Source organism: Epinephelus fuscoguttatus, linkage group LG12, assembly GCF_011397635.1.
Source record: "Epinephelus fuscoguttatus linkage group LG12, E.fuscoguttatus.final_Chr_v1".
Classification (NCBI taxonomy): domain Eukaryota; kingdom Metazoa; phylum Chordata; class Actinopteri; order Perciformes; family Serranidae; genus Epinephelus; species Epinephelus fuscoguttatus.
The window spans coordinates 21,403,881-21,548,059 of NC_064763.1; the positions used below are offsets into that span (position 1 = coordinate 21,403,881).

At 40.6% G+C, this 144,179-nt stretch overlaps 6 protein-coding genes and 1 long non-coding RNA gene across 9 annotated transcripts; 1 reads left to right on the forward strand and 6 right to left on the reverse strand.

The window, feature by feature from the left end:
- The first annotated feature begins 14,072 nt into the window (after nt 1-14,072).
- cnih2 (cornichon family AMPA receptor auxiliary protein 2) lies at nt 14,073-41,478 on the forward strand. Of its 2 annotated transcripts, XM_049592582.1 has the most exons (7): nt 14,073-14,559; nt 15,436-15,667; nt 21,972-22,040; nt 30,106-30,153; nt 33,270-33,382; nt 33,462-33,605; nt 36,396-41,478. In XM_049592582.1, exons 2-7 carry the CDS (start codon nt 15,587-15,589, stop codon nt 36,421-36,423), a joined length of 483 nt encoding a protein of 160 aa, XP_049448539.1. In that variant the 5' UTR covers nt 14,073-14,559; nt 15,436-15,586; the 3' UTR covers nt 36,424-41,478. The 2 variants fall into 2 exon arrangements, with proteins under 2 accessions (XP_049448539.1, XP_049448538.1); XM_049592581.1 differs by having other exon boundaries at nt 14,073-15,667.
- Nucleotides 41,479-51,128: 9,650 nt separating this feature from the next.
- tm7sf2 (transmembrane 7 superfamily member 2) lies at nt 51,129-69,193 on the reverse strand. The gene is made up of 11 exons (XM_049592830.1): nt 69,086-69,193; nt 66,158-66,240; nt 64,555-64,751; nt 63,371-63,425; nt 62,671-62,865; nt 60,921-61,024; nt 58,620-58,739; nt 58,298-58,466; nt 58,124-58,204; nt 57,824-57,946; nt 51,129-51,899 (listed from the first exon to the last, which is right to left on the reverse strand). The coding sequence occupies exons 2-11, from the start codon at nt 66,228-66,230 to the stop codon at nt 51,739-51,741; spliced, it is 1,278 nt and encodes a 425-aa protein (XP_049448787.1). The 5' UTR covers nt 66,231-66,240; nt 69,086-69,193; the 3' UTR covers nt 51,129-51,738.
- Nucleotides 69,194-71,201: 2,008 nt separating this feature from the next.
- On the reverse strand, nt 71,202-80,405 carry vps51 (VPS51 subunit of GARP complex). Of its 2 annotated transcripts, XM_049592410.1 has the most exons (12): nt 80,338-80,405; nt 79,910-80,120; nt 77,776-77,905; nt 77,525-77,671; nt 77,203-77,422; nt 75,662-76,577; nt 75,335-75,550; nt 75,020-75,103; nt 74,788-74,922; nt 74,556-74,677; nt 73,063-73,150; nt 71,202-72,149 (listed from the first exon to the last, which is right to left on the reverse strand). In XM_049592410.1, exons 2-12 carry the CDS (start codon nt 80,099-80,101, stop codon nt 71,889-71,891), a joined length of 2,511 nt encoding a protein of 836 aa, XP_049448367.1. In that variant the 5' UTR covers nt 80,102-80,120; nt 80,338-80,405; the 3' UTR covers nt 71,202-71,888. The 2 variants fall into 2 exon arrangements, with proteins under 2 accessions (XP_049448367.1, XP_049448366.1); XM_049592409.1 differs by having other exon boundaries at nt 79,910-80,376.
- Nucleotides 80,406-82,373: 1,968 nt separating this feature from the next.
- frmd8 (FERM domain containing 8) lies at nt 82,374-99,057 on the reverse strand. Its single transcript, XM_049592245.1, has 11 exons — nt 98,766-99,057; nt 97,450-97,555; nt 96,781-96,948; nt 96,277-96,378; nt 91,971-92,029; nt 91,548-91,714; nt 88,958-89,173; nt 88,736-88,859; nt 88,163-88,312; nt 85,907-86,135; nt 82,374-85,809 (listed from the first exon to the last, which is right to left on the reverse strand). The coding sequence occupies exons 2-11, from the start codon at nt 97,538-97,540 to the stop codon at nt 85,697-85,699; spliced, it is 1,419 nt and encodes a 472-aa protein (XP_049448202.1). The 5' UTR covers nt 97,541-97,555; nt 98,766-99,057; the 3' UTR covers nt 82,374-85,696.
- A 3,217-nt stretch (nt 99,058-102,274) lies between these two features.
- On the reverse strand, nt 102,275-109,048 carry rom1a (retinal outer segment membrane protein 1a). Its single transcript, XM_049592074.1, has 5 exons — nt 108,944-109,048; nt 108,461-108,698; nt 105,338-105,768; nt 104,995-105,241; nt 102,275-104,591 (listed from the first exon to the last, which is right to left on the reverse strand). The coding sequence occupies exons 2-5, from the start codon at nt 108,608-108,610 to the stop codon at nt 104,376-104,378; spliced, it is 1,044 nt and encodes a 347-aa protein (XP_049448031.1). The 5' UTR covers nt 108,611-108,698; nt 108,944-109,048; the 3' UTR covers nt 102,275-104,375.
- Nucleotides 109,049-117,587: 8,539 nt separating this feature from the next.
- On the reverse strand, nt 117,588-118,333 carry LOC125898450 (uncharacterized). The gene is made up of 3 exons (XR_007450629.1): nt 118,303-118,333; nt 117,925-117,953; nt 117,588-117,677 (listed from the first exon to the last, which is right to left on the reverse strand). It is a non-coding gene; the product is annotated as an uncharacterized LOC125898450 (long non-coding RNA).
- Nucleotides 118,334-130,700: 12,367 nt separating this feature from the next.
- Nucleotides 130,701-138,926, reverse strand: zfpl1 (zinc finger protein-like 1). The gene is made up of 8 exons (XM_049592494.1): nt 138,765-138,926; nt 134,241-134,348; nt 134,037-134,148; nt 133,713-133,906; nt 132,332-132,410; nt 132,013-132,204; nt 131,732-131,855; nt 130,701-131,621 (listed from the first exon to the last, which is right to left on the reverse strand). Exons 2-8 carry the CDS (start codon nt 134,340-134,342, stop codon nt 131,435-131,437), a joined length of 990 nt encoding a protein of 329 aa, XP_049448451.1. The 5' UTR covers nt 134,343-134,348; nt 138,765-138,926; the 3' UTR covers nt 130,701-131,434.
- Between the last annotated feature and the right edge of the window lie 5,253 nt (nt 138,927-144,179).

Here is a 144,179-nt window from a genome sequence, read left to right on the forward strand (position 1 = left end):
AGACAGCAAACTAGCTCGACGACATGGCCAAATGAAAGTATAACACTGAATTTTTTTAAACTGTGTGGACCTTGAGCTAATGAGTGAGGACAAATCTGGATCCCGTGGCTGGACCAGTTGGGAACCACGGCCCTAAAGGATGCCTGGACTCCTAACCAATTAAAAAATAGTGCCTTGGAATGTCTCCCAATTTGATAATGTATACCTTTGTTACACATCCCTTTTTCACAATGTAAAATAGTCAAACAAAACTTTATAAGTACACACTGTTGAAAAAAAGGATATTGAGGAAATAAGGTCTGACGTCTGAAGGTAGGATCTGTTCGTTTCCTTCATGGTTGTTGATGGGAAACTTGTCATTGTAACACTGCACTGCAATTACATTTTGCTTCAGTCAGGACATGCATGAAAAGGTAATGATCACATCAATGCATACAGTAATGCTGAGCTGGAACTGTAATTGACCTATGGCTAAGTCCCACCCTCAAACGCGATGAGCCAATCACAGTGCGTATAGCCATTCCCATACACTCAGACATTCTCTGCCGGTTTTATGAGCTTTTTCGGAGATTTGAAGTGTAAAGATGGTCAAACAGAGTGCATGGGGTACATGCAACTCCGACACAAGGTATCCTAAGAGGCTGGGCGACGGGGTGTATTTTTTATCCTTTCCTAAACCACATCTAGTGGTGTCTCCTTTGGATAAAGTTGTGTGATAAGATTAGACCACAACATCAACTCAACGTGAATAAGATTAACAATGATGTCTACATCTGTTCTAAGACAACATATGTTTGAGGCAATATATTGTCATTTTGCTGGAAAGAAATATAAAGTTATCTTTAACATCTCTAGCTAACGTTAGCTAAAGCTAAATGTTAGCCCCTAGCTGCGTTGTTCATCATGTCACCTAGTTTGCTGGGAGTTCATTAGCCTATTTGTTCTAGTTTTGTACTTTGGTGATCGTACATAATTATTAGCTGTTGTCCAAAGGGCTCTAGTTAAGCTAACGTTAACTTCTGTAGCTTAGCTTCATTAACTTATAATCACAGAGATAACAAAGGTTGGCAAACATTATGCTGAATGATTCAGTGTAAATACTGTAGCACCAAACTAACGGAGAGACACTCTTGGTAAAGATGGTAAAAAGGCCGTTATCCTTTTCTCATATTCTGAGCCAAAAACCTTAACTTCAGTGGCACTTTAACTTGTTGTCTTTGATGGCGACGGCAATGAGATGCGGTTCACAAGCGTACACCTGTACATTTTGGCTTGTAATTTGAGCTTTTCATCGACCTTCTCAACAATAAAATGATTAATATATCCCTCCTATGTGTAGTTTAGGCTCTTTTGGTTACTTCTCAATGACATCTGATCGTTATGTCTCCAAAAATCATCAATTGCCTCCTGTGAAATGCCGTGTACTGTGACACCTGCCATAGCGCCGGTCACTGAATGTTGATAGTTTGTCCGAGTGAGTGGAGGGGGGCGTGGCTTAGCCATAGGTCAATTATGCAACCAAATAACGTTTTGCTGAAAAAAGGAATTCAGTAATTGCTAGCCTGGTAAGACCATCGTTATGACGTGAGCTATTCTGTTTCGCTCTCCAGTCTGGACTCGTTGCCGCCTCAAACATTTTCTAGAACTTAAAATCCAATCAGGGACTGCGTTAAGTTTGATGACGTAGGCTAAAATGCAGGCTGCAGCTTGCAGAACAGTAATGGCTGCTTCGAAGCAACAAGCACTGACTCTGATGTTAGTCGAGTGTTACGTGCCTGTGTGTTTTGGGCCCACCCTTTGTTTTGTGTTTTCCCCTTTCTCTTCTTTTCATTGTGCAACCCTTCATTCCTCATCAGCGAGGGTATAAATGGATGAAGGAGTAGTTTCAGTGCCAGTGGGCCAGAAGGCTGTGACAGTTGAGTATCTCTAAGACGTGGGTAATAAGTACAGGCAACGCAGTTCCCTTTTCAAGCTTGATTTCCGTTGATGGTCCTTTTTCCCGTTTTCGTTTGGAGTAAACTTCCTTTAAACTGGCAATTTGTTTTGCTTGTCTTTTTCTCTATCCATACCACGGTGATACTCCCTCCTTCCCCTAGATCTCTGGCGGTGACATAACATCGAGTAAACGGCAATAAGTGAAGTTATTGAAGAAATAGAGTCAATAAGAACAATTAAACAAGAACAAGAGTATGCACTTGTGGAGTTTCTCGGGGGAAAAGACATCTTTGCTGTTCTTCCACATGGGTTTGGCAAAATCAATTATTGCTAATGCTAGCTGTTGTAGCTAAGTTACCTGTGGTTAAATAGCCACACGTTCAACCAGCAATTAACAATGACAAACAGATGTATTTAACTTACGTTAATGTCTTTATGATGTGATATTTGACCTGAAGTCTGAGTAAAGTGTCAGTCATTTGTATTGCACTGCATGTAATTCATGTAGACTGCAGTAGCTTTCATTTGTTGCATATTTTTATGGTATACTGTATAGCTGTACTTGCTTATTATAAATAATATAACAGAAAATGAGTTTTCAAATTGAGGGGACCTCAGACCCTTGCAGATTAGGGTCCTCCTCCCAATATTAACTCGATGGCCACAGCCTTAATGCAGTCTCATACAGCACCATCATGACCTCAGTGCTAAAGTATTTTTACACACTATGAGAGTGTCAACAAAAACTGAACATGTGTCTGTTTCTGTGACTGAAATAAAACACTGGACATCACTGATGCTAAGCACAGGCCTCTATAACAACTGTGACTTGATAGGAGATTATGCAACAACAACATTAACACAACAACACACATGCGCACAACTCGAGGTCCCCTTCCCTTATTCTGAGCCTTCAGCTGCATCTCACAGCACATGGAACAAGCTTAGGTGTCATCAGGGGACCAATTATCTTGTCGCCTATAATTATCTCCCGTGCAGTTATTAGAGAGAACAAGGTTTCTTGTCTTATGGGAGATTTTCATGATTTGGGTATGAGCTTCCAATAACTGTTGAAATATGTGAACCCCAGGTTTTCTGATGTAACATAAGAGAAATTCATGTTGCCTTTTGTGAGTTATGTATTGTGAGGCAGCTACTTGGCCTTCTGTGATTTCCACTCCATCTGTGCCCTCTGGCCACGCACTCCAGCACTTTGATGCATTTTGTCGGGTTGCTCATTGCATCAAAATATACAAAATGATACTGTAAAAAAGGTTTGCTGTCTCTCACTGAAACATACAGTTTGGACTCTGCAAAATGTTGATTGTGTGATAAACATGACAACATTTCCTACCACCATTCCTGACAGTATTTGCTATTTCTCCTGGTCGTGGAGAGGATTACAGATTGAAACCAGCTAAAACTCCTCCTGTGTGCCAAGCGTGAATTTCTCAGGGTTCATTGTTCAAGAGTTTTTACCAGAAGCCAAATTATCCACAGAGGTCTCTTCCTCTTCAAAACAAATGGACCATGTGATTAAAACTGGTATAAACACTAATGAAGCAGTTTAATGTTGCAAATCAGTGTTTATCCGACTTTCTTCGGTTCATCGCAGAGGGGCTACTAACACGAAAACGCGAAGATCTTTCTGGCTATCAAGAACCAGTAGCCCCTTTTAGATTACCAGATTTTCCACGAATGTTGGGCAGTTTTGCCGGCAAGCTGCAAGCATTTAGACACACAGAGCCGGATTAGCGAGTTGATCCGAGGTGCCCAATTTTCCGCCTCATAGGGTAGTCATATTGGCGGAACCTTTTTGGTTAAAAAAGAACAAGGCGCACTTCTGCCAGGGGAGGCAGAGGGCTGTTGATGACTTGTGGGAGGAGCTGTTGATGATGCCGCACGTGCGACCCACTGGCGGCGGACTAACAGAAAACAGCTGATAGCAGGAATGAGCAGCTAACGAAGAGGCCATTAACCGTCAAGTGATGGGGACGGTGAAGGACGGGCCAACTTATGAGTCACCGAAGGACTGACCAGCCGCAGCTTCCTTCGGAGTACGTCACTGTTTACGTCACAGTGTTGCTGTCAGAAGCTCAGCTGGTGTTTTTCCAACACATTGACACTCCGACCTTGTCACATATAGACGTTTCATCACAGACTTTCCACATCCAGATACAATGTGCAAGGTACCCTGGGTGCGTTGGTTGTTGATGTTTTGGGACACTGTGTCAAGTTCTGCCTGTTACATGTATTCTCTTCTTTCAAAATACACTTTAGTTTTCACAGGAAATGTACCGTTTACATATAGTTTCTATCAAAATAAATACACTACATCAGTACAACAACGCAAATTGATGTTTGTTTTCCCCGAACAACTAACGCACGCGGTTGGGTTTAGGAAAAAAGAACAAGGTTTGGCTTTGAAATCTCACGGGACACAAACACCACTCTCCTGGGTGAAAGTTGGTGGTTGTTGGACCCATCCACCACCACTCCCACCCGGCCTACTTGGATTTTTGCTGCCTTTTCCCACCGCTTTTCCCCCTGACGCCGCCGGGCACTGTTATGCTATAACGGCAACTGGCCGTGTATCATGACAACCTTAAAGGACGGCATTTTTCGTCAGTGTCTGATGCCGCAAATCAGTGCCCAAGTGACAGATTACGACAAGTTCAGAGTGAGACCAATTTGGTTTTTTGGACCTTGACTTTTGACATTTGTGAAAGTTGGCAATGAAATGAGGATTTCTGAGAAGTCAAAGCATAAATTGCAGAATCTCACAGAATGGCAACAGGTGTCTTCACCACAGCATGGCCCCTTGTTTTATTTTTATTTTCTTACATTTCTGTTGAACTGAAGTGTATCCGTATTGGTCCTAGCAAGCCAAGAAAATCTTTGAATTCCTCAGATAACTTTGAAAATACGATTAGATCTGAAACTGTTCCAGCCTTATAATAATGTAGCGTCCCATCCTCGTGGTGGGATGCTACATTATCTAAAATGAAGTTGTGCTTTGAGCTTCACTGTGGTTTAGAGAGGGACAAGTAGTACCAGAATATGTTTAGTAAAACACACACACTCCTGTCATACACTTGGTATCTGAATTCCTGCAGTCTCAGTAGAGTTTCATGCCTTGTTATCAGTTTTTGTTCCAGCCGAATTATTACACTGTCACTAATGTTAAATTCTGCCGGGGAGAAGTTACAGCACCAGCAACACCAGCTGACCTCTATGAAAGCATGGAGATGCCCTCCAGTGTTATTTAAACAGGATCTAAAGGGCACAAAACATTTGATTTGTGGTTAAACGCTGAAACCTTGCTGGATTTGTTTTTGTTGCTATGGTAACTGTTCTGCTACTGTGCATCCATGGATGATGGTGAAATGATATTTTACGGTTGCGGTCCTGCTGAGCTTTTTCTTCTTTCTTTTTTTTTGGCAGACACTTGTATATTTATTTTTAGCTTGGAATAAATCCATTAAAATGGGAAAATGTTCAGTGAACCACTTGTTGTATTGTTGCTTTACATCCTTCTGTGTGCAGCCTCTGTTGTCTTCCAGAATTGAGGTCAACGAAAACGTCGGCTGTCTCTTTGTTGCCTCGAGGTCATGATAAACACACCATTAACACACTCATGCTTGTTTGTCTCTTTATTTGTTCCATGCAAACCGTGCACAATTAACCCAGCATCCAACAGCTTCCTCCACCACAAGCTGTCTGACACTGTTAATGTGGCAATGAAGTGCTGTAGGATGAAATGTATGCATTGGGTTTTAATATGTCTATGCCAAACTGTGCGCCCTTTGGCCGCCCTGTTAGTCTACTTTGATGTTTTTCTCATTGTTAATGTGATCAATAATGCTGTTAGAAAAAACAAACATTTAATTTAGGCCCAAGGGGCAGCAGGTCAGGAGACATTAAATTGATCCCATCTTGTTTCTTAGTGTACTGATGGCATAGCTGATGAGTGCAACACCCTGTGGACCCCTGGGACGGCCCAGCGAGTGCTGCAATATCCCACTAAACAGTGCCGTCAGCTGTTCAGTGCACTGATTCAGCTGTGACCAGACTGTGCCTTAATCCTCACTGTGGTACTGTAACCAATGATACAAGAAATACTCATATCTTTTACTTCAGTAGCAAATAAACAAAATAATCATACAGTAGTAGACAGACATAAAAAAAACTGAAAACAACATATAAGAATTTGCTTTACATATCCATAAAGGAGTAGGAGAAAGTACAAACTTGTTTATTTCCACCCCTTCTCCATAAGTTAATAATAGTCAATGATGTAGCTCCCCATCAGTATAAGCTTTATATTCTGAACCACTGACGACATACAATTTAAAATGTTCACGAAAAGATCAATATAACAAGGCTATGACATGACAGTGATGACTCTTCCTTTCTTGATTAGGAGCACAGAACAGCAGAGTGTCTGTAGTAAACATTACCAAAATTTTTTTTTTTTTACATCAAACAATTTTCTTTTTGTGGTGGAGCACATGTTCAAAAGCCTCTGAGATTGTCACACATTCTTGTACAAGTATGTAACCACAGAGAATAAAACAAGTGACACGAAGTGACACCATTTTGAGTAGGAGGAGACATGACTGTGGGGGCACTGCAGCACTGCGTCCGTCAACTCGCTGTTAGAGAGAACAGACCACAAACTAGTATCAAAGGTCTCGATATTGAGGAAAATTACTATTATACCATTTTAAATATTCAGAATGGATGTGTCTCGATAAATCAAAGTTTTGACAACACTGGTACGAACTATCTTCTTTCCACCGAAGTACACCCACCAACTGTATCACCATGCAGAAGGAGGTGTGCATCTACGAATGGACAAGAGGCTCTTGCACATGACAGCACAAGATGTAAACATCAGTGTCATCTTTCTCGGCTGAGCTGTAACGTTAGCTAGCTTATCGGTGCTAGCTGAGCTAGTACTAGATGCACGCTTCCTTCTGTACAGTGGTACAGTTAGCTTGTGTAGTTAGGTAGAAAGAAAATAGTTCCTACATGAAACTGCTCACAACAAGGTCTGTGGATTGTCTTGAGTAACCGGGTCATGATTTCTGTAAGAGACATTGCTGTGATTTTTTTTAAATGCAATTTTTTGGCTTTTTGAGCACCACAAGCCAGTGCCATCTAGTTCCATTATACTTAAGAGAAGACAGACATCTCTATGGCCGATATCTCCAACACTTGGCAACTCATACCAAAACAATTTAGATCAATAAATAGCACTTCAGGTGACAGAGAAAATATGTATTTTTGATTTTGGGGTGAACTGTCCCTTTAATGTGCAAGCAATGAATGAATGAATATTGCAGCCGGTAAAGTTTACTGAATTTTGTCTTTTTTATATGAACTTGCATTATATAGTGGGTATTTCTTGTCTTTTTATAAAAAAAAAAAATATTTATTTATTCTATTTGATTTTCTGTTTTTTTATGTGGTAGCCTACACTATGAACCTTTCTCTGTGTCCTTAATAAAGTCATTATTATCATTATTATTACTTAGATAAATGTACTTAGTGACATCCCACCACTAACTCTAGCTGAGGTTAATGTGTTATTAACCTTGCAGTAATAATCCATCGGCACATTTTTTATTCATAACAGCAGTTTTCTTGCAGCTCTTTATCTGAATTACCAACACAGACTCTCTCTCTATCCATCATATGAGTTAATATGGACACCTTAAATCCTTCATGTGCAGCGAATCAAACCATCGGAGGAGTTTAGAATTCTGCTCGGAGAGTGAGTCATTTACAAATCAATACTGTTGTTAAAACACCTAATGTGACCATCTGTTGCTGCCTCTGCTGCTCGTATGTTGCCATCTTGTGGACAATTTAAAATCTGTCAGTCTTCATTTGCACTAATAAGGCAATTAAAAGGTTCTTGGAATCTCACATACAGATCTGAACCAGACGAGTTCATTCCAGCGTCTTCATCGCTGTTAAAGCTGTGAACAGTCAACACAACTCACATGGCAAAAGTCCAACTGATTTAAGAAATAAGAATAATATTATTCTAATGGGTTTTATATTAAATCAGCAGTGAATGGACTAATGTGAGCTTAGTAATAATTTGAATAATCTCACTTTGCCATGATCATTATGGTGATTTTTTTTTATTTCTGCATAATTCTCTGTGACGACTGACAGTCTTTACATTTATGTTATCATAAAGGGGACAGTAATGATTTATTCAGTAATTTAACTCACATATTTCAAAACATTTTCATTCCTCTTCATGTAATGGTCTCACGCATGTACCAGCTGCTTTGAATAAAATAAAAGAGCAATAGATTTATAGAAATAGTAGCATTCAAAAGAATATTCCCTGTCACTAACATGAAAAAACAAATCCCTTTTTCCTGCACAAAACTCTGTTCAGCCCTTAATTTCTAAAACAGATATATTACACATTTTTTCCTATTGTAATTTGATTTGTGCTTTTATGTTTTATTTTCTTTTATTATTATGCACCAAACAAGGCAAATTTCTTGTATGTCAAAACCTACTTGGCAATAAACACCATTAACAATGTGTACATCTGCTTTAAAATTTCTGTGTAAACAAGAAATAAACAAGTTAAAGAAATATGGACATCAGCCAAAATTGCAACATGATTGTTTTGTAATTTTTCCTGGCAACTAACTGAAGTATTTTGAGGTTTCATGTCATGAAGTTGCAGTGTGACAGACAGGACTATGGAAGCACATCAGGAGCTGCAGTAACGTCTTATCACCACTAGTGGGCAGACCAAAGCCAGCAATGACACAACAGCAAGCCTACAAACCGACCTGCCTGGTTCCAGCAGGAGGTTTGATAAATTTTCTTTTTTTAAATAACATGTGCAGCATTTACTGCATGTTGTAAATGATGCACTGCCACATCCACATAATCAAATCAAGAGTCTGAGGTTGTTTCCCCTGTCCTTATACATCAATCAGTCATGTGATGAACAGTTTGCCATATATATTAGGTTTACAAAACATCACCATAATCTTCTTTAAGATTATTAAAGACTTATTACAAATTACAATTTTCATCCCCAGTGGAAACAGAAAGATGTAAGAGAAATATATACTGCCATTAACATAAAATACACAATAAAACTTAACATTCAATTGAGTGTTTCATCTTAACCCATCAATGGGTAAAACAGGTTTGTTTTGTTTTAATTTTAAAAAAATATAATAATAATAATAATAATAATAATAATAATAATAATAACAACAATAATAATAATATCAGTAATAATATTAGTAATGCTATCAGTCATAATCTTCTTTAACTTTTTGTAGTGTGCATTTTGTCTCTTTTTTGGCAAATAAATTGCACTTAAAATACAAGTGTAGAAAGATGGAGAAACCATAACCATTGTACAAAAAGTGATAGTTAAAAGGCAACCAGATGGCATTGGTGGAGGGAGACAAAGTGACAAAAGAAATTAAAATTATTTTAGAGGCGCTAGAGTATTTACACAGTATTGTCCTATGTGTGTTACTAACGTGATATCAGTATTTCGTTTTTAAAGCAGCAGTGTGTAGGATTTAGTGGCATCTAGTGGTGGAGGATTGTAACCTGCAACCAGCTGAAAGTTCTCCTGTGTGCCAAGCGTGAACTCACAGTTAGGATTGCGTCAGTATTCATTGTTCAGGAGGTTTTTAGAAGAGTCAAATTATCCTCAGAGGTCTTTCTCTTTCCAAAATACAAACAGAGTAGGTGAATAAAACCAGTAAAAACACTGACTAAAGTAGCTTCAGGTTACAAAATCAGTGTTTCTCTCAGACATTTTGGCTCAATGCAGACAGGCCTCTCGCCCAGCTCCTGCTAATGTGTGCTCGTCTCCTTTCTCTGATAACTTGAGTTAAGATTTCCTTTAAATCCGAGTTAAGATTTCCTTAAGTAAAATCGGTTGCACAAAACATTCTCAAGTCCTCTCCTTAAGGTTTCCTTAAGGTTTCTCCTTATCTTGGTCTTACACTTCAGGAATTGCTTAAAGTTGGTGAAACTATTGCACAGAGGACCTTAGCAACCACGTAAGGTACCTCTGATCGCATTTTGAGTGCAACATGGCTGAGTTTATGGTGATAAATGAGGAAAAAGAAGGCATCCCAAGAAGAGTGTTCCACGAACCCGGTGCACACCCTTTATGATGAGCAATTACTGTGCACTATAAATTTGACTGGAGGTCCATTTATGGTTTGTGTCAACACCTGTAACAGGATCACTCACTCATATGCTACCACAATTACTGTCTTTATTACTCTTATATTATTACTAAAATGAATGTTATTGTAGCTGTTGTCATAACTGTCTGCCCTGCATCACTGTAAATATATTATGTTGATCTGTTCTGTATGACATCTATTGCACGTCTGTCCGTCCTGGAAGAGGGATCCCTCCTCAGTTGCTCTTCTTGAGGTTTCTACCATTTTTTTCCCTGTTAAAGGGATTTTTTGAGGAGTTTTTCCGTATCCGCTGCGAGGGTCCTAAGTACAGAGGGATGTCCTATGCTGTAAAGCCCTCTGAGGCAAATTGTGATTTGTGATATTGGGCTTTATAAATAAAATTGAATTGAAATTGAAAACTGAAAATAAGTGGCTCATTCTAATGTAACAAAAACACAGTTATTTTTAGGTGATGTACCTAAAGTAAACATAGTTATGAATATTACATGTCATTGCCCTAAATCCTACACACTGGACCTTTAAATATCCCGGTTATCATCAATACCGTTGAATCTCATTTTTTTAAACACAAACCAACAAATTCTCATTTATCGAAATCATTGAGAAAATCATTTCTCAAATTTCTTTCGTCTCTAATATTTATGGATAACAACCAGTTTTAGGATCTATCTGTGTTTGATTTAACACATTCATCCTTTAGTCCTTTAAATTTGCAACAGTAAAACATAACAAAGTCCAAGTGGAGCAGTGCTAATAGAGTGGAAATGGCCCATCTGTAAACACACCAGAGCATATTTCATTGTGACAGCAGCAGCTATTAGACAAGTAGTTGTGGTTGGTTCTTTGGTCTCCCTCTAACAGGTGGCTCAGGCAAATTCATGTCAAAAGCCAGAGTTGAAATTTGACAATAACTCGCCAATGAAAGCAGCAAATACCTGCAGAATGCATTTAAGGTGCTTTACTGTACTTAATAATATTACGTGGCTGAACATCAAGTTAGGTAGGTTTAATGAGAGCAAACTCAGGAGTTCAAGTGTTCGCTGTGAGGGCCAGAGGACTAACATTCTTGGACTTCCTCTGTTGCTTTTGGCCCAGACACACTCATGTGGTGCTTATGATTTCTGAACTACTGGCTGCAGATGGAGCCAAACGCTCTCAGCCCAGGGCTGTCTGGCAGCCTTCAGCACCCGTGGCATCTAACTGCAGTTCATATAACTAATGACTAAACTAAGAAACTGATAAACATGCTGCGTTAGGTTTCTCACTGTGACACAGAGAGGAAAGTAGAGGCTGAAGTTGGATAACACCAGCCAAACTGTGTTTCTCATTAACTCGTATTTTATGGCTTTGCCAGTTTAACAACCTAAATGGCTTCAGGAATGAAACAAGTGAGAAAGTAATTAACCTCCAAAATAACATCTCGACACAGTTTGACCAGACTGCAGGGAATCCCCGACCACTGACAACACAGTAAACCAAAATAGACCAGTAACCTCTGCTTAACCACTGGATATATAACACACTAACCCAGATTGCTGAATGCCACCCGTTCACTGCTGTGTGCTGTAACCCAGATTGCATTCTCACATCATATTTTCATTACAAGAAATCTGCCATATGGACTGTAGCCTGATAATCTGCCAGGTCTGTTCACTTTAAGATGTAGGCGGTGAGGCGGTCAGAGGTATGGAACCGCACAGGCACCATACAGTCACGTGACTGTATAGATCAGCAATGTATCCACAAGGTCACATGCAGCATAACATTCTTTCCTTTATTCATTTCAGTCAGTTTTCAGAGATTTTGTTTAATAATTCTGAATGTAACACTAGTTTATACAGTGTAATGTAGCACACTGCACATATTAGTATATTTTTCCACACCTACAGACTCAGCACAGTGAAGATATATAGTGTATTCTTACTATCTTAAGTACTGGTGTTAATCTTGTAGCATAATGCATATTTTTATCTCTATTTTATTGAATTTTATTATGTTATATTTACATACTTCTATTTCATACTGTTAATTTTACTTCTTGTAATGCTCTATTCTTTACATCGAACCAACTGTAAAGAATCACAACTTCCCCCTGGGATCATTTCAGTATTTCTGATCTGATTCAGTCCAAATATAATAGCAGATAATTCATGTACACAAATAAAGTGTTGCTGTTATACGAGATATCTAAGAAGTTTACATGGCACACTAGATACAGCAGATTCCTAACCATTTAAAATTGACAAGAGTATTAGGGAGTTGGTATCATTCATTTCTGTGTTCTTAGGCAAAGGGCAACCCAATCAACATAATAAAAGTTGGAATTGTATATATCTGCAAACTAAGAGATATGTTACTTTTGTACACCTTATATGTGACAGGTACTGTATGTTGAAACTTTTCTTTACATTTTAATTTTCAGTGTATGATATGACAAAGCTGTGGTTAACATGTGGTCAGGTTTAGGCAAACGGACAAGAACAACACCTGGTTACTGTTTGGAAAAGATCCTGTTTTGGCTTACAAGACCTGGTTTGGTCGCTACAAACATGGCTGGAAATGTGATGTTAGAAACCAGCTTTTGTTGCAACAAATACAGCTGGGAATGTCTTAACAAGTCATTAAAAATATTTGGTTTTGTCGCAACAAACACAGCTACAAATGGACAGACGTCTCCTTCAGTTAGTCTTAACAAACACAGCTAGATATGGACTGTTCAGCTCAATATGGACTGGTTCAAAAATACCCAGTTTTATGGCAACAGACCCACTTTTATTGAAACAAACACACTGGAAATGCTTCACTGTCAATCCTCCTGACAGTGAAGCATTTAGCAGCTTAAGAGCCATAAAATTTTCTCGGGAGATGGTGGCGAGGAAAACAGAGCAAAAAGCAGAGAGAATATTGGACTTACATTCATCAGGTTGACAGAAAAACAACTCCGAATGAATGATGTTGCTCTGTGTCTGTTTGAACCTTTTTTCTCTAAATGATAAAGAAACAAAATTAAATATATTAAAAAAAATAAATAGTTAGTTAAAAGTTAATTATGATCAGTTGAAAAATCCTGCTTCTACCACTCCATGTGGTAGTAGCAAAAATGCAAGCTTGACCAAACTTTGATTTAAAAAAGTAACAATATCCACTTTTATATAATTAAAAGTGTTAAATAACCATCTTATAATCCATTCATATGAACATATTTGGAGCACAGTGGGGGGGTGTTGATGAAGGGGTATTTGATCTCATCTGATGAGGCTGTGGGTGTGTCAGATAAAAAAGGTTGTGAACCACTGCATTACATCATCACATCGCCCCTGTCCTGACAGTTTAACAGCAGAGGACGATGACTATGATGAGACAGTGGTGAAATACTTTCACTATGTGAGTGTGTTTTTGTGATGCAGGTGATTCTCACAGACTTTGGAATTCGTCAAAGAAAGGATGTACAGAATCAGTGATGATGATTATGTTTGATTATAACAAAAAGATGTGACAGCAGTGCACGTTAGATGGCACCAGTGGTTTCTAAAAATCTGTTCAATAATAAGCTGAGGTTGGAGAAAAAAGAAAGGAGAATGGATAAAAAGTGAAATTGAGAAATTTTGGGTGAAAAGCTAATAGAGCGAGGAAATGAAAGAAATGACAGGTGATTGAGAGCAACACCTTCCGAGAAACAGATTTAGATTTCACGGAATGATGGATGACTGAAGGCTCTGGTGAAAAGGGAATGACAGAGGCAGGGGTAGAAATGGAAAGAGAAAAGCAGACAAAAGAAAAAAAAAACATTTGCAGCCTGCCCTGCCCCCTCATCGATCCCTGGGGAGAAAGGGATTATGGAAATGTATAAATGCAAGAGAGAGAGGGAGACTGACAGACAGCGAGGAGGAAGAGGAGGAGGAGAGAGGGAGAGCAAATAAGAGAGGGAGGGAGACAGCGCGATGCTATTGGTTGACCGTTAGAACATCAAGCGTGATAGAAATATTTCTCTCGCAGTCCAAGAAACAGAGGAAGGCAGAGACAGTAGACTCAGGAAACACAATCAGGTCTGTTTTCAAAACCTCTGGAAGAGATAAAAAAGACTTTAGAAAGAAGGAAGGGCAAATAGGGAGGGGGTAGACAACAGAAAGGTGGACTAATTAACTTATGACTTCTTGGAGATCTCTAAATCAGAATAAATGCGGCTCAACATGTAGATGTTCTGCACGTCTCCCCCCTTTTTTTCCTCTTTCATAATTAACCCTGCAGAGACAAATCTCAGTGTTTTTGGAGAAATCTGGGGGATGCGTTTGAGAGAAAGATGCAGAGCAGGGAATTGTGACATGGTGCCGACCCAAATTGACAGAGACGAGGACAGAGTGGACTGTTCAGTGGCAGACACATCTCCAACCAGACACAGGTACTCTCTACTTGATATTAAGCTCGGGCGAGATGTCGATCCATGCTAACTCAAACTGTCATCAGTGTTTTGCTCTGATCTTGTATTTGTAAGTCCTCGTGGATGTGTGGTGTTGGTGTTGTGATGCTAAACAGTTGTTTCATTTGAAACCTGCCTAACTGATTTATACTTATCATTTTATACTTTAATTAGCATTTGCTTTGACAGAAATTAACTAACGTGCAAAGCAATACGTCGTATCAGAACAATGTGATGATTTCTCTAAAATAATTCAGTAATAAAGTAAGTAACATACCAAGACACTGTCTGTAAATTATGACTCACAGATAATCTGCAAACTGGCTGTTTACAAATGTGTTAAATGTGGTTTTAAATATGCGTCACTAATGGTGTTTTTGATTTAGAGCAACAGATGAGCTGAAAGCCATAAGACAAACTACTGAACTATCACAAGCCATAACCATCTTAGATGATAATCCTCCTCGCTGTCGTTTAAACGCCGTGCTGTGCTCAGTATCGACAAGAATCCTGTGCTTCTGTTGTCGGCGTGTCACTCAGACACTTTGTGGCTTACTGTGAGGAAGAAAGAGAGAGAGAGAGAGAGAGAGAGAGAGAGAGAGAGGAAAAAAATGTGTAGGCTTTGTCTAAAGAGAAACTACATGGAGGAGGAGGAGGAGGAGACAGACATCTTGCCTGTCAGAGACTGAGCATCAGGCCAACGACACAACTGTGGCTGTGAACAGACATTTAAGTGCTTCCTCAATCAAAGCGAGACAGGTCCTGCTGTCAGGTATTCAAAAAGAGACAAAAGAGACAGCAGTGAAGCCATGCTGATTATTGATTGTTACTAAAACTGAGTGCTCTACCTTCCTGGAGAACGCCCGCCTCAGAGGGGAGGGGGGGGACAGACAATAACCTCCACTAAAAGAAGGAGGGAGAGCAATAGCCAGAGAGAGGCAGAGAGCAAAGGGAGAACTTCCCTTTCTCTGTGTCGACCCATCTCGTCGTCAGGCTGGCTGGCTCAGCCATGGCGTTCACCTTTGCGGCCTTCTGCTACATGCTCACCCTGGTGCTGTGCGCCGCTCTCATCTTCTTTGTCATATGGCAGGTGAGTGGCAACCGTGCACACTGGAGCCACAGCACACACACAAACTCCAAATAGGGCACATGAACGTCCACGGCCCACGCAGGCAGACAAACGCAGCCCGCCTACACACAACACCGACAGGAACACAGCATACACACACCTCGCTCAGGTACTCCAGAGGTAATGACATGCATAAAAATGTGTCGGCTGAATATCAATGTAATTGTACCTATATGTGACTGACATTTTCAATTGCCTCTTAAAAGCCACCAAATGGCACATTGTTCCCACACAGTGAGCTGCAAAGACATAATTAGTTGAAACAGACCACAGAGTTACAAAAGACTGAAAAACAAAAGATGCTAAAGGGACTATTCATCCCAAAATCAAAAATACATATTTATCCTCTTACCTGTAGTGCTATTTATCAATTTAGATTGTTTTGTGTGAGTTCCTGAGTGTTTGAGATATCCACCTTCTCTCCAATATAATGGAACTAATGTCACTCGGCTTGTGGTGCTCAAAGCCCCAAAAAAGTACATTGGAAAAACTCAACACCAACATCTCTTTCCAACACATTCTCACTCCCAACTTGTCAAATATCGACACTTGGTCAGAAAAACAACTGACTTTTGGTGTCACATGGGACACAAACAGCAGACTCACTGGAGTAAGTCTAAAATTTGTCTTATTCATTTCCCCTCTTGCCCGCCTAATGTGGACTTTCTTGCCCGGAGTGTCAACAAATGGCACCGCCCGGGTCGTTTCATACTGCTGCTAAAGGTTGCCTCGGTGTGTCAGTGTCTGACACCAACGGGCCACTGACCAAGCTTCATTGTTTGACGAGTCAGGAGTGAGACCCAGCTCCTTTTTCCAGAAATCATGACCTCAAGGTAATCCACAGACCTTGTTGTGAGCAGTTTCATGTAGGAACTATTTTCTTTCTCCCGAACTACACCCACAAACCTTATCACCGCTCAGAAGGAAGCGTGCATGGAACATGTACGAGAGGCTTGTGCTCGTGACAGCATGAGTGTAACCATTAATGGCGTCATACTCGGCTAGCTCAGTGGTGCTAGGTGAGCTAGCAGTAGATGCCAGGCTTTTCTCCTACAAATTATGTTTGCATGTTTCTGAATTACGTGACCTAATCCCTGCCTGGATTATGTTCATAGACAACGTTTCCTTTGGGTAATGAAACACTACATTCATGTACCATGTAGGTTTCATGAGGAGGATGTTGGGAAGGATGGTAAGCATACAAAGTGCAGGAACTTGACACCAGAACCCTGGGTTTGTGTGCAGACTCTTGTCTTAGGTTTAGGCAACAAAAGCACTTTTGCTGGGTCTCAAATTGCATACTTCTGTACTTACACTTCATATTTTGAGTGCATGAGTGCGTTCACACTGAGAAGTATGGAAAAATGCAGTGTACTATGAGTACCGGGATGGTGCACTCAAAACGGTCAAGAAGTTGAGTGTGGAACTACGGACACTTCTCGCCCTCAATGGTCGCCATCTTGGCTACGTAGCGGAAAGCGAGGGACCACTTTTCAAACTGGAAATGGCGGCCAAGGACTGCGCGACTGTGAACGTCGCTGCATTGTACAAATGTAAGTTATACGTGTTTTTTGCACTAAGCACCACTATACTTGATGTAATGGTTTGGTACCACGAACGATAACGCAAATGCTAAAGCTAGTTTGCTAACTAGCTAATTTGCAGTCGTCATTTCCGATAAGTGCACAACGTGTTTGGTTTGAGAGAACACTACCCTGTCAAAATTCACGCTCTATGCCAATAAGTACATTGTGCACATAGTATACTACATGGAAGTGCACTAACAGAAGTATGTGATTTGAGACACAGCATTTGTCTGGGGTTGGTGATCAGACTTATATGATGTTAACAAGGGGCTTTTTGGAGTACTGGTCTCCCCATCTTTAAATTACTTATTTTGTGCTAGAGATTGTCTACCTGTTATTGCTGTCTTGTTGTATGTTCGTAGTCTGCACAATTGTTTTGTTGCAGAGTAAATAAATCTGGAAAGATTGTGATTTCAGTTTAATATAAATAATAAAGGTTATAAAAAAATAATGCTGGCATCACTACAAGTGGATCGTAAATTGCAAGATAGAATATTTGGTTGGAAAACAACTGAAATAGGTTGGAAGTGAACATTTTGCTGATTCTTTTAGCTTGCCAGGCACATTATTTAGCGACATTTCTTCATTATGTTAATACAAATGTAAAGCACTCTGCATTGCATTTCCCTCAAAATGTATTTGCTGTTCCTCACTAGTTATATATAAATGTACTTTGTAGGAGGCAGGGCTGTGGATGCAAGCTTCCCCCTGATATGGCTGATGGGTGTAGCTCAGACAGAAAATAGTTCCCACATGAAACCGCTCAGAGCAAAGTCTGTGGATTATCTTTATTAACTGGGTCATGATTTCTGGAAAGAGACATTGCTGTTGAGTTTTTTTTTCTTTACACTTTGAGCACCAAAAGCTGAGTGCCATCTAGTTCCATTATATTAGAGAGAAGGCAGACATCTCTACAGCCGATATCTCCAACACTCGGCAACTCACACCAGAACGATCTAGATTAATTAATAGCGCTACAGGTGAGAGGGAAAATAGGTATTTTTGATTTTGGGGGTGAACTGTCCCTTTAAGTCTTAATTTATTTGTGCATATTTCATCTGTTTCCACAGACTGACCTGCTTACATGCCAGGATATCACTAGTGTAATTAACTGGAGCCCGTCTGACCCTGACACATTAAACAACAAGAGCGGCTCCATCTCCGGCTCACAGTAAAACAACCTATGATCCCAGAGACAATAAACAGTTCCTCAAACAAGGCACTCAGGCTTCAGCAAACTGCACAAAACAAGTACAGAGACACAGCAAAATACACTGATCATAAATTTCACCACCAGACTGTTGTGAATGTGTCTGCCTGCAGCGTTTGGAGAGGACACCGGCACACTCAGATCACTGGTTACACAAGAGCAGACTCAACAAACACTGAGGCTTTGATCTCTCACCTTTAACATTCGATCCATGGAGGCAGGAATTATATGAAATACATAACACATCATTACGAACATAAGACTTGAAATGACTAACGTACCAATTGACTAAGTGGGTGAGACTACATATGAGTCAGTCAGTGTGTCTGTGTGTGAAAGAGACGGGGGGGAAGCGTGTGTCTGGCTCACCATTCAGCCATGTGACTGAAACGCTTATCAAACTATGATTAGGTTCACCCCTTCCCCCAGTCTGCCTCTACCCACGGGTACGGCACCCCAATTCTACGTGGCTCTCAACCAATCAGAGCGTTTGTTCGATGCTATAGTAACCATGGAGCCTGCTGAGGGGCTCACCATGTCGCCATGGAAACTGCATCTGTTTACAACGGAGCTAAGTGTGAAGGAAGATGAGGGAGAGCTGTATAGACTCGTATGGGGGTAATAACCACCAGCACTGTTTCTATTCTGAACAGATAGTGTTTTCATGTAATCAGTCATTGTTGACGCAAATCAGATGCTCACTTATCTGCAAATAATGTCTGTGTTTTATTGCTTTTCAATGAGCCATCAACGATAAGCTGAGCTGCTTAAAAGCTGAACTGATGATAAGCATAGCGGGTGGCCTTTACACGGAGAGTTATTAGTATTTTTATAGAGCTATTAATCAGGGACCTGGTGAGAAAAAAATATCACTCATACTCATACTGCTTCTCACAGGGAGCAGATAGAGAGCTATTAGGGAATCCGAACAATGACAGAAAACACAATTTCATATTCTGATGTCTTACTCATGGGTGTAGATTTCAGGGGGTGTTTGTCCCCGCCAGTAAAAACATGAAAGCAGGAGAGGACTTTTTCTTTGACAAATTAAAAACATTTACACCATAAATTGATGCACAAATCAGTGCATAAAAAAATCACCAGAACAGAGAAAATTAAGTGTTTAAGCTCACAATTTTCTGGCGGAGGACCCTCAAACTGCACAATATTGAAAAAAACAACAACTATGACCTTGGTTTTACTGAAAAGGACAAGAAAACAAAATCGTGCAAGATCTTCTGCAAACCTCCAGCAGACCATAATTCTCAAACTCAACAAAGCTTTAAGTCTTGCATTTGAAATATGACAAACTTTTGCCAAGCATAATTTTGAATGTTAAGTAATCCTGCCAGATTATAAATAAATAAATAAATGCCTAATTTTGCCATTAGAAATTAGTTTCTTTGATGTCTCAGAGGGTATTCTCTAAGTTCTAATGTGAACTTTATTATCAGGTTGAATTAAAATAGACTGGTATAATATTTTAGAGGAGATTGGGGGAAAAAACAATAGAAACAAGGGTAAAATTCAAACCAACACTGTGTGACAAACAGGGCTGGAACAATATCTGATTATTACAAGGCAAGGCAAGGAAGCTTTATTTGTAAAGCACATTTCATACACCAGGGCAAGTCAAAGTGCTTTACAGAGCAACAAAATATACAACATAATAAGTAATACAGATTTACAATAAAAGCGTAAAGAGAAAAAAAAAAGTAAAAGTAATTACTAAATTATTTACAATTTTAAAAAATTACAATAAAATAGCAACAGTGCAGACAAAAGGTGAAAAGATAAAAAAGATTATTTAAAATGTAATTGATTTAAAGTCGAGTTTAGAAATAAGTTTGCAGTCATTACAGGGTGGAGTAGGCAGTGTAAAAAATCAATGTTTTTGGCTTTGACTTAAAAGATGTCAGAGTCGGGGCTTGGGACATTATTCTAGGTTTGTGCTGCATGATAACAACTACTACATGATTAACACACCCAAAAGAGTTCATGCTAATGATATTATCGCAATATCTACAGAAAATATGAAAATAAATAAAAACATAATTCTATCAGTCAAATTCATTCTTACTGTTTTTTATTTTGTCTCCTATTTGACAAATGAATTAAACTCAAAATACAAGTATAGGGAGGTGGAAAGAGAGTCTGTAACCATAACTGTACACAATAATACAAAGCAATTACACTTATTAGATAGTGAAAAAGCAACCAGATGGCATCGGATAAAGGAGATAAGGTGAAAACTGAAAGACACTGAAATAATTTAAAGGTCCAGTGTGTAGGATTTATGGGGATGTATGGGCTGAAATGGATTATTATATAATAAATACATTTTCTTTTGTGTATAATTACCTGAAAATAAGAATCATTGTGTTTTTGTTACCTTGGAATAAACAATATATATGTCTATGCCATGTTTCTACAGTGGCCCAGAACGGACAAACCAAACCCTGGTTGTAGAGAGTGTCCCATTTGTGTTTTTGCATTTTCATTAGCAGCCCCTCCAAGACAAGACTGTGGAAATTGAAACTGCTCCATTGATTGATTCTACTGGTTTAAATCACCGGGTGCATTTATTTGGGAGAGGAAGAGACCTCTGTGGATAATTTGGCTCCTGGTAAAAACCTCCTGAATGACTGGATCTGAAGTTATCACAGAAAATAGCACGTAATAGCAGGTTGTGGGCTAGCAGGGTGTCTCTGATGTGCCAAACAGCTTTGGAGAAACACTGATTTGTAATGTGAAAATGCTTTATTCAGTGGTTTTACCAGTTTAAATTACCTGGTCTGTTTGTTTTGGAGAGGAGGAGACCTCTGTGAATAATTCAGCTCCCGCTAAAAACCTCCTGAACAATAAACACTGAAGGAAATCTAACCAGGGGAAGTTCAGCTGGTTGCAATCTGCAGCCTCACCACTATATGCCACTAAATCCCCCTAAATCTTACACAATGTTCCTTTAAGAGGCACTAGATTATTTACAGGATATTATCCTAAATGTATTGTTGACATGATATCAATATGTCATAGTTATTGTTGATACCAATACTGCACAACACCACTAGTAGCAATACAGGGAGAATTTAAATCAGAATTTTATCTCCTTCAATAGTAAGAAACTACACAGTGACGCATGTAGGAGCTCATACACAGCGTAAAGGGAATGAGCAAGGCTCCAAGTAATTATACATACACACATTCACCATTTAATCACCATGTGTGCTCGAGCAAAGGGAACGATGTGGCTGCAGCTGTACAAGATGTAGTGGGTGTGCAGCACAGCAGACTGTTCTAGGAGAGTTACAACAGCATTGTACGACAGGCTGAGACAAGACCATTTTTTGTGTAGTGTGTAGTGTTAAAGAGATACCAACTATGTCTTTATCTGATATATTACAGTACAGTCATTAGTGCTGTAAAGGTAACTAATTGGAAGCAAACTCACGTGTCTGTTATTTTTCAGATCATTGCGTTTGATGAGCTTCGCACAGACTTCAAAAACCCCATTGATCAGAGCAATCCCACCAGAGCGGTAAGAACCCTGCTGTTTCACTTCTTTCAAGGATGATCAAACCCTTGTGTGCACGCAGAAATCCCTTCTGTACAGTTCCAAGAGGAACCTTCAATGCGCTGCACATAGATACTGAGAACAAATTGAGGGTTTCACTTCAAAAATGTTGTATATGACCTTGAATGTATCAGTCAATATTACAGTTTTCCAAAACAGTGTTTAAAGAACGATTTTCCAGGAGAAACCTTGCAGAAGATTGTCATTTGCCTGTAATCATAGTGGAAAAACCCAATCCTCAACACATTCTCACTCCGTCCTCATCACATATTGACGTTTGGTCATGTACTTTCCACCTCACATATGACGTGAAAGGTACCCTGGGTGCGTTGGTTGTTGACGTTCTTGACACTGTGTCAAGTTCTGCCTGTTACATGCATTGTCTTTCAAAATACACTTCCATTTTCACAGGAATTTTAACATTTACATACAGTCTCTTTCAAAATCAACGCACTACGTCGGTGCAACACTGCAAATTGACATTTTTTTTCCCTTCAACAACAAAAGCACGTAGTTAGGTTTAGGAAAAAAGAATAAGGTTTGGCTTGATGATCTTACGGGACACAAACACCGCTCTCTTGGGTGAAAGTCAGTGTTTGTTGGACACAACCACCACTCCTCCTCCCAGTCAGGCTTTTGCCACGTATCATGTCAACGTTAAAGGAGTGCTTTTTTCATTGGTTTCTGACACTGCAAGTGCAAGTCCGCCCAAGCGCCAGATCTTGACGACTTCGGAGCGAGACCGGGCTCATCAACCCTGCAGTGCATTGTCATTCATGTCCGTAATCATGCTGGAAAAACTCAATCCTCAGAAAAACGTGTTGGCATTGTGCATTTCTGCATACCACGAATAAATGACATTTGCATGTTATGAAGTAACCAACACATTTAAACATCACGTTTCAAAAATGCTGTGGTTAACATGTGTTTTATGCAGAAAAAACACTTGGTTATTGTTAGAAACAGATCATGTTTTGGATAAAAGTAGCTGGGTTTAGGGGCACAACCCCTGCTGGAAAAGCAGCAGCGTGTTGGTGAAAAACAACCCGCAGGAAATACAGCTGCAGGTCCCTAAAAAAACACCCACGTTTGGGGGCTGAAAAGTCACTGGAAACTCACTAAAAACAGCCAATTGTGTTGTTTGTTGATGTCAAACAGTGATTTGAAGCTTGGCAGGCGTCTTGCCTCACGACCCACCATCCACCTTCCCATGACAAAGTCAGCTCATATATTACATCATTTTAGAAACGTTGATATGATACATAAACGCACAAATGTAACGTATCCATGGTTTGCAGAAACCTCTGAGGCCAACATTTCCTTTTGTCAGCTGGGCTGGGAAAAGCAACCCTAATTATATGTAAATGAAAGTTCTGTGATTTTGGAACAAAATCCTTCAAATGTTTTATTCAGCTGCATTTAGTCAACATCAAATATTTGTACTTCTTTGAAAACACTTCCTACTAATCCAGGCCTCCAGGTGATTGCAGCAGCAGCACCCAGGCAGCGTTTGCCTTGAAAGCTCATTTGTATGCAGATTGAAGCAATCAACCTTCTGCAAAGACAGCGGCTCGTTGGCCTAATCAATTAAAGAGATGGATGCAAATGAAGCCGCTGCTTGTACAATGAGATACTGTGCTGTCGCCACAATAAAAGCCCAGATACAAGATTTCACCTCACTGTAAAAAACAAACAACTCATTCACTTAAGTCACATCTGAAAATCTGTCTTGCTCTTTTGCAGAAACATAAAATAACATAATTAAAAACGACTGCCGTTATTCATTTGGCGAGTTAATAGCAGCTGTGAATTTCTTTTTTCACAAGTTAGCAAATGTTCTAGCAATCATGTGAACCTGCATCTGAACTGCAAAGTGAGAGTGATGAGGAGTGGGAGAGGAAGCTGTGAAACCAGACTGTGGGAGTGTGGAGGCACGCCAGCTACAGCGGGGTGGACACAATAACTGCAACACCTGTAAAATATAATGCAACCGAAAACAATAGCTCCAAACAAAACATAAAAAATAACCTGATGTGAATAATTAGTTCAAAGTGGATGTTATTTTTTACCCTGCAGACAAAAATGGAGAGCTGCTTTCTCAGACAAGGTATCAACAAATATTGAATATTACAAGCCTCCTGGCTGCAGCATTTGTATCAAGTCTGCTGTATTAAATTGTATTACACCTGTCCAATGTAATACAATTTAATACAGCATTTGTATCAAGTCTGCTGTATTAAATTGTATTACATTGGACAGGTGTTTCTTTCCAACCTGTAACTGACAACTTAAACATGTCAACGTGTCAGATGTGTTCAGAAAGGACAAGATCTGCCAGGATGTGTTGCTGCCAGTCTTTCGCAAAATCAATAAACTGCACAAACAGAAAAAGACACACTGTACGAGGCAACGGCCTTGGAAAATAAACAGCAATTATTTCTGATGTTAGCAGAGAGCAATGCAGGTTCGCTCAGCTGCAGTTGTCTGCAAAGCCACAAAGGCGGTCAATATTTGACGGTGAAAGAGTAATTACTAAAGAACATAAAGGAAGAGACTAAAACATTTTTCCACATCAGGTGCAGGTGACACATCACCACAGTGGGAAACACTGTGACAAAAAGAGCAGTACTGTGTCAAATGGCCGCAGTATTATGCCTCTCTCTATGTAATAGCAAATTATAAAAGTTGATGTCTTGACATTTCCTTCATTTCAAGCCGTCTCTTACAGGGTTGGGACAAAATATTAATACGGGAATATCTTGTATTACTTCCCCTTGCAATATGTTACTGATACATTAGTGCCAAATATCATTTTTATTAAAACATGCAGGCGCTCTAAACGGATTCCCCTGCCAGTTGGGCTTACCAGAGTCACACCTCCATGACTTCACATGGTAGCGCTTATCAAATCGAGTGCTCCTTCAGTGAAGTTTCTCTGTAGGCCAACACAGACGTTAGCATCGCCCTGGGTCCCTTGTCAGAAAGCCTGTGGGATTTTTCAATTGGATTTTTGGATTACTGCAATAATAATCTCTGTGGTAAATAAAGGTTTATGATACTTACAGCAAGATACAACAAGACTTGTTAAGTCACAAATGAAGACACCTTCATGATTATTGAAGCCTAACTAACGCTAGGCTATCAACAAACTACACCGTGGTTGCATGACTTAACGACGCCCCCACAACGAGGCTGTAAGGCTGATTTCGGCATACACTGCTGCATTATCCATCCACAAAACAAAATGTTAATGTTAAGCCTACACAAATGCCCCACACTGTCAAAACAACATAAAAACTTTATGTTCACTTGACACAAAAACTCCTCCCTTGTGAGTTTGACATAAATTTTTACGTTAAAGGGATAGTGCACCCAAAAATGAAAATTCAGCCATTATCTCACTCACCCATATGCCGAGGGAGGCTCAGGTGAAGTTTTAGAGTCCTCACATCCCTTGCGGAGATCCAAGGGGAGAGTGGGTAGCAGCACAACTCCACCTAATGGAGGCGTACGGTGCCCCAGATTCAAAAATCCAAAAACACATAATTAAAACCACAAAATATCTCCATATGGGCACAAGTGCACACACGTGAGCGTGGTGCACAAAGAGGCAGTTAGAGCTACAGGCTACAATGAGGCTAAAAACAGAGTTCAAATGACATTTTTCCAAACAACTTTTTATGTCGGGGCTTCAGGACACTTGGATCACTACGGACGAGCAGTATGGAGATATTTTGTGGTTTCAATTATGTGTGTTTGGACTTTTGAATCAGGGGCACCGTAAGCCTCCATTAGGTGGATCTGTGTTGCTACCCCCTCTCCCCTTGGATGTGAGGACTCTAAAACTTCACCTGAGCCTCCATTGGCATATGGGTGAGTAGATAATGGCTGAATTTTCATTTTTGGGTGCACTATCCCTTTAAGTCATGACAATTTTTGATTTTTGACTTAATTTGACAACAATTTATAAAGTCGATTTCGCTTTAGGCTAATAAACAACACTATCACATTGTGGCATGTTGGAGCTAAATAGGTGGAGTTTCCCAGCATGCCATGAGACGATGTGCTTAAGGTCATTAGCCAAAGAAAACTGTGTTTAAATGTGTTCTAAATGACTCACGTTATCCATTACACACTGATTTATGTCTAAGTATTTCACAATGACTCTAATGGGTTACAGTTAATGTTGTGGTAAAAGCTATTTTGCACCATGAGTTAAGTCATATACACAGTTAGTAACCTCCTGCTTGGGCAGATATTGGTGTCTAACACAAAGCTCTGTTGTGGTGACCTAAAGAGCACTTCTTGTTTTTGAATCTGTCTCTTTGCTGTATCACTGCAATTAAGAAATGTAAACTTGCCACAATATGTTCGGAAGTTATGTTAAACTGACATAAAATTCCTGTCAGACGAGTGTCATGTGACATTTATTTTGTGTCTGGTGGTCTCAAAACCTTTATGTCACTGTACTAAACTAAAGTTTTGAGTACAAGCTGTTTCCAAAAACAATTTTAAGTTGAGTGAGCAAATTGGGTTACATTTAGCAAGTTGTTAGCAACCACCTTTTTCAAGATGCATTAAAGCTTCAAATTCAAAGTGGGGTATTTACAGATGTATTTTGTGTCGTGGAACAAAACATGAAAGTCTCTTGAGCTTGTGTTTACCACAGACTTCATCTCAGGCATCTACCTAAAAAAAAAACATCGAAAAACCCCTTCGATTTCAAGACAAGGGAACCAGCAGTGGTGAAATGCTAACTCATTTCCAGGTTTTAGGGCTCAATCCTTGGGCACTCTATGAGTCAAGGTAAAGTGAAAATGGCGGACAGGGCAGAGTCGGACAGCAGAGGAAACAAATCAGAAAGGCACCTTCATCTTTCAAGTCAAAAGATGAATAAACAAAATCAGTAATCAGACTATGGGATTTGCAAGACAGAGATACATTTTTTTATCCTCCTGCATTTCCTGCGTTTTGCATTGCTTTCATTTTGTCTTGTCTTATAAATGCAGTGCACTGCTGTACTGTACAGCTGTGCGTTCAGTGTCGCCAATTTTCTCGCTGTTTAGCAACTTTTCAGACCCACTTGTGACTTTATTGTAAAAATAATGATGGCATCACCCAAATTTCAGTAAATGCATGATGTTTTTAAAGACGTGAGTAATCATTTTAAATAATCGTGATCTCAAAATTGACCAAAACAATCATCTCAACTGACAAATATGTGAACGTGACACCACGCTGCAGTGAATATATACTGTACATACTTCCTGATTTCACGCTTTTTTTCTTCTTCTTCATTTACACACACATTGTGATGTATCATAGATAACTATTTTCCAATGTATCACTTATTGTGGAATCACTGTATTGTGATACAATCGTTATCGTGGGCAACATATCGAGATAGAATTGTATCGTGATTCCCGCTCCAATTCTTTAATGAAAGGGGCTGTAGAAAATATTACAAGGTTGCTTGTTAGTGAAATCAATATTTTACTCTTATTTGCTACTTGATGAGATTATTAATCACACTACACACTCGACAACACTCTTTGCCTTGCATTTCTTTTATTGGTTCTGTGCGTTCTGAAATGTCCCTGCTGCCTTTGATGAACGTCTTCAGTTGTGTTTCCCTTGTTGGAACAATTAAAAATTCATAGTGAAGTGGATGACCTGACACTAATTAGGGCATCTCAGGGAGGCTCCAGGCTGTAAAATCAGCAGAGCACAGTTACTGCAGGACAACAATTTATGAGTGCAATTACAATCCATAAAACGTGCAGCAGCTTAGCTGGCAGGTCCGGCAGTGTCCTCTTTACATTTTAAAGCTCAGCATCACAGAAGGATGTGGTGCACAAAGCAAGCAAAAAGAACCAAAAAATCAACAACTGTAAATAGACAGAGAGGGTGGGGAGCCAGTGGCTGGCTTGGAGGCTGGATGTTGTAGATTCAGGGCAAAATCCAGTTTCAGGTCATCGGGGGAGTTTGCAGTTATGTCCACAGATTCATAAAAATGTGGAGGCTGTGCTTCTGGCTAAAGGGAATCACAGGAGCATCAATACTGGAAGCCATCTTCCTGTAACTAAGACAGATGCTTCAATATGTCATAAAATAAGCCTGCGAGTCTTTCCAGCTGAGGCTTCGTTAAATACAAAGGAAACAAACAGTGGTATGGTTTGCACGTGCTGCTTATCTACTTGATGTATTTTTGTTCCAAAAAATAAATGAAGCAAAACAAATGAACAATTGGTCTCTTAATTACCTGACTATTAGTACGTTTGTGCACCTGCTCTCCTAGCCTGCTGGTGTTAATCTGCGTGGATGAATAAAAACAAAACATCTCATTTATGGTGAAAAACAAAACATCTCATTTACGGTGCTAGCTAATCAATGGACACCCAAAAAAAACATCACCATTAGAGGCCAGTAGCTGCTGGCGACCAGAAGATGGATGGCTTTCATTTGTAAAACTGATCAGTGAACCCTCTCTCATGGCTCACTGGAGACTCATAACGGTTAGCTTTGGTGCAAAATGTCAGCACCAAACATCACTGTCCTTATTGCTTCAAATGTGGCTGTCATTACTGATGAACAGTTTCCATCAGTTCGGTTTTCTCAGCTAATCATTATTTGTTTTTCATGCTCGGTTGCATTTAAATCTTTATTTTTAAAATATAATGGAAATCAAGTTAAAGGTTTGAAACAGAAAACAAAATTGGTTATTCAGTCAAATATTATTCACTTATTCATATTTGTTAAGTTTTTTTCTTTTTTAATGGGTTGTAGGCTACAGATGCATCTTTTAACCTATCATATAAATTTAAGCATGAATCTCTACGTGTTTGAAAGCACTCAGCAGGTCTAGAGTTGTTATTTTATTGATGTTTCACCCACAGACTTTATAAAATAACAGACGTAGCCTCCATGAGGTTACCCATTTGTTTTAGGATAGCATTTTCACTGTAGCTATCTGGGTTTGTTGAAGCAAGAAGCAACCCGACGGAAAGCCGCTCAGCCTTGCAGCCAGTTTCTCCCAGTAGAAAAAATACAAAAAACATTGGCCTAACTGTAAACAAGGTCAATTATCACTCTTTCTGTTATGAATTTTTCATCCACAGAAATTTTATATTTGTAAAACTTTCCTGGAGCCATGAAAAGCGATTTAAAAGCACATTACGTAAGTCTATGATGCAAAGTCTATGAGCCGAGCCAGAACTGGCAGGTGGGGCCAGCAGGAGAGACTTTGCTGCCCATATTCAGTGGGCCGTGTACCACAGAAGTAAACCTGGAAGCTATAAAGTTTTTTGGCATATGCGCTAGGCAAGCAGCTTCATTGGAATGAATAGGCGCCATCTTGGTGAGGTGACTCCGTGGATGAGCGAGGGTTGGATCTGACTCAGAAACCAAGGACACTATGCACATCCACCTATACCTGCAACCTAATGCTAGCACTAGCTTGCTAGCTTAGTTGTTAGCAAAATGCTACTTTCATGAACTGAAAATGCAACGTGAAGGGTCCAAATTCTAAGATAAAAACATGGAGAACACCCAAAAACAAGTTCACAGCTATTTAAAATGTACACAGTGCCACGGATACGCACTGCTATGCCTCTATCCTGATTTACAGGCTGCCGTGGTAGCAACTTGCCAATCATAAGTACCTATGAGCTAAAACATACTCTGCTTTATGTTCTATTTTACTTTAAATGGGACCATGATTTACAAAATGAACATCATGCTGTGCCAAAAGAAGACTTAAAACTAACAATTGACACCATGAACTCATTCGGAGAATGTTTACTGGGGTAAAAATTCAAGTGAGGAATATTTATTGTCTTCCATACAATCTGACTTATTCCACAATGGCTATGTCCACTTCCTTTATACAGTCTATGGTGTCACCAAAATGTCTAAAAGTTTGTCAGCTGAAACAGAATTCTCTGAAACCTGTATCATCCTTTAGATTTATTTTCATGGACAGGATGAATAAATATTCAGACTGTTAATCAGACTTTTTTTATATCCACAGAGAGAGAGGATCCTCAACATTGAAAGAATCTGCAACCTGCTCCGCAGAGTGAGTAATAGTTGTTTCTACCTGCTGATGGTGGATGACTAAAACAGAAGGGCTTCAGACAAGCATGACCATTTGTCTCTCTACCCATTGTGAGGACCATGACGCACACTGATTCATTTCACATGTAGCCCATCCTCACAACCCACCACCCACCACCACCGCTCCGCAGTGCAGACACACAGAGATGGAGGACAGCTATACAGTCAGAGAGAGTGCTCAGTGTCCCTGAAATTAAATGTGACATGCTGTGGAGGCCATTTTGAACATGTTAAACAGTATCAGGTACGACAGAGACTTCAAGTACGCTCAAGTTATTACATCACTAAACATGATACCACAGGGGCCATAAATTATCAGCATGCTACTGTACTACTGGGGCCCATATATTTATGCAGAGTAGTAATACCTTTCAAGGTTAGCTCGGGATCACTATTTGAACCGTAATGTATTTTATATCTGTAAAAAGATGAATGTTTTTATGACTGAATGAACAGTTAGTCTGTTAAAATGGCTCTCATGGGAACACAGTCTGTTAGGTTCAAAAGGAGGAAAATGGTTATTGGAGGTGAATGTGCATTTAGCTCCTGGTTCACAGATATTTGCTATTGACTTATATATTGATTTTATTGATTCATTATTTCACACAGTGGCGCACTGCAAGGACCTAAAGTGCCACTAACACATAACCACTCCACCACTATGTAATTGGAGAAGAATTTAGCTGACACATTTGTTTGATATTTTGCTGCGGTACAAATATAATTTCAATGACCTTTGACTGTTGCAGAGGGAGACAACATGCAGGGAGGTACAAATTTCCTCTTCAGAACAGACTTATGTAGCTAAAACCAACGTGGAGTAGCAACAAAGGCTCTGTCAACATTACATCAAATACAAGATGAGAAGATTCTGAACATATCAGTATATTTTCCTTTGATGTCCTGATCTAAAACCCTAGTTCAGGGGTCAGCAACCTTTACTATTAAAAGAGCAATTACTGGCCAGAATAAGTAAACAAAATCTGTCTGGAGCCACAAAACATTTGAATCAAGGTAACAGCCCATTAAGTCTAAATTAGCCCATCAACATTACGAATAGGTCTAAATGAGCATCCATTAATAGGATTTACTTCAAGGTGGCTACTCTGCAGTGGGATGTTGATAATTATTTAGTACTCTAACTTTGCAGCATTGGTGGTGAAAGCAAATTAATCTGTCCACACATTATTTAAATCCTCTATTTTCCTCAAAGACTTTTCCTTTTTGGATTCAGAATCCATAGCTGGCCTTGCTAGAGCGACTCCGGGCCACTGCTACTGAAGTTCAGCAAAATCTAGAGGAAAAGGCACCAGGTCATAGGCGTAGGACACACATTTTAGTTGATGAAACGTTAACACATTTTTTTAGTCCAATGTATAGGCTGCACTTTTTTACAGTTGTAAGAAGCAATAACCACTTTAGGCCTACAACAATGAAAAATGAAAATCCGAATGTTGAGGAGGGTCTAAAGAGCCGTATGCAGCCCCGGAGCCACAGGTTGCCTACCCCTGCCCTAGTCTCTTGTGGACTTTGAACTAGCACAGCAGATGTCTCCGTTCGTAAAGTAGATATCAGACAAAGCAGCATGGACAAAAAGTCAACAAACTGATAGTCGGCCATTGCTGCTGTTTCTGGTGCATGCTCATTACACAAAGTAACAATGGGCATGTGCAAATCGTGGGGATGCAACCCAGTCGCCAAAGATAAATTATAGCAAGGTATGTTTTGGCAATCCATGGATATGTTACTTTTTTACATTATCATGTAGTGGATATGTTGAATGTTAAGTCCCAACAACACTGCGGTTGACATGTGGTCAGGTTGAGGCACAAAAACCACTTATGGTTGGGAAAGGGTAATATTTTGGCTTAAAAATCCCAGTTTTGGGGACACTACCACACCAGGAAATATGGTTTCTCGTCACACTGTCTTGGCAGAAAATGCAGTTATCCCCTATGGAAAAACACCCACATTTGTTGCTTAAAGAGCCGCTGGAAAAAGAGTCACAGATCACTAAAAACCTTCCATGTTCAGTGCCTAAAAAGCTGCTTGTGAAACAGCGAAGGTTTGCTACAAAACACCCGAATTTTGTGTCCAAAAGTCATCTGATAAAAAAGCGACGGGTCCTTTACATACAATCGGTTTTGTTGTCTGTTAGGCTGCAACAGTAGTCTGCAGCTCGGCAGGTGTCTTGCCATGGTGACACACCATCCACCATGACAAAGTCAGCTCATTTACTATGAACGATTATAAGATACATAGGTAATGTGCAACTGTAACACGTTTTGCAGAAACATACAACACCAACATTTTCTTCTGGTGACTAGGCCGGGAGATTGTTTCCCAAACGCTCTGTTTTACATGTCCACATGGATAGAAAGTGGCCACAGTTTTGAAAAATCAGCACCTTAGGAGGCGTTTTCAAAACTCCATTTGCGTGTGGACCAGAGACCAAAACGTAGAGGGAAATATCCATTTTCAAAAATATCTGTATACAGAGCCTAAAGCAGCTGTAATCAACATTTTTATGTGTTTTGGCACCAAACAGCAGACAGACAAAGCTAGTTTATGAACATATGGATCATTTAGCCAGATAAACAGCTGGCGACCAAAACCAGAGCTAAAAGAAGAATGAATATCGGACTTACATTTATCAGGTGGTCAGATGGCTGACTTCAAATGAATGCTAATGTTGCTCCATACCAGTTCACTAACAATTTTGCTACATCCACTTAAAAAGTGATGATACCTGTCACCATGGAGTTCACAGCTTGTTGATTCAGATGTCTGGAAGCATGTTAGTTATCTGAGCGACCTGAACCATCTGCATCAATTCCTACTAACATCATCTCGCTACATGTGTATGAAGCTATATTTGCACTCGTAACAGCAGCGAGCCATGAGTAACATTAACACCTTCTGTGTGAAAGTGTTTGGTGTGATTTTGGTTTTGTAGATTGTAGTTATAACACAACATGCAACCCATTAGTCTTTCAGTGTTTGTCCAGCAGTTACTTGAGTGTGATTACTGTGATTATATGCAGGCCTGTAACATAACCTCCTGTCTGCTCTGGTTAGTTGGTGGTACCAGAGTACTCCATCCACGGGCTCTTCTGTCTGATGTTCATGTGTGCTGGAGAGTGGGTCACACTTGGCCTAAATATCCCGCTGCTCTTCTACCATCTGTGGAGGTACGGTCCCATAACAGATGTCCGACAAGCTTCTGTTGATCTGGTGCGAGCATGAGCCAAACTTCTCTACTTTTTTCAGGTTTTTTCATCGGCCAGCTGATGGGTCAGAGGTCATGTATGATCCTGTCAGCGTGATGAACGCTGACATTCTTAATTACTGCCAGAAGGAGTCCTGGTGTAAGCTGGGTTTTTATCTGCTCTCTTTCTTCTATTATCTCTACAGGTCAGTACGAACTCACAATCTTTTAAGTATGATCTTGCTTGAGGAGGTTTCAGTGACTACGTTTACATGCAAACTAATATCCCACTATTATTACAAATATGACAGTATTGTGAGTTTAATGCAAGTCATGTTAACAGCATAAATTAGACCATTTTCTGATTAAGACGTGAAATATGCCAGTATTATTCTGGTTTTAAGAGTATTATTAACAAGTCTGCCACTGGTGGAAAACTGTGAAAAAAATCCTATTTTGAGGCAAAGAAGCAAAACAGTACAAGCAGCTGCAGCCGTTCCCACTTTTTCACATTTGACCTGTTAGGGCATGTTAATTGGAGTGTGCAGGGTTGCATGTAATTGAGAATATTAGTAGAATATTCATTTTCATTAGCCATTTAAACAGCTTAGTAGGAATAAAATTGACAGGCGTGTGCGCCCGCTATTTGTAATCAACATACTGCCACGCCCCCATTTCTCTACATAAGGAAACAGGTTTGCCTCCAGGTGGATGATGGAAAAAGCAGTAAATTGTTGTCTCTACACACATATTAAGGTCCTAACACACCAGTGTCTGGCCATCAGTGAGCGTCTGTGAATGTCTTGGCAGTCTGAAACAGCCGTTCATCACTTTCTTCAAACATGTTATATCAGTCGCGGAGAAGCGTTCTGTCCTGAAGGCACAGACTGCAATATCTTCTAACAAGGTTACATGTGTCATCTCTGCTCAGAGGTAGATCATAATCTTTTATATAACTGGATGACTCATCATCATCATCATCATCATAATAATAATAATAATATTTATGATAATAATAATTTCATGGCACTAAGTATGTACAGTATGGACATTCCCATACACTGTACTGTAAGCTAGGACTGGGACACTCAGTTTTTAGATTTTAATTACAAGTATTACAACTACAGCTATTACAACTTGTCATTGCACAGAAGTGTTTGAATATTTTCTACATGAAACTGTGCATCTTTTATGTTTTTTATTGTGTGGTTGTTTGGCTTGTAAAAGAGATTATTGATCACAGCGGGACCTACCTGGTAAAATATGGGTGAATATAAAAAAATATATATATTAAAAAATGATTATGAAGATAATTGATGGGGATGAAAAGGCATCAAACAAGTGTATGCATAACTAAATTAACAGTTTTTAAATATTGTTGTTTATTAAAGCCTTTGTTAACGAATGCAGTTTTAACGGGCTATACATTTAGTGTAATCATCATCATTTGTGCATGCTAGTGATACGTGGGTCAGGGTTTGTGAGAGTCAATCCACCCCATCGTAACCGGATGTTATATATATATATATATACAGAATAGAAAGAACTTTTTCATCCCCAAAGGGAAATTCAACTGTCCAGCAGCTCATAAAAACAACAACCACACTTCCCCTCATCAACAACAATGACAAAAAATAAAGTAATTAAAAATCAAATTAAAATCAAATTAAAATTGCCCACTCCACAGTCCAGTCCAGTTGTGGCTTATGCGATGTGTATGTGACTGATTCAGGAGGTGTTAAACAGTCTTATTGCCGTACATACATACACCGATCAGCCAAAACATTAAAACCACTGACAGGTGAAGTGAATAACATTGATCATCTTGTGCATTGTTCTGCTGGGAGACCTTGGATCCTGGTATTCATTTGCATGCTACTTGACGTGCTCCACCCCCCCCCCAGCAGGATAATGCACCATGCCACACCACAAAAACTGCTAAGAAATGACCCCAGGAATGGGACAAAGAGCTCAAAGCTTTAACTTGGCCTTCAAACACCCCAGATCCCAATCTGATTGAATATCTGAGGGACGTGCTGGTACCCCAGAGGTACCCCCAAGCCATGGTGGGTCCTCCTTGGACCAGACTTGGCTCTGACCTGTCATGGCATGAAGGCTCTTTATCTTGTTCATCAGACCATTCCTAAGCCATTTTTGTGGTGTTGCATGGTGTATTGTACTGCTGGGGGGCCACTGTTAGTGAGGAGTGCTGTTGCCATGGGGGGGGTGCTTGGTCTGCACCGGTGTTTAGGTGGCTGGAGTGTCACAGGTGGCAACCACATGAATGTCAGAGCCCAAGGTTTCCCAACAGAACATTGCATTGTAACAACATAACTAAGAGCGCTGCTTTGTCCCTTAATGATCCGCCTGCCCAAAACCCGCAATATTTTCTAACAAACTTGCCCAAATCACCTGACCCGCGACTGGCGGACTCACAAGATCTGTTTGTGCTGCTCAACCCATTAAATTTATCAACACTTCTTCAGCAAAGTGTAGATTTACTGTAGCAACTCCACCTCGTCGTCCGTCCAGACAAATACTCGTGTGGTTGCCATTTTGTTTGTTTATACATCACCGCTCTGTAGAAGGAAGCGCATGTGCACAGGCATGTGTTGTTTCATTACAAAGTCACACCGCCAACTACTGGCCTGGTGTGTATACTACAGCGTTTTTGGATCCGTGTGCACAGCGACTGTCATCAAATTATTGTTGTCTGAATGCAGAACTTTTTTCAAAAACGAAAATGAGAAACGATTCCATTTTTGTGTAAACATGGCCTAAGTTGGCAACACTGATCCCAGATTTTCGCCTATATAGACTATTTGTGAATGAGGCCCATTATCTTTTTCGGAAAAGGGCAAAACCCAGAATATTTTGTGTATGTAAACGTAGCCACTGATGCCTTTCAACTTTGTTGTGATGTTGCTAAAGAGCAGCACAATCATTGATTTTTCCCTACTTTTTTGTGTGTTGCCTTTGCCTATTTCCCATTGCAGTATGGTCTACGCCTTGGTGAGCTTCTAACAGACAGGACAAACCTGGAGAAATAAAGGGAAGTATCTGTAAGAAAGACACAGAGGAACATACAGAGACATCGACTCTTCCGCTCCCCATGTACCCTTCACATCACTGGCTTGGATATTCAACAGTCTAACCTTGGACAAAACAAGAAGACCAATCTGAGTGATAATGTGAATGTAAAGGCCTCCACTCGATTTTATCGCTTTCTGCTGTCAGACGACTGGACAAGGTTTTGACATGAAACACAAAGAAGACGCAGCAGGTGTGTTGCCTTTGACCCATTATACGAATTAACAATATATTTCTGAAGGGCTGGAGTTTTCCCGTGCTGCTCTTACTGATCCAGTCGCTCAACTCACTGTGAATCTCCAAACACTTATGGGCTGGAAAACAAAATAACATGTCTGTATTCTCTGACTTTGAAAATATACTAGAAGCAGGATTGTTTTGGTATCTTTCCATGTATTTAAGATAATAGACACCTCTAATATGAAACCAGTGCTTTGATTGTTTTACAGGTACAGTAACTGTAGGAAGCAAGTTAATCTGTACAGGTTAAGACAGGCAGAGACAGCCTGTCAGGGAAATAACAAATTGGTATGTGCATTTTTAACCAGGATGGAGATAAAAGCATAGACCAATACAACAACTGTTTGACGCCAGCCTCTGCCAAACGCCAGAATTCAAAAAACAAGGAATTAATCATAAGTTTGACTGCTTTGAATGCTTGTAATGTGCATTCAGAATAAGTATGTCCATAGCTGTAAGGACGTATTTTATGCTACATGCTAGGTTCATGCTTTCCAAAGAGCTTCATGCTCAGACATTTAATGCCAAAAGTTAATATCTGAAAAACCATTGTGCCAAAAAAATCAATTAAAGGTTTGGTGTGTAGGATTTAGGGGGACATATTCGCAGAAATGTAATATAATATTAGTTTTCTTTGGTGTATATTCAGCTGAAAATAAGAATCAAATTTTTTTTGTTACCTGGCCGCGTAGCGTGCCAACGTTAAAGGACAGCTTTATTCGTCAGTGTCTGATACTGCAAGTCACTGCCAAATGCCAGATTTTGACAACTTTGGAGTAAGATAGGGTCGGAATTTCAAGCCAAACCATGCTGTTTTTTTTTTTTTTTTTTTACTAAACCTAACCATGTGCTTTTGTTGCCTAAACTGAAGGAATCAACCTTAAAATTAAGTCCTCTACCAACGCTGTGAGTTTATTCTGAAAAAGACTTTTTTGCAGTTAATGAGTGAAAACTGTTTTTTGAAAAGACAACATACATGTAACAGCCATAAATTGACACGCCATCCATGAACATCCAAAACAGACACAGGAGAGTACCTAGTGTGTCATACTTTAGCGTGTATGTCCATTTACAAAGTGGCAGTATTTGATGAGTTAGGATGAGAACATGTTGGTTTCTACAGTAGCCCAGAATGGACAAACCGAACACTGGCTCTAGATAGGGCTATTTGGTTTTTGTTTTGGCCACCGTAGTTAGTTAGCACCCCCTCCACCATGAGTCCTAAAAACACTGATTTGTCACTGGAAACTATTTTATTCAGTTTTTATTGGTTTTAATCACCAGGTCCAATTGTTTTGGAGAGGAAGAGACCTCTGCGGATAATTTGGCTCCTGGTAAAAACCTCTTAAACACTTGGATCTTAAGTTATTACGGAAGAAAGGTGAGCACACATTTGCAGGTGGTGGGCTAGCGGCCCTTCTGCGACAAGCCAAACAGCGTTGGAGAGACACTTGAATTTTTTTTTATGTGAAACTGTTTTATTCAGTGTTTTTACCGGTTTAAATCATCAGGTCAATTTATTTTGAGATAACGAGACCTCTGTGGATAATTTGCCTCCCGGTGAAAACCTCCTGAACAATGAACACTGAAGGAATCCTCACTGGGAGTTCATGCGTGACACACGGGAGTTTAACCTGCTTGCAATCTGCAGTCATCACTGCTAGATGCAACTAAATCCTACACACTGCTCCTTTAAGACAAGTGAAAACAAAAATGACAAAGCTGTATCTTAATCTACGTGCCGAGGCACTGCCAGGCCTCGTCTTTGTTTTCACTCTCTGTAACACACATTTTGGCACAGTGTTTTTTTTGCCCTTAAAAAATAGACAAAAAAAAACTTAGTTCTGTTGTATTTTTTAGTGTGCAATGAGCGCCTTATTCCTATTATCAGTTTACTCATCTGCATCTATACTATGGTCATTTTAGCACAGCAACTGTTCTCTGATCCGAGGTAGAATATAGAAATCTCATGTACAAAAAGCAATTTTAAAAACAGCAAACTAGCAATGTAATATGATTCATGAGACATATCGATGCAGTGTTATTCAGTGTATGTAATAACAGTGAGTGCGACACAAGTGGCAGATGACACAACAGTGACTCTCTGACAATGTTTCAGTTATTTCAGAAGTGTAAAGGCAGTGGAGTCATCTCAACACGTCTACAATCATACAGTTTCAGGAGGGACAGGAGTTCATGTTGCCGATGACATGTAAACAGAGAAGCCTTTTTTCCTCAGCTGGTGCTGCCTTCGCTATCATGTGTTCATTAGTTTGATCTGTTAGTAGATAAGTGATGGTTCAAATGTGTGATTTTAACATCAGTAGAAAAACTGAAAGTCCGGGGCCTGAGAACAAACCGTGATGTTTGTCATGCACCGGCTCCCCGTGTAATAAATGGTGGTGATGACACATTTGGTACATGAACTGTGGGACTCATTTGGAAAAGTTTTTAATTATGGAAAGATTACAACTAAAATCACACCTTAACATGAGCTTACATGGAGGTTCAACAGCGGTTGCCTGTCACTAATATTCAGGATTTATTTATTTTGTCATTCATAATCAGGCAAAGAAATTGTCTGGAAACTTAATTACAGAACAGATTAGTAAATACTATTGTATGACTACACAAATAATTGTGTGTATGGTAGCAATATATATTAAAGGTTTAACTACATTTAAATTGGAAGCATAAAACTTAGAACACTAGTATTAATACAATAGGATATGGCTGGCATAGTTCTGTATTTTAAGTATTGTCAGGTGTGTAGCACCAAATTCTGGGCCCCATGCATAAATTTTGGGCCCCCCATCCTTCCCTTCTTGATCCATGTCTCTCTCACGCACCTTTTGATTTTCTTTAATACAAAGTCAGTTTGCTCTCTTTCCCTTCCTCTTCTCATTTGGAGCCCTGATGTCCCATTGTTGAGGAAAGACATGACAGTCTGGTGCTCCAGCAGCATCAGCAGTCCCTCACTTGGCTCAAGCAAGATTTCTGAAGCGTTCAGAAATACTCACTCCATGTGCCAGAGCGTACTCTGGCATCAAATGGGCCTTTCGTAAATTCTGAGCACTGCTGGACTTTACCATTTGGATATTCAGAACCCCACACTCTCTGAGTAGCAGAGCGTGCTCTGGGCACTCTGTGTGTGGAGACGGAGCAGCAGAGTGGCACACGAAGTGAATGTGTGATTAATTCAATTCATGCAGAAATAGAAGGCTCTGTTACTTCAAACAACAGCACCTTCATTTTACTGTAGTGTGTCAGGTTGGATTTACGATTGCACCCATGAAGATGGATCATATTGCAGGTGCAGACTAAACCATTTTGCAGCTTTAAGTGGTGAGAGGGGCCTCAGAGAGCTTCCACTATTTTCTTTAAATGTAGTTCAGCCTTTTAACCGATTTATTCAGCCAGTTTTATGGTAGTTACACCACTAATTAGTGAGAAATTTTAAAAATTGCTTTTTCAGGGCCCCCCTCTCACTGGGGCCTGGGTAATTAGTCCCACTCCCCTCCCCCCACTACGACGCCCCTGGTTATTGTCACGAATCCCATGAAAAGATTGAAACCAACAGTGTGCAAGTGCATCTGTCAATACATTCGACTTCCCTGTCCTGTCTGTGGCTCTCAACCCCAAGCTCATTCATTTAATGTTATATTATTATAAATACCCATTTACCGCAGTAGTAGTACGAATATTTACAGCAGCAGGCATTGTTGGTTTTGATCTTTTCACAGGATTTCTTGACAGTAAGAAAAATACAGAATATCACCAGCCTTATCCTTAAAATAAGAGTTTCATTCCCAATTTAAAAAGAAGAAAGGTTTTAAAAAAGTGATAAGTACAACGTTGTCAAATTTCATCTGTAGTGACTGATTCAGACATATGCGTTCCCTTTCAGGAAGCTTCTGTCCTCCTTTTGATTTAAAATCTTACATAATAGCTTCTCAAGTTATATTTTGTCCTCCACAGTGCTACAGCGGTTATTATAATAATTATGATAATAATATCAGTGGTCATTAGTCAGAAGATTTGATTGGTCGCTTAGTCACAGGACAAACAAAAACAAAAAACAAACGTGAAACGCTATTAGGAGCTGTGCCTTGTCAAAATAAATCAAAACATATATGACTGGACCATGTGTGAATTTAATTTGAAAGGACAGACACAGGAAGTGGCCACGCTCAGCAGTCAGACAGGAGTCAGGTTAATTTCCAGGGCTGGTACCTGCAGTTATTCCACAGGCTAGTTAATAACATGTCGGGCAGGAAATCCAAAGTGTGGGATCATTTTGAGAAGGTGAAGGACGAACCCAAGGTGATATGTAAACTCATCTTCATTGGTCGACTACAAACATGACGTATCATCTGAAACATGGAAGTAGCTACATGCCCATTAGCCCACAGCGTCATTAACAGGCGGCTCGCTGAGTGTGTGACGTGCACTTGTAGATAAAATATAGGCCTATATTAATGAAGGTTCATTAGTACGGTTTTGTATTTCTCTGTAATGTAGCACAGTGTTAACAATGTTACTGATACTATTCTTTCTCACACCTTCAACTCAAACCATTGTGTTGCCCCGCCTAAAGTCTATATTTTAATAATAAAATTAATATCACAAACATGCAGGTGACTAGTCGACTAATGGCCCTAAATGACGACTATTGGTCGACTAGGAAAATTTGCAGTCGGGGGCAGCCCTAAATGATAATAATAATAATAATAATAATAATAATAATAATAATAATAATAATAATAATAATAATAATAACTTGAATTTATATAGCACCTATCAAGGTATCCAAGGCCGCTACAGAGTAAGATAATAAATAAAATGAAAATAAAAAACAAAACAAGAATAGAAATGATAATAGCAATGATTGTCGGAGATAAGAGAGCTAAAGGTCATAAGCTTTTGTGAAGTGGGTTTTCAGCAGTTGTACACCAGTATGTGTTACCATTATGTGACTGAACCTTTGTAATTGCTACAGAAATGCCACCCATCAAGAAGGCTCTGTATTGGAGCTTCATCACACACACACACACACACACACACACACACTGTGTCAATCACAGTCTGTTTCATGTCACTTGGGTAGTAATGAAGGGTTTGGAGGGAGATACTCAAACCGCTTTTGTGATTCGTATTCCAACCAAACTGCGACATTTCCTACTTGACTGAAGCGACTTCAAGAGTCTGTCGGTGTTCTCGAAGACACACACAGTAGACAGAACACGCTGTGCCAAAAGATGTTCCCATGAAAGTAATCACAGGACACTGAGACCTCAAAACTCTGCCAGCAATGTGAGTGTGTGTCGAGTCTGGACAATCACTATTAAAGCACAGGAACACGAGGAAAGGAGGAGAAACAGCTCGGCTGAATGTCATTATGTAGTTGCTCTGAACAAAGCATTTTAGAGAATTGTATTTAAGTATATCTATTTGTATCTGTCTTTTATACATTTATCATCAATGTACGCTACAGTAATTTGGTGGATTACTTTATATTTATTAGGTTACACTATGATGTACAGTTAATAAACAGCGATTCTCATGCCGTATTCTAATAAAACAGTAATGCCAAAAAAAAGAAAATCATCTCCAAGCTTCTTACTTCCTGTCTGTTGAGGGTCAGTGTTTTGCCCATCTGTGAGGAGCTTTGCAGACGCGATGCTCTGCCAACAACAGAGATGTACTAGAGGAGGGAAATATATAAGTGAGGATGATGAGGGGACACTGAGTGGTGCATTAGACGGAGTCGAGGACACCAACTGCCACAGCGAAAAGCTGTCGGAAAAAAACAGCTGCATTTAGAAGTGGTTTTAGAGACGTTCACGCAAGCTCTTAAAGAGCACCCAAAATAACTGAATTCCCTGAAAATGCCTCGCTGATGTGAGAAAAGCTTCTGCTGGAGAGGCGGCAAAGAGAGGATGATAGCCTTTCATTAATGTCTGCACCTCCAGAATACTAACATACTAAATTATAGAGCACTGGATGCCTATTGGATTGCATAACAAAGCTAACTTGACATGAGTTCATCTCCACAGCGAAAAAGATTACTGATGAAAATGTCACTGCAGCTGCAATACATTTAGCATTTTCTGACATTTTTTTTATGCTCAGCAACATTTTTTTTTTCTCCTGGTTTCTGGAGGAAAAAGGAGACACGGCAGAAAATGCTGAGGAAGACGCCTCAAGGAGTCATTTGTAGGGTTTGCCAGGTTATCACTTGTCTAAATAATGATTCAGACAGAAAACAGAGCAACAAAGAGGCTTCAAGCTGGCGTTTTCCCCCCCGTTTGAAAAGGACATATCATTCCCTGTCCATTCGCTGTCACCATGGAAACTAAATTGTATTAGAGATTCCTGTTGACTCACTCCGAGGCTCTCACTCAAAACAGAAAATATAATTCAAGTTGGTCCACATTCCTGGCTGTGTTGCTTTTTCTGCACAATGCATTTCATTTTTAAAAAATCATACACCCCCACCCCAGCACATATATAGCAGGTTCATGTATGTAGTCATGACGACCACAACCCCAATGCTTCTATACATGACACCTGCTTATCCCAGGACACACACACACACACACACACACACACACACACACACACACAGAACTGCTTGCTCACTCTCAACACGTGCATCTGTTTCTCGTTCTGTCTCATCCCACGGTTCACACTGTTTCACACTCATCATCCCGGGCTCTTCCTTTTTCAGCACCCTCCACCGCCATAATTGTCTCAACTCCTTTCCCCTCTCTCCTACGTCTGTGCTCTCACAGAGATGTTGCCATGGAAACTGGCTACAACTGATGAGCCTGAAACGTCACGATGGGCATACACAATTGGCAAGTGCACGCAGAGGGGCATGCACACGGACACACATTCCGCTCATTCATTATTATGCAAGACACTCTGGGATGTTGCATGTTAATATGCAGGTACAGTATGCACACATAGGAGGAACATAAGGACCGAATGTGTCTTAAGATGGGGACAGTAACAGGAAGATGAGAGAGTGGAAGTGGAGGCATAAAATCTCAAAAGTGGACTATTTCAGTAAAACAAGAGATCTAATTCAAAAGAAAAAAAGGTGAAATGTTTAGCTGTTGTGTGGCTGCTGATCTGCAAACTCAAATTCTTGCTTAACACAAAATAAATGTAGTATTTGAAGACTGACAAAGCAAAAATTAAAATCAACTCTCTCTTTTTCTCCATCCCTTTCCATCTTGTCGTGACAAAATGAAGATTATGTGTCCGCTTCTTTTCATCCTAAAAATGAAGAAGGAGCAGATGTGCTTTCTTAACAACACCCGCTTGTGTCCAGGAATGTGTCAAACCTGTTCGCACTTATGTTTTTATTTGGACGGTGGATCGTCGGTCCAGACAGACAGAGACTTGAGCGTGACTCACTCTGACTGTCAGCTGCTGTCTCGTTTATAAAAATACCCACCGCTTTCAACTGCAACTAAATACTTAGATTGTTTTCGATTAATTGCCTTTTTATTTAAAAAAAAAAAATCATATTTCATTTGTCAATTATGTGCAAATCACAAAACAAATTAGAATACATGTCCTTTAAAATGCGTTTTTGCAACAAATGAAATCAGTGCTGGTGTTTTTGATCAGTTAGGACATGAAGGTTGTTGATTTATGGTCAAATTCCTGAGGCAATTTTAAGGCTAATTTAAGCAAACTTGTAATGGTCTTTTTAATCAGGTCTGCTCACAACTAATTTTAAGATTAAATTTTAAAATCAAATCACAGTATATTTTTTATGAATGAGGCCCTGAGGCTTTTATATCCGAGGTGTCTGCTGTCCTCCTTTTGCTCTTAGTAATGATCATGACAGCGGCTAATTTTACCCCTGATGACAGACTACTGTAATATTAATTATAACGGTGGTTTAACACTTGAAAGACCTTCATAACTTTAAGGGCAACAGCAGTTTTTCTCAGTAAAAACACAAACTGATTTCCTTAATGTGGAATCAGTAAAACAGAGACGCTGACTACATATTCTCAGAATCACTTAAATGTGTTTTTGTCCCAGTTTCTCAATTTTTTAAATCTTCACTAAAGATGAATGAGGAGCAACAGTTCAGCATTTCCTTGGATCAGTGGTAAAAGAAACACTCAGAGCCAATACAACAATGTAAAAGTCCTGCATTCAAAATCCTAGTAAATAAAGGCTCATTTTTGCTCAACGTTTAATACGTATACATACACGGATAGAGCCTTCTCTCTGTACTCTGTGCTCATTTCATCTGTATTTCTGCACGTTTTTGGAAAGCTTATGGATTCAGACCAAATGAAGCAGTACCACCATCAATCGTGGAGGCAGTGTAGTGTAGCTCAAGTGAGATACGACCACAGGAGACGACAAAGACATTGAAAAGGCGCAATGGAACAAATTGCTAATGTAGTAAAAAAAAAAAATCTTCTACTCTCCACTATCGCCTTGTTTGTGGTGTGAAACTTTGGACTCTACCCTCTGGTGCCATCTATCAGATGTATCTATGCCATCATAAAGGATACACAGAAGTACAAAGGCAGTGATCTTTACAACGTTTGAAACGGATGTATGTATTTTTGTACGTAAAGGGAGTATAAATGAGCCCTATCCTCCCGTTTCTACTTACTTATTAAACTGGTGTCCGTACTTTTGTAAATATACTGATGATGCCTCTAGCAGATGGATAGAAACCTGATAGAAACTACCTGTCGCCATGGGGGAGGAGCTAATTTCATCCTTCTTTCGCCATTCAGTAGTTTGGAATATACGCTTAGAACATTACCAGGACAAAAACAGGACAGACATTGCATGGCAACAAATAAATGAAGACAGTGGTCTGCCAGGTGCATAGCATGATTTGTTAAAAATTTCATTAAAAGAGGTATGAACTGCTGAACGTGTCATGATGACAATCTGACTGTATATAATGTATAACCATAATTAGCAGAGTAACATTACTCAGATTCACAATGTGTTCAAACTAGATAAAGAAGTTCTTTTTAATCAAACAAACTCACTTGACAATCAACATAGACAACTGACGTGACATAATCGAGGCAAATTCCGGACCAAAATATTACGGAGGACAGGAGTTTCGCGGCAGATCGGACATCACACAGATTCTCATAGAGATGAATAGACTTCCAATTAACTCATCCCAGCACACATCCATAAGTGGAATCAAGGTGTATGTATGAGTACATTAAAAAGTATCAAAGTAAAAAAAAGTATGCATTCTGCAGAATATTTATCTTTGCTGATATATTATTACATTTCAGTGAGGAACACTTTAGTCAAAGAAAACTTTATTTCCATTTGCAGTGTTATATTTGGCAGTAAGGCTCTGTTCTGGGGCCTCTCTGCCTTTCCTCGGGCCTACACAGAAAGCCTCTTCTACGCGCCTATGTGGAAAGCCTAAGGTGGAGAGAGCAAACCTCCCTGCCCTTCCATGTGCAAACAAAGAAAGCCTGAGGCAGAGAGAGAGCAAACCTCCCTGCCCTTCCATGTGCCTACATGGAAAGCCAAAGGCAGGGACCCAGGGAACAGAACAGAGCAGCATCAATGAGGAACAGAAATGACATTGATAAATGACATTGTCAGACACAACATGTAAAGGAGGAGCTGGGGTGGAGGCAGGTTGCAAAGCAGCTTGCAGAGGAAGCAGCAACAGTAGGCAGGCCAGAGCAGTTTAGGGTGCCCTGAATGAGATTTGCCAATTGTTTGCATAGAAAGGAATCATGTGATATATCAGCTGACTCCCTTCCATCAATCAGCTGCTCCATCAGTTGATTGGGCTGTTTATTGGACTAATGCTATGCTCAATTATTGGATTGCAATTTCTGGTGCATTGATGTGTAAGCAGCGTTTTACTGTTGTAGCTGGTTGATATTGAGCTAATTTATACCTCTGTCTACAGTTAGGTAGCACAGACCAGTGGTTCCTAATTCTAATATTGGACTTTGTTGTGAAATATTGGTTGAGTTCACCTTCTTGAACAATTATTTAAAAGAACCTGAGTTAAGAGAGGAAATCCATCTTTAGTCAAACCGCTAACAATGCATAGACATCTGTGACAAACGACCTATCTCACTCCTTTTGTAAGATTGGCTTAAGTTTTACAATGTTCTTTATGATCTTATCATGTTTTTGTAATGTAAATTTTCACAAAATCTTAGTCTGAAAAGTAACTACTATCTATAACTGTTAAATGTAGTGCAGTAAGAGTGCGATATTTCCTTCTAAATTGTAGTAGAGCAGCAGTGGCATGACATGGAAATACTCAAGGAGTGTATGGACACCATGACAGGTGTAACAAGTATTATAAAGCAACATAAATTAAATAACGTGAAACTTCTTATAGAATCAACAGCCAAACAAAACATCACCAAAGCAGACAACACAGAATTGTGATAACACTCCACAGCAGCTGCCGCCACAAACACACCAACACGCTAAATCAAAGTAGAAAGCTGGGGCTTTTACACACTGAGTAGAGCACACGCAATACTATGGGGACATTCTCCACTTACAACCATCAGGGTAAGTTTGTTTTACTCACCTGTCTGAGCTTGAGTGTGGGGCCCCTGGAAGTCATTCTCTGCTCCGTCACTCTAAAAGTGTAGTAAGTACTGCACTCAGCCTCTCTGTCCCACGGGGCTCCTCTGAGTATTCAGACATCGTGAGCTGAATGAGGCTCTGCAGTCAAAACTGTGACAGGGACTGACAGCCATAAACAGCAAGGTCAAACTTCCTGACAGAACAAAGAAGTCACAGCTGGATGATCCACCGTGAGCACTTTAGCATTTAGCATGTTAGCCATACCCAGCACGCACCTATCAGATATGCTTATATGCACCACTTAGTGTGCTGGCTGGGTGGTACATTATACTGTTGATAGATTAGGGTTGACACACCAGGCCTTATGCTAATGGTTACCCATTATGACAAAACTAGGTCATTCATGTTGCTGCAAAATTTTAGCTTCATTAAAAAGATATATTTTTCATGTTTTGTCAGGAAAAGATTGGTCAATGTCAGGCACTCAGACAATGATTACTATGGGTGGACTGATATATAAACAGAGTGGAACATTTGAGGTTAATTAGCCTCAACTTTGAGGTTAATTAGCCTCAACTACGCTTCCACACACTTTTATAACTATCAAATACTGTATGTTTTCAAAGGTTTTTAGATAAAGTTTATGCTTACCCTACTTTAGTTCTTTGAGTTCCCGCCAAAAAAGTCACTTCATGAAAATGGTCTCAGTGGAACTGCAGTCTTTTTCTTCCTTTCCTTCTTCTTCTTTGGTTTTACTGGCAGGCTGAAAATTAGCATTAAAGCGCCACCTGCAGTACTAGAGTGTGTAATATCATGACTTTAACCTCCTGAGACCCTGTGTCCTCATATGAGGACATCACATTTTGGGTTTACTTGACCTTATACTTCATTCTACTTAACTCAGACCTCTGTCCTCATGCGTGGACACTTTTTAGTGCCATCTAGTGGTAATAAAAGCAGAGTACACTAATACCAGTAAAACAACATGGCAGCCATCTCTGCAAAGTCAGTCTGCAGCCGATCCCGACACAAAAGTGGACAAGGTCCAAAACCTGATTGCATTTTATGGTTGAAACTTGTTTATGATTAATAGTGTTTGGAGTTTGATATGGCAACAAATTTGACCAATTTTAGCAACAGTAACTAGCTAAGACGCTGTCAATTAGAAAGTACTCGTTTGAGGACATTATCATTTAAATGTTTATTTTTGTTATACTTATTGGGTCCTACTGATCTCAAATTGCTAGGAGAAATAAAAAATACATACCAAACAAAAGTTCGGGTCTCAGGAGGTGAACAACAACAACTGGCTAACAAACAAAAATAAATGAATAAATTACATTACATTAAATTAAATTCTTTTTAAAAAATCAGACTTTAAACAAAAAAACTAAAAAACAAACAAAATAAATAACTAAATTAAATTAAACAAATAAATCTTTAAAGAAGTAATATTCTGGACATTAAACCTGTTTCACTGACATATTTTTTTTAAAGCTCTTTGCAGCTGTACTCTTTATACCCTAACTCTTGCATTCTTTTTTTGGAAAGCAAGAAACTACAAACTAACAGGTTGGAAAATAACTTAAAGGGCATACAGTATATTATGAAAATGGTACAAATCACCATGGCTCTGTCAGAGAGAGTTTGACATGGCCTACATAATAAGAATATTTTCAGTATTTTACAAGCTATGGCTTTTATGGGACATGGCAAAATTGAGCACAAGTACAAAAACAAGCTCAGTTAAGTACAAAGAGTATCTTTAATATGCATTATCCTGTGTTTATGTGACAAAGAAAAAAATCTATAATTTGTTGTAAATATTTGTCAAATGTGCAAAAAAATATTTAAGTATATAAAAGCTATGAAAATTAAATCTTGAAGTGGTTTGTCATTATGATCTGCCAGGTGCCACATACGACCACGTAATTTAAAGTTTTAGTATAAAACAAATGAACATTCAAATAACTAATCTCATATTATAATAACAATAATATCACATTGAATCATGCACCTCTTTAACAGAATCTTAGAGGTACTAAAGCAGAGTATACATATACAGTGTACATAAAACCTAATAATATTATGTATTTATTCAGCATGAATCGAGCCTCCAGACTACCCGACATTATCCCAGCACATACCTAATTAGCACTTAGCGTATGACAAACAACAGAAAATAGCTTGAGTGCTGTGTGGGCAAGGCCAGGGGCAAGCTGTGCTGCAAAAGGTGAAAAATGAAGGTGTGCATACATCAGCACAGAGCTCTGTCATCTGTATGCACATGCCTCACAGCAACGTGAGAGAATATCATTCGCAGTGTACATGCAAATAAGATCTACTACTTAGTAAGCACCTATTCCAAAAACTTTCCTCAAGGTGACGCACTGGCCTCGTTACCTCCACAGTGAATCAACCTGCTTTGATTCAGAGCTTCAAGAAGAAGCACTGCTTTAATGATAACTGAGGGTATTATTCAGGAGCTTGTGACTGCATCTACTTGTACTAATGCACCTCTTACACTTATTGTTCCTTCAGAGTCATTTGGAACAGAGCGTATTCAAAGCTGAAGCCTGACAGAGAAAAAAAGGTGGACATCTGCTATTAAGGCACGACTGCTGTAAGAGAATCCATTTAAACAGGATGATGATGACAGGTTGGAGAAGGTTATTAAAAAATGACACAGCTATTAGCTGCCATTTTCACAGGCTTGCAAAGGCGTAGATTTAAATCTTCATACAAAGGAATAATGCATTTTTCTGTACACTGAGGTCATATGAACACATTATTGTGTTTTCTAATCACCAGAAGAAATGCTGGCATTGTACATTTCTGCAAACCATGGATTACGTTTGTATGTTATTATGTAATGGTTGCTTTATGTTTCAGCAACACTGTGGTAACCTGTAGTTTGGTTTAGGCCCCAAAACCACTTGCTTATGGTTAGGAAAAGATCATGTTTTGGCTTAAAAGGACCACTTTTGGAGCACAATCCCTGCTGGAAAAGTAGTAATATCTCGATAAATATAACCGTGTTTGTGCAACTATCCCAGCAAGAAATGCAGCAATATCTCGGTGAAAAAAAAACAACCACTCTTGGTGCCACTTTCCTGAAGAAGAATGCAGTGATGTCTCGGTAAAATACAACCGTTGTGTGTCACTATCAAAACATGAAACATAGCAATGTCTTGGTAAAAAATAATCACTTTTCATGCCACTACCCCAGTAAGAAATGCAAAAAAACACCCTTTTTGTGCCACTATCCTGAAGGGGAATGCAGCAATGTTATGGTATAAAACAACTGCTTTTCATGCCATTATCCCAGCTGGAAATGCAGCAATGTCTTTGTAACAAACAACCGCTTTTCATGCCACTACCCCAGCAAGAAATGCGCAATGTCTCTCTAAAAAACAACCACTATTTGTGCCACTATCCTGAAGAGGAGTGCTGCGATCTCTCTGTAAAAAACGACCATTTTTGTGCCTGAATCCCCGCTGGAAAAACAGCAATGACTCACAAAAAACACAACTGGTTTTGCTGTTTGTTGGTCTCCTACAAGGCTTTGCAGCTTGGCAGTCATCTCATAAAGGTGACCTCCCGATGACAAAGTCAGCTCATATATAACGTCACTACAATTAATTGTAGAGTCATGATGTGACACGTAAAAAAAACATGCAAATGTAAATGTATTCAGAGTTTGCAGAAACACACAATGCCAACATTTTCTCCTAGCAACTAGGCTGTTTTCCCAGAATGCTTAAAGAGATTCAAATAGCTAATAGCTATGTCTAATAAATGCAATTAAGATCAAGTGCTGTTTTATATTGTTTTATTTCAGATGTATTTCACAGACAACACCACACTTAAAAAAAGAAGACATTGTAAAAAAAACAAGCATGGTAAAAATGCTGTGGCCCAGTCTTTTCATCAAAAAAGAGGCACTGGTGTTTATACAGAAATGCATTGTAATTGTTATTTCTCTAGGATAATATCTCCTCATTGAAATAAAATGTTTTTGCTTCTAATTTTTACAACAACTTGTGTCGTTTTTATGAGAAAAGAACCACAAGGCCGACACTGTTTTCAGATATACTGCAGCTTTATAGCCTTTTGTGCTGGAATGCTTTAGAGAAGTGTGTATCCTCTATCAGACTCCTGTGAGGTTTTAAAGTCAAAATGCAATGAATCAGAAACAGCGATCCATTGAAAATCATCTTGTAATTGAACAGCAGCCTAACGAATCAAGGCTGATTAAAATTGTGAGGTCCCTGCAGAATCCCCATAGCAGCAGCACCGGGTAATATTTGTAATCTGTGTGAGTGGAAATGGATTTACATTTTTTCTTTATTGCCAAGTTTGTGTGGACATGAAGAGGATCTGGTGAGACAGTGTTGGTCCCGTTCCACCCATCTGCTTTCTTGCTCAGTATATATAGGGGAAGATCCTGTAGGGGACACGTCGGCAGTAGGTGTCCCACGCCAGTCCGTATTTGGCCCGACACTGTCTCTCATCTCGGTCCTCTCGATGAATCAGCAAGACGGTGAAATATATGACATAGAAGTAAGGCAGGAGGTGAGAGAATCCTAGAGAGAAGGAAACCGTACACAGACTGTCAGCAGGAGGAAACACAACAGAAAAGAAAACTATAAAATGTTTGATTCACACATGAAATGATGAACTCGAAACGATCATCACAACAGAGAAAAACTGACACCTTCATCTTACTATTGATCAGGATGTGAGTGACATCGAACAAGCTGTAATCAAGCCTCCCCCGCAGCGAGCTGTACATTTTCTTTTCTGTATTATACAAGAGCCCTGCTGTGAATACCAGTTTGATTAAGCTTATAATGTTCAAAGTGTTTTTCAGAAAATACCTTTTTGTCTTTCAGCCAGGGTCTTGATGTGACTGCTGTTCCTCTTTGTCAGTGCAGCTTTCAAACGTTTGGAATATGCTGTCATGATTTTTCTTTTTGGAGTGCATTTGTGACTTTTACAGCAGCAATTAAGGGGCTGAAACCACAGTACATCTCAATTACAAAGGCAGCTACACAAGTGAGTCACGCAAAGTTTGAATACCAATGAGCAGAATGTGTCAGCTGCGACAAAAAGTCTGACAGCCACCATTTCAGGAAGAGGGATTTCAAGGGAACATAAGGCAGCTTACAGAGGAACAAAGAGGACACATTGTTGCTGCCTTTATTGCTTCTGCATCAGTCGCAAAAACATTGTAATTATCTAATAGACTTTTCTGGTCGCTACCGAAATGTCTTCCTAACAAAGAGTATCGGAAACTGTCAGTTACTGAGAGTCAGATGTGTCATTCAGTTTGCCTGGTTTAGTAACGTAGTTCCGGATTTAAAGTTCCAGTGAACTGGAAACTAGAGCACCATTAGCTTCTGAACTGTGACACATTTTCCAGTAAAACAAAATATTTGAGTGATGTCCTGTTACAAGAGGCAGACACCGTCTCTGTCACCGTTAAGAGCAGACTTCAGACTATTCTTTGATAAAGCTTTCAGTTAGGGCTGGCTCAAGCTTGCCTTAGACCAGCCCCTAGTTCTGCCGGGGGCACCTCCTATGATACACCAAGCCCCTTCTCTCCTTCTCTCCTTGTCTCGCTGTCTTCATTTGCACATTTTCATGTCCTATTCTGCATATTACTAACTCGGCTTCTCCCCCGAAGCCTCTGTGCTCTCTCATCTCAAAAGCCCAGTTTCCACCAAACACTTTCAGTATGGTACCTTTGGAACCAACAGTAACCCTTCAGATATGGTACCTAGACCCTAGTGTTTCCACTGCAAACAGTACTCTTTTATGCGGTCGCTGGGGATGTTGTCACTCACTGTCCTTTCTAGCACTCACTGTGTTTCCTCATAATCGGCGACATAGACAGAAGTCTGGACCTCGTTTATCGTCCACAGAACGAGGCTGCACGCCGACATTTTCAGAACAAAAATAGAACAAGCTGCAGTGAGAGTCTCTCTCCATAGGATATTTAAAAATAGCAGGTTTGTGCATTTTGTCCTTCTTAGGCAAGCTCAGGGGTTTAGTTTTGCTGTAGCCCGACTCTATGCAACGCTGCAGTTCACATAACACGGCTGAAATTAATATACATACACGCCTTAAGATCCACTCATTACTAAAAGTGTAATGGTCAAAATTGTCATATGGAATATTTAAGGTGTGTTGATTGAGTCACGTCATCAACTCATGCATTGAGTAGCATGACAAGTTAACGTTCAACCTTAAAAGTTGCCGGCAGTCGGCCCAGTCAATTAAATTGTCGACTCCAGCTGCTGTGAGAGGCAGCAAAACATCCTCTCATTGCATATTTACAGTTTACTAATAAAACTCTCCACAGTATGAACAGTGGTTACATGAGCATCAAACCCAGCCACAACTCAGCCCTGAGCAGAGTGACTGTCTGCTATTGACCAATCAACGGACTGCAGTGTTCACAGCTCCACCTTTTAGTACCAGATCTGTGTGCTAGGTACCCCAACAGTGGGGGGACCAAAAATGGGGACTGTACAGAACGGTTTCATTGGTACCATCCACAACTTTCCACAGTGGAAACTGGAAAAAAAGTGTACCGAACTAAACTGTACCATACTGCTCGGTGGAAACGGGGCTAAAGGTTCCCTCGGATTGTTGTGCGCCTTGATTGTGGGTCGTGGTTGCGCTGGTGCTGTGGTCCTGCCTGATGCCTACTACTACTACATTACTAGTCGTACTTCTACTATTATTAGGACACACATATGGTTATTATTGTCACATATCTCATATCTTCCCAATCTGCCATGAGGGTCCAAAGACAGAGGGATCGTATGCTGTAAAGCCCTTTGAGGCAGATTGTGATTTGTGATATTAGGCTTTATAAGTAAAACTGAATTGAAAAATTGAATTGAATTCAAATCCTTCTCATTTGATTAGACCATGACAAAGGGGTGGGCATAGAGTTTAGCCCGATGTGAAGCTACAGCGGAGTCCGTTCCTGAGTAGGCTGTTGGCTCCACACACACCTCCCTCGTCGTTAGACCAGGAGGAGGACGAGGAAGAGATGAATGAATATACCTCAGCCTGCTGATATCCAAACTACGGCTGCAACTGACGATTATAAATGATGATTAATCTGTCGGTTATTTTCTTCATTAATTAATTAGTTATTTGGTCTATAAAATGTCTGAAAATGGTGGAAAAATGTCGATCAGTGTTTCCCTAACTTAGGATCCAGATGTTCAATGACTAAAATCCTTCATCTGCTTAGAACATATAGTTTAAAATGACCAAGATCTAAAAAGTGTATCATTATAATGTGGCTGAAAACTGGATAAAAAGTGAATTTATGACAGCTTCTGGCACACAACCACAACCCTGATGCTCAAAAGAGGATGATATGATGCCACTGACAGGCGATTCTCTGGGTTTAAACAATGTTGAAAATGTTTGGAATAATGTCATATACACTTAATGAAATATATCACATTGGTGTAGTTGTTTTTCAACATCTTAATGTGGAAATGTTACATATTATATCTTTAACTTGTTTACATAAGACTCTTCTTGCTGACGGCCTGGTTTGCTTATATAGCTTATACAGAGGCATCAGTATTAAATTGAGACTGTTTCAAAACCAGTCAAAAACTTCCTGTTGCAGCTTTAAAGGGGCCATAAAATGTATTTTTCCCAGCAACAATGGAACACAAGATTACACGTATGTGGAAGGAATGAACCCACAGATCAGTATGATGTAACTGTGCAGTTCCCATCAGCTCTACGTGAGCTTTTGATTTTCCAGTCTGCGACCTTATCGTTTCGGTTCAGTCTCAGTGCTCTAATCGCTGCTCTAATGGTGCTGTTCTCAGTCGGAAAGCTCTAAAACCCCGCTGCACAAACACCACACAGACACAGTTAGAGACCAGCTGGTGAACACAGTGGAGCATTTCACATCTGGGGTGGTAAGTTTGATGGACAGAGGTTTTTAAGAAATACTGCACTACTACAACTAACAAACAACAGCACTGAAATGCCACATAAACTTATCTGCCATAATGAAAGACCATCATGGAAGATTTACTACTAAAAAAACTTCCCTTAAGTTGATGCAGCAGTTCATTTACAATACGACCACCTGTCATCTCCAGTTGGTGGAGACTAAAACGGAGATAAAAGGAGAGTGAATATTTCACTCAAATTCATCAGGTGCCCGCAAACGTGACTCCGAATGAAAGTTTCTGTTCTGGATGTGAAAAGTGAGCAACTGTTTGCTAGTGTAAGGCAGGTTTCTCGCTCAAGTCTTACCTATAAACGTACTAGCTACTGAATTAACTATCAAAGGGCTGTGGGAGAAGTAAGAGCACGAGGACAGCTTCTCTATGGAACTGGGTCCACTTTAATGTACGACAAAGAACGAAGGACAACTGAACATCGACAACAATAGCGGCAACTTACATTTTATATATATCACTCCTCCAAACTTACATTAGCAACTTCAATTTTTGCCTCCCCCAAGTCGCTTAAAACAATCAATTATTGCAGGTTTAATTCAAACGTTTTTGAACATCTGCACAACATGTACCATTTGAGATTTTTCTAAGTAAAAAAGGGTTTGTACACAAAGTAGAATACGTTGTTTTCAGTATATTGGGCGTTGTGTCAACACAAGTATTACTTAAGACATTCAGCCCTTACGATATGGCATTAGGAAAGCTGTATTAGTAAAGAGCAACCAAAAGCGACAAAGAGACAAATTCTCTGAAAATGTACTCATGAGATGCTGAACATTAATAGCAGCAAACCACTATTTGCTGTGTACAGATATGGTGGAGTGATAGTGTCCTGAGCAGAGAATGAACTCCAGCTCCTTCTGTGTGTGTCGTAATCTGAGCTTCCCTGTTCTTCGCTGTGGTGGATAAATGTTATTAAGGCTTAAAGTTACGCATATCTAAGGGTGGTGCTGCTTAAGTGACAGGCTGTCTGCCAGGCTCTTCAGTCTGAAGCCCTTTTAACACAGAGATGGCGCTATAGGGTCGTACAAGGTTCCTTCTTTACCCAAAACCTATTTTTATTCATTAGCGTTTGAGCCCCACTGATGTGGCTTTCTCTGATGTGTGCTTGTGTGTGTTGCGTCTCTAAATGGATGTGCGGTGTATCTGACAGTTATGTTACCTCTAATGTATGTGTGTTAAGCGTCTTATTCCTTTTGTACAGCACTTTGGTCAACGTGAGTTGTTTTTAAATGTGCTTTATAAATAAATTTGAGTTGAGCTGTGCCGCCTTTGCATTTTTGACACAGGACCAAAAAATGGTGGCATCCTTCCGTTCTTGTGTGTAATTTTAGACAGTATGCTGGCATCAGGGAATCAAAAGAGGCGTGGCGGGCGTGTAACACAACAGCAGTGGCCTCTAGTGGGACATATAACACAAGTCAACAGTACTTTCTAAACAATAACAATGGCTTAACATGGCAATAACAATCATTTACAGTCCCTGTTATATAGCAGTTAATCTTGTCCTCTAGTCCGAGGGTAAGGAGCTCTTGAATTTCATTGTTTTTCCAATTTGTTGACATATTGGGCTGCTGTTTTTTTCTTTGAGTTAGCCACTAACAGCTATCAGCTGCTTTTTAAATCTCCCGCAGTGCCTCCCAACATAACACATTGTCAAAAGGTCACTCCCATACCGTCCATGATCCTGTCCTGCCAGCTGTCCCATTTATACCAACACCGTTTTGGTGCTGTTACTACCTCTGATGCTGGCTTTAAGGTGAGACAGCTCTGTCCCCCCATTCCACGATTATACCTTATACCTTATACCAGAACGGCAAGGTAGCATAACACCGAGAAATTCCTGCCTTGAAGCGACAGTGTCAAAGAGGCTTGAGTCAGCTCCACCCCCTCGTCCAAATATGGTAACTTCTGGCTCCAAAAAACCAAGATGGCATCTGCCAAAATACCAACCTCAAAGCTTCAAAGTGGGAGTCTACAAACCAATGGGTAGCATCATGGTGGCTACGTTCATTATTCTATACAGTCTATGGACCCGACCCACAGTCGAGGGATAGCGTCACCGTGAAAGTGTAACACCCACCCTCTGGATCACCCCCGGTTAACACTGTTAGCTCTGCATGAGTGTTGCCATTGTTAGCACTGTCTGCACTTTAAGAATCGTTAGTACAACTAGTACTGCTACCCTTCTCCGTTTTAGCCATCTCCGTGTTTGTTTCTGTTTTTTTGTCCACCCACTGTACAGATGGAGAGTGAGAGAAGGATCCACACAGAGGTGCAAGTACACTTTTTTTTAAATTGTGTTTTAGATCTGTCATAAACACCAACACATCTTATTTTTCTAACAATAATTATGTTTTTGGAAACAATTAATACTCAGCCGTTATCTATAACCTCGTCCACAATTTCTAACAAAGACTCTCACTTGAAGTGATTGCGTGTCATCAGTGTGACCTGCATGCAAAACGAGCCGCGCGGAGGCTTTTAAGCTGTCTTACCACATGGCAGGGACCACGCCAGGGCCATGAGGAGGTCACCAAGGTAATTGGGATGACGAACGAGACCCCACCAGCCAGACACCAGCAGCCGTTTCCCTGTTGCTGTGGCGATAGTCTCCAGTCCTGCAAAGGGAAAATGTAGATACTTCTGAGTATAATAAGTGCAGGTCACTTCAGAGATCAACATCCACTCCATTCTGACATACACAGAATGAGTTTAGATATATAATTAGAGAATATAGGTGTGAAGTGAGAATATTTGTCTTAACTTAGAGAATACTTTAAAAGTAAACGACTGACTTGCAACACTTGGATGTGTCGGGTCTCGTCTGAACTGGTTCTTCTGTGAGTTTGATTTCCTGAAAATATAATATCCAACACCTGACGGCAAAGAGAGAAAAGATAACATTGCCATCTTTAAGCGTGACACGCAGCATGTTACAGCCTGATGAAGAAGAGCTCACATGTTATTACCATTCAGTGCTATTATAGCTGCTGCTCCGAGTGAACTTAAGGTCTGTGGGTGTACAACCAGGAAGGCAGCCTGCAGGCCGTATGTGAAGGGGACCCAGGCCAGGTCCCCGAAGACCAGCATGAAGCCGAAACCATCATGCACAATGTCCATGGTTGTCAGAACAGCTTCCTGTTATAACACAACAGCACAGGAAGTGAGGGTGAAAACCTCTGAGGTCGCCTTCTGGTGTGCCACCTTTTAAACGTCTGCAGGACTAGGATGAGAGTTCACGTACGACATTAGGATCTACAGTACTCGACTGACTCTGTTGACCCCCCTCACCTCATTCCACAGAGCATCTGCCACATACAGCAGCTGGAAACAGTTGACCAGAATCATGGCGAGTGAGGGGGAGCCTCGGAGCTCCACCTCCTTCATCAGCATGCCGAGGTTTATGACCACCTGAGGGGAAAGCAGGTGATATGAATACTGATGAAAATCATCAATTAGGCGGCATGTTTCACCTGCACTGCCCAAGAATTGTTAGATGAACTAAAAAAGTCACTATGAGGTTCTATATTACACTAGATTACATTATATCATAATTATTACAACTGTTACATTGCACCTTATATCTTATACCTCATACTATACTGTGCTGCACTTTGTTTGTCTATTATACTGTCTTTCCACTTCATATATTTCTGTTTTGCTATATTAAAGTGGGTTCCCTGGGTCAGGGTCACTCACTGGGCCCAGTTCTAGAACAATAGAGTATTAGATATCTGGCAAAATATACAAATATATAAGATATAAGTGTTTTCAAGGAGCAAAGGAGGTACGATAGGTAAAAGAGTAACTAAAAATGGTGGGGAAAAAACTAAAATGGTGAAAAAACCAACTGCTCCTGATAATCTATGATATATTGATTATTATATAACAATGAGATGTAGTGCTGCACATGACTGAGACAATGACATTGCACTACATTGACTGGTGAACATGATATTGAAGAATAATGTTGCACATGATGTGAAATTATGACACAAGATACTGACTGCTATCCTCCCCACAGAAGGGGGAGGAATTGTACAGTTTGTGCAGGTGTACCTAATAAAGTGGTCACTGAGTGTGTGTGACGACTACATAAAACATTTTCATTTTGCTTTTACTTGCATAATTTTTTTTTTTTTTATCTTAATGGGTATTAATACAGGGACCCAAAGATCCAAGATTTTCATAGTCACTGCCTGCTCCTCTGTAACTGTTGTGCATATAATAATAACAATGAATCATTTCGGAGACTTCACCCCTAAAATGCCATTATCAGCAACTGCAAGACGTTAAAGTTAAAAGAACAGAGTTTAAACATTCAACAGGAAGCACAAATCTCCCACACACTGTCTGTAGCCAGTTGGTGGGAGCTTTTTCTGTCCTCTCCTACGCACCTGGCGTCAGAACATTCAGATGTGCAAAGGTTTTACTGTTTGTACTGTAAATACGGAGGAATCAACGTAAATAAAGGACTCATTACATCCACATTTTTCCAGTATGACTCCATCCTTTCACCGTCTCTGTGTTGCTTTTTGTCACTAGTGAAGATAAAGGGGACCTTGTTGTAATTTTAGCAATCTTATTTGAAATTCTCACTGGAGTTTCTTTATTTTGTGTCACTTGGCGTGATGACTCAGACACGGATAATGATGCCTGCCCTCCAACAAACGTCTCACTGTGTCAGGTCATCAGGGAGAAAAGTTTCTCACTCTGACTGTGTCAAACTCTCAGGATGCAAATTATTATGGAGGATCGAGGGAGTGCAACATCGCCACCTGTTGGTCCTGTTGGGCTCTCTGATGAAGCTCACCATCTGCGTTAATTAATGTTTATTAAAAGTATGTCTCTTAAATTATTCAGACTTGTAAATATAGTGAGAGATCACAAAGGTTTCAACAGTACCTACCCTCCACAAGTCACAACAGATTTAGATACACTAGCTTTGTGTTTTAATAGTTTAATTATGAGATATTTGTTGTTTTCTTTCCTTTTTAGGTCTTTTTTTTAATTTAAGTCTGTTTTACTGCATTACTTCCTCTTTGCATGAGAACATGACAGCAATATGTTTTTTCAAAGTAAAATATAAAATGGAGGAAGATTCTGTGAAGCAAAATGTAATATAAAGCTCTCTTCACACTTGGAGGCAGAGGCAGTTTCACAATTTCTGACCTCAAATTAGTGTATAGCAACTTAAAACTTTTGTAAGAGCCAGTTTCATCATGGTAAATGTACCTATAGCGCCTTTCTAGTCATCCGACCACTCACTTTTTACACTACAGTCAGATTCACCCAATCACACACACATTCACACACAGGTGGCCGAGGCTACCATACAAGGTGCCATCTCCTACTCAGTTTTTTAACACACTCATGCACCCATGTAAGCATCATCGGGAGCAATTCGGGGTTCAGTATCTTGCTCAAGGATGCTTCGACACGCAGACTGGAAGAGCAAGGAATCAAACCACTGATCTTCCAATTGGTGGACAACCCGCTCTACATCTGAGCCACAGCTGCCCACATTCAGTGTCTGGAATTAAAACTTTCAAACATGGGGAACTGGTGGTTCACTCCTGCAGGTTAACTCACCCAGCCAATCAGACCCGGTCTGAGCTCACAGAAATATTTCAGGTCAAAGTTCCCAATCCGGGGGTTTAGCTCCCGTCCGATGAAGAAGTCATAGAGAGGATTTCCTGGACAGGACAGAGAGAGGAATGCATTCAAAAAAATCTACAGCAGGATTTGACACATACTATGCTTTCAGTTTTTTTGTAGGTATATACAGTCAGTAAAAAGTGCAAAGCAAATTAATATCATGTTTAGGGGTGATATAAGTCTGTCATCGCAGACTTCGCAGCCCCTCTGTGATAAGGACGTTGAAAAAACTCTGATTATTTTAACGTGAAACTGCTTTAATCAGTCTATTTACTGGTTTGAATTATCGGGTGCATTTGTTTTGGAGAGGAAGAGACCTCTGCGGATAATTCCACTCCCGCTAAAGATCTCCTGAACGTCTGGATCTTAAGTTATCAGAGAAAAGGGTGAGCACACGTTAGCAGGTGCTGGGCTAGCGGCCTATCTGTGACATGCCAAACAGCCTAAGAGAAACACTGATTTGTGACATAAAACTGCTTTATTTAGTGTTTTTACCGGTTAAAACACCAGGTGCATTTGTTTTAGAGAGGAAGAGACCTCTGTAGATAATACAGCTCCTGGTAAAAACCTCCTGAACAATAAACACTACAGGAATCCTAACCAGGAGAAGTTTCAGCTGGTTGCAATCTTCAATCTTCCCCACTAGATGCCACTAAATCCCCCTAAATCTTACATACTGGACCTTTAACACCTTTAACACCTTTAACAAATAACACTGGCTGTTACTACTGTGCTGTGATCACTATCTATACCAGGCAGACCTGGTCACTAGCTGCATCACACTGATGTAGCGCCTAATAAGGCCCCTTGGAAATTGCAAATTAATTAAAAGGTTCCACACTAACTGAATTTTGCAATTTGTTCTGGCAGTGTCAGGCTAGTTTAAGCCTATAAACTTAATAGATCCACTTTCAAATTAATGTAGGAAAGGCAGAACTGTAATCAATAATTTCATTTAGATGTGAATTCAAAGGTCCAGGTAAAATATCTGTTGTGAAAAAAGGCCTATGTTGATTTCTGGCGTTCAATCCACTGCACCAATTACTAGCTCTTTTGTTTGTAGACACATTGCACCTGCCCGTCTCGGCTTTCTTTCAGTTATTTTCAACCATTTTCTATTCCCAGAATGCCTTTTAACAACACCCAAAAAATGAGCATGAATTTGTTGCCTTTGGTCACTTCAGGCTGTTTATACATGTTCGTAAGTAGACAGCAGGAACAGTAATGGTCGACTGAGAGCTTCTGTAGTGAGAATAAGAGTCACTGAGGTCAACCGAAGCTGCTGTGTTTTCTGTTTTGTTTCATTTTGCAAAAACAAGAAGAGTCTGCAGTCATGCTAACAGCTCTGTGAGGCTGTGCTGCAGCATTTTGTCTTTTTTACAAACTGGGACGAACGTAATCATCGGTAAGCAGGAGCTGAATCACAATACTGGATGCTCTCAGGTTTCTGCCTTCAGATGCAGCAGAGCACGGCGCAGCCGGTGTAGCAGGGTCAATGTTCACTCGATGCCTGCAGGCTTATGAAGAGCTTGGCCCACCGTTAGATAATTACCCACAGGAATACCAAAAATCTTCCACCACACAATAAAAGAGGCTTACAAATGCACAGTACATTGCCAGTGACTGTTTTAGAGAATGCTTTTTAAGGTGGATTCTTCCTTTATTAATGAACCTTCACGCTCACCTGTGTTGCCCCCCAAAGCGAGAGCATGAGAAGGAACCCAAAACGAGCGGATGTAGAGGTAGACGGAGAACAGGAATGACACTGCTATTGCACACACTGCCAGAGGCACCAGCAGCTCAAACAGATACCCCAGAGGAGCCCCGAGCCCCAGCAACAACATCAGTAACACACCACTGATGCACAGGCCATGAAAACCTGAGGGAGAAAAACAAACAAAGCTAAATGTTGTAGCCAGGGGAAAGAGATAAGCAGACTGACGCTAAAAAAAACAAACAGTGAAAGTTGGAAGAGATGGAAGTTCAGATTGTGTAACTCAAGTTAACTTTAGCTCAAGGTCAGATCAGCCAAAGAGCGTGGAGGTTAGACTAAAAGATACATAAAGAAACATGACTTTTAGATCCTCCTTAAAATAAAATACCACAATGGGTGCATTGTGCTACACTGCAGCATTTCAATGAGGAAAAAAAGCATTTGTGTAAAACTCAAACATAACTGTGAAATATTACAGCTATCATAACACAATTATCCTCCGTTACTCAGCGTACACACAAAGCTAGTCGTTGGTCAACAACACTGTAGAAATCACACTTATAATATGACTAAAAGATTAAAAAACTGTGCCTTTAACACATGCAAATTAAATCCTAAAACATATAATGTGTTGCAACACTCATGTTTTAATGATCAGTAATATAGATACCGTTTATGGGATACTTGAGACGTGTTCCATCCCTCAGCACTAATCCTTCAGACACCTGCAAAGAAATACATTCACTTTAAATCTGAACACATGAAACATATATTGAGTCATAGGCTCAGTTAAAGCATATACGATTTTTTCTATGGGATAAAACTTGATCCTATAACTAGCCGTGGATATTTGGGTCAAATTCACCTTATGAAAACTGTGCAATTCGTGTATATACAGCATCACGCACATAATATAACATCATGCTAAGGCTGGATAATATGGCTGACATTATCACTGGCATTAGTAAAAATATTCTTCACACAAATAACACTATGAATTGCGTACCACTTTTAACAGAGCACAGAACTAGAATTACCGCTACGTGGTTGTTTACCCGCAGACCCGTCAAGTTGTAGTTACAGTTTACATCAAACATTGATGCTTCACACACATCCTCCACCCAGCAGCACAGAGGATCTATACAATCATCAAAATGTCTGCCCTTCTCTTCCTCAGATATGACGCAGAGTAATCGCCAGAAAAGTGCTTTCACAGAACATTATGATGTCCACCTTTGACCTTTTGGATATATAAGGTCATCACTTCATTGTTTTATCCTGTTACACATTTATAGGCAAATTTGTCATGTATAAATGTATGAGTGTATGAGGTCTGGAGTTTTGGCCCAAAAAATGTTCTGTGAAGCCACAGTGACATTGACCTTTGACCTAAGTCCACCAAGTTCTAATCAGTTCATCGTTGTGGCCAACTGGATGTTTTATGCCACTTTGAAGAAATTTCCTCAAGTTGTTGTGATGTTGTGTTCACGAGAATGAGACAGACGGACAACCCGAAAACATAATGTATCTTTTATAGTTTCTATGCCTCCAGCCGCAGCTATTGCCAGTACGGAGGCAAAGAAACTATAAATGAACATATGGAAACAAAATTGCAAAGTAACGTAACAGTGTATGGTGTATGGTGAAGTGTATCATCACTTCATCGTTATATCTTATTAGACATGTATGTAAAATATTGTCATAATTAGTGTAAGAACTCTTGAGTTATGGCCAAAGACATGTTTTGTGAGGTCACAGTGACCTTGATTTTTGACCTCCAAATTCTAATCAGTTCATTCTTGAGGGTTGACATCTTCTTTTAACCTTTGAATTAGGCTGATGAACGTAGCCTACCTTTCCTAATGGCATCACATAGAGGAGGGCATGCAGAGCGATCCAGCCCAGCAGAAGCACGAGAGCCAGAGGATCCCACAGCTGGTCAGTGGAGGGGAGCTGAGGGGGCCACTGGAGCACACTGGCCTCAGGGGATCGACTCACGCTGATCAGGAACAGCACCATCAACGGGAGAAAGATAGGGATGCATATGGCACCTGAGAGATGATTACAGACAAAAGTGAGATGACAACCTGGGTGACATGACTGAGCAGCAGTCAGAAGCAATGAAGATAAAGTGAAGCAGCACCACAGGGGAAACTTAATAACAGAGCACAGTGAGACTATCTAATGCACGGCCAGAATTATATAGCAGATGTGTGATAACAGTGAATAATTAAGCACGTTGAATAACTATGTAGTAGCAAAACAATTGGTTTAGCTGTTGGTGTGGGTGCAACAAACGACATGATTTTACTTCAAGACAACCAGAGAGCAAAACGGATGGGATGCTCAATTTAACAAACAGCAGGAGATGAAGTACCACCAATGTGCTCTCTCTCACACACACACTCACACACACACACACACACACACACACACACACACACACACACACACAAGCTGTGGTGTATTTGTTCTCTCATTTCCTGTCAAGTCTACAATGTAAAATCTTACTTAGGCGGTTGTAGTGATTCTTAATTAGAGCTACAGTTTGTGACGTTTGACAAGTTATTTTGTGGCAAATACATTAAAACTTTACATTTCATCAACGCTGTGATTAATGTGTGGTTTGGACACAAAAATTACTTCAGTCAGGAACACTTAAGATGAAGAAAACATTATTTCCATTTGCAGTATTTTGTTTGGCGGTTTGGCTCTGTTCTGGGGCCCCTCTGCCCTTCCTCGGGCCTACACAGAAAGCCTTTTCCACACACCTTTGTGAAAAGCCTAAGGCTGAGAGAGCACACCTGGCTGCCCTTCCATGTGCAAACAAGGAAAGCCTGACGCAGAGAGAGCAAACCTCTCTGCCCTTCCATGCACCTACATGGACAGCCTAAGGCAGGGAGAGCAGCAGCAAAGACCCCCCGGGAACAGAACAGAGCAGCATCAATGACAGACATGAAATTAATAAGTCAGACAAAGCATGAAAAGGAAGAGCTGGGGTGGAGGCGGGTTGCAAAGCGGCTTGCAGAGGAAGCAGCAACAGTAGGCAGGCCAGAGCAGTTTAAATAGGGCGCCCTGAATGACATTCACCAATTGGTTGCATAGAAAGGAATCATGTGATCTATCAGCTGACTCCCTTCCATCAATCAGCTGCTCCATCAGTTGATTGGGCTGTTTGAAATCAGCTGACGTAGCTGGGATGTGAGCTGAGCTTTACATCGTGAACTAACGCTCTGTGCACTCCTGTCATGTGACACATGACAGGAGTGCATGAACAGAATCAAAGAAAATATTTTGTTTCTTTTCTGCTCAGCTGCAGCATGTGTGATAGGAAACACTGCTATATACCAATAATGTGAGTTAACTGTTATATAAAGGTAAAAACATCTGAAATACAATGAAGGTGGATGTGTCATGGTGGTGCCCTGGTTAGGTAGTCAGGCCTGCTGTGACTCACCCAGGGTTCCTCCAAACTCCCTCTCTGTGTCATGTGGAGATCTGTGTTTGAGCAGTTGACTGTTTGGCCTCATTATTGCTCTCCTGTGAAAAATAATAGGAATGTAGACATATTTCTGTCGTAAAAAAGACATCTGAGGAACAAATAATTAGACTGGAATGCAGATTAGTGCAGAGCTCTCTGATAATTTTGAACTTTTACCTGTAAGAAAAACTAAAAATCCTTTACATACCAAAAATATAATCAATGTACACATGCATTATGGTGCTTTGTTACAGATTAAAAGCCCCTTATATATATTTAATTCTAAGTTTCTCAATTTAGCATGAACATCACAACCTATTCCTTCCAACAAAAGAAACAAACCCAAAAAAAATCAATATAAAGACACATTTCACAAAAACAATCAGCCAAAAAAATATCTATTTTCAGACTCTCTTGTCACTAAGGTATCTCAACCATTGTACCTGGACGTTACAATTATCTTACAATGGAGCCAGTTCAGAGATTATAGTGAGTCAACAGTTGATAAAGGTAAATGAAAGGATGCCAAATCTTTAAAAAGGCATCATATCTGTTTTTCAGGACATAGGTTATCTTATCTAGAGGCATACACATATAGATATACAGATTGATTGATAATAGAGATAGGGGAATCTGACTTCCAGGTTAAAGCAATATACTTCCTGGAAACAGCAAGAGCAATATCAATACATTTCCTCAAGCTTTGATTTCAAATTTGTAACATTTCCCCGGAGAAAAAAGTCCTGGATCTAATGAAATTGGTGTGTCCATTATTTTAGTGAGTGTGTCACACAAATCATACCAAAATGTGTAACTTTCGTGCAGTGCCATGTGCAGTGCAGCATAGCGCCCTCTGCAATGCAATTTTGAGGGGTTAGGTACATCTCCAAATCTGGCATTTACAGTGGCGATCAAACTGTTCTGACATAAGCCAGACCATAAATGATCATCTAAAGTAACACCTAGGTCAGACTCACATTTCTCTCTTAATCTGTGTACATCATGTTTTGGGCATTCAATCATTATAACATAAATCCTGCAAATAAATTGCCTTGAACCTTTGTTACTGTGAAACAGTTCCTCCACCTTTGTCAGGTCAGGTAGGGTCATTTGATCCCCCAGACTTTTTTTTAATGAAGGCTCTAAGTTGGAAATAACAGAAGAGTGTTTGTTGTTGTTTAGCTGTTCAAAGGACATGAAAATATTATTACTGTAACATTACTTGAGGTATCTTATTCCTCTGTCATGCCAAAGCTTAAAAGTTTTATTATCAGAGATCACTGGTGTGAGTTTGTTTTTCCACAAAGGGTTTCCACAGGTGTTTTTAATCATTGTGCCCAGTTAGACCTCCTCCATGTGGAGCTGTGCAAAGCTATGGTGGAAATGAAGTTACCAAACTGTACTATCCAGAAAGTTTTATCAGGACAGTGAGACAGATGTCACTCAACCAGCTTTATTAAAATACTGCCTACCTTGTGACACATTGATAATTAGTGCAAAGAAAACAACATTAAAGTTCAAGTACTATTCTAAGAGTTACAAGAGTAAAGAAGGGCATGCCCTAACACAGAGGTGTCAAGCTCATTTTAGTTCATGGGCCACATACAGCCCAGTTTGATTCCCAATGGGCAGCACCAGTAAAACCACTGCATAAAACCTGTAAATAACAACACCTCCAAATGTTTTCCTTTCTTTCAGTGTGAAGAAGTACTTAAACTACACTCCTGATTCTGTCACTTTCAGGCGCTTTTACTTTTGATACTTTAAGTACATTTACTGGTAATACTTTGACAGTTGAAAAGAGGACTTAACATGTATTTTGGAGTATCATTACACGATAAAAAAAATAAAATAAAAGTAGCGTCTTCCACCACTAGTCTGTGGAGGCAGTTATTCCCTCATAGGCTTATCAAACAGCGCTCATATTTGAGCAGGAGGACACTTCACAGGAGCCATAATCACATGGAAATTTTGAACACAGTTGATCACAACTGGACGACTTATCTCAGTAAGATTTTTCTAAGTCAAAAATTTTTTTTTTAAAGTGACTAGCTTTGCTAAAAATGTGAATCATATATAAATGTATAAATGTGTACATCTCACTCATGACTTGCCTGGTGTTTTCAGAACTTTTAAAAGTTTTCCTCAGACATTCACTCATATTGTACAAGACACTCTAAGGACCGTTATCTTCCATATTGTCTGACTTCTCTTAATCAATATTCATTGTAATACAGAGGACCATCTCTTTGGAACAACCTTCTTCCATCTCTACAATCATCATCAAAAGGACTCTAATTTGCAAAGACTCTTAACACGTCCCTGATTCAGTATGAAATCAGCATTTTTATCTTTTTCTTTTTAGGTATGATTGTTGTTATTTAACATGGGAGGTATCTTCATGAGCCATTTTTGGCTTCTAGCCTCTCCTGCACAATGTTTTAACTTCTAATTTCTTTTTTCTGTATTTTCTATACATGTATGTGCACATATACTAAACTAAACCAACGATGCAGGAAAATAAATCAGGGTGAAAGAGGAACAATGTGATTTTTCAGTGTCAACAAAAAATATATTTAAATATTCTACTATTACATATATTGATATTAAATTATTATTTAATATATATATATAATTATTAATTATTTGCATGCTGTCACATAATTTAAATCAGCTGTTATTTTGTATAGCCTGTTAGTGCTGTCATAGACCACCGAGACAAAGTTCAGGTGTTCCTCTAGCTGCATTTCTATTATGAACCATGAGACAAAAGGCCGTTTAGTTGTCGTCCCTTCACCTGCTGATACTAAAATGACCGGAAACAGCGGCTTTACAGAAAAACACAGTGTACGAAAAGGAGTATTGTGCTGTTTGTCTTGTAACTCAGTAAATTCAGTGTCTTACCGGTGTTAAGCACGGAGCTGTAGACGGGACTGTGGTGATATTCTAATGCATCCATCCAGCAGCAGCCTGCAGGCGGAGACGCCCCCGAGACACGTTCGGGAGCACGAAGCTGCCTCTTAGCCAATCAGAGGCCTCCGCGGTCATCAGAAGAGGGTGGGGAAAAGAAGGTTGAGCCAATCAGAGGAGCGCATCAGGTGGCGACAGACGGTGCATGCTACAGTCCGGAAGTGACTGGTAAACGTTGTGAAACACCTGAATTACACTGATGAACTGTTATATTGTGGAGTTAAACTAATTATAATCAATTATAATACGTAATAAATTGTTATTTATTTATTTTTTACATATAATTTAGACTTCTGAAGTGGTCCTATGATCACAATACAAGGAAATACTGCATAGATATACATACTGAAATAATGCTGTTGAGGACATTATGTTGAATAACTGTACAGCCCTTGATAAAAAATTTCAACGCTGATTAGTTACACCACCATTTACCATCCCAGTCAGCCACAGTAACCTGACCCAGCATCGGCCCAAACTCAAGCTGAGCAAGCTGGAAGAAATAATAATAGATTCTTATTCAAAGGCGCCTTTCCTGACACTTAAGGTCACCTTGCGGGCAAAGATAGAGAAGATAACAGCAGATTAAAAAAGTCAAAGACATAAAGAATAAAGTAACATAAAATAAATAACTGAATAATAAAATAATGATAACATAACAGCAAATAAATATTCATCAAAACAGGTTTACAGTCAATAACATTCTGTGTAAATAGTGAGTCAGACTGATTTGAAAGTGGACAGAGAGTTGATGCTACAAATGTCCGGTGGGAGGGAGTTCCAGAGGCAGGGGGCAGAGCGGCTGAAGGCTCTAGTCCCCCAGGTGGTCAGGTAGGCTGCTGGGACAGCGAGGTGGATGGAAGAGGAAGACCTGAGGGTGTGAGTGGGGATGTGCAAGAATTGGGAAAGGTACAGAGGAGCTTGGTTGTGAATGGAATTAAAAGTAAGGAGGAGAAGATCTTGAAGTCAATGCATTGTTTAACTGGGAGCCAGTAAAGCTGCTGAGGAACAGGAGCGATGTGATTGGTGGAGGGGATTCTGGTGATGATGCCAGCGGCAGAGCTCCGGACCAGCTGAAGTTTGTGGATGGACTTCAGAGGAGGACCAAAAAGGAGCGACTTACAGTAATCAATACAGGATGTAAAAAAGACAGGCTGCCTTCAATTGCCCATCTCGACTGAAACTTGGGATAAATTATGTCCCAGAATCAGGACAAATAAGCTGACCCGATTCTGGCTGCCAACCCTGCCATTATTGAATTATCAAAACATGACCTGGCCTAGCATTGGCCCAAACTCTGCATGCAAGAAGAAATAAGTAAGGCCACGTCCAGCTGCCCGACACAGCTGAGACAAGGGTTGAATGACGCCCCATAGTCGGGCCAAATAATCTGGGCCGACTCTGTATGTCGGAAGATACAAGTCTGGCCCTTCCCGATTACTCCACTTGGCTGAGACTTCGGATGCATGACGTTCCAGAATCGGGACAAATAAGCTGGTCCGATTCTGGCTGCCGACACTGCCATTACTGGGCTGTTATCAGACCATGACCTGGCCCAAAATCTGCATGCCGGAAGAAATAAGAAAAGTCAGGTCGTGCCCGATTACTCAACTCGGCTGAGACACAGGATGAATGACGCCACAGAATCGGGCCAAATAAGCTGGCCCGATTCCAGCTGTCGACCCTGCCATTACTGGACTGTTATCAAAGCATCACCTGGCCCACCATCCGCTCAAACTCTGCATGCTGGAAGAAGTCAGGTCACGCACGATTACATGAATGATGCCCCAGAATCGGGCCAACACTGTCATCACTGGGCCATTATAAAAAAAATAATTAAAAAAATAAGTCTCACAGATGATAATAGATAAAAATAAATAAGAAGGCCTTGCCCAGCATTGGCCCTAACTTGGCACGCCATTAGAAATAAACTGGCCCGATTTAAGCTGCAGACACCATCATCACAGGGATTAAAGGTTGTTTGAACATTTCACAATTCCTACATTAAACACTGTTGGTGTGTCGGCGGGAGAAGAACACACACTAAATCTTACATTCATACACTTTTATTGGAGACATACACATTGAAATCATCCCTAAACGTACTGTTTATCTGTGGAAGACATGCACAGAGAAATCAACCAACTTCAAGGCAAGAGTTAAAGTAAATCTGCTGCAGTTATTTTAGTGTTAGAAGTAATCCGGTGACATTCAAATTGCAGATTATTCAAAAGCCCCCTAAAATGATTTATGAATACATGAGATTTTCACAGGACACAACTTTTCTCTTCAGTCATTCAGTTTGTATTCACATTAAACACATTCCCTTCAAGGGGTACGAGCCAAAAAGTTTCTCTTGTATCACGGATTATTCTTTTTTTTTCTCCTATATTTGCACATAGAGGAGGTGAGAGGGGTTTCTCTTCTTATATTCTATGGTTTTTAAATGTCTGTTGTAATATGCAACCCAAGCACTAGAGACTGAGGTGGTATGTAATGTTAATCTTTCCCAAACTGACTTTCTTTAGTGTTGGAAGATTTACTGACATTCTTACAGCAATAAAAGTGCGATCTATATGTTCATTTTTACAGTATAATATGTATCTGGATCAATTCATTTAACATTTAACAGTAATAATGTAACAAAGTGTTCGAACTTTGATGCATGATTCCAGTGTTTTTTGTAACTTGTGATACGGTGTTTGGAGAAGACTGGCTGTGTGCTGCACTTTGAGCTTTAACCCCGCTCACAGATGACTTCGATCACACTCTGCTCCATTGGAGCAGGATCCAGGCAGCGGTGGGCGGAGCTCCCCACTATCTCATCCAGCAGGAAGTGCACGAGGTTCTCATCAGAGACGAAGCGCCACAGGTACATCTGCAGGTAGTGGCAGTCCACCTGGATCTGCTGCAGCCCGTAGCGGCCGAAGGTGCGCAGGCGGACACACTCCAGGAATGTCTTTAGACTGATTTTGATAATTCCTGTCATCACGGAGACCTGGGACAGTGGAGGGGAGTGTGAGCGTGTGTGTGTGATGTCTTCACTGAATATTACACTACAGTACAGGGATGGGAACTGATAAGATTATATTAATGCCATCATTAATTCTGCTTTTTAGTCAATTTTTTTTTATCGAATTCCTTATTTATTCCTGATCAGTTCTGTGTGTAAAAAACAGCAAGGCCTACACAGGCACATACGGCCAATTTACAGTCACCAATTAACCCTCATGTCTTTGGACTGTGGGAGGAAGCCGGAGCACCCGGAGAGAACCCATGCTGACATGGGGAGAACATGCAAACTTCACACAAGAGGGCACCCCCACCCTGAATTCGATCACCCCCACCCTGGGTCCGAACCACGAACCCTCTAACCACTGCACCACCGTGCCGAATACTTGTACAGCATGCACTTTCATTTATGTTTTCTTAGTTGGAGAAAACTCTGCTGAGCCTGCCTACAAGGTGCTAATGTTATTATAACAGGATATTTACCCTCGTACATGCTGCTCGGTTGGAAACAGTGGATTCCGTGTGTCAAGTGTCAAATACATGGCATTCCTGGAATATATTCCCATCTTGTGTATAAAGAGGATTCAGGATATTGCTGGTGTCTCCAACCTTTAAATTACTTTACAGACTTTACAAGCAGCACTGCTGTCGTCTTTCTTTGTGAAATGAAGTCACGCTTTGTAGGGCAATCATAGCAAAACAATGACTGTCCAAAAAAATGAGTAAAGCTGAAAATTTGAAACTATTATCATGTTTCAAAGTACCTGTATGGACCCTACAAACCAACTGGTACCACAGAATCCTAGGTTCTATATCGTAGGCAGATTTTGCCACCTTAGACGGTACCAAACTCTGGCCCGGTCCATGGACTATACGGAGTGAGGCAGACCTTCACTCACCTTGTTGAACTCCACTGAGCTGAAGATGTCGATCCTCTCAGAGAACAGCTTGTGTATGTTGCTCAGTAGATTAGTATCCATGGGAGCACTGCAGGCAGACGAAAAACAAATCACTTAACAAAAATACACAATTAGAACAATGACCTTATTCTACTGATTAAAGACAACTCAGTCACAATTGACCCCCCTGCAGTGAAGGTGACGATGGTAATACAAATTAGCTGCCTGCGTATGTTCGTATGCCTGTCACACACAGTATCTCACCAAACCACTGATATACAGACAGAATAATGCAGAGGAATAAAAGAACAGTATGTAATGTCTACTGCTAGTTAACATTAGGTGGGGGATTCATGGGGAAATTCACTGTTTTCACTCTTGCTTGTCATTAACACACAGGTCCAAAAGACACACACATGCACAAACAGGACCTATACATGCACAAAGTGGAGAGATGTCAGAGTGAGGGGGCTGCCCTTGGTGAGGCGCCCCAAGCGGTTGGGGGGTTCGGTGCCTTGCTCAAGGGCACCTCGGCAGTGCCCAGGAGGTGAATTGGCACCTCTCCAGCCACCAGTCCACGCTCCATATTTGGTCTGGACAGGGACTTGAACAGGCAACCCTCCAGTTCCCAACCCAAGTCCCCATGGACTGAGCCACTGCTGCCCCACTCTACCGTTAGTGAGTATAACTTTGTGACACTATTTGATTCTTTCTTCACTCTTTAACGTATCACCAGGGGTCTTATTTATAAAGCAGTGCGTAGGATCTATACTACAAGTGTAACAGACAAAAGCAAACAATGGTGTGTGCAAAATAATATACGACAATTTCTACAATGAGGCTGTGTCGCCACTTTCCCACCTCCAAAATGTTTCTAAGCATGGATTAAAGTTTCTCCCATCAAGTCTGTTTATATAGATCACAACTTTTCCGCAGGAAGTGGCGTACGCCTCTTTTAGGCACCGTTTTGTGCGTACACAGTGTTTATAAATGAGACCCCTGGTGTGCCCTGTGTTTCCTGAGAAGTTAGAACAAGACAGTGACGGGGTTATGACACCATTGACAGGCAACCAAATGAATACAATTACAACATTTTCGGGGTTTGAACATTATTGGAAACTTTTTGGATGATGTAAGAACACAACTCAACAAAATATATAACATGGGTCTATTTTTTTTTTCCTTTGAATGTGGAAATGTTACATATTATACCCTTAAAGGTGGATGTGAGTAACTGGTGACAGTTTCAAGAGTAAATAGTGACGGATCTTGGCTCGCCCACAGCTTATCTTTACATATTTCCATCCTAAATTATGCATCTTAAATATCAGAGAAATGTCAAAGACACACTTCATGAAATCCAAGACATCGCTCTACCCCTGACTGAGTCTTTAAATATGTTACAATGCCATCATTAAACCAAGCAAAGCTAAAACTGCTGAAGGACTGCACTTTATACCATCACATCACCAGTTTATTTCCAGCTCATTTACCTTGGAGTGTAGCTGGCAGCATAGCGCGCTTGCTGCCTCGAGCTGCTGTAGACAGAGAAAGTTCTTTTGCTGGAGTCGCTGCTGTGTGCTTTCCTCACGCCTTCTTCATACAACAGACCAACCTATGGTAGAGCACAGATGGTTCACAACACAGCCTACTCAAGCATGGTGACGACAGCGTAATGAGTGGACTTATGGACGTAACACAGATGAAGATATCGTTTTCTGTGACCTGCACGTCAATCGAGGTGGTGTCCTCCACTACTCTCTTCATCACAGCCCGGACATTTCGGGGCTCGATAGTGTTGACCCAGTCTCGTGTTTCGACGCTTTTTCTTAACATTTGGGAGATGATCAGGCCCTGAACCTGCAGAAAATAAGGTTGTTTGTGGAATTATTTTTGAGCACAGATGTCGCTCTTTTTCCTCAGTAAGAAAAGCAACTCAGTGAATGTTTCAACCTACCTTTACGTAGTGGTTCAGCAGTTTCTGTGCTGCCTCTCTGGCTTCCGCACATAAAGTTGTAACAGGTGTTACAGGACTGTGATGCTGAGAAAGAACAAAAAGAAGAAGATCTGTATTTAGATGGCAGCGAAACAGATTATCGTTTGGGGTTTTTTAAAAATGCACTGAAAAATAGTACAGATTAGTCCCACTTCTCAGGACTGATGCACTAAAATGCAACTTTGAAGCATCTATCTGAAGTTAATTACTGTATTTTACAGTGAAATGTGGACTTTTGTGTATGTCTCTGCATTTATAAGGGGACAAGCCATTTACCTGCGCAAGGAACTGTTCATCTGTGAGAGTGAGTATGTAGGAGATAGTGGAGGTTTCATAGTCCAAGCAGAGGCGCGAGAGCAGCAACAGAAGGGCCGGGGGAGTCGAACCTCCCTTGTCTCCCGCGCTCTCACAAAACTGTCGAGAGGACTGGCACACAAACTTTATAAAGCTCACCACCAGGCTCTCACGTACACCCTGGCTGCAGAATTCACCCTACGAGGAGGAGACAGGCAGAAACAGCTGTCACTCTCACTATGGGGTAAAGTGGAAAATGATTTCCTGGGGCAAGCTGTTAGCTGGCAAATAGACAGAAAAGCGATTCACCTTGAAGTACGGCTTGTTGGAGAATGTAATGTCCTTAGCTGTGAAGAGATGCACTGATGCCAACACTGACTTTATCTGATTGAGAATGGAAGCTGACAGGGAGGAGAGCAGCTCTGGCAAGCTGATCGGAGCGTCTCTGCCAGAGGCCGCCCCGCCTAGAAGAGCTCCGCCTCCAGCCACAGAAGCACCGGCCACAGAGAGGCGAGGTGTCGCCAGGGCTTGCCTCACGTCCGTCAAGCTGTCCATGTAGAAGCTCTGCAGGGCAGAGAGGTACTGCTTCACTCGCTCTGTTGCGGCCCGGATCACAATTTCACTCCCCTGGTTTGGCACGGCGGAGCCTGGCAGCAGTTTGGCCACAGCCTGGAGTCTCCGGTAGAAGCGGTCGAGTGCACGGACCAGGAGGGAGTTATCTCCGACCCCTTTCTCCTCTTGTATCCTCCGCTCCACCAGCGAGAAATACCTAGCAGCAAGGTCATCCACAAAGGCGTGCAACTTACCATTAGCCATCTGAGGAATATTTTTGGAGGCTAGCTCTCCTGTCTGAGCGTGGTTGATAAATAGTTCCTGATAAGATGTTATTACTAAACATAAGCTGCTGACAAATTCATTGCAGCCTCTGTCGATGAATTCCAGGATGTCGGTGTTTGAGGTGGGAGAAGGCATAGTGCTCGTGTTGGGGGAGTTATCAGTCGGAGATTCAGCGGCTGCAGTGGATGACAGCACGCGTGCAGAAGCATCTTTCACGGCCGAGGCAGAGGGGTATGGTCTTATCTCTGCTTCCAGACCCTGGAGGTCCGACTCCAGCCGAGACCGCGCATGGCTTAGGAATTTATCACAGAGCTCCTCGGCTGGCTCATCCAACTGTAGCAGCAGCTCCACACACTCTGATAAATCTTTAGCGCTTGACCCGCCATCCCTTTAGGACAACAACAGAACAGGAAGAAACAGAAGATCAACGGGGAATGTAACGAATAGACACAAATAAGAAATATCTGTAAAGATTTTAAAATTAAAACAGGCAGGTACAACATTCATTAGTGACAAAACATCTGCGTTACAGCAAATTAATTGACTTTTTAGTCGAGCAGCATGAATATCTGCAATATACAATAGAGCAAATTTGCAGTATTAGTTTGAGTTAGTGATGGGCAGACCAATTCTTATCACAGAATCAGTCCCTACAGGATGTCACGATTCGTTATCAACGTGTTGTTTTAACACTCGACTGCACTGCCCCATGTTACAACACGTTAGGGATTCATGAGCACTCTGATGTTTGGCAGGCCGACCTGACACATACGAGACACTAAGAGGAGTTGTTCATAAAGATTTGTTTGTTTATTTTTGCCCATCAATAGTTAGAGTAAAATCAGGGTAGAATATTTGCAACAATCTGTATTTAATCCAAATTTGTTTCTATGGTTCATACTCTCTCGGTGCTCTTGTCGCTCACGTCTCTTGCTAGAGGTAGAGTGACTCTTAAGTGTTTCATTTCCTCACAGCGGCGTCTCTAATCTGAATTTAGGTTGAGAGTTTCCTACCTGAACTTCTGCCGCAGCTCCTGTGCCAGCTTATCCATGATGGCGTGACAATCATCCTGAATTCCTTTGAAGGAGGGCAGGTGGCTGTACTGCTGCAGCACGCAGCGGGCACGGCGGTGGGATCTCACTGCCTGAGCGTAGGCCTGCAGCTCCAGACACTTATTTAATCTAGCAGGCAGCTCGAACAGAAACTGCAGCTTCCTCAACAGAGTGTGAACCCCTGGGGTGGAACATGGCAAGACCAAAATATGAATATAACCATCATGAAGCCCCCACCCCCGACAACTGACTCAACAAAACAAACCTCCAATTCAGGTCTCACCTGAGAGCTTTGTGATCTGTGCATGCTGGTCTTGAAGAGTCCCGCTGATACGAGCACTGAACTCAGTGATTGCTGCCATGTTAGCAGACAGGCAATCCATTTCATCCTCCATCTTTTTAAAGTCGTTCTTCATCTTTCTTATGGTGTCTGGAAAAACATGGAGAGACGGGTCAACTTACTGTCCACATGTGCACAATCAAATCTGACAACATTTTAACAGTTAATTCACACAGACCGAGACGTTCCCTCACCTGTCGCAGATATAAACTTGTTGTAGTTTTCATACACCAGCGTCTGCATATCGCTGTCCAGAGAGCGGATCTGCTTGACCATGCAGGTCTCCTGGTCCATCAGCTCGGCAAGAGAGCACTCCCTTCTGAGCTGCATTGAGATGAAAAACACACAGCGGTCACAACCACACTCAAAACCAGTGCATATGAAATACAAAGTCAAACAAAAAATTATTGTTTCATGGGCAGATTATGAGACAGGCCAGGAGGGACCCCTGACAATGGACCCCCAGGGCACAGATATGCAAAAGGCCCCATCACCCCTCCTACACAGCAGCAACATACACAGACTTTGTGGTGGTTTTGCTTCTTTTTGTTGTTGTTTTGTGTGTCTTTGTACTTGGTACGCATCTTGTTGTTGTTATGCGTCTCTGTAGTGATGTTGTGTGTGGTAATTTTGTGTTTCTTTGTGTCTCTTCATGGTTGTTTGCACTTTTTTGTTGTCAGTTTGTGTCTCTTTGCAGTTCCTTTGCATCTTTATGTGGTCTTTTTGAACCTCTTCCTGGTCGGTAGGTGTTCATTTGAGTGACATTTTGCAGGTGTAGGCCAGGAGAAGCCGTTCAGTAATCCATTGATTCATTGAGTATATCTTTGTTATTCATAAAGCAGCTTTCTTAATAACTTATTTATGTGTGACTACCATTCCTCCACAAGAAAAGAGTGCAATATAGGCATAGCATTACAGTTTTGTATGTTTACTGGTGAACTGTTGTGTAAAAAGTGGGTATAATGTCCAGCCTAGGGTTGCAACAGTATGAGATTTAAATGGTGCGATAACCATCTCAGAAAATATCATGGTTTCACTATATCGAAGTATTACAGAATTCATATTATCATCAGTCAAATGACCCTTAAAAGGAATGAAAACAGAAGGGTTATTGTTGGTTGAACAAACTTTTTATGACTGTAACTGAAACTTGAAATCGTTTTCTTAATGTAAGTATATGCAACAAGTCTTCCCTTTTGAAATAACTAAATTAAAGGTTAGATTCAACGTCGACTTGCCTTGTTTTTCAATATCTAGACAAGCAAATGTCCCCAGTGTAACAACCATCAACTTTTACATCACGGAATATCTTGAAACCAGAATATCACTGCAACCCTGGTCCAGTCCACTTCATTCTGTGCCATTTCCATGAGATATAATGTCAGTTAAAAGAGCACTGAGTCATTTGTGCATTGGTAAAGAGAGATGAATTATACCCCCACTTAGTTTGTGGTTCTTTAGCCTTTATCCTAAGACCTCATATCTAATCACAACCATCCACATTTTTACACACCAAAGGAAACTTGTGTAATCGCTCTAAAAGGAACTCTTGGCGATGGTCAGATGCATCAGAGTCATTCCATTAGTCCTGGGCTCCTATGTCCTATGCCATGAAATGTCAAAACGTTTTTTTAATTCGATGTATAGGCTGCACATTTTTACCATTGTAGAATGCAATAATCACTTTCGGCGTACAGCAATGACAAAAGAAAATCTGTATGTTAAAAATAATCTCATTATATAATCTAACATTGTCAGGGATTATCTTTGAAGTTTAAATTGCAAAAGAATGAAGTGATATCATCATTTCAAATGCAGTTTGAATGGTAAAAATCAGTTTAACCTCTGTGGAGGCAGAGACACCTGCCTTGCCCACAAATTTAAGGGTGTAGGTTTCAGAGTGTAACATCAATGGGCTGTAAACTGCAGGTGAGTGATTACAACATATTGACACAGGGAAACATACATTACTGTGAACATAAAACCCTTTAAAAGGTATCCTTAATGTGTCATATTATAAGGATACTGAGCTGGGGAACACTGGGAAGCATAGCTGCAGATGCATCACAGACACTCACGTTTCCCTTCATTCAAATATTGTAATATTTCCCTACCACACTGCAGAAAATGGCACCCTGGGTATTGATGTTTCTGTGCAGTAAATGATACTGGGTTTGATACACATGACAGCAGCATACTAGGCCTATACATTAGCAGCTCCTGTTAACACTAATGTCTCATTGTTATTAGCATACAGTGCAGAAGCCTTAATGTGATCTGTGTCACAATGGACAGACATGACAGATGAAGAAAGCAGTGGTCTCTCACCTTGTTGAGGAAATGCTCCGGGTCAAAATGCGGCCCGTTGATGTCGCAGGGATCCAAGGACTCCGCCTGCTCCGCGGCCTTTCCTTCTTCATTTATCCCGTAGTAGAGCTTCAACATGCCGTGCACCCTGCGCCTCCTGCCGGGGCCGGGCTCCCCGGGCACCGCCACCAAGCCGTCCGCCTCACCGTCCATACTGTGCGACACCGGCCAGCTGAGAAATGTACAAACAAAATGACGGTAAACAAAGATGACGGGCGTCCAGCTGGCAGGAGAAGACAGACAACCACTGCCGGAAAACGCTCACTGCTTGCTCTAAAGTGACTGATATTCGTGTAGCGTATCTCTCTGCTCTTAACAAGAGAGATTTTAAATTAAGAATTCAAAAAAATGAACTGGAAAATGTCATATTTCTTCTAATACAAACGTACACAGGGAGCTAGCTTGAAAATGTCACTGCTTCCGGGTTCGTAGCCTATCCGGTGTTACGTCGTCAAAGAGTACGTGAAGGCAAGAGAGTTATCTGAAAGTACTTCCGGTCTGACAACCCGGAAGTGCACTACTACGAACGTAACACAAGATATTACGCTTAATTGGTACCTAACGAGGAAATTTCGTTGTTACAGCAGCAGTAGTACAGATAAATAAAGAAAATAGAATTAAAAAAAGATAAGAGATAACATAAAGTAAAATAAGCAATGAATTGAAAATGAATATTATATTATTATATTAAAAAACATTATGATTGCATGGGATATGAGATTAAAAACATAAGCCGAAAGGTAATATGGTATTGTACCATAGTATGGAATAAAATATTTGATTGTACTCTATTCTATGTTATATTGCTGCTTATTGTATTGTTTTATGTCATGTCATGTCATGTCACGTATTATATTACTACTTTTCACATATGTGCCTCCCATATTTTAAATTTTGCTGCAGGGGTACAGGGCTTACAAGAATATAACACTGCTCACACTATACAGAATAGAGCCATATGATTGTTTCTGGGCATTTCCAGATTTGCTGAAATAGAAATGGGCTGGGTACCAGGAGTAGTGCAACAAAAATGTGACATGATCCAATTGTGGAACAATAGAGTACATAAAGAGCTCTGCTTAATCTTTGAGAAGGAGGACATGGTGTAGATTTACAGGAATAACTTACACCACATTTTTGACTCATAAAAAAAAAAAAAGAAGCTGTTATTGTAATCTGAAGAGAAAAGGTTCGAAAACATTCTTTCGTTGCACAGCTGAGAGCTGGTATTCTTCCTCTGGCCATTGAGATTGTGCTATTAAACAACATTCAGAAAGAAAACAGAATGTGTGAGTTATGTGGTTTGGGTGAAATGGAAAGGGAATCCCATTTTCTTTTATACTGTACAAATTTTGATGACTTAGAAGAGTGAGTGTTCCATGAAATGGCTCGTCTAAACCCTGACATCTTCTGTTGCTCAGAGGACAAGTAGCTATAATTTTGTTGTTCTGTTTAATTTTGTTGCAAAAGCCTGGATGAGAAGGTAAGAAAGTTTGTTTAAATCATTACTTTAGATTTTTTTCAGGGCTATACAGTAAATACCTTTGTGAGCGACTATGTGCAGTGGTTTTGTTGCTTTGCTCCTTTTTCTGTCCTTTTAATGTTGTCTGAAAATAAACACAAATAGCTAATCAGCCAATCACATGGCAGCAACTCAATGCATTTAGGCATGTAGACATGGTCAAGACGACCTGCTGAAGTTCAAACTGAGCATCAGAATGGGAAAGAAAGGTGATTTAAGTGACTTTGAACGTGGCATGGTTGTTGGTGCCAGACAGGCTGGTCTTCTCATGCACGACCATCTCTAGGGTTTACAGAGGATGGTCTGAAAAAGGAAATATCCAGTGAGCAGCAGTTCTCTGACTGAAAATGCCTTGTTGATGCCAGAGGTCAGAGGAGAATGGCCAGACTGGTTCAAGATGACAGAAAGGCAACAGCAACTCAAATAACCACTCATTACAACCAAGGTATACAGAAGACCATCTCTGAACCAACAACACGTCCAACCTTGAAGCAGATGGGCTACAGCAGCAGGAGACCACAGCAGGTGCCACTCCTGTCAGCTAACAACAGGAAACTGAGGCTACAGTTCACACAGGCTCACCAAAACTGGACAATAGAAGATTGGAAAAACGTTGCCTGGTCTGATGAGTCTGGATTTCTGCTGCCACATTCAGATGGTAGGGTCAGAATTTGGCATAAACAACATGAAGCATGGATCCATCCTGCCTTGTATCAACAGTTCAGGCTTGTTGAATCTATGCCACCAAGAATTAAGGCACTTCTGAAGGCAAAGGGGTCCAGTGCGGTACTAGCAAGGTGTACCTAATAAAGTGGCTGGTGAGTTCATACAAAATATATCAACACATCCAGCAGAAAAACACTAAAGAAGGAAAACACTACTAAACACACTTAAACAAACATCTTCAGAGTAATGGGCCCACTTTGCATCTGTTTATTAAAAAAGAAAAGCATATCAGACATATTACAATGAAGGCAGACTGACCACTCCATTGAGAGGAACCACAACACACTGTCCAAAAGCAGCCCAGTGTACTTATCCAGTATATCAATGTACTCACATCAGCTAGGAAAGATGAAATGCATGGTCTAGTTGAAAATGTGGGAAATATATTACAAAACACAGTTTTGTTTAAACCATAGCAATAACAAAAACTGTCCGTTCCTGGTTTCCAAGCACCAAATCAGTACAAACAAAAAGGCACTTGATGCTTCTGCAAAGGGATTGCTTGAGAAGATAATGACCTATTTCTTCATTTCACACTTGTGTACGAACACTGACAAGTATATGAAAATGAAATAAAAATATTCTCTCATAAAAGCTAACAAACAATACAAAAAGAGATTTATAAACAGTGTGTTAGTATTAATAGTGCAGTATCACATGGTGTGTAGTCTGATGTGGAATGCCTATTCTACAATGTGACATGCATAGTGTACGTTAGCAACAATATACTGGACTGCTGCGGGTTAGGTTACAGACGGTAGCTGATGCGTATTGAGTGAAAGCGTAGAAAAAGTACAAACATTCTGCAGTTTGCATGCTCAGGAAGAATACATGATGCCACCACATCTCAATTCAGGACATACGTGTAAGTGGAAGGCAGTGTTACAAATGGCCTTTAGTGAGGTTTGTTAAATGTTACAGACAAAGACAGAGCATGTCTGTATCAGCATTAGTTCAGAGAGACACCTGGAGGACTCTGTCACGTGGTGGAAGTCTGTCTCTGGAGCATTAAGGTAGCATACTGTGTTGCAGCACAGTAAGATAGGCTTGCTTTGGTGTACGGACTGAGATTTCAAGAGCAGAGTCAAACGGTCTTGGTCAGCTGGTCTGTGCCAGATGCACATCTGGAGCTTGGTGATATTTAATTTTCAGCTAAACTAGAGCAGTTATGTTCCTTAATGGTTTGAGACAACAGTCCTATTTTTAAACTTTAAAAAAAAAAAAAAAAAAATTAAAAACGCTGAAAACAGGTGTTGATAACACTGATATACAAAGATAGTGCTCCCTGTCCGCAGTGTAATAATGTCAACCAAGACTGAGTCAAAAGTTAAGTTGCGGTTTGAATTTGTGAGTCAGTGAGTAGTGCTGATAAACAGGAAGGTTTCTTATTTCTTTGTCTCTCTCATGTCAAGAGTTGCGCAAACAGTTTTACTTTGCTAATCAGGTCTGACCAGACAGCTTAGAGTCAAGTCAAGACCTGTGCACGGATGTTGTTTGTGCTAATGAAGCAGTTTAACTTTGAATGTGACGTGCTGACCTTTTAGTGGCAGGAATAAGGGTGTAGTATGAGTTGTTTTCGTGACTAACATAGACAATCATGATTTGAAACTGGTAGTGAGGGACAGCTCTGCAGCCAGCAGCAGTGAAACAGGCTGCGCATCCACTGAAAGTGCTTGTTTTGTCACTGAAAGGCTCAGATTATTAAGTGTCTGACAACATTATGGGAAAGAGCCCTACAGAGACGATAGAGTAAGATCCTTTTTGTTTAGTGGGTTAGGTTAGTTTCTTCTCTCTTCCCTCATCAAATGAGGGAGTAGGGGGGAGAATTCAGTCTGCACAAATGTCTCTCCTTGGCTCTGCCTTCCCTACGCTCTGTCCTACTTTTCTATCCATCTATCACTCCCACTCATAGTCTCAAGTATGTGTATCAGGGATTAGAACATCTAGAAACAGCCCCCAAATCACAACTGCCAAACCCCATTTATGTAAACAGTCATTTTAGAATCGTAAAACAGACTTAATTTACAATCGACAGAAACAAAATAAAACTCAAAGAAACTGTCTCTGCTTGTGTTTTCACTGTTTCAACGATCACAAACTCTGGTTTGGTTGAAATAAACTCTTAATTCACTGACTTAGATGTGAAAATATGCTGGCGCTATCCACGCTAAAATTACTGTTTATTCAAATGGAGTCTGGTGATGCCAGCGATTTTAGGGTCGTTCGTCATTTCTGATGAAACGAAAAAGAATCCTACATTATAACAGAAAGATCTATCTCTGTAGGGATCCTTTCCATAATGTTGACAGACACCTAATAACAATCTGAGCCTGTCACTGACAAAAACAAGCTTTAAATTGACAGTGTACAAATGCCCCAAGTGGTGACACTGCAGCCCGTTTTGTGGGCGCTGCCTGCAGCACTCACGTTCAACACCGAATACGTTTAAACAAGAAAATGGGAAAATAGGATCCAGGTTGAAAAATACCAAAGTCAACCTTTATTTGCTCGACAGGAGCTTTAAGTGGATTCATTTTTACGTCATTTTACTGTTTGGTTTGGGTGTTCTGTGATTTGAATTTGATTTTATTAGTCTGAATCAATTCATGCTCTCCAGTAAGGATGAATATGTACTTTTAGCCTCTACAGCTCGATGCTGTAAAATGTTATCCTGTTATCGTCCATGATTAGACTACATTCAGGCTAATCAGCTGCAAATATCAGCATGTATTAATGCGGTCAAACTTTAAGTAAGGATGTACTTACAAGAACCTTGCACAACACAGAAAAGGTGCTCCCATACGGACTCCTTTGATCAATAACGCTAACCGCTAAGTGTTTCTACCAGTACGTTTCTAAAGTGTCTTCACCCTTTCATGAGAACAAGGCACTGGCAGTTTGAAGAAGCAGAGAAGTGGGAACACGCCCCCGAATCGTCCCCTGAAAGTGCTTGTCATGCTGACTGTAAAGAGTTTGTGGCAACTCTTACAAAATGTTAGGTGGGATATTCTCGGTGTTCAACCCCCAGTCAGAGTAAAAAGAGGTAATGCAGTGGTTATACTCTAGTGAGGTTTAACATGTTTGACTATGAAGAGTAAACGCAGCTCCAGAGCACTGCAGAAAGATATACCGTACAGTCATCAGCTGGAGTCGATGTCTGAGGAGTTCTCTAAGGCTTGTCTCATGAAGGAGGCCCATCGTATGGTGCTCGCATAATGCTATATTCTCTACATGTAAGGCCATCTAATGTACAGCCGCTTCAGTTTAACCTTGGAAGCATAGCGGTTAATAGATCATTTTGTTTTTCACATTACTGTACTCTCTTAATATACATAACTTCAACAGATAAATATTGTCATTCACACTTAGATCCCTCGCTTGGTCCTTTGCATGTTAATATATTATCAGTTAAATGTCTCAAGCTTTTATCAAGTCTTTAAATCTCAGTGTAAAATGTTCAGGTTTGGTCTTTGAGAGAGAGGCGTGGCTGATCAGTGAGCTTAACCCTGCTCCAGGCTCTCCGTCGCTTGCACAGCAGAGTACGTGGTTGCAGACGCCTGTCGGGTGAAGAAGGACGCGGCTCTCTTCGGCTTCAAGCGTTTGATTTCTTTTCCTGAAAAGCGATGGGAGAAATATTGGAGAAGCTGTTACTACAGGTGAGGGAGATCGTTAAGTAGGCCTGGATGACTGAACGTAACCACGAGACTCACCATTGTCCACGTAGCTGATGGTGTTAAGTGAATGGACCCGGCTGCACACTACACTGCCTTGCCTCTGCAGCATCCCGCGTCGTCCTCCACGTCCGTTCTTGTTGCTGCCGTCTTGCCCAGCAGGCTGCTGAGACTGACCCACCTCACCGTCCGTATCGGCCGCAGCTCCTCCCTCGGACGCAGACTTCAGCTCCACGCAGAACTCAATGAAGCCGCTCATGAGCTCCGCCTGTTTGACACAAGAAAATAACACAAATGAGAAATTTTGAGCCTTAAAGAGATATCTCGGATTGGCACATCGCCAGAAACATGGCAGAGTTAACACCAGGGATCAGTATCACTATGCGCTATGCTGTGGTTTACAAGACTCACTACTCTAGGGCCAAGCTGAAGAAATTATTTCCTGGTACCAACGACACGACAGGTGGTCTCTCTCCCCAGCAGACTACACACACACACACACACATTTTTCTGTTGCCCAAAGCTCTACTCCTTTTGGTCGTATTTTTTTTTACACCCTCTCTGGGGTTCTTAGAATTCCCTTAAACCCATGCCCCCTAACTAGACATTATCTATGTTCTCTTCAGAGCCACCACACTCCTTTGACAAAAACGGTAATTTTACCTCGCAGAACATAGGAGCTTCTCCTCTACGACAGCCTTGATTGGTTATTTTGTTTGTGTTATTGCATGACTTTGGTTGTATTCAAACTAACCCTTTAAAACACCAAAGTCACACAATAACACAAACAAACTAACCGATCGAGGCAGCAGCAGACCAGCAGCTCCCGCGTTCTGCAAGGTAGAATTAATGAAGCTTAACATAAGCTCAGTCAGGAAGACTTTCTTTATGCTATATCGGATATCCATTGACAATTCTCTCTCCATCCCACTCCCACCACTTCCACCAATCAGCTGACTCTGGGTGTTCCCTCTATGGGTTAGCCAGTCAAGCTTTGCCACGATCTCCTTCAGCCGTTCATGTTGCTGCTGCCAAACTTTAAATCTGTTTTCCTCTCTGCTCCTGCCAGCTGTCATTTTAGGTGCCCTCCTCCTTCACCCCATTCACATCAAGTCACCTTATCAAGAGCCCAGGACAAGCTCATCAAAGCCCATTCTCCTTCACATCAACCACCATTACCACCACCAGCATCTAGACTCCATAAAAGGGGATCCCTAATCTACTCCGTCTTTACCACCCTCCTGGAATAGATGACATCACGATGGGGTCTGATCACCAAAGACTTTTCACTTGTCTCACAATTATGTGCACATGTAAATAAATATTCTTTTCTCTCAGAACGAGTCTCTCCTGTTTCTGTCTGGTGGAGTCTGGTGGCTTTGAAAAGAGCACACACGACAGCTTTAGTTCCCCATCAGATAAAGGTCTGTCTGTCGGCAAGGTAAAGCAGTGCAAATATTCTAAATATAGCATACACTTTAACTGATATTGATTTTTTTAAGGTGGCTAAAATACATTTTGCTGCTGCCCTCATGCACAACAGTACATTGTTTAGCTTCCACGGCAGCACTCCTGCCTACTTCTCCATACTGGAGGCATGCCAACCACCATCTATTGTGGTTAATACACTGGCTATAGATAAGTACCTCATACACCACTACTTCAGAAAAATCCAAACTGACCCTTTGACTTCGAGCTCTGAACGTATACATAATGAACAGCTGTACTTTACTTCTCGATGGTCCATTACTGAACTGCAGGCACATAAAAGGTCACATTGCCAGCCTTGGATTAGAGCCTGGTGTGATTATGTATTTCTGCCTCGATCATTATGTAACATCTCTTCACCATCTGTTGGCTGAGACAGTCTTTTTCAAACCGAACAATGACTGAACAAAGATGATGCGCATGTAAGTACAGAAAAATATTTGAAATCTATTCGGTTTCGACGCTAATATCGAGTGTTATGCTCCGGTAGGAACAAATGGCCACAGTAGCTGCACCCGATCCTGGAGCTCGCTCTCACAAACACCAGATGCAGTGCGCTCTCTAGAGATGGCTGCATATTCTCTCTGCTTGTTGAAAACATTTGAAGTGAGACACACTTAAAAGGACTACATCTGTCGCAGCAGCAAGGCGTTCTTAAATTGATGTTCAAACTCCAGCGAAGATGCAGAGTTGCCGACCACGACAGCTGCGACCCCAAAAAAGCCGATCGACAACACACTTAACAGTTGTGAGGTAATGTGCATACAGGTGTTAAATATAATCTCAGTTTCACAAATACATTCTTACCTGTTTAGAGTAGATCTTTAGCAACTTGTTGACAGGAGTGCCGTCTTCATCTCCATCAAACTCCAGCCACAGAATGTGTGAGTCCCCCTGATCCTCAGGGTAGCTGTGGTCCCAGGAAAGCTCGTTGAAATGCAGGCCGAGCAGTACGTGCTGCAAGGAAATGTGTTCAATCAGAGAACTCGGGTTAGTTATCATCAGAAATGAAAACAACTTCAACATTCCTGCAGTGTGCACCTCAGCTTTGTGTCACCACCCCCTGCTGCAGCCACCTGATCTCGTCCACCTTCCAGGCGTGGCACAGTTCATCTCAAACAAGCCTACTGTTAATGTTTAAAAAGCGCCGTTGATGTGTATGTCACACTAGACAAGGACTCTGTCGTGTCACGCCTGTCATGCCTCTGGAACGTCATCATGCTATGGCATTGTGACGGCGTTGTTTGATTCTGTGTAAAAAATGCAAAGCCAGCGTGATAAAGGGTCTTTGTTGCAGCAGTTTTGTGGGATCTCTGTGAAAAAATGGCTATTGTGTTGTTGTTTTACAGAGCTGCCAACCAAAGACAACACAGCACTCACCTTTTCTTTGACATCCATCACATAAACTCCCTCCAGGCAGATCCCAACATTGACCGCTTTGCGTTTGGCCCTCTGGAGAATCCCTTGCACTGGTTTATCAATCTCCCCAGAGAAGAAAGCGCACCTGTTTGTGTAGTTAATGTCAATTATACTTAACACAAAGTGATTTGAGGTAAAACTAACTCCTGTGGAGTATGAGTGGCTCATTACACAAGTTCTTACCCGTAATAAGGCAGAGTGTGACACTTGTTGAGGTACTGGTGTAGGAGATGTGTGGGCTCAGCGAAGTTTCCAACAGATGTGCTGATCTTTCTGTACTCCTCCAAGAGGTTCTGCTCCAGCCCTGCCTGACGGCTCGACTTCCCTCTCAGAGTGGAGAGCAGACCTCCGCTCCCCATGACAACGTGTGCAGGCAGAAAAGAGGACAGCTTCTTCTCTCTGTGGAGAGCAAATGAAATGCATTAAGTGCATCTTTGTATGTGCAAATTACTGGATGCTGGAACAACCTCTTGCATCAGTGCAATACTCATATGCTACTGTACTGTGCCATTATACATTTCTCCTTCAATCATCTGGTTTCTTCACTTCTACAGGTGTTGTAAAAAACAATGCTACAAATCAAGTCCTCAAATTAACACCCACAACCCACCAAATGCAGGCAAATTGTTGTCAGTGGCGTCTAAAATCATCAGGACATCTGCCGGCGGACAGAGAAAAGGCACAACAGGAAGAGACGTCAGGGAGCAACGCTACTGGCCACAGAACCTTATTCATTTTGAATGTGGTCAGAGTTCACCAAATTCTAACCAACAACCATCAACAAAAACATGCACGCACGCACACGCACACACACACACACACACACACACACACACACACACTATACACGGCCACTTGTTACTGTATCAACTTCACTGCCTCACACATTAATTTTGAGGCAATAGCTCAGGGTGGAGCGAGTGTGTGTGTAGACTGAACTACAGAGAGACTGTCGGTGAAAAAAAGTTATTTTCATACCCTGCTATAGATTCTTTCCTCTCCTCAATCATCCCATTTAAATGTCCTCTGTAATATGTTGATATTTGCCCTGATGACGGCCACAAGCTGAAACACACTGGTCTCACAATTAAGTTTTTTACAGTGTGTGTGCTGCTGGAGTTCTGACCTCTGCCCCTCTATTACTACCAATCACATTATGACCGAAAAAAACAATCTCTCCTGAAGTGTGACAGTTTCTGTTTTCGGTGTCATACAAGATGTCAACATGATTACTTTGAGATCCTCTCTAAAATGCAATCTGTAACCAGTAATTACAATAGAAAGCATGATTCCATTCATAGATATCAAGCATTATTTATATGTAGGCGATGACCTCTGTGTCTTTTCTCATTTCCTCATTTCCTTGAGGGAAAAGCAGCTAACATTACAGCGGTTTATGGTCAGAGAGAAACAAGAAGTGACTTTTAGGCTTTTGGATGAAGTCCCAATATTTGTTTTGATTTTGAACACCAAATAAAGGGAGATTTCTTTACAGCATGAAGCTGTAAAAAGAGAAGAAGAGACACAAACTAAGATATTATTACAATTCCATTAGCAAACAAATATTAGACTTCCTCAGAAATATCTATTCAGAAGTATGTCACTACTGACTGTAGGCAGCCTGTTGTGTAAGCAGCTAAAATAAGAACAGTAACTACACTCCTTTAGTTTGCTGTATCATATGTGCTGTGATATATAGGGCCCCATCAAGTACCTCTAATCTCAGACCTTTAATCACAATCAAGTCTCAAAAGGCTTTAGAAAGAAAAAAGACACATTCCCACAACCATCCCACTCCAATCAAAAATGCCATTTTGTGCATTCTTGTACTCGGCACTTAAAAACCAACAAGTGCCACAAAAGCGCTGCTGTGGCACAATATGAACAGCATTACAAAAGAAAAAAATCAACCCCCCTCAAACAAAAGAACTGTTGACCTTTTCTCTCACTGCCTGAGGATTCCCATCAAATTGCAACATGCTGTCTCTGACTGTGCCGAAGTACTTGAAACTGCTCAATTTACCAGCTGCCCTTTAGAATATGTGGGCTGAGGGACATGAGTTTGGTTGGGCTTTTTTAACAATGTCGATTTTTCTTAGTGCATTAAGTTCAGCGCGGCGGCCTCTCACCGTCTGATTAACAGCAGGGCCCAGTACACACTTCCTCATTTTCTAAAAAAGGTGAACTATAACCGAGGCAACCATAAACTTCACAAAATGCCCATTTAAGCAAGTGCTGCAGCCAGAAGGACAGAAAGTCAAGTGGGATCCTGTGATGAACAGAGTGCTGTGTGTGTCGATGATCTTACCAGAAAATAGGCTCACTGTTAACATCCGTGTAAGTGCTTATGGTTACACCACAATTATACAGTTAAATGAATTCCTGTTTTTCAAATGCAGATAAGGACTCGTTTTTCGATTTCCAATTTCCAAACGAGAAACGGGAGATGACTCGTTTCCCGTTTTTTGTTTACCTACTTCAAAAGGAATAACGAATGGCCGCAAAGTACACGGACCCTAGTGGTGGTTCTTAGCATAAAGGCTGGAAGCAGAGGGAAACATCTAAACGGCTCTGACCAAAGACAAAAACACACTGAGTGGTATCGATCCACTCATCTAAGTGAATAATCACACTCCCCAAAATGTAAAACTATTCCTTTAAGAGAAACTGAAGGGTCAGTGTGATCATGTAGAGAATTCAGAAATATAAAATTCATTTAAAACCCACATCTAGAATTTGGTCAGATATTTCTTAACCAACCTTTCTAACTTACCTTATAGTCGAAGTAAACTGTTGGCCGTCAAGACCAGTTCCCTCATCAAGAACAAGAGACAAGGCTCCGAGAGTCGCCCAGTGCTCGGGATCGCAGGGGTATCGACCTGTGAGAATGTTGTCCCTGGCCTCCTCATACAGGAGCCTCAGCACGCCCTCATCATCTATCTGCTCAGGAGTGAGACGAAGACAATTATCCATCAGTTATCAGGAACATTAGTCATTCTGAGGACAACATCTTTGAACAGAAAAGACACAGAACTTCTAGACATTTACCAAAAATCTATATTGAAGCCCACTGAGCATTGTGTGGGTCAGGTTCACTAAACTGTAAGACTCAAAGTACCCACTGAACAATGTCTTAATAATTCACTCAAATGTCAAATTAATGGATGTTCTGACAGAGAACTAAGGTTAATAGTACCTGCAGCTCTTTAGATTTAGGGTAAAACACATTGCGACGGTACTGGAGACATGGTTCATCTGAGGAAAAAGCAGAGGACAGTGATGCGTTAGGATTTTCTGTTCCTCCAATCATCACTGGGTGCGATTCAGCTCCAGCATCCAGGGTGGAGGAGTGAGGGTACAAAGACAAACACTATGGCCCCCGCTAACCCACTCTGCTCCGCCTCAGAGTCCTATTCTGTGTGTGGAAACCCCATCTACTCTACAAAAAAAACACAACAGCCTTTAAGTGATTATGCAATACTTGTTGTTTTATTTGTGGTAAGCTGTCCCTGTTGTGTTCTAGGTTTTATGGAAATACACTGTGCAGCAGTGTCATCAGTTCTTCTAAAAGGACAAGTGTGGGTTGTTGTACTTTGACTGTCAAGTAATGACAAATAACATCAGACACTGAGTCACTGCCTGACACCTCATTTACAACTTATTCAAAATTGTCACTGGAAGTCCATTGTGGGTAATAAAGTTAACAGAGAACTAAAAATTAGAAAAATTAGAGATGTTCTGATACCATTCTTCCCTCCTGATAACGATTCACAATCCTGATGTTGTGCATCAGCAGATAATGGGCACCAATCTGATACCACTGAATAAAAAATAACCACTCAGGTTAAACCCTCTGTAAAACATGAACAAATACATAAAGAGAATGAATGCCATACAACTTTGATTCATTACCTAGTTTGACATTCTACAGTTATCAGTTCTTCTTTACCGCTATACAACAGTAGCTGCCAAAGGCTCAACAGCACAATTTGCTGTTTACACTACTGTTTTAGAGCAGCAAAGAATTCCAGGAAACCTGCTGTTTTATCCAGGTGTGAAACTACTTTAAAGTTTAGCGATATATCACGTGGCATCGGATTGGTGCATTAGACTTGTATACTTGCTAGGGATGCGCACGACTAGTCCTCTAAACGATTAAATGTCTACCCCTTCACTAGTCGGCACCAGAAATATTAAACCAATTAGTGTGTTTTGTTTTATTTCTATACATAAGTGAATCGAATTTTTTCTCCTACCCCCAGTTGTAAATAATTATTTTCATTATGAATTAAATATCTGATCATTTTCTTGATTAACAGATCTATAAAATGAGATGACCATCACAATTTCCTTGAGCCCAGGGTAACATTTTCAAATTGCTCGTGTCATCCAACCATCCGTCCAAAATCCAAAGATTTTTAAATTTCATATGATAAAGGAAAAAAAACAAACAAACAGAAAAAAAACTCTGCATTTGAGAAGCTGGTCGAGATCATTTCTTTTTGAAGAATAACTCAAACAGTTAATCGTTTGTCAAAATTGTTGCCTAATAATTTTCCTTTAATCAGTTGTTTCAGCTCTACTTAGATCAACTAACTTTAAAATTTTAAAAATACAACTGATGGTTTGGTGACAATAATACTGTTACATGGTCTGTGTGACAGGCTTGGACCTGCTTTTAAAAGATATGACGTAACTGTTCTGGTTTTTCCATTCGGACAGGATTTGGCAACATGCTGTAAACACTGCTACAATGTTCGGATTAGCTGAATAACCCTCATCCTAGTGAGTGCTTAAAAAAATTGTATGATGTGAAGACTTAAGGGTAAAAATGTCTCAAGAGCCAACAACATCTACTCCTATATTATTTTACTGGGAAATATTCACTAAAATACAGCAAGAGTAATCTCTTTTCCACTCTCTTTCTCCAGGGGGCTTCTCTTCATGCTGACTTCCTACATGTTCCAGCTTTTACTTTGCTTGTTCAGCCACAGGTGTTTATTGCTTATCGCGCCAAGTCTATTTCCTTTTATTTATTCCAAACAAACCTGATAGCACTTTCACCCTGAGTGAGCTGCTAAGCACCGGCAATTTGGAAGTAAGCTATAAATCAACGGGGAACGGCTGCAGAAAAAGAAACCGGCTGTGCTTGGCATACAAACACACACACAGTTTTTTGAAACCAGGTTACTGAAAACAAGACGCTTAAAGCAGGAAACCAGAGACACTGTAACTGCACTGCCATAACTTGCTGATATTTACACTTATGTGGTTTAGTGGATACAGTATGTTATGGCACAGACTTATACAGGACCTGTTATGCTCATTGGGTTTCGATTAGAACATGTTTACACGTTTTAATGTTCCTCATACTGTCTGTGCTGGAACTCCTCCATTCATCCTCTATCTGAACTGCTCCATTTTAGTGCCTGTCTCTTTAAGCCCTCCTCTTGAAAAAGCCCAGTTGGCACTGATTGGTCAGTGTTTCTGATCTTCTGCATCGCAACGTCTCTGCATCGTCATCGCAACCGTGCTGTAGCAGCACTTTCCACATTGAAAAACCACCAATAAAAGCTTCTAAACCAAAATAGTTCCACCACACATGCAGCAGGAATATGAGCCTAAATGAGGGGGAAATTTACAACATCAGCGACGAAGATGTTTACCTGATGTCATCATGTAGCTACATGCAGCAGTTTAAGTATGTAAACACCTGAAGTAGCGTGCCTTGAGCAGATGACAATATAAAGAGGTATCTCACGAGCCAACGTCAGCCTGACCCTCATTATTTGAAAGTGGCCACATCTAATATGAACATCCGACATTGTAACATTAGGCTATATATATGATGAAAAAATAAGGAAAAGCATAATAAATTCCTTTAAAGAAGATGTAGCCTTTTAGTTGTTTTTTGATAGGAGTTTTTTTAATGAAGGGACAGGCTCTGTAGTCATAAGCCCCTTTTACACAGCCTGTTCAAGGTGAGAATGTTGCGCCGTTATTCCACCTCGCCTTTTTGTATAAAAAGTACGAACATGAAATGGGAGTGCGTTATTGTTCCACCTCTAAGCCAGCTGCGTTGGTAGTAACGGAACCAAATTGACGTCTGTGTAAAAGTGTGAATTAGCGGGACAGGTGTGATATTTGACGACATGTTATGAGTGTGATCCACCACTGGGAGTTTTAAAAGCAGCTAGTAGCAGTTAGTAACTAACTCAATGAAGAATGGCGACTGAAAAAATTTGGGAGACAGTGAGGTCCAGGAGCTCCTTACCTTCCAAGCAGACGATGAGATCGCCCACCATATAACAGGGTAAATGATTGCTGTTGCCATGTTATGCCATTGTCATTGTTTAGAGATTGTTGCCCAATGTGTATGTTATATGTCATGCTAAAGGCTGACACTGTTGTGTTACACATCCTGCCTGTTTTGCTTCCAGAATGCTGACATGCTATGTAAAGCCCTTTTTAAATAGGGATTGTGCATATTTGCAGGAAAGCCCAATCAGTCTTCTTTCACCATGGCAGTATAAAAACAAAATCGGGGAGTGCAGCGAAATACCGCCTGCCTACTTTTGTTCATACAGAATGCACCTTTTTCGGGGCAATGAGGGGCGTGAGCAAGTAACAAAACGTGTAGCTCAGCGCGTGACGTAACTAATGACTTGTGCTTTGCTCCGAGGGAAGCCGCGGCTAGTCAGTCCTTTAGCTATTCTCGCATAAGTCGGCCCGTCCTTCACCGTTCCCATCATTTGACGGTTAATGGCCTCTTCGTTTGCAAGGACAAGGAGGGCACGCAATTCCTTGCCTCCCCAGTCGCTCATCTTTAAAGTCTGTCAGGTTTGCGTTTCCATCTTGCTACTAGCTGCTCGCTAATTCCTGCTATCAGCTGTTTCCTGTTAGTTCACCGCCAGCTCGGATGAACTCGCCAATCCGGCTCTAAACGCTTGCAGCTTGCCTGCAAAACGGCCCAATATTCGCCAAAAATTCTGGCAGTGTAAAAGGGGCTTAAGAATCACACACTGGGGCGGCATTATGCCAGCATTGTTTGGTTCTGTATAAAAAAAACAAAGCTGGCATAAGGAAGGGTCTTCATTGCAGTAGTATTGCAGGATCTCTGTGTAGAGAGCTACAGTCACAGTAAATAGACTTCTTCATTCCAGTTTCATTTCTACTCCGACTGTGGATTAACTGAACATAGCTTAAAGTAATGATGTTTCCCTTCATTGCTCTGCACTGCTACTGCTGCCACCCTTTCCCTGTTTTGTGTCTTTGTCACACACACAATGTGTCACAATGTGTCATGTGCTCTTGTAAGAATTCTGTTAGAAACCAGGTTAAGTGTATACACAGCCAAGACATCATGTTTCTCCAGCAAAAACATGGCTCTATAAACCAAGTCCTCTAATCCTTACCTCACCAGGTTTCTTGCTCAGACAACTACCAAAAAAAATTGCTTGTTGCAAAAGGTTAACCTCTAAACACAAGACATAAACTCTCACCTTGTGAAATGTCTTCCTCTGAGGCCTCAGTGAAGCGATACAGCAAGTCCTGCCACTGCCGACACAGTTTGTATGGTTGATGCCTTGCCTTTAGCTGCAATTCTGAGGAGAGAGGAGGAGGCAAATGTAACACAGTGAAATGTGTCTATTTCCTGCTCTTTTGCCCTTTGCTTATGTGATACTGGAGTGGTTTACATCAAAGTATGGTACAACCATTTACAGAGTACATTTCAAAGGCAAAGCCACAAAGTAAAGCCTATTAATTTTCTGTTAAGGACCTGATGCTATTTAAATAGTTGAATAGATAAATTAAATCTACTGTATTGAGCCTGCTTGTACCATTTTATTTCTAATTAAAGAGCTACAGTACTGTATTACTGCTGTCCAATTGAGGCTTTTTAAGGACTCTAGACACATATCCTGCCTAACATCCTGCCAGAATTATCATATAAGAGAAGCGTTGCAGCATTTATGAGCATATAAAGTGTGGGTCAAGGTTCTTACCAAGCAGTGGAGAACAAAGCCAGAAGGCAAAAGCATCCTGTGTAGAATCAGGAATATGGAGAGCCTCACGAACAATGCGGCCCAACTCCTGCACAGAGACGCTGCCAAGCCCTTCTACTGATAAGTGTACTGCGCTGTCACCACAGAGGTATATAAGCACATCTTGAGCTGGGAGAGCAAACACAAATAAAAATACAAAGATGAGTCAGCCAGGAAAAACAACACATATAAACTGACACTTTGAAGTTACAGGTAAAGACTGTAAGATGTAGAGGGATTTAGTGGCTTGTAGCTGTGAGCATTGCAGACTGCAACAAGCTGAAACGTCTCCTGGTTAGAATTCCTTCAGTATCTATTGTTCGGAGGGTTCGGGAGATCTCCTCCTCTCTAAAACAAAAGGGCCCTGTGATTTAAACTGTTAAAATTGCTCCCTATGCAGATATAAACAGCTCATTCTAAGGTTACAGAAACATTAACGATTACAAGTTGGTCATTATACACTAAAAAACAAAACATACTTATTATATCATGTGCTGTTTCTGCCAACATAATCTTCCTAAATCCTACACTGGTCCTTTAATTTGCTGCAGATAAAAATAATGCATGTAAGAAAACACTGAGGAGTGATTTTATCCTCCATAAGTTACATAAATACTTGCTGCACCATACCACGTGAAAGAGTTGCAGAAGAAGCAACACTTCCTCTTTGTGAGTGATCATCCGACGAATCTGGAGGAAAACTGCAGTCGTCTCCTTCCATTTCTTCTCTGGAAAACTGTGACCAAACACAAAATCGAAAACATAACATGTACACACAACATATTTTAGAAACAGTTTCAAAAAATCTGTAAACCTCAACTAAGAAAAGACTCCCAAGGTGTGTTGATGTGTGAAATGGGTGGGAAAATAATCAACGCAAATATGTATATTCACATGGAAACTACATATGTGTTTACGTTGAGATGTGCGGATGCTAAAGTATGAGATGCACAAATGTCAGCATGAGCAGCACATCTGCAGCTTCCTTCTATCTAGCCATGTAGGATGCATTACCCATCATGCTTCCTAACCTTAATTGTTCGATGTGGCACATAGGACCTGGAAGGAATCTGCATTCATGCCTTAGAAATGTGACGTTTCATCAACCAAGAACTTATGATTTCTCATAATTAAAGCCATCTATGTAGAGCTGGCTAAGCAAAGGGGTCAAGAAGGTGCTCATACTAACATCTGTCTCATATACCTTAAAATAAAGAGCTAGTAATTGCCTCAGAGATGACTGGACAAATATCAGCAACATTAGTGGAGCGATCTTCCTCACTATATGCCACCTCATCCACTCCCTTTAGTCATGATTCAGTAAACAAGTAATCAGGCTAATATAGCCCTGGTCTCACTATGCACCAGCGCCACCATGTGGTATCAGACTGGAAAAGATCCAGTACAATCAGAACATCCCATCCTAGTGTTGTTGACCTCACCCAGTTGATCTAAACTTACTGTTTGGCTCCAACATGTCAGTGATATTCAGCACCGTGTATGTGGTATTGTATTAGCCTGTGAGCATTAGTGTAACAGACTAAATACAGAGTAGACGTAAATACAGGAACACAACGGCAAAACCCGAGGCCTGTGTTACAAGAGCTAGCTTGCTACCCATGTCCTATAACATTAGCTTTACATATGAGCCCAAACAAATCCAAAACAATGGCTCCAATACCCCAGAGAGCTATTCAACGCCACTAAGTTCGTTTAGCTAGCTAAAACACAAGGGAAGCGACCGTGCTAAGATAGCTACTAGCCTAAAAAGATTGTCACTGAACAATACTGCGATACTTTTAGATATAACAATATCGTTCAGTCATCAGTTGATGACGATTTTGCCACTTTAGTTGTTAGTTAGCTCCCTGTTGGTGTTTTGCCCAACAGTGTGACATACTGCTAATAGCAAGTGAAGACACATAATGTCTCTGTTGTCCACCTACCTCTCAGTTTTGGTAAATTTCCCTCCACTTGCTGTTTATGCACTGGATGGTATTTTTTTCTAAATACTGTAGCTGAATACAAAAGCTGATAAAGCGATTCGCTGTTGTCCAACTAGCTACGGCTAGCCAGTTGTCTAAAACTAGCTTTCCGGGCAGCTGCAACAGTTAGAGGAGTACGTGACTGGTACATGATTCGTTTACTCTGAACGGCTCCTTACTGGGCGTGACAGTCACTCTGAAAGATTTAAAACACCTCTTTAACTGAGGTACTTATGAATGAGATTGCTAAAAACAAATATCATAAAGCGTTCGTCAGGAGATAATTTCAAATAACGTAACCTACAGATTATGTACGTTTTGGATGCCGTTTATAAGAGTGTGGTTCAAAATGGCCGGATCCCGAGAGTGAATCGAATATCAGAGAGCGCGCCGTCGTCCCGTCACGTAATGGCAACGTCATCGCGTCTGTATCTACGCAGGCAGATTAATTTTATTTTGACCCAGCTGACTCCCCAGTAGGAAAATATGTTTCCCACTGCATCCCCAAAATAATAACAGAGCCAGACGTGCCATGTTTTAAAGAGATGCTGTCTCTATTTCACATGTCATGGCACAGGGCTGTTGGAATTGGTTTGTGAGTGAGTGTCTAAATGGTTCTTCATAAAAAACAAATGTCATTCAAAAATATTTATAAACATGCCAGTCACTACTATACAAACACAAACTGAGCTTTCTCTGATGAATATTCAAAAACAATTTACACTTACCATAAAACTTTATAGCCTGGGCTATTAATGTCTTAAATCACTGACCTCAACAGGCCTATATTTAGGACAAGCGTCTATACAGCAGGCTTTTAATTCAGTTCACACAAAACTGTTGCTCAGCAAAGATGGGAAATATAATCAAATTGTTTTGTTGAACCAGTATGAATGTTACTTGTATAAAATTAGACTTAAAAAAACATATTTATGTGTTATGTTAATGACACTTGTTGCTCCAACACATTCTCACTCCGACCTCGTCACATATTGACGTTTGATCATGGACTTTCTACGTCCACATACAACATGAAAGGTACCCTGGTTGCGTTGGTTGTTGACATCCTGGGACACCGTGTCAAGTTCAGTCTGTTACATGCATTGTCTTCTTACAAAATACACTTCTGTTTTCACAGGAAATTTAATGTTTACTGACAGTCTCTTTCAAAATAAATGCACTACGTCAGCACAACACCACAAATTGACTTTTTTTTCCCTTCAACAACAAACACACATGGTTGGGTTTAGGAAAAAAGTACAGGGTTTGGCTATAGAATCTTATGGGACACAATCACTGCTCTCCAGGATGAAGATCGGTGTTTGTTGGGTCCATTCACCGCCTTAACTTGCGTCCTTGTCCCGCTGCATTTCCTCCCTGACGCTGCTGGGTGCTGTTAGACTATATCGCAAATGGCCACATATCATGCTGACGTTAAAGGACACCTTTTTTCATTTGGTTTCTGACGTCACAAGTCACTGCCAAAGTGCCAGATTTCAACAACTTCAGAATAAGACCGGGCTCGTTTCTCAGCACCTGAGGATAACGGCACCCAGCATACCGACACAACACCACTTTATCCTGTTTAAACAATATTTATAACTTGACTAATGGTCTTCTCTGGTGCTCATGGTTTCAGTAAAATGAAATCAACTAAACTAACAGTGTGTAGCATGTCGACAAAAGTTTAAAACATTTATATCTGTATGTGCGATTTAAACAGCTAACCAATGGTAGCTAACAACCTGGTTTTATATATCCAAAGAACTTCTAGCAAAATGAACTACTTGGCAACCAGACCGGAGGTCTAAGTGAGACAGGCCTTTATTTGTCAAAATGCATAGCCACGCTGGGCTAGTAAAAGGGACCAGGCGTTTCATTGGGTCTAGGCTTTTAGTTGAAGTTTTATGATATTTGGCAATGTTCGCACAACAAAACCTTTGCAGATTGGTCATTGATCCTATCTTCACTTACTTTACAGTAGTATGGGAAAATATGGTCTGTGGTCTCTCCAAAACCCAAGATAGAAGACAAATATTTTTTTGATATTGCATTTGATAATGATGTTGGAAAAATGTATTCTTAAAAGTAAATTTAGCAACTGTACTTCAGATGCTGCTAATCATTACGTTTACACAATCAATTTTCTTTACATTGCAATGCTGTATTCCAGTGTCTACTGTTGTTTCAGCTCACTGTATTTGGCATGCTGCCCCCCATTGCCCCGATTGTTGTGTATGTACATTCTCATGTGTTCCCTCCTGCCCTTTATGTGTTTTTACTTGCTGTGTAATTGTCCTCCAGGGACAAAAATAAAGTTGAAGTTTAAATTAAAAGTCAATTTTGTTGGCTGTAAAGGCTGTATGTTTTCTAATATTTTTGTCTAGTGTGATATACCCTTGGCTCTGTTTTTACTGTTCTATATCTATATCGTCCCCTGTATACTGAATGTGTGTCATGTTCTTTTGTTTAATTAAATACATACATTTAAGAAAGATTAATATTATAGCTGCTGCCTTGGTTGTTGCTGACACACTGATGCCAGTTATTAATTTAATATCAAATTTTCAATAAACAGAATCAACTTCATCTTGGAATAAGCCTATATGCTCCCCAGTATACCTTTACTAAATCCTCCTAAGACCCAAACGTATGTTTGATATGCATTTTTAAATTCTCCTAGCTATTTGGGATCAGTAGGACCTGATAAGTATAAAAAACTAAATATTGTCAATGATAACAAAGTCCCAATATCTTCACAGGAGTACTTCCTAGTAACAGTGTCTTTACTAGTTACTGTTGCTAAAATTGGTAAAAGTTATTGCCATATCAAACTATAAACATTATTGATTATAAATAAACAAGTTTCAACCGTAAAATGTGATCAGGTTTTGGACCTTGTCCACATTTGTGTCGGGATAGGCTGTAGACTGCCATCTTGTTTTTACACAGATGACTGTATTGTGGTCTTACTACCACTAGATGGCACAGAAAAGTGTCCATGAACGAGGACAACAGGTCTGAGTTGAATAGAATAAATTATAAGGTCAAGTAAACCCAAGATGGGATGTCCTCATATGAGGACACAGGGTCTCAGGAGGATATGACTATAATACGCCTCAGTCCAAGCAATGTTTGAAGCCAGTGGACTAGGTGTTGTTGTTCCATATTAGCATTCTTGTTTTTCTATTATTCTGGTTATTGACAGGTTTATAACAACTGTAATAATAAGGGACAGCCAGTGATGACGGTAGATAGTACAACAACAAGACAATGCACAAATAATTAGTTATATATAGGCCAGTGAATCAAGGTGCTATTGACATATACAGATTAGAGAATTTGCAGTTAGAATACATGGGAAGCCTCTGAGATCTTGACTGGTGATTTCAGACCTAAATATGGTGTACTGCTTGTTTTGAGTCAGAAGCAGTCCGCCTATCCCCTGATAATCACTCAAGACACAGAGATGTTTTTAAAAGGACCTTTAATAAAGCTATTCACATGGGTTGAAATAGATTTCAGAGGGTAACCAATATTGTGTTTTTAGAAAGAAACAAAGAAAGTGTAGGATAATTCCCTTTATATTTACTGAACTGCCTGGAGACATGGGGAAAGAACACAAATTATTCATCTGAATTTGAAAAATTATATCTCAGTATTATATATATATGTTTTCCAGTACTTAATTTCCATAAGCAAACAAAGCCTTGGCTCATAGTTCACTTTGCATCTTACATTCACCTGACGCAGGTGTCTAACTGCAAGGGCAGCAGGTTGAGTATTAACAAATGGGATTAAAAGCTTTAACAAAGGTGTCAGAACAGAGGACACACTCAATGGCTTTCACTGCATTACTGACATCGATTATCTTCGTAATCCTTTTGTATTCCTTTCACTGATGGGGACGAGAGAGGCAGGGAGCTATTAGCGACTCAGAGCACCTGTTAGTGACGGTGACATCTGACAGGTGAAGTATGATAATGTCTAACAAAAATAGAAGCAGTAAGTGACTCCACTCCATAAGGCAATTAGGGACCTCAAACTTTAATAAGACTTTTGTTTAGTGATGATCCTTGCCTCTGGGGGGCCCCAGGCAAAGGAGGTCCTGTCCTAACTATCGGTATCCAGCTGTCATACGGTAGCTAGAAGGGGCCCGAGGGGGGTTTTGGTGCAGTGGCGGTGCACTGTATAGTGCCTTTATGAGGTTTAAGGGAGGTCAAAGCTTTAGGATTGTAAAATGTGCCAAAATGAGTGGCCATCAGAGGCTCCTTTCCCCCAAATGTTTTTTCCGTGGGGCCCCAAACATTTGCCAGAAGCCCCTGCTTCTGTTATATTATGTGGTAGTCCTGTTGCAGAGCAGTGCATTGTGCTTCATTTTACTCTACAGTCAGCTTCATAGCCTTGTTTTATAAGACTGAAAATATTTTTTGTGTTTTACTGCTTTGGATACAGACTCTTGAGGATGCAATTAACGATGCACATCACATTCAAAAGCCAAAGAAAGCAGTGAAGTGACTCTGTGTATTTGTGGAGCTGTAAACAAATATAACAATAAAGGGCTTATCATCAACACCAAAAAACAAAGCAGAGAAATAATTTTAAAAATCAAATTTAGTTGAAATCATGTGTTTACAATAACTTATGTGGGTGAGTATGTTTTCTGATGTTATACAGTACATAGGCATAGATTGAGGGGGTGGGGGTTGAGGGGGGTGCAGGGGACATGTTTCCCTCAATATTCAGAACATGTGCATTTGTCCCCCCAAATAAAAACATGAAAGTAGCAGAGGACTTTGACAAAATTGAAGACAATTATATCACAAATTGATGCAAATGTAGAAAATCCAGTGTTTGATGCTAAAACTTTTTAGATGGGGGACCCCCAAACTCTGGTACTGTTCGTATGATATCCTACGGAATTATCGGTTTGGTTAAGTTTAGGAAAATGTTATGATTGGGTGTTGTCATATTACGTACTTAAAGTTACGTAGGTTAGGAAAAGAAATACAGTTGGGCGCCTTAAAAGTTATGTGCTTAACGTATCATGACGTCGTACCTTAAAATAACTCAAAGTTCACTTCATTTTACATGGGACACAAACACCAGTCTCCTGGGGGAAAGATCTATGTTTGTTTGATCTATCCACCACCCCAACCTGCATCCGTATGCAGATTTTCGTTTTTTATTCCACTTCCTTCTTTACTCCCGTCAGCGCATTTGTCACTAGCCTCCTTCATGATTAGGTGGGTTATATACGAATTCTGGTGCATTACTTTTCGCAGGTAACCATACGAACAGTGCATGAGAACAACGTAAGCGAAACCTACACCCTTGATACAGTGTGTGTTTAACAAAGGGGGTATCAGTTCCCCATATGGAATTTGAATGGGAAAGTACAGTAATGTAATAAAAATGTACTTATTCTGTGACGGTCATCGGACAATAAAAAATACTATCCCTATATCTGTGAAATTCATATTCTGTTTTCAGATTTAAATAATCAATTATCATTCATTAGTTGCCTTCTCTGTGTAAAAATTATTTACATGTGTGTACATCATTTATGGTTTATTTAGCTGCTGGAGCTGCGCCTTCAGCAGCAGCGCCTTCCTCCACCTGGTTCGTAAGCAGGAGGAACTTCAACACAGGTCCGATGTACTCCATGACGGTGTCTTTCACTGATTTCTCCAGCAAGTACCCTTCTGTCTCAATCTCTGTGTTTTCATTCCCTGCCACTGCATCCATGGCGGTCTGCAGGAAGCGCAAGCTCACCAGCACAGAGCCCTGGGATGAAGGAAGGGGGGAGATAATGAGGGGAGCGGGTTAAATGTAGGGCAGATGTAAGTGGTGATTGATAGAAATTGCATTAATTGTGCACATGAGACTCTGTAAATGAATGAGGAATCATGTGATGTTCACTTTCAATCAGAGTCAAGATGCTCATAAAAGAAATCTTTAAATTATTCAGCAGAAAAAAATGCATCTAGCCTTGTGTATGCTGCTTACATTTTATACAAAATGGTGAGTTGCTGCAGCAGAATTTTTCCTGCATGTGTAAAGACATAACACAATGTGAAAGTGTGCTTTTATACAGCCTTGGCAGCTCTACCACTCACTGTTACACCTCCAAATTAAAAATGAATCTCTGCCTGAAATCACAGTCCCTGTAAACCTCCTCATAATATACCTGTAAGAGGAAGACTGACAGTACTCCAGCCCCAATGGTGTTCATCAGGCCCATGTAGTAGTTGACCAGGGCCTCTCTGCAGCCTCGGAGGTAGATGTTGAGCTCCTCGGTTTGGTAATCATAGTTATAGTGAGCTGAGTTGTTGGTGAGCTGATACTGGATGCATGGCCGTGGAGAGCTGGGGTTGCAGCAACTGAATGGGACTCCATCTACCAAGTAACGGCCATCCACGTTGCTCTTGATGCGGCTAAGAAAACAAGAGAAAGGTATGATTACATATACGTTCCTGTAATGGGATGGGAAACCCACCGCCCAATTATGTATCATACTGTCCGCAACTTACTCTTTCACTTCCTTAGTGCTGAAGTCAAGGTAGCGGTTACTGATCCACTGGACCTCAAACCAGTCCCTGAAGTCATTGTTTCCACAACACTGAAACTCCATCTGCAGGCGATCGATGTTCTGTTTCTGGAAGCAGCGGCCTGGGGTGTCAGTGTCCTTGTAGAAGCGGATGCCGTTCCTCAGGCCGGCCTTCAGAGAAGACTCCAGACTGCCCTTCATTGCATAGCTCATGATGACAGCCAGCAGCATGAGGACGGTGAAGAAACAAGAGACAGCAAAATAGGGCTTCAACATGCTCTTCCAGCGGGGAAATCGACCGGCATCCAGAGCATCCTGACAGATCTTTGACGCAAAGTAGTTGATACCCAACGAGGCCAGACCAACGATCATGAGGGTGTTGGGCACAACGTGTATGTCCGAGTTATCCATTACCTGGAAGCAAGTCACACAATAATGTCATTATTATTTGTTTGCTGGAAGGAAACAAGGGAAACATGCATCAGAACATATCTGGTAAAAACCTGGAAAGTATGTCTTAACGTCAATATACAAACACCCACTAATAAGCAAATATATTTCAGTTATTAAAGGTCCAGTGTGTAGGATTTAAAGGGATATATTGGCAGAAATAGAAAGTGAACAACAAGTATGTTTTTGATTAGTGTTTAATCACCTGAAAATATACATTGTTGTGTTTTTATTACCTTGGAATGAGCCATTCACATTATGTTGTTCGTGGTCATGTATAATTAACCTCACCTGTGTACATTTTTTGTGATATTGCCAGAATACACGCTTAAGAAGGGCATCTTGCCCGATACATCCATGTGGCAATATTCAAAATTCAAACTGGAGTGTTGTCCCGATCTTGTCTACGGAGATTACCACGTTTCTAAAGTAGCCCAGAAAAGACAAACCAAATGCTTGCTCTAGATAGGGACATTCTTATTTTTGCCTTGGCCACCGTAGTTAGCAGCCCCTCAGTGATGAGCACCTCAGAAAAATATTGATTTATTTAATTTGAAACTGCTTTATTCAGTGTTTACTGGTTTTAATCACCTGGTCCGTTTGTTCTGGAGAGAAAGAGACCTCTGCGGATTATGTGGCTCCAGGTAAAAACTTCCTGAATGTCTGGATCAGAGGCACGCATTCAGTTATTAGAGACAATAGGTGAGGACACATTAGCAGGTGCTAGGCTAGCGGCCCATCTCTGACATGCCAAATTGCATCGGAGAAACACTGATTTGTAACATGAAACTTTTATTCTGTGTTTTTACCGGTTTAAATCACCTAGCACATTTGTTTTGGAGAGGAAGAGAACAATAAACACTGAAGGGATTCTAACCAGGAGAAGTCTCAGTGGGCTGCAATCTGCTATCCTCACCACTAGATGCCACCAAATCACCCCAAATCATTCACACTGTTCCTTTAAACAGCTTATTCTCATACTGAAACTACATGATTCTGGTAATGAGTAAATATCCAAACCTGGCTGCAGCTATAGATGTATAGGTGTAAATTATAGATGCACTGTGCCCCATTTTATTATATTTAACAAATTCAGTCTGACTTTACAATCTTGAATCAAAAGTTTAAGTTTCTTTGGGTTTGTCCAACTTGATCAGATGACATTTGTTGAAGAACCCTCACAGGTTCAAAAGAGTTCAACCCTTATTTATAAAGGGGAGGACTCCTAAAAAGCATGCGTACTAATTTTCATCTGCAGCATGACAGTCAGCCACAAATATGAATGATTAAGAGCCTCTCAGTTAATCAGAGTTTAATGAGCGTTGAGCAGCTCACCCCAAGCAGCTGAGGCTCAGCTGTGTTGCTCAAGGGCACCTACAGTGCACGAACTGTAGCTGCACATGTCATTCAGTTGCTCAGTCCAGATTTTACTTTACTTCAAACTCACACTGTTCAAAAAGTGCATGAACTGAAACACATGTCCCTTGTGAAATGTGGTATTGCCAAGTAAGGCTGTAGAGTTTCATGCTCTGTATTGTGTGCAAAAGTCTTTTAAGTCTTCTAAATTCCACTGGTTTTTGCAGAAAAACTTGACACAAGCCACATGTCTGAAACTTATTGTACGAAGTGACCTCTCAAGTGGTTGATTTTAGTTAAATGGAGCTATGAAAGGCCACTTTTAAGAAGAAAATAGACTGCATTTTGTTGGATGGAGGACACCCACATTGAGTCTGGTTGGCCTATAGATATAAATCATTTTCATCAAATCACATTTTTCTAAGTCTAAGTCTCATCAATTCTGTAATTTATTTATTCACTTATGGTGTGTGTCTTTCATTTCCTTTTTTCCAAAATATATACATGTCCATTTACACTTTTCACAGTCATGCAAACAGAATATTGTCATAACCTCAGCTGTCAAAGGATGAAACAACCCAAACAGGTCAAACAAAATTCTGTATTTTGGTACATTTAAAAATATTCAAAATCATGTTGATAACACAATAATAGCTGTTTCACCATAGTTGTGCAAACATGATCTTTTTGAGGCTGCAGCTATTTAAATGTGGGAATAAAATACATCCAAATAAAACTACATAGGTTTGTTTTCAATGCAAAGTTGTGATGATGGCCTTCAGATGAAGGGATTACGGTGATTAAGACTGACAGAGCCTGGTTTATCAAATGATGAGTCAGGATTCAAAGTGGGTCACAGGTGTATTTACCTGCTGCTGGTCTCCAACAAGGACATTTTGTATCAGAATCACCTTTTATTCATCTTTTCAAGACCCATTTTTATGTTTTCTCCCAAAATGACGACAGTTTAAAAGTAAGACAGACGGCTGAACTTAAGTGTGTAATCAGCTGTATCACCTTACAACTTCCAAAAATGCTCTTCCTCAGTCCACTGGACTGAATCATGATTGGCAGTTTATGTTTTACCTGTTTTCTCTGTCACGAAAGACCACTAGGTGAACTGATTTTCTTCTCAGTATGACCACAGTTAAACTATTCACACCACTATGTAGTTACACTGAGAAACATAATTACATGTCACTCACTCTTGCAGTTATATTGTAAAGTATTACACTATTAATTGTAATCTGTTGGTAACTTGCAGGTTAAAAAAAAGAGTCAGAAACAAAGTCTGGAATACCTCTGCCCTCCTGCGGAGCTCCGTCTTGAGGATGCAGCCCAGGGTGAAGGTGATAGCCCCGGCCACTGTGGCACACCAGGAGAGGAGCCACAGTCCCTGGGCTAGCTTCACCCTTTTCTGAAAGGGGAACTTCATCTTCATCACCACCATGGTTGCAGCGAGGGAATCCCAGTCTCACCGCGGGGAATAGGGGAAGGAGAGCGATGAGCCAACGAGGGCCGATGCTGTGCTGCTATGTCTGCGAGGGAGAAGGACAGGTCAGAGGCAGGACTCAGATATGAAGAGGACCAAACCGAAATTCAACCCCAAAGTGGAAAAATAAACCAGTAGCAACAGAGAAAGCATAATTACACACTGATGATAGATTTGAAAAAATGAAAAAAGGTCAAAAGAGGCTGCAGCAAAATCCTTGAAGAGCAAAGTTTTACAACTTCACAAATGATGCATCTCCAATAAAACAAATGTTAGTGCATCAAAGTTCACCTTATTTGTCTTCCCAAAAAGTGCTGAAAAAAGTCCAGTTATCTCCACCGACCACTATGCAACGTCCAGTGTGCCACGCAGTGGATTTGGCACACTGGATTTGGCAAACCTGAATGCAGGAGCGTCTTAATACTAATGCCTACCTATCCTATTAAAGTGGTCTGTGAATCCAGGCCATTGTCTGCTCAGCATCCACCACTCACACAGAGGGACACGGATGACAAAACAAATTAAGCCTGACAGGGGAGATGGATATTATAAGACATTAACTGTGTAACAGGTATCCTCTGGACACAACTTTGAGTACGCACATAAACTGGAATATATGTGACGTTAAAAGAAAATTCAACTTGGGAAAAAATAATATTTAAAGAAATAAAGAATTTTGATTTATATTCAATAATAACACTTCTTTTCAAACATTTTGATTTCCCATCACTGCTTATTATCATTACGTGTGAATTTTAAACGGAAGCATGAAAAGGAAAAACATTAGTGTATACAGTCAGAGAAATAAATTCACACTGATGAAAAGTTCCTCTTGAGGATGAGTATGTGACAGGTGAGTAAATGTTGTTTATCTTATTGCACCTGTGAGGAGCTCAGAGGGATAAATATGGCTCTCTCTTTGGTGGCCCTGTGCTGATCATCATCAGGTTGGGTTGTCAGCAGGATTTAAGAAAGTTTCAGGCAGAATCAAAACAGCACGAGGAGGAGGCTCTATTTGCCTCCCTGAAACTGGTGCTACTACCTTGGGTTTTTATACGTACCACAACCAGGTAGAGGATCCTTCATTTCATATTCACCCTGCTTATCCAGGTCAGAGTGACAACAGGACAGGTTGGGAGAGTCCGTGTCCTGTATTTGACCCTGGAGCACTGTGAGTGGAAATGGAGGGCCTGGAGAGAGCGGTTGGAGGGTCTGCTCTCTCTAGAGCAGAGAATGGGTCCTTGCGAGTGATTCAACAGGTGATCTCAGAAATACGCCTGTGTTTAAAGAAGAACACACCTTACAATATAAATCTGTCATCTGCTATTCATGTCCTTGAGAAGGCAAACCAATCTCCATCAGATTTTCTGTTATTTTTGTTTTGTAAAATAGTAGCAAACTATAAAAAAAATCATATGTTCATTTTACATAAATACATAAATAAATTACGTAAATTAAGTATTTTAAAAAAATCCATTTAATGAATAATTACTTATTTTATTTGGCTTTTTACTTTGGCATTTTATACCAGATACTATAACGTTTACGATAGCTGTTTTGACACAAAATCTGGCACCAGGGCCCTTCATAATCGCGTGCACTAGGCCCATCCTAACTACTATATGCCACTGGGTGAGACACCTGGCAAGCTGCAGACAACTGCAGACCACTGCTCAAGACCAACAAACAGCAAAATCGTTGTTTCATAGCAATGTATTGCTGCATCTTCCAGCAGCTTTTTAGCCACTCAATGTGGTGTTTTTTAGCAACCTGTCTCTGTTTTTCCTGCCAGGATAGTGCCATTAAAAGTGACTATGAACATGAACATCAGTTGATAAACACAAAGTACAGCTGAAGCCAGTGGGAATGCCATTAGTTTTGCAGGTATTTGGTCATAAACTACAAACCAGTATTTTGACCTGATGACTAGATCACCAAAGTTCTAAGAATTCATCCTGAGAGGCACGTAAATGTATGTTTCAAATGTCATGGCAAATCATCCAATATAGTTACTGAGACATTTCAGCCTTAGTCTTAGGGCTGCTGTGAAACTGCGCTTACTTACGGCAACAAAAAGTTTATCTTAGGTGGGCTGGTACAATGGACAACCAAGAAAGGACGGCAGAGGAGATACCCGCACACCAATGCAACTGGACTGGACAGCCACAAAAACGTTCACAACCTGAGCCCAATGCAAAAAAAAGTCAATTTATTTAAGACATCTGTGCTCAAAAAGAAGGGTGCTCAAAGTGCAAAAAATGGTCAAACAGTCCTTAACTTTCATCAGTGCTGACACATTTCAATCTCCGCTCCCTGCAGCAGCCCCAAAGAAAGTGGCTAAAGCTCCTGGATAAAAACCTCTGGAAAAGTCAAGCGATCACCAACAGTCATTAGATTCACCCTGTGAATTCCTGTGCAACATTTCATGGCATTTCATCATCCAGTAGTCATTGAGATATTTCAGTGTGGAACAAACCAACTGACCAATCATCAAACTGTCACACTGAAACTGCCATCCATACAGCCAATACAGCTAATGTGGCTAAAAGCATACTCTCAGTGTGGATACATAAACTGTCGCAGGGGCACAGTTTTTGGTTTGAATACTGACTGACAAGTACATTAAAAATGGCTATATTTTGTTAGTAATAGTTGCTTGTGATGTTCTTGTTGATTGTACAATTAGGTAAAACACATGCATAAAAGAGAATCCAACTCTTGTGACCCCCTGAGCAACTGTAAAACTGCTCTGCAGCCTGTATAAAAGCCAGTCCAGAGGCTGTAAAAATCCTGACATCCTACCAGCTGCAATCTCAATGACCTTCAAGGAGATGAGCTCAGACTGCACAGACTCTGAGAAACACCTGCCACATTTTGGTTGTAGCAAAATATATCCTCCTCTTTATAATAATGTCCCTTACCTGTCATGCTATTCCTTAATCTAGATTTAACTTAAACTTTCCAGAACGTTTCCTAGGTAACACTTAAATCTTCATTTAGTCCTTTTGAGAGAAAGCTGATCAGAAATAAAACAAATGCAGACTGTCAAATTTGTTTCATTGTTACATTTGGTTTATTAGATGTTACATGGACAGAGTTACATGGATGACATTTACACAAGCTTGTGAAATGTGTTCAATTGCAAGCTTTTCTTTCTGTCGTTTAATTATTATAACCACAGGAAATAAATATTTTGCACAAAGACAGGACATTTTTTTGCACATACACATATTTTAAACTATTCCACAACTGTATTTGTAAGTATACATTACGTCATATAATACATACCTAGTAAGACTATTAGATAGTGATTAAGACTTGTAGTACATAGCATGAAGCAATGCATTCAGCAGAGCATAACTGTGGCTACCTACACAAGAAGTACATCTTATATGAATACATAGTGTTTCATGCAATAAAGCAAACAGAATAAGGAGAGGAAAAACCTATATCTGCATGTATACAACCAAAAATACATATTTCACTATTTAATGACCACATCTAAGCAGTTAAAAGTGTAAAGTAATGTATGCAATGTGATCATTTAATTAAGTGTAGATTTTTATTAAGAAACAAATGAGGGAGAACAATGTGCCGTCTGAAGAGTGTTAATTAAAGACAGGGAAAGAAAATTCAAAGGTTGAGTCTCCTCGAGCCACATGTTAATTAGAGGGGCTGAACCACTGAGCCGCTGAGGAAGAGGCTCATTTAACTTTTCCTAATAAATAAAGATTAAAGTTTCAGATGCAGCGAACAGTGCATCCATGTTTCTGTCACAGCTGTGTTCGCTCCCCTTTCAACAACTCATCTGGAATCCCTCCTGTCCAGCTGTGCACCTCAGCCCTGCCCTGACCCTGTCCTTCAGCAGGCTGCGCTCCACACATGAAGTGGTTGAACATCCGCTCAGCTGACTGCAGGCCAGTCAGGCTGCTATCTGCCTCTGACGTCCTGCTCAGCCTCACAATAGCTGCATCCCTGTCATTGCTCGTTCTCCAGTGATGAATGATCTCATTATCTAAATCCCCAGTAGCTTCGCCCCCTTGGTGGTGGAGGTCCATCATGGCCTCTGTACCTCTTAGCTCCTTCTGCATGTGATGGCGAGCCAGAGGGATTTCCTCCAGGCTGGCTGACCGGATCAGGATGGCAGAGCCATGATTTGGACTTGTGGAGATCCTGAAAGTGTCCTCACCTGCCGTGCCGTCAGACAGATTCTCATTGTGCATGGTGAATTGGAGATGAGGTATTTGCAGTGGGCGGGGATAGTGTCCTCTGAGGATCTCCTCACCCCCTGACTCACTGTCTTTGTCATCTGCTTCCCGGTGTCTCCACACTGGAACTCTGTTTGATCCTGTCAGTATAAATCGTGGGGTCTCGTCTCCCAGCTCGGACCAGTCAGACTCCTCCTCCTCTGGGACTGACCCCAGAGGTTGCTCCTGCCCACCTGCTTTGGCCTTCTCATAGATATGATTGTCCATGAACTCAGCCGGAGGGGGGGCGATGGGAGGAACCACCTGATTCATGGCATCATCTGTCTGAAAATGGAGCTCAGTTTTGTGTAGCACTGATGTTACCTACAGTAAGTAGAGGTTAGTAAGGGATCAGTTTATTTATCAAATGATGCAAAGACAAAGAATAAACAGGTTTGTGTAAAAATAAATATAAACATAGTAATGCTGAATTCTGCATGTGCAATAAACAAGTTTACAGGGGCTTATCAATATTACATTTTTATGTTTTTGTCCGTTTATTTTTTGCCAGTGTTTGTCATTGTTGGGGTGCCCTTTTCTGGTTTTCCTCTTCTGCCTCTGAATGGAATGGAAGGTAAAGATCTTACATTGAATGTTTCCACACTGTTGGCGTATTTTGCATCAGCAAGCTGCTTCGTCAGTGCCGAAATACGTCGGTTCAACCTCTCACGTTCTCCTTCCATACTCTGAGCCTGTCACAAGAAAGCACAGGGACCATAGTGTCACAGGTAAACTTTCAGTAAGTGGGGGAGTTTTAATAACTTTTACTGCTCAGTCAACGTTAATAATTCAGTAGCAGAAGGCTCCGACATGTCACAAAATTTCTAATAATTCAGGCTCAATCACAAGAAACAAAAAAATGCTCCCAATCTCACCACTGAGTGAAGCCTTTGCTCTAGAAGACTATTAGTCTGCTGTGTGGTGGAGCAGTTGTCGTGTAATCTGAAATGAGGCCCCAAATGAGAGAGAGAAGTTACTCAACAATAATACAATATACAGTACAGGCCAAAAGTTTGGACACACCTTCTCATTCAATGCGTTTTCTTTATTTTCATGTAGATTCTCACTGAAGGCATCAAAACTATGAATGAACACATGTGGAGTTATGTACTTAACAAAAAAAGGTGAAATAACTGAAAACATGTTTTATATTCTAGTTTCTTCAAAATAGCCACCCTTTGCTCTGATTACTGCTTTGCACACTCTTGGCATTCTCTCCATGAGCTTCAAGAGGTAGTCACCTGAAATGGTTTCCACTTCACAGGTGTGCCTTATCAGGGTTAATTAGTGGAATTTCTTGCTTTATCAATGGGGTTGGGACCATCGGTTGTGTTGTGCAGAAGTCAGGTTAATACACAGCCGACAGCCCTATTGGACAACTGTTAAAATTCATATTATGGCAAGAACCAATCAGCTAACTAAAGAAAAATGAGTGGCCATCATTACTTTAAGAAATGAAGGTCAGTCAGCCCGGAAAATTGCAAAAACTTTAAATGTGTCCCCAAGTGGAGTCGCAAAAACCATCAAGCGCTACAACGAAACTGGCACACATGAGGACCCACCCAGGAAAGGAAGACCAAGAGTCACCTCTGCTTCTGAGGATAAGTTCATCCGAGTCACCAGCCTCAGAAATCGCAAGTTAACAGCAGCTCAGATCAGAGACCAGATGAATGCCACACAGAGTTCTAGCAGCAGACCCATCTCTAGAACAACTGTTAAGAGGAGACTGCGCGAAACAGGCCTTCATGGTCAAATAGCTGCTAGGAAACCACTGCTAAGGAGAGGCAACAAGCAGAAGAGATTTGTTTGGGCCAAGAAACACAAGGAATGGACATCAGACCAGTGGAAATCTGTGCTTTGGTCTGATGAGTCCAGATTTGAGATCTTTGGTTCCAACCAGCGTGTCTTTGTGAGATGCAGAAAAGGTGAACGGATGGATTCCACATGCCTGGTTCCCACTGTGAAGCATGGAGGAGGAGGTGTGATGGTGTGGGGATGTTTTGCTGGTGACACTGTTGGGGATTTATTCAAAATTGAAGGCACACTGAACCAGCATGGCTACCACAGCATCCTGCAGCGACATGCCATCCCATCCGGTTTGCGTTTAGTTGGACGATCATTTATTTTTCAACAGGACAATGACCCCAAACACACCTCCAGGCTGTGTAAGGGCTATTTGACCAAGAAGGAGAGTGATGGAGTGCTGCAGCAGATGACCTGGCCTCCACAGTCACCGGACCTGAACCCAATCGAGATGGTTTGGGGTGAGCTGGACCGCAGAGTGAAGGCAAAGGGGGCAACAAGTGCTAAACACCTGTGGGAACTCCTTCAAGACTGTTGGAAAACCATTTCAGGTGACTACCTCTTGAAGCTCATGGAGAGAATGCCAAGAGTGTGCAAAGTAGTAATCAGAGCAAAGGGTGGCTATTTTGAAGAAACTAGAATATAAAACATGTTTTCAGTTATTTCACCTTTTTTTGTTAAGTACATAACTCCACATGTGTTCATTCATAGTTCTGATGCCTTCAGTGAGAATATACAATGTAAATAGTCATGAAAATAAAGAAAACGCATTGAATGAGAAGGTGTGTCCAAACTTTTGGCCTGTACTGTATTTTAGTATACATGCACATTGTATGAGGCAGTAATATAGCTAGGCATTATTTGCAGGTGTCATCTTAGGTCCGAAACACAAGACAGAGTAAAAACAGAGGTGAAATCTCATTTCAAAGCATATTTCTAAGGAAAACAAATCAGGGCAAATTTAGCCTTGTTCATATTGAATAGCTTGATATACCCAGGTACAACAACAATACATCACAGTTAAATGTATTTTATTCAATTTCTTTCACATCCACAAGTAGCCATTATGTTACACATCCCTAGTAATTGTACATTAAAAAAGGACTTCATCAGAGCCCAACTTTATGATTTTGGTTACATGATTGAGAAACAAGTTGATTCAGCAGCCTAATTAAGTAATAATCTTTAAAATTTGTATTTAAATAAATGTCTGTGAAGTCAAGATCTATTGCCAAATGAGATAACACACTGGTTATTAAGCCTATGACCCACTGACGAAAGCCTTTCATTTGCACTATTACGAACTGGATGTCTGTGGCAACAATCTCGGGAGAGATAAGGCAGAGCTAGCGCAACAGAGTCACTGTTCATCTGTTTTTTTCCAATCTCTGCTAGCGTTGTGTTGTTTGGAAGTGAGATCCAAAAACACACCTGCATTTACCACTAACACCCATAGGTGCCATCAAAGAGAACAAATCAGATATCTTTGGAATTGTAACTTTTTAACATGTGTAACACCAAAACTGTCTATTAAAGAGCACAAGCTAATAGAACTCGGTTTTAGGAGGGGAAATGTGGATTCCGTCGTGGCCATGGATCTGTGGACAAGCTCTTTACCCTTGCAGGGCTGTTGCAGGGGTCTTGGGAGTTTGCCCATCCAGTTAACATGTGTTTTGTGGACTTGGAGAAAACTTACGACCACATCCCTCAGGGAGTCCTGTGGAGGGTACTGAGCCCTCCGATCCTTGTATGACCAAAGTGAGAGCTGAGTCCACATGCTTGGCATAAAGTCAAACACATTTTAGGTGGGTGTTGACCTCCACCAGGGTTGTCTCTTGTCTTCTGTTTGTGATATTCATGGACAGGATTTCAAGGTGCAGACAGGGGGAAGAAGGGGTCTGGTTTGGTGACCTCAGAATTGCATCTCTGCTTTTTGCAGATGATGTGGTTCTATTGGCTTCATCACACTGTGACCTCCAGCATGCACTGGGGGGTTTGCAGCTGAGTGTGAAGCAGTCGGGTTGAGAGCAACTCCAAATCTGAGGCCATGGTTCTTTGCCAGAAAATGGTGGACTGTCTCCTCTGGGTTGAGAGAGAGTTGTTGTCACAAGCACAGGACTTCATGTATCTTAGGGTCTTGTTCACGTGTGAGGGTAAAATGAAATGTGGTTTGTGGGGTGTCAGAGGTAACGTGGGCACTGCGCCAGACCGTCGAGGTAAAAAGGGAGCTGAGCCACAAGGCAAAGCTTTCAATTTACCAGCCCATCTTCATCCCAACCCTCACCTATAATCATGACCTTTGGGTGGTAACCGAAAGAATGAGATTGCAGATACAAGCAGCTGAAATGAGTTTCCTCCATAGGGTGGCTGGGCTCAGCTTTAGAGATAAGGTTAAGAGCTCAGACATCCAGAGGAAGTGCAGAGTAGAGCCGCTCTTCCTTCAGATCAAAAGGGGCCAGTCGAGGTGGTTTGGGCATATGATAAGAACGTGTCATGGGCGCCTCCCGTTAGAGGCGTTTCGGGCATGTCCAACTGGTGGGAGGCCCCAGGGTAGACCCAGAACATGCTGGAGGGAACATATCTATTCTAGGTCTGGGAAGGGATTTGCGGATAAAATGGCCAAGTTAATGAAACATAAGAAGGAATTTGATGTAATCTTTTTCTGTCTGCTGTTTCATTTTCTGAGTCAAGTAGTTTGCCCACAACTTTTGCACATGGTCTGGAAAAATAACGGATTTGCTCCGAATGACGTAAATCTTCAAAGAAAATAAATTGAGAAGACAAAAACAAAGGTCTATCCATGCATTCTTTACCTCCCAAACCTCTCTGTGAGGCTGCTAAGCTCCATACGTGTCCTCTGAAGCTCTGCCTCCAGAAGCTTTTGACTGCTCATGAATTCCTCTCCTAAACACTCCATCCTCACTGCTGTCTTCAGCAAAGTTTGATGCAGACCTTCATTCTGCTCCTGTAGTACCCTGTCAGGTGGATACACAAAATAAGAGATATAAAATGGAGTAAGACTTGAGCGTTGTATGAATTCCTTTCATTGATCTCTTTACTATTATATTACACATTGGTTGTTAAATTGCAAACGTCAGTGTTTTCTGTGATATTCACATACAAAATAATTTGAGCGTGCAATAAACATGGATAATGTCATGTTCATGGTTGCCACTTGAACTATGATTATTAAAAATCCAAAAGGAATTATGTCATACTTACATGATCCTACCTAGTTCATGTGGCTTTTCCTATGTGAAAGAAAAATGACATTCAGAAATACCATTACAGAAGGCCAAAGAATAAAGTGAAAAAAAGCTGGAAAATGGAAAAGAATAAAGACAATGGAAAAGTCAATTAAATTACCATTAGTCTGAGCAATCCATTGTCCTGTAATAACTAATCTAGTGTCCACTGTGACATAGACACTGCTGCCCAAATCAATAGACAAGCAAATGAGTGGAACACTATTACATAACCAGTTAATCAAGCATGTGTAACGTGGGCTGCTATTGACTTGCCAATAATTACTTCATGGCACGCTGTAATAGAGGATTTCATAAATGAGTATAGGACTTAACACCAAGAGAAATGTCATACTTTATCTGATGAAGGGCCAATAAAGCTTGTCTGTTCCTCATCCTGGCTGGAGGGGCTGCTAGTGTTCCTGGAAGAATTTGCCTTGCTAGAAAGAGACTCCAACTTCTTGGGTAAAGGGGGACTGCCAGCATGGTGGCCGTCGTGGCCAAGATTATTGTTTTTGGTGTGGGGCTGGTTGTGATGTGAATCTCCATGTTGATGGCTTGGACTGTGGTGGTCACCATGGTGGTGCTGATGGCTCGGACTGTGGTGGTCACCATGATGGTGCTGATGGCTTGGACTGTGGTGGTCACCATGATGGTGCTGATGGCCTGGACTGTGGTGGTCACCATGATGGTGCTGATGGCTCGGACTGTGGTGGTCACCATGGTGGTGCTGATGGCCTGGACTGTGGTGGTCATCATGGTGGTGCTGATGGCCTGGACTATGGTGGTCACCATGGTGGTGCTGATGGCCTGGACTATGGTGGTCTCCATGATGGTGCTGATGGCCTGGACTGTGGTGGTCATCATGGTGGTGCTGATGGCCTGGACTATGGTGATGCTGATGGCCTGGACTATGGTGGTCTCCATGTTGATGCTGATGGCCTGGACTGTGGTGGTCATCATGGTGGTGCTGATGGCCTGGACTGTGGTGGTCATCATGGTGGTGCTGATGGCCTGAACCATGGTGTTTTTCATGTTGATGTTGATGGCCTGGACTGTGGTGATCTCCATGGTGGTGCTGATGGTCTGTACTGTGGTGGTCTCTATGTTGATGTTCATGGTCTGAACTATTGTGGTCTCCATGGTGATGCTGATGGTCTGAACTGTGGTGGCCATCCTGGTGGTGCTGATGGCCTGGACTGTGGTGGTCTCCATGGTGATGGTGATGCGATTCACCATGGTGGTCTCCATGGTGGTGCTGGTGCTGATGGCCTTGACTGTGGTGGTCATCATGGTGGTGCTGATGGCTTGGACTATGGTGGTCTCCATGGTGATGGTGATGGGATTCACTGTGGTGTTCATCATGATGGTGCTGATGGCCTGAACTGTGATGTTCTCCATGTTGATGGTGATGCAATTCACTGTGGTGGTCTCCATGGTGATGCTGCTGAGATTCATTGTGTTTGTTTCCATAGTGATGGTGATGGCCTGGACTTTGGTGATGGTGTCTATGATGATGATGATGATGAGGTTCACTGTGGTGGTCTCTATGATGATGATGATGATGATGATGATGAGGTTCACTGCGGTGGTCACCATGGTGATGATAAATTGTGTCACTGATTAGGCTCTGGCGTCCATGGTGATGTGGAGTAGTTGGGCGTTCAATGGTTGGGTGGTCGCTATGGCGGCGGTGACCTGAACTGTGATGTTCTTCATAGTAATGTGTTGGAGTGTGGTGACCTTTACGAGGAGTTGTGATGTGGTGGTCTTCATGGTGACGATGACGAGAGGGGCTATGATGGCTGCCATGGTGACGGTGGTCTCCATGATGATGGTCTCCATGGTAATTGTGATAGGATGTGTCTTTGTGGTCTCTGTGGTGATGAGACTTGTTGTGGTGGTCACCATGATGATAGAGAGGACTGTGGTGGTGTCCGTGGTGATGGTGATGACTTGTGTTGTGATGGTCTCTGTGATGATGGTTATAACATGGGCTGTTGCAATCACCATGGTGATGATGATGACTAGAAGCGTGATCGTCTCCTTGGTGACGATGGTGGTTGTGCTCGTAAGAGGGCGAATGGGAGCGATGCTGAGAGGCTTGAGACCATGACTGACTTCTTTTCAAACAACGAACATTGGTGCAGCTTCTGTGACCCGTGCGATGGGGTGAGCCTGTAGAACGGTGACGTTGACGCTGGTGAGAAGATTTAGAGTGAGAAGGCTGAGAAGAGTCCTTGCTGGTATGAGAGTACTTGCTGGAGCAAACTGATTCTGCAGTGTCGTGCCGACTCCTCGGCTGACTGTGTTTCTCAGTGCTGCTGTCTCCCTTACTGGATCGAACAGAGGCTTGCCCTGGACTGCAGGGTCTTTGAGCATCTGTAACCCCAAGAGTGGTGAGTCTCATGGGGCTGAGCACCTGCCGAGTGATCTCATTAAGGAAGGCAGAGAACTTCATTTTCTCCTTCATTAAATTCTTCTTGGCTTCACTTTTTCTCCTCTCCTGTTCATTTTCATCTTCATTTTCATGCCAGTCTTTTTCTTTGGGTCCAGTGAGAGCCTCCATTGATTTGCTTTTGCGGACACTTCCATCATTTCCTGAGCCTCTTGTAGCCCGGTTCTTGGTTCCCTTGGTGGGGCCGCTGTGAGAGGACTTGCCTTTCTCCTGTTTCTGTTTAGCAGAGAGCCTGTTTTGATAACCTCTTTTATCTATCAAAGGGACCGTGTCGTCTTCCTCCTCAAAGTGCTTATGTTTCCCGGAAATGTCAGTACAGGACTGCGAATGCTGAGCCTTCTTAAGAGGATGTCTATCTGAACAGTCACTGCTGGAGTTTGAGGACAGGCTAGATGAAGATGTTGAAGAGGAGGAAGAAAATGAAGATGAGGAGGAGGAGGAAGAGGAAGAAGAGGGGGAGGAGGACGAGGAGGAGGAGAAGGATACTGATGAGGATGAAGTAGAATGAGAAGAAGAGGAGGATGAAGAGGAAGCAGTTGAGGAACTCGAAGGAGCTTCTGAGAGAGAAACATGGCGATGGTTTTGTTTGCGGTGGTAATGGCGAGAGTGAGGATGATGAGTCTTGTCTTCATCATGCTGATGCTGATGGCCGGAGGGAAGATCACTGAAAAGGCTGTCGTCCGCTGTGGAATGGGTGCTATTTCAGAAAGAAAATAAAATTATTATAGACACACTGGAAACCAATATAAGACTGAGACAAGCTAATGATAATGATAATTATTTTTTGTAATAACGGAGCAAATTTATGAATCAAAACTCTCATAACAAACGAACACAGAAGGACACAGATCTCTGCCACCTTCATCATTATCATATGAAAATTAAAATAAAAAGAGAAGCACATATTCTATACATGAGGACAGGCAAGAAACAGTAGATAAGAAATCCATAATTACTCATGGCTGTCATTATCATCTGACTGATGTGACTTTTGCCAATGACGATGGCCTTGATTCTGGTGATGGTGCTTCATCTGTGGAATTTTTGAGTTTGCATTCTTTCCATGCTTGCGGTCTTTCTCTTGATGGTCACACATTTCAGGTTTATGACCTTTGACGCCTTTGGTGTCCTGATGAGTACGTAAAGGTCTGAAATATTTCTCCATCAACTGGCACGATATCAATCCCTGGGGAAAAGTTGCATAATTCAGTCTGTGGTGACAATTATTTTCCTATCCACTTTACAGAAATAGACACATGGTAATATTTGAATTTTAATTCATACTATTATTGCAGTAAAGTAGGAAAAGATAATGATTACAAAATGTATGATCGATAGATACTAATACAGTACTACTTCATAAAACTATCAACCCAATCACCAGAATGAATGTTGGTATTATGTTTCTGCAAACCATGGATACGTTACGCTTATACGTTATTATGGGGCAGATACGTTACAACTTTCCATTTCAACAACATTGTGGTTCACATAAAACCACTTAGTTATGGTTAGGATAAGATTTTGGCTTAAAATACTTTTGGTGGCACTATCCCAGCAGGAAACACAGCGATGTCTCCATAAAACACAACCATTTTTTGCTGCACCATCGTAAAAGGAAATGCAGTGCTATCTCTGTTAAGAAATAAAAGCTTTTGATGGCACTATCCCGACTAGAAATGCATCAATGTCATGATAAAAAACAACCGCTTTTTGGGAACTATTGCAGCAGGAAAAGCAGCAATGACTCGGTTAAAAGACAAAAAAAATCATGGCACTATCCCCTTTGGAAACACAGCCATTGATCGCTGAAAAACACCCACGTTTGGGTGATAAAATGCTGCTGGAAGACTCACTGAAGTCACTGTTAATCTCAAACAGTTGTCTCACCATCACTAAGCGTCACATCATCCCCTCCATTATCCAATGACAAGGTCAGCTCATATGCTACGTCACTTTAGAAACATTGATATGATACATATGAAATGTACAAAAGTAACATATCTGTGGTTCGCAGAAACCAACATTGCCTTCTGGTGACTGGGTTGAAAACTATACTGGCTTACTACAGAGGTAATATGACTGATCATCAGGTGTATGCACATCATTTCTAAACTGTACGGAAGTATTAATAAAAAATAAATCTATTTTTGAAACATATGTAGTGCTACATGCAATGTAAAGGCAAATGTAAAAAAGTCAAATGCAGACTTCTCTGTGTAAAATTAATCCTTGTGTTATGAGTTGCATGCAACGCTATGAAAAGCAAGCTCATTGTAATTGAGAAAGCAGCTACAGAGAAGTTAATTCAGAAATAATCTACCATGCAGCCAGCACCTGTACTTACGTCCTCAAAGAAGCCACAGAATGACACAGGCAGTGTTGAGTGAAACACTGACTTTCTCCCAATGATCCACCGTCCAGTTGAACTGGGAAGCACATGTAAAACCCGCACACACCCACACATCAATATATATTCCTGTGCCATCCAATGACAGAGCGACCAGTTGTTGTACTGTATTAAACTCTGCTGTATGCTGTTCTGTGTGTGATGACTTATGCACATATTTTAAAGATACCAGCATGAATGAATACATATACAGTATAACTTTACATACAACAAACATAAGATCAGTGCACACTGTATGTTTGTATACAGTGACAACACCAGAATTTTTTCACTGTTGTAGCCAGATGGGGCCACTGAAAATCTTGGGGTGGCACACCAAAACCAAAGCCATAACTACAAATCAATCAATTTGTTTATGCTGTTGAAGTGTATAGGCTTGTTGAAAAATATGTAAATACCACAACAGGTGTTGAGTTCCACAACAATCTCGTTTCAATGTGCTATGTATTTGTATAATCATGTGCTTGGTGATTGATTGTTCTTCAAATAGATTTAAAAAGACAAATATACAGCTTCAATTTAAAGGAGTACATTGATTGTGAGGTACAAAGCATTTATTGTGAAAAGGCCTTCTCAAGTTTAAGGGAGACTTGTGGGTACCCACAGAACCTTTCTTCATATATCAGATATTCAAAAAAAAAAATTAACCCATATCTTACCAGGTAAGTCCCGTAGAGATCAACGATCTCTTTTACAAGGGAGACTTGGCCAAGACAGCAGCACACAAAAAGTTACAGCCAAATAACTACACGATAAAAAACATAAAAGATGTACAGTAACCAGAAATATTAGAACACCTATGCACAATGACAAGAACCAATCTATCCATTCAACCTTGTACTTATGAGAGCTTTACAGTCAGGCAGAGAAACCAAATCATGTAATTCCAACTCTTTTTGAAGGTTATTCCAAGTGAAGGGAGCAAAGCACATAGAAGCCTTGATATTTTAGACTGTAGTTTTGGTCAGATTTCTGTTTAATCAAAGTACAAATGTACGAAGGGAGTTCACCCAACATGGCTTTATAAATGAACAAAAACCAGTGACTGAGCCTACTACAGGTCAAAGATGGCCAACCAGCCCTGGAATAAAGCGTACAGTGATGAGTGAGGGCTTTACAATTTTCAACAAGTCTCAGTGCACTATGATATGTAGTATCTAACATGTACAAACAATGTGCAGATGCATTCATGTACATCAAATCACCATAATCTAGAAACAGTAAAAATGTAGCGGCAACCAGTCTTTTTCTAACCTCAAAGGAGAGGCAGGACTTGACGACCTCTAACTTCTTTCCCTGAGCAACATGTGGAGTGTTCACTGGCTACTTTTTAGCATTTGAGAAATGCATAACCTTAGTTTTATTAACAGTTAAAACCATCTTCAGTTGTGAAAGCTGAATCTGGATAAGATTTAAAGGAGCTATATGTAAGAAATCTAAAGCAAATAGTCGTAAAATCATCCTAATATGTCACAGAGACTAAGGAATAATGTTCATATAACATACTGATCTCACCGACAACAATAGTACAGCCAGAATATTCGCATTTAAAATTTTTTATGGTCCGCAGATCATGTTTACGTTTTGAATTTGTGTTTTGGCCTGTTGCGCCACCCACCGCCGTCTACCAGTCACGCAGTCAGTAGAGTCTCTGCATCAGTTAAAGTTACGACTGAGCTACAGCAGCATGGCAAGCAGCATTAGCAGTGTCCTGGTACATAGCATTAGCAGTCTCCTCCGCTGTATCCCGGCAGCAGCGTTAGCAGCAGAAAAGCCGGACTGGCTCGAACGGTCCACTGGAAAACCGAAGATCAAGGACGCGGCGACGCAGCGACGCAGCGACGTGGCCCTGCCACGGCAGCTGCCTGTGGGCAAACAGATCAGTCTCCAGCGTGCCGCTGCCCAGCAACCTCGAATCTGTAGGGGAGGGGGGGCGGACACGACTCGCGGCAGTATTTTTAATTTCAGTGCAGTAACCGTTTTGGCCACATTCTTACATACAGCGCCTTCAAGACAGCTTGCAATTTGGCCAGACCCTCTGTGTTAGATAAGTATATCACTGTGTCGTCGGCATAAAAATGAAAATTGGCACCAACCACATTTTGACCAAGACTATTAATATATATTGAAAATAGCAGCGTACCTAACACAGAGCCCTGGGGTAAACCTCCCTGTATTCACATGTGCTTGTTACTCATACTTCTGTTCTTTTTTAACTTTCTTTTAATGGCTTTTTGAATGTCTTGAAAGACTTGAAAGTGATAATAAGCCAAATATTTTAATATATTTATTTTAGGATTTTGTTTAATAAACCACTCAAACTGCCAAAAGTGAATGTTATTGTTGTTGTTGTTGAAGTTGTTGTTTTGTTTTTTTGTTTTGTTTTTTTGCAGTTTGGCTTTCCATAATATCTCAACATATCTCAATGATGTTTTTTTTAAATTATTATTTGGAGGTGCCCTGAGCACATTATAGATGTTTTAAAGTTGAGGATCTGAGTGCCTGTGCCAGCCAAAAAACACTGTCTTCCAGCATTCATTCTTCAACTTGTACCAAGGTCCCTTCAGTGCTGCACATCAAAGGTAGCAGATGAAGAAATGTCAGAGGTAAACTCTCCTGTTGAAGTGAGCCAGTGTAACTGGAGGCATGGTGGTGGGTGGGTGTCAGATGTCACCCACTTTCCTCTTGCACTACTTAAGCTTTAAGTATTCACAAAATTCCCTTTCACTCATCAGAATATGTCAGTGCTCGCTGTGAAAAAGGCCCCAAAAGAAATCACTCTGGATGTCAGCAGTTTGTCACAAAGATGATTCTTCCACCTCATGAGAACAGAGCAGAGGTACAGAAAGACTGTGCTGCCCACAGTTCGCATGTTAACAACAGAGTGTCACGGTATTGATCAGGATGTCCCTATTATGTCAGAGCAATGGGCAATCTAATATCTCAGAGTAATTGAGAGATACATTGAACTCCAATAGAGTGACAAACGCAATTACACATCACAGGGCTTTGTTACGTTTTATTAATCCACTCATGACTTAGACCATTTTCTCATGTCAAGAAGCACATCAGACAATACAAACCACAGCTTGTATACAAGAGCCAGATGTGTCATTTCTGTTGTAATTTTGCATCATGGATCTTCATCGCCGCCGGCAGCTTTCCCTGCATCAATGTAATATGGCTCAGATCCACTGTCAGTCAATGGCAGAGCTGCACTGCTGTCACTCATTGATAAACGCAATGGAAAGTTAGAAGAGGCAACTGACAGTCACACACAAACATGTGACGTATCAGTGAATATTTATAACACAGACGTTCACACTTGTAGGGGGTTATTACGAGGATTCCCAAGGACAGCATGTGACATAGTTGCATCATGCAGGATCTCATCAAAGGACCGATAATGACTGCAGCACGCTCTATGCTGTAACACGCCCATCTCCTGTGGGATAATTTACTGAACGCATTTTTCACATGCAATTTATTTGCTATAGCTTTCAATACAGTAATTTTAAATACATGAGAGGGAAATATGACCACTACATGCACTACTTCTTAACGATATAAAGTTTGTTGCAGGTGAAGGACTGCAACATGCAGCCATCCACTGCTGTGGTGCATCATACAGCAAATGTAAGCAGCATCTATCCATCCATCCATCCATCCATCCATCCATCCATCCATCCACCTGTCTTCCATCTATGATATATCTACCATCTATTCATCCATCCACCATCTATCCATCCATCATCCATCTATCATCCATCCATTCATCTATCCATATATCATCTATCTATATCCATCCATCCATCCGTCTATCATCCATCCATCCACCCATCCATCTATCATCCATCCATCCATATATCATCTACCTATATCCATCCACCCATCTATCCACCCATCCATCCATATATCATCTATCTATATCCATCCGTCTATCCACCCATCCATCTATCCATCCATCTAGCATCCATCCATCCATCATCTCTCCATCTATCATCCATCCATCCATCCATTCATCTATCTATATATGATCTATCTATAGCCATCCATCTATCCATCCATCCATATATCATCTATCTATATCTATCCATCCATCTATCATCCATCCATCCATCCATATATCATCTATCTACGTATATCCATCCACCCATCTATCTACCCATCCATCTATCATCTATCCATCCATCCATATATCATCTATCCATATCCATCCATCCATCTATCCACCCATCCATCTATCCATCATCTCTCTATCCATCCATCTCTCCATCCAGCTATCATCTTTCCATCTATCCATCCATCCATGCATGTGTCATCCATCCATGTATGTATCATCCATGTATTATCCATCCATCCATCCATCCATCCATCCATCCATCCATCTATCATCCATCCATCCAGCTATCATCTTTCCATTATCTATCCATCCATCCATCCATCCATCCAGCTATCATCTTTCCATTATCTATCCATCCATCCATCCATCCATCCATCTCTCCATCCAGCTATCATCTTTCCATTATCTATCCATCCATCCATCCATCCATGGTTTTAGTGAACATGCATGTGTTTAGAAAGTGCTGAGCATACGAAAGGATAAATGAGTCTTGGATCACACTGTACCTGTTGTGTGAGAGTTTGTAAACAATGTTTTCATATAGAGTTTTTTTCCCCCATTAAAGGTATTTTGGGGGAGTTTTTCCTTATCCACTGAGAGCATCTAAGGACAGAGGGTTGTCATATGCTGTAAAGCCCTCAGAGGCAAATTGTGATTTGTGATATTGGGCTTTATAAATAAAATAAAATTGAATTGAGTTTTGCTGTTGTTGAAAGCTGCCCCCAATCAATCAGTAAATCAATATGTTACCCGTTTTACGTGGAGGCATTCGAGAACAATGAAGTTTTCTTGTCAAATTCAAGGTAACACAGTATGATTCATTGATTTACAAATGGTGATACTGTGGGTAAAGTATGCCTTTAAATGCCAGTGGTCCATGTGTCACAAAACAAACATGGTTTCAATGGCCTTTGGTTGTTCATAGTGGTTCATAGTGGTTTAGTATTTTATATCTTCTTTATACATATGTAATTGTTCTAACCGGTTGTTTTAAAATGTGCTATATAAATAAACAACATACAGCATATAGCCATTGTAAGGTCACACAATGATATTTGCACAAAACTATAGGAAATTAAATGCACCATGACAATAAATTAGACTGTGATAAACAGCAACATGGTGGTTAAATACATACTGGCTGACCTGCAGAGGAGATCTTTAGATAAATGTCAGAGTCTCCCCTTGCAGATACTTGACATTTGATGAGGTCATACATGATACCAATATCTCCACATCTTTGTGTCACATTGCAGTTTAAAATACCACGTAAGCATTTTGTACATTTTGACTGTTTGTATTTATAAACGGACATATTTTGTCTTGTGAATTGTATAACTTTGACCTTTGCAAAGGGAAAACAATACCAATGTCAACCACATGGATAGAATTTAAATGTTTTAAATGGTGCCATGTATAGTGCAGAGTACAGAATCACACTGGAGCTGAAAGAGCAGAGATAGTTCTGGAAACAGATCTGACTCTGGTCTCTGTTCTGTCACTGAGCAGATCTATGGGGCTCCAAAGCTGGATGCACCACCAGGGGGAGTAATATGCAAATATTTGTAGAGAGGTGACATGGCTGAGCACTAGTGAGTGCATTCATCAGGACTTGCAGATCCGCCTGCTCTTTCTTAGAGTTTAAAGGGCATGATGTACAGCACATGGTATCTTATGTCTAATTTGTCCTCTGAAAAATAAGAGATATTTTTTAATTGCACTTTGCCCTTTGCATTCAGGATTTTACTACCAATCTTTTTACAGTGTTGGCAATCCCACCACTATAACAAATAGGATTTTAAATCGCAGGTTGAGCTGCCCTTTCACAAAACAAACAAGCACCTGGTAATAAAGAAATAAGTCATTCTGAAGCTCCTCTCATCAGGTGATGATGCATCCAAGTTACTTGAAAGTGGTCAAAACACAATACACAAATCGTAATCACTGGATGCATGACAGCTTAAAGACTTATAGCAACAGTTAGGGAGGACACAGTTCAGCTGAAAGAGGAACTTCTAGAGATGATCTCTATGAGGGAGCAACTTCTAACCTTTAAGAAGTTTATAATGAGGAGCAACAAATGTGGAAGGTCATACTGGATTCTATTCATAAAATATCTACTGTTCCAAGAATCTTGAGACGGACTCCTATATTTCTTTCTGCTTTGTCTAGTTTATCCTGTCAATCAACAACTCACTAAGACACACATGAACCCTCTGTAATCACTACCTCTTTGGTTTTTGTTTTTTCTTTCCATGTATTTTCTTACCCAGTTTAAGTACCCTGATAGATATGTGAGTTAAGTATGCTTTCTTGATGCTGGAAGTCAGACACCACACGCCAGAGTGAGATGGCATATCCTTCATAGAGTGTGGGCCTTGAAATGACCAATTCACATTTTGTGCCATTTCCTCTATCCACTATGGGGCGCTGGAGAGTGCACTAATGACACATCATGTTTTTGTGCATCAAATACAGACCACAGCATATACATTTCAGGTAAATCTAAAGTTAGAGTCTGAAAAGATGTACTTCCTGTCACCACTAGGTGGCGCTATGAGTATCACGAAATATTGTCGTATTGATGTGTTCAGGATGGGACTATTATGAATCCCGTTAAGTTGCTGTTGTTAAGAGCTGTAGCAATTTCGTGCCTCATGGCGAGACATCAAATTTCAACTCTCTGCAGCGGCATTCCATTCAACATGAGGTAGATCCTGTGATAACTTTTGATCTCAATGTAGCCAAGCTTTCACAAACAAATTTTGAAGTCAATCTAATTCACTCTGTAAGAGAAATTCATAAAAATACAACACCTGGGAAATGCCAAAAATGACCACACGGACTTCAAAATGGCCTACTTCCTGTTATGCTTAGGCAATGGGTCCAAAAGACTTTTTTGTGCATCTGGGCATGATACAAGTGTGTACAGATTTTTGTGCATGTCAGTGAAACATGCTGCGGGGACTGCTCTTTAAAGGGTGTGGCCAAGCCATTTTGCCACACCCACTAACAACAGCCAAATCACATGTAAATTTACACTGCAACTAAAGTGCATGCAAAAAATTGGCACGTTTTCAAGTATGTTAAAACCCCCCTAAAGGCGATTTTCTTCAAAATAAAATAATTAAATTAGATTAAATTAAATTAAAATAAAATAATTACTTCAATTTCAATAGATCCCTCGCCGGCTTGGTGCTCGGACCCTAAAGAAAAACAAAGGGAAAAAAATGGTGGTCCAAGCTAAATGTATCTGACACCTTGATTTTACCTGCCACCTGTTGAAATAAAAGGTACAAACTGCTTTATCTTTGAAAGTCTGTTTATTTTGAAGCCAGACATATATGCAGTGTCTTGCCATAGTGAGATACCAGTGTTATAAAAGCAAGTAAGAGAGCGGTTACTTGCCGTCTCTTCTCCAGTTCTGTTCATCTAAGTAATTAACAGTGTGGTACACACAGAGCCCATCACTGCATCTAGTGTGTGGGATATTCTTGACTGTTATTATCACCAGTCTGTGATAGCATTAGTATGTTTTTTGCAGCCAGTAGCTGCTTTATGAGAACTGGGCAGTGGAATTACATTTTAGTTTGAGCTACTGCACTCAAATAATAATGAATAAATATATTCAATGATATATTATTCTCATCAAAGCTGCACTATACGACTGACATGTTAGAAACTCTTCACTCTTGATTTTGCCTGTACACAGCTGCAGATAATTGATGAGGAACTTTAAATAACATTGTAATACTGACAGTGTGTAGTATTCCCATTTAATAGACAGTCAAAAAACATCAGGAAAATGTACATACAGTTATGTATGGCAAATCTAAAAGCAATGCACTCAATTTCAGAAGTAATGCAGACACCCATAAATAGTTATGTAATGTATTAATTAAAGTGTTGGGGTATATTTGATCCCATTTGTGAGGGCGAAATCTTCTCTAAAGGAGAAATGCACTCAAATTAAATCAGCAGGTGGAATCAGTTTATAACTGTGTAGAAGTTATTGGACAATTCAGCCAGCTAAAGATGTTCTTTCAACATCAACCATGTTTCTATTGATTCTACTTAACTTAAAAAAAATTACAAAGATCACTGATAAATGTTAGCTGGAATTGTAAATATAAATACTACCTCTTTTCATTGTTAGCTTTTCAAAGCCACAATAACCTGATCCTTCGTCTACATGCCCCGGGCCTCGGTCACCTTTGGAGTTTGCGGGTTGTTTGGATCAATCACAGGAAAGTTTCTGAATGTCGTGAGATTTGTTTTAGGGTCTGTGAAGGGCCCTGGCATGTTCCTACTGACCTGACCAGAGGTTGCCTCCATTCTACAGAGGTGCAGCGTCTCTTTCTCTTTTCCACTCAAGTTGGGTAAACGGCTCCCTCTGTTGGGCTAACCGTGCATTAGAAAGTCCCATTTCAGCTCGTTCTACACGTGCTTACATGTGTAACACAGAAGGAAGAGAAGGAATCAATGCTTTTTTTTAATCAGTTTTTCCCCACACGGATGTTGGGGTTAAGAAGAGGATCTAAATTTGGGTCAGAGCCAGCGGAGGCACGCCCAAGTTTAGCCATGATGATTATCAACGTAAAGAATCCAAGAACTCCGACCAGAAGAAGCATGAAGACGCGCTGCTTCCAGGACAGAGATGTCCGCTTTCCTCCTGTGCGATTTCTGGAAAGATAAAAGATCAAGAAATTAGGAATCATAATTACATCTGTTGTGATTTATTCTTTGTGACAATAAAAGACAGCTTTGGCTCCACAGAGGATCAGGATACTAACTTGAGAATTTGAGCAAACCAACTTAGCGTTGGCCGTCGCCGGTACTTGTCATCATCAAAATCAATCTGTGTGACAGAGCTGTGACCTCCGTCCCGCGTGTCATAGATCTTTCTTGGTGACGATGCTGAGGAGTAACAGCAATAATTCTGTTAATCTTTCACCACAAGAGGCAACATAGTGTCTTAAATGTTGGGTGAAAAAGTGACCTAAAAAAAGAAAGACAAGCAGCACTTTAAAAGCAGTTGGCGAGAGCAGATTCAGAGGGCTTTCCATTGCTTTACCTGCGTGTAGTGTAACTGTGTCACAGGCAGTGGCATTGGTGAAGTTAACCACAGTGTGCTCCTGCAGTTTTGGATCCCCGTTTTTACGAGGACCTCCGAGATCCTCCTGTGCTGGAGGTGAGACAGAATTTGGTGGAGGGCTGAGGCTGGTGTTGTAAGAGTGGCTGGGGTAAATGTTACTTTGTTCTTGTGCTGAAGGAAGAAATAAAGAGAGTTTAATTTTACTACTTTAATAATACTGCATAATAAACAGCTACAAACAGTCCTTAATAAATATGCACATCTTGTTAATTACTATAAAGTAAACATTAAGGCTCACCATCAAATGTTGACCAGTCGGTGTAATCAGTGACATCATGAGCTGTGGTCTCCTCAAGGCCCCCAATGGGCTCTTCAATCTGTCAAAGGTAACATTTTATTAGTAACTTAGAAAATTAAATCTATATGATTTGTGCGTTAAATACAATCAGAAAATGCACAATTCCGAATGTGTATTTTTTTGAGCGATTGGGGTTGATCACTGAAAACTTACTATATCTGTTCGTCAACTACCTTTTGTCCATGACAAAGACAAGACAATGACGAGACGGCTCAAAACCATTTAACCCTAACTTTGACTACGTATGTCAAAATGCAAGGTTGTCAACGAACAAGATGAGACTAAAATGTAATTTAGAGAATAACAACTTAACATGAAATTATCTTGTTTGCTGACAAAAAAGACACTACATATTAAACTGTTTTTGTCAGTGCAGCAGTTCCACTTCCTGTGCTGTGTCTGCTTTATCGAAACTACACCACAGAGCAAGCAAAGCACAGTCCAATGCATTGTTCTGCTGGGAGACCTTTGGTTCTGGCATTCATGTGGATACCACCTGACATGTTCCACACACTCAAACACCATTGCAGACCAAGTACCCACAGTACTCCCCAATGGCAGTGGCCTCCCAGCAGGATAATGCACCATGCCACACTACAAAGACTGTTTAGAAATGGCCTGTGGAACGTGACAAAAAGCTCAAGGTTTCGACCTGGCTTCTAAATTTCCCAGGTCCCCAATCTGCTCAAGGATTCTTGTGAAGTGCCGGTACCCCAGATGTTCCCCTAATCCAAGGTGGGGCCTCCTTGGATCGGACTTGGCTCTGACCTGTTGCGGCATGGACACAGGATCTCTGGGAGTGTCCAGTGCATTGGTGGCAGATCCATTTAGTCCAGTGGGTTGTTAGGTGTAAGTTACGGTACGTGCCATAGATGCTCATTCAGATTGGGATCTTGGGAATTTGGACACCAGGTTGACACTCTGAGGTCTCTGTCACATTCCTTGGGTCATTCCTGAGCGATGTCTGCAGTGTGGCATGGTGCATTGTCCTGCTGGGGGGCCACTGCCATTGGGGAGTACTGTTGCCATGAGGGGGGGTACTTACTCTGCAACAGTGTTTGAGTGGGTGGAACATGACAGGTGGTATCCACATGAATGCCAGAACCAAAGGTTTCCCAGCAGAACAATGCATTGGAACAAAAAGTTATTCACTTCACCTGTCAGTGGTTTTAATGTTTTGGCTGAGCGGTGTACATATACATAGCCTTACACAAGACTAATACTAAATTAAAAAAAATAGCTGACACAAATTAACACTACTTACACTGTCTAATTGTTCTGTTATCGCCAAACAAGGGATGTAACATTAATAGGCCCTTACCAGCGGCAGCCCTAAACCAGCTCTGGCCCAGTTAACAGACGACAGCTGTTCTTTCAGCACATCAGCAATTGGGCTGGCAAGGTTGGAAGGGGGGAACACTGGACCCTGACAGGTGGGACACTGGTATCCCGCTGGAGCCGTATGGAGGGGCAGCCGAGAGGCCAAGTTATTAAGACAGGACCAGTGGAACACATCTGTGGTGGAAAAAGAAAGAATTCACATCAAAGCAAAAAGGACGGGATGTCATTTTGTTGAATAGCAAAATTCCATTGACCTATATTGTTACGCATTTATACATACAACAGTGTAAGTCTGTAATCTTACCGTAGCAGACGAGCCTGGCGGTGTCTTGAGCATTCAGCGGAGTATTACACAGAGTGCAGTTGGGGTTGTAGTCGCTGTCCTGGAGCCATTGCAAATATGACTGCACGATACACTGAAGGGCAGCGAGTGGAAACGCAGAATTTTAATGTGGTGTTACAAGCTTTGTACAAACATACATCAGGTGATACTTGTTTACTCACTGACCTTGTTGTGGTTGGAGACCAGGCAATGCTCACACACATTTACACGATGTTCGAAGCAGAATAAATTGGTCACCTTTCTCTTTGGACACTTGCAGAGACCCATAGCCACCTGTGTTGTGTGGAGGACAGACAAACAAATGCAGGTTTGTTTTGGATGTATACAACAGACTGAGAGAGAGGATCCTTGTTCTCCTCTCTCTGTAAATTACAGACCGTCCTGCTGTTTAGTATGAGCAGAAGCTACAAGCAAGACAAATGTGTTTTCATTGTCTAGCAAAATGACATTAAAAGGTTTGCTCTGAATGTATGTATCCCGAGGCTAATGTTCCCTTTAATACAAAGTAGAGCAACAAAACAGAGGCAAAGATTGACATGACTTTATCTCATCCCTTTTTCCTGACAGCCAGAAATTTCCTCAGACACAATTGCCGTTGGCATATTTTTGAGTGTGACCACTTTGAGTGTCATGAGCTGACTCACTTACAAAGTAATGAGAAGAGGAGTTTAAACCTCAAAGTGTTGTGCGATGTGTGCAACTCTTCTGCCAAACCACTTACATTAAAGATAATCACAAATATTCAATGTGAGCAAAGGAAAAAAATAATCATAATGTCAACATGTATGTTACATATTGTGGTTTGAAGATACTGACGACATAAATGTGTCAATCTTCAGACACTTTGCCATGTCATATAAAACAAGGTACATATCTCTGTCTTGGGCAATCAGTGTGATGAAGTATATATTCGTCAGGTAGTTCATTTGCTGGTTTAGCCAAATATAGTCATTCATGTTTTGTTGATTTCTTTTCTTCCTGACTGATTTTTTTCATGATTTTGGGCGCAACTTCCAGTGAGATAACGGAAGTAGCAGTAAGCTAGTTAGCCCCATAGACTGTCTGGTTAGTCCCAGTGGCTACTCTTGGTGGCTAACCGTCAACGCTGGTTCTTTTCCAAAGTAATTTGCCTTCAGTTTAGCAAATACTTATTTATTTTTCAACAAATATTTAACTAATTAACTTAGCATTTTCTTAAATGTCCTTGCAGAGCTCTGGTACCTGTTGCACTGTCCGTGTCTTCAGCAACTGTGTGTTGAACATGTGACCAGAACAAAAAGAGATTGCTCCTGTTGCCAAAGGTACCGTTGATATGAGAAATAAAACCACAAGAGTTTCACAGGCATAGCGAAAAAGTATTAAATCAGAATTTGCAGAAGAGAATGACACCTACACTGACAGGTCCGTCACTCAGCGTCAGTACAGTTCATTTTACTTGGAGCTACAGTTAATACTGAATTATGTTAAATGTTTGCTGAATGTGTTAGTATCTCTTAATAAGCCATCAGAAATCAGAAATCATCTTTAGAAGGAGCAGATTTTACCTTAAGCTAGCTCAGGCCATGTTAACAATAGGGCAAGTTAACAATATTTTATGGGAGCAAGGCAAACTAATTACTAGCGTGCTCGGTTGAAAAGAAAAAAAAAAAAAAACAATGCTTTGAGATGGTTGTCAGAGATGGCAGAGGTATGATCACATAATCCTGTTCGAGCTTTGACAGATGGTGTGCTCCATGTTTTATTTCACAATAGGCTCTGTGCACAGAGCCTATTGCTCTTGGAAAGAAGAATAAAGCACTGTAAACAAACTGTTACCGTTGGAAATCGCTGGTTTCAGTTCAATGCCGGAAGTTGCACACATAATTCACGCAAGGTATCATAGGGGCTAGGAATAAGGTGGATAGGCTTCTTATATTTAACTGACATTTTCTGAGATTAATACTAAAATGGCTTCTCAACCACTGCCTTTCAGTTCCCCAATTTTGGTTTGTTTAGAATTTAAGCTTTGGTTTGATAAATTATAGTTTGTTTATGTTGAATTATCTTTAACAAATGTCTTGCTTATATAAATGGTTGCTTCCCTTCTTTGCGTTACTTTTAAACAAGCTGGGCATAACACTTGACAACTAGGCAATAATATCCTGTTTAATGACATTTCTTTCGTTATGTAGACCTGTCTCAGTCTCTTGGTCCATTAGACAACTGTCCATTAGGTTAACGTGCCACATAATTAAGTGGTTATTAATGGCACTCAGCACTGGATGCTACTCATACCGTCTATTGGTGGGATTTGTAATTATCTAACTGTAACTGGCTGCACCTCAATTGTTGTGGAGTCGGCAAATTTCACACAAGTTATCGTAAACATTTCAGGTCATAACGAGTCATATTTTCTACTCTACCTCGATGTTTTACACCGAACAAAAATAACAAGTCTTGTCAGCTCAGTCACAACATTTATCTTCAGTAACATTAGCTGCAACTAGGCTCATCCAACATTTACGATTACTAATCAATTCACTGTGCCCTTACCCTTTAAGAGCTTTTAAGTTTATATCTTGAATATCATGGAACAGAATAGAATAAATCTTTATTGTCCATCAGGGGTAGAAATTTGTCTTTGGCTCACCAGACACCAAAGACAACATTGTAAAAAGCAGACAAACAGTCTGTAAAACAAACATACAAAGTCAATACAAAAACACTTAACAAATTAGATCAGCTCATTGTCTGTGGTTTAAAACTCATCAGTCCCTTTGTTGAGTTAAGGATACTGATGGCACTTGGGATGAAGGACTTCTTAAATACTTTTTTTAGTTGCCAGAGGGACTCTATAGCGCCTCCCAGAGCTCAAGAGCTCGAACTGGCTAAAGAGAACACGGGAGCTATCTGCCAAGATACTCCTCACTTTCTTCCTCGTCCTTTCTGTAAGGAGTTGAGTCAAGGGCCTTTGTGGCATGCCAACTATTTTACCTGCCATTGTCACAATCCTAGAGAATTTATTCTTGAAGGTACAGTTAACATGACCGTACCAGGCAGGGAGGAGAAAAGTTAAAGCACTCTCAACCAAAGTTTTGTACACTAATTCTAAAACAATGATCCAAACTTCAAGAACAACAATTTAGTTTAGTTTTCCTCACAGAAATGAATGAAATGCTGAGATATAGGTGAACTGTGACCTGTGGCACTGGAGCCATGCTCTTTAGCCAATCTCAAGTGACTCCTGGTGGTTTTGACAGACCAAAAAAATCTAATTGCAATGACAAACCTTTTTTTGTTTGTTTTTTCATTTATCTCTGTTGTAGGCCTAAAGAAATTCTTACATTCTCCAACTGTCAAACTGTGTAGCCTATGCAGCAAATTGAAAAAAATAAATGTCTTAACATTTCATTCGTGTACGACCTGGCACCTTTTCCTCTACATTTTGCTGACACACAAATAGTGTTGGTGACTCTTTAGTGCCCCAGCTAGGCCACCTATGGATTCCAAATCCAAAAAAGTAAAGCTTTACAATGAGAAAATCAAGGATTGAATAGTGCCAGGACAAATTTGTTAACTTTAACCGCAAACGCTGCATAGTTGAAGTACCAAAAATCAGAAAAAGCCCACTGCAGAGTAGCCATCTTGTGGTAACACATACTGTTGAATGCTCATTTACACCAATTAGTAATCATCGTTATGTGGCTCCAGACAGATTTTTCTTATCAAAAATGGTTCTTTTGATAGTAAGCCTTGCCAACCCCTGCTCTAGGTAAATATCCCAACATATTATACAAAGGATTAAAATTAAATTAACACCTAAAATGACTGGTTTCTCCCTTTTAATATTCTCCCAAGACTCCTACAGTGTTGCACAATCCCCCGAAATATGTGTAAATTATTCCACAGCCTCTCCTGCAGACACTACATTGTGCTGATAGGGTAATGTTTATGATCTCCATATTGTGACTATGCATCATTATTTAAGCTGAGGAAACTCCAACAAACCCAGACATCAGTTGAGGGGTCCTAAAACACCTTACCTTAACTTTCCAGTTAAACCCCCTCCACCTGTTTGTGGTCTTGTGGCTACTTAAGTGAATTCCCACCCATGAGTCACCCTGTATTATCACATTAGCTTCTCCTGCTCCTATTTTACTTTAATATAAGAGGTATCTAATGGGTTATCTAACTGCAAACCGTATGGATTTTATAAAAGTGAACCTACTGCCATGTCACAAGGATTGGATGGGGCAGCCCAACATGAGGTTGTCATACAGTAAGAGCAGCAATTTTGACAGTTACATCATCTCCACATTATCGACCCCGACAGTCTAACATTATTACGTTAACATGCTGTACAGTTAACTGGTTATCAAAGACACTGTCAGACATACTGTCTGTTAGTGTTAACTGTAGTTATTCAACTGAAACTAGCTGCATCTCGATTGTTGTAGTTTTGGCTAACTTCACAAAAATTATCGTACACGTTTCGGGACATAATGAGTCATTTTTTCGACAGTAACTTACTGTTCAAACACCGAACTAAACGAACACATCTCGTCAGCTCAGTCCCAACATTTATCTAAGCTAACATTAGCTGCTACCTTAGCTGGAAGTTATCAGTTGAGGAAACGTTAGCGAGCTAATCAAGCTAGCTTGGCAGAGTTGAGGAAGTTCCAACGCAAATGATAAATAATTACGTGTTACCTGACTTTATTGGAGCCCCGTTGCTTTCAGGTGATGTTGAACGACTGTCATTGAAGCTTCCGTGTCAAATTCACATGGAAGGCGGCTCCACAAGCTGTCATCGGGAAAACTTGGCTGCAGCTAGCTGTTTCCTTCCTCTCTCTGTTTATGTGCCACGTCTCTTCCGCTTCTGCGTCTTCTTCGTGGGTTTTTGTAACAAACCGACTACTGCACTCTGCTGCCACCTACCGAGCGGGAGTCATTAACTGTATAGACGTCCATGTTAACGATGTTTTTCAATTAGGTATTTAACACTATGGTTTTTATACAGCTACAAAAAATATTGAACTCTATCTGACATACGACGTAGCCTACGATATGTGGGCTACAATGCAGACAGCAGTCTTCATGTCAATTAGAGGACAGAATTAGAGGCCTATAACTTACCAGGGGCGTAAATATAGACACTGGGGCCTGTAAGGTGGAGGGCCAATAGAGAGAGTGGGCCCTCCAACAATATTCTGGATATGTTGAATGGAGAATGGGCCCTCATGAGTGAATGTCACCCTGAAAATATGCCTGTGCTCAAAGAAGAATTAATCAAATTAAAAACAGTGCTGTTTGGTATATATGCCCTCGAAAAAGGCAAAATCATCTCATGTTTATTTTTTTTCTTTATTTGTACAACAGTCAACAGCATCTATAACAAAATAATATGCTTATTCTATAACTGTAAATCAACATTCTATAAATCGACTATTAAAATTGTTGAATTAAATTCATCATTTCTCAATTACTTGTTTTCTTTGGTATTTTTTGTCAGATACAGATATGCAATGATGATTGCTGGGTAATATGTATGTTGATGTTATCCAGTGTTAAGTCTCTGACCGTGTGACGAGACAATATGTGCACAATAGCGTGCACGAGGGCCATCACAAGGGCCATCTATGCGTGCTCTAGGGCCCATCATAATGACCTTACACCAGTGGCCTATACTACAATATTTTGGGTGGATGTTCAACATTATATAAGAAGAAAAACCAGGCAAACAATTTAATCATAGGATAAAGACATTTTTATGTGTTTTGAAAGATGTTTTGTGTTTGTTTGTGCATTTAATTCTATTGCGAATATTCCACATTCACAAAAAGAGATCACAAACCGTATTTAGGACCTTTTTTTTTTATCAAGAACTACAGCACAATGGCACCACAATGGGAAGCCTTAAGAATAAAAAGGCAATTAATTATGTGTTTGTTTGTGTATTTTACTGTACATACTGTGTTGTATTACTGAATTGAATTGCTCCATGCTCAGTAATCTTACACTTGCTGTTTTAATTCTAAAAGCCTAGCAGGGACAGGGGTTGCAAATTAGCCACGGCTAGAAACCTGTGTGTTGCATCTACTTCGTATTTTACATATGAGGCAATGTCTTATGCTTGTGTCCTTGTCAAATAAACAAGTAAATAAATAAGGCCGACTTGGTAAGAAGGTAAGGTCATTTCTTCTGTCATTGCTCATTGCCTTCTTCCCATGTTTACAAAAAACCCAAGCCAATTTGTTCAGGTTTCAAAGGGTTAACATACCTTTATTTCTTTGATCAAGAAATTATTTTCTAAAAATCTAGGCAAGTCGGGGCGTCGGTGGCTTAGTGGTGGAGCAGGCGCCCCATGTACAAGGCTGTTGCCGCAGTGGCCTGGGTTCAAATCCAGCCTGTGGCCCTTTGCTGCATGTCACTCACTCTCTCTCTCTCTCTCTCCCCCCTTCACGCTTGTCTGTCCTGTCAAATAAAGGCTAAAAATGCCCAAAAAAATATCTTTAAAAAAAAAAAAAATCTAGGCAAGTAGTAGACAAGTTTGCCCTATACTGTGAACATCTGCACATCTCTTTATCAATATTTTTGCCAATCTTGACATGCACAAACAGTATTTGTTAGCCTATATCAATTTTCAAAGTATGTTTTCCATGTTTTTCTTAAAATTGTTATATTCTGTATATACATTCTCAACTTCTGAGGTATATTGCTTTGACTTTTAGTTCCTCTTAATATGTTATTGTGGGCACCAAACTCAGTGTGTGTCACTTCATATTGTCGGCTACTGGAGGAGGCTCTGCTTTATTTTACATGCACAGGTGCTTAATAGCATCCAAACTGTCTGTGCACGACATACAGTGACACCGTGAGTTATATGAATGAACATTACATTTAAAACAAAATACTAACAGGTAGCCGATTTACAAGGAATTATTCATGATCCACACCATATGTCTCTCTTGCAACAGATTCTCACAACATGAGTCTAGTCGACGCTATATATGATTTATGCACATTTAAATGTGCATTACTATGCGTCTCACAATCCTTTACATATTTGCTTATATAATTAAATTAAAATCCAGCACATATTAAAAATAATAGGTTTTTTATAATGCTACTTTGTATATTTGGCATCCTGCCTGATCTTGCTGTGGAGTTTGGCTGTAATCATGTTAAAGTAAAGAGTCTCTGAGCAAAAGGAAGCACAGGTGTATTTATATAAACACACACACACACGCTACCTGTGTGCAGATATGCATAACAGTGTAAAGTAGAGGCTTTAAAGCGATGAAACTTTAATGCTTTTCAGTTTTAAATTTAGTGTAACACATTTACATTTTTTCCTCGCTAGACAGCAGAAAAAAACAAACAAACAAAAAAAAAACGCTTCTTGTGTTGTTGTTCTTTTGCCTTTTTGTACTTGGCAAGCTTGTGTCAGATTGCAGTTTGTGTGTTCAGTCAGCAGATGGTGTACAAACTGACAGCCAATAAAGTATTGGCCATTACCAAAAGTACACAGAATGCTGGGTTCAATCATCCACCAATCAGCACTGTGTGTGTAGATAAAGATATTAACCTTTCATCAGCAGAACAGAACCCAAAATGCAGTCAGCACAGATGTATTGATTGATTTTCTGTGTGCATGTGTGGATCTTTTTAAATAGATGATCAATGACTGTGGGGTCTTTGATCACAAGCCTGTGAGTTACTGCTATGACTTAATTAAAAGCAGTAAAAGACAGAGCAGAGCAGATGTTATGAAGGAGTGGTGTAGCTTCTCTTGCACTTATAAGCAGCAGTGTTGTCTTAATGAGCACATTTTGAGTCGGTCTGCCGGAGAACGTCTGCCAAATGTCATAAATGAAGATGGACGTAAAGAGATAGTAAGGGACTGTAACTGTAGGAAATGACTGTCATAAAAACCCAGGCCATCCTTGATAGACATCAACAGTGTTACAATAATTCAGAACTGCTGCTGCTGCTGCTGCTTTAAAAAAAAAGTTGGGACACTGCAGCTTTCGGTGCAGCCATGACAAGCGTTTTTAAATGCATGGTAATGACATTGATGTGTGCAGGACGCTGCCCCCTCATGCATGATGCATCACGACTTTTTGTCTGTACAGTATGCATGTATGTATGTGTGTGTAAATGGCCATGCATGTGTTTGAGAATGAGGGGACAAATTTTTTCCTTCACAGTTCACTGCATCTGTGAATTGCCTGTAGAGGGAAGTGATGGGAGTAAAATGGGAAAATGAAAAAGCAAAATAAAAAACAGCTACAGTCCAAGAAGTGCCAAGGAAGGAAGGAGGGAAGGAGAAATATTCTCTGCATCTCACAAGGTCTAAAAGCACTGAATCAAATTATGCTGCATCAAATAAAAAGTTGTTTTAATGAAGCATGGAGTCTAAAATCCCTCTTCAAATTTTGCATGGCTGTGAAAAAAAATCACATTTGCAAATTAATTAACTTGCTCTAATTCTTTTAATAAAGTAAAATTTAACAAAGCATGCTGAAACAACTCCGGATTCATGTGGGATCATTCCTCCCACACTGGCAAATTGTTAAACTTATGTGAAGAAAAAAAACGAGTATGAGACTAAATGACTTTGTGCAAATGAGCATGAACTTGCAGCGTCCTCAGTGATGACCAGACACACGTATAAATCACTGACAGGGGGTAAGGACATGTGGAAAGGGCATTTGAAAAGCATTGGAGCTATCAGATGGAAGGGAAATCTAAAGACAAATGACAGAGACACTGGAGGACAAATCTGCCCTGGAGCTGAGGCAGCTGGGTCTGAAGTGACTGGAGAGGTTGTTGGGGTTGGGGCGGGAGGGGCATTGATTGATTGAGTCTGGCAACTATTGATCAGCTATCAGCTCTATCTGTGAGGGAAAGCGTTAAGATTTAGGCATGGCTTGGTTAATGTATCTGTTCCCTGATGTTACTGTGAAGGGACTGGCCCTAAATCAGAGGGGTGCTTAAAATCCAGATGGTCTGCGGAGGCTCTCGCCTACCTACTAGAGTTATGACATTTTGATGTGTAATACCTTTAAAACATGTTGCATTTACAGTGTTGAAAACCTGATGAAAATCACAAGCTTGTACCTACAACCTGCAGTTTCAATTAGTTAGTGAAGCTGGTACAGCCCAGTCGACGGAAGAAAGTGTTGGCATTGCACATTTCTGCAAACAAATATGTTACTTTTGTACGTTTCATACATATCAACATTACTAAAGTGACACTTTACTTGAAGGTATCGATATAAGAGTGATATGACACTGTCATGAACCTGTCATAAACATTATGTACATGTCATAAACGTTTATGACTGCTGTCATTAAGTGTCATTTGGTTTTTGTAATGACAAGTTGACATTGTTTGGGTTGTCTTGATTATGACAACTTGACATTAATCAAAGTGACATTACCAGAAGTTGTCTTTGTCATGACAATAATAATCATTATGTCAACTTGTCATAAACACAAAAAGAGGTGCATTTCTTGTTAATGTCAACTTGTCATGTCAAAGACAACTTCAGGTAATATCACTTTAATTAATGTCAAGTTGTCATAATCAAGACAACCCAAACAATGTCTCAGTGTCATGTCACCCTTATGTAGATACCTTCAAGTAAAGTGTTACCGAATGCTGCAGGTGTAAGACAAGACAGCTGCTACGCTGCAGACTGGCCATTCAAGAAAAACAACCAAATAGTACGTTTAATATCGAGACATGGCTGCAGTTTCTGCGCCGACTGTGGCACAAATCTGGTTGTTTATAAGTGAGACAAAGTGGCATTTACAGCCATGTGTTTTCTAGCGAAACATAATGACAATTGCAGCATCAGTTATGGCACTTAAATTGCGTATTTCTTAGTAAGGCAACATGGTATTTCCAGCTACGATTGTGGCACAAAAAACAGGTATTTTAAGCCAAAACATGATCTTCTCCTAACAATAACCAAGTGGTTTTTATGCCTAAACTACAGCATTATTGAAACATAAAGAAACATCAAGATTCAACATATCTGCCATAATAACGTTCCAATGTTTCATATCCTCGCTTTGCAAAAACATACAATGCCAACATTTACTCTGGTGATGGGA

Coding starts and splice junctions, on each gene's coding strand:
- cnih2 (XM_049592581.1), top strand. CDS start 15,587: ATGGCGTTCACCTTTGCGGCCTTCTGCTACATGCTCACCCTGGTGCTG. Junction 30,154..33,269: donor TCTGCAACCTGCTCCGCAGA/GTGAGTAATAGT, acceptor TGCTCTGGTTAG/TTGGTGGTACCAGAGTACTC. Junction 33,606..36,395: donor TTCTTCTATTATCTCTACAG/GTCAGTACGAAC, acceptor TTCCCATTGCAG/TATGGTCTACGCCTTGGTGA.
- tm7sf2 (XM_049592830.1), bottom strand. CDS start 66,230: ATGAGGCCAAACAGTCAACTGCTCAAACACAGATCTCCACATGACACA. Junction 64,752..66,157: donor GGAGTTTGGAGGAACCCTGG/GTGAGTCACAGC, acceptor ATCATCTCTCAG/GTGCCATATGCATCCCTATC. Junction 63,426..64,554: donor ATGTGATGCCATTAGGAAAG/GTAGGCTACGTT, acceptor ATTTCTTTGCAG/GTGTCTGAAGGATTAGTGCT.
- vps51 (XM_049592410.1), bottom strand. CDS start 80,101: ATGGACGGTGAGGCGGACGGCTTGGTGGCGGTGCCCGGGGAGCCCGGC. Junction 75,551..75,661: donor CCAACAAGCCGTACTTCAAG/GTGAATCGCTTT, acceptor TCCTCCTCGTAG/GGTGAATTCTGCAGCCAGGG. Junction 74,923..75,019: donor TGCTGAACCACTACGTAAAG/GTAGGTTGAAAC, acceptor TATTTTCTGCAG/GTTCAGGGCCTGATCATCTC.
- frmd8 (XM_049592245.1), bottom strand. CDS start 97,540: ATGGAAGGAGACGACTGCAGTTTTCCTCCAGATTCGTCGGATGATCAC. Junction 96,949..97,449: donor TTCTGCAACTCTTTCACGTG/GTATGGTGCAGC, acceptor TTGCTCTCCCAG/CTCAAGATGTGCTTATATAC. Junction 86,136..88,162: donor TAAAGATCTACTCTAAACAG/GTAAGAATGTAT, acceptor TGTGTCAAACAG/GCGGAGCTCATGAGCGGCTT.
- rom1a (XM_049592074.1), bottom strand. CDS start 108,610: ATGGTGGTGATGAAGATGAAGTTCCCCTTTCAGAAAAGGGTGAAGCTA. Junction 105,769..108,460: donor AGCTCCGCAGGAGGGCAGAG/GTATTCCAGACT, acceptor ACTTGCTTCCAG/GTAATGGATAACTCGGACAT. Junction 105,242..105,337: donor AGCACTAAGGAAGTGAAAGA/GTAAGTTGCGGA, acceptor TTGTTTTCTTAG/CCGCATCAAGAGCAACGTGG.
- zfpl1 (XM_049592494.1), bottom strand. CDS start 134,342: ATGGGTCTCTGCAAGTGTCCAAAGAGAAAGGTGACCAATTTATTCTGC. Junction 133,907..134,036: donor CGCCAGGCTCGTCTGCTACG/GTAAGATTACAG, acceptor TTTCCACCACAG/ATGTGTTCCACTGGTCCTGT. Junction 132,411..133,712: donor CTGGTTTAGGGCTGCCGCTG/GTAAGGGCCTAT, acceptor TACCTTTGACAG/ATTGAAGAGCCCATTGGGGG.